At 44.2% G+C, this 144,179-nt stretch overlaps 1 protein-coding gene across 1 annotated transcript; it reads left to right on the forward strand.

Moving 5' to 3' along the window:
* Window positions 1–1,001: 1,001 nt before the first annotated feature.
* PAF1 (PAF1 component of Paf1/RNA polymerase II complex) lies at window positions 1,002–64,752 on the forward strand. The gene is made up of 14 exons (XM_078661326.1): window positions 1,002–1,262; window positions 28,885–28,914; window positions 29,006–29,098; window positions 30,122–30,243; window positions 34,024–34,090; window positions 34,465–34,566; window positions 38,572–38,677; window positions 46,399–46,467; window positions 47,051–47,154; window positions 47,347–47,463; window positions 47,587–47,715; window positions 49,005–49,110; window positions 50,255–50,339; window positions 63,719–64,752. Exons 1-14 carry the CDS (start codon window positions 1,216–1,218, stop codon window positions 64,153–64,155), a joined length of 1,614 nt encoding a protein of 537 aa, XP_078517452.1. The 5' UTR covers window positions 1,002–1,215; the 3' UTR covers window positions 64,156–64,752.
* The last annotated feature ends 79,427 nt before the right edge of the window (window positions 64,753–144,179 follow it).

The following is a 144,179-nucleotide window of genomic DNA, read 5'->3' on the forward strand; positions in this document are numbered from 1 at the left end:
CAAAATGTCCGGATATAAAACTGAGGATTTGCCTGAATGTTGCACTTCGTAAAAAACAGCAAATTTAGGCAGAAAATTGGTGGTAGACGAGACCCAGTTTGCTCTGGAGTTTTCATTGTAGCAGAATATGTCAAGGCAATTCTGGTGTTCGATATTTGACAGGCTCAATGTCGACCAGGTGTGGGGGGTGCGAGGGATGAGTGAGGATGGGGTAGCAGGGGAGGGAACACGGCCTGGGGGAAGCTGGCTGGGGAGGGGGAGGAGAAATCCAAGGAAGGCTGTGTGCGGGGAGAGAGGGGAGGAGAGAGGGGAGGTGCTGGAGCTGAAAGTATGGCCGATAGGAGGGAGGGAGGCTGATGCGCGTTCGTGTTTGATCACGTGATTCACGTGATTGTAAACAAAACGCCAGCGGAAAGCCCTTAGTTTGACGAGGATTTTGGCTACTTGAATTCTCGCTCCGCTCGATGTGCTTGCGCGCATCGATAGGTCGCGAGACCTAAAAATGTGAGACCTATTTGCTACGCCAATGCTTGTTTAAAAGTCTTGTCAAAAATGTGCCTCCATGTCAGGTTGTCACCCTAGCCGAGACCCACTACCTGGTCCAAAGTCGGCAGCTCTGGCTATTAAGCCCCCCCACCCCACCCCTCTTTCTATAAAAATACTGATCAGACCGGTAAAATACCCTGTACGCCGGTATCACCATAAATCCACGTGTATCACTTCTTCTCATGGCTGTGTTTAAGCAATGGTTGAGAAGGTTGTGAGCAATTTTCTTGTACTATTCTTTCTGAACGCATTTCCGTGAGACACGAAGAATTCACTGCAAAAGTAGAAAAGACACACATTTGCCTACAGAAAGCCTGGCGCCACCTCGTAACTGTTTTACCAATCGAGTCTTTCTTTTCTTACCCTCACAGCAATGTTGAAACTACAATACCCATAGTCCCTTGCTTAGAGGGGGGGGGGTCCTAACGTGTAATTAAACGCAAAGTTGAGCCTGAACCGACATATTTATTTATGTAGATGTGGGCCTAGAGTCTCTACTCGATCCACCATTCCGTTTGTATAGTTCCACTTAAACCCCTGTCGGGTTCTGTAAACCGCGGATTTTAAGACAGGCATTGTAGGGGCAGCTTCTGCGTAGGCCCCCGGTTGCCTCTTGTGATTCTGCGTCTGCGAAGACCGTGGCCGTGTAGGAAATCAACAGCGGCAGCCATGGCTCCCACCATTCAGACCCAGGCGCAGCGTGAAGATGGTCACAGGTGAGGCCAGCGATCGTTTAATTACCCTAGGATTAAGGCCATATGCGGCCCGCAGATTACGTTACAGCCCAATACGTTATAGGAAGCTGCATTTCAAAGCTCGCCATACACTGCCTCTCGTGACGTCACGGCGTTTGCGTCATAGCAGAAGTGCGACTTAAGAACATAGGCACTTTGTACACACTGCTCTGTCTCTAGGCATATAATATGGTCAGCTCTGTTGTGCTTACTTTTCGAAAGAACACTATTGGTGGGAATGTATCCGCTCGATTTGATAGCATCCTGGTTGAACTGGAATTGGTAGCCTTCAGTACGATTGCCTGGGAATGTTATATCCCTAGTTGTTTGATTCGCTATCTACTTTATATCGTTAGCCTTTGTAGGGTTAAGAGCCAGTGATAGAGGCTGTCACTTCTCCAAACTGAATCTAAGGCTGTGATGAATGCATTACTCAGGGTGGGATCCCTCCGGATCCCACCCGATCAAGAGATAGCATAGTGAACCCCACCTCTCCGCCGGTCAAGAGATAGCATAGGTTACAAGAATCCTAACAAAACCATCAAGGGTTATATGCTAAATGAAATATCCTTATTAAGTCTTATGTGAGAAGTTTATTATTATTATTATTATTATTATCCAATTTGTGTTCAGTCAACACCAGTTTAACAGGCAAGTTAGTCAGTGAGCTTTCTCTAAGCAGTGACTAATAGTTAGAATAAAAATCTTGTATAGTTGTTGATAGGCATAATGTTATAATGTTGCTATATCGGTTTTCATTAGTGGGCCTATTAACATAACATTGTCCATTTAGTAGTAATGCACACATTCTACAAAATGCTATTCACTAATCTACTTACTGAGATTTCTGCTTCACCTGTCTTCTATGCATAGATCTGTGCCAAAGTGTGGAGATTTCCGTACACTTAAGCTTGGGTGTATGTTTTAGTAGTAAATATGGGCGGGGAGGGGCTGGAAAATGGTGAATTCTTATACCTAAATGGGATGAGTTTAGGGAGACGTATGCAACAAAAAAAAACACCTACCAAACAAGATAAAGCCCATTGCTAATCACAGTAGGCACAGTATGGTATCTGGGAGCAACTTTACACTAGGAAATAGTGAATAGCAAAAAAATGTAAAGAAACTAAGATGCAGTAGTAGGCGTGCCCCCTCGATGCACGGATGTCACTATTGGTTGCAGCTATTACCTCAGGCTTGTTTTTAATACACCGGCCACTGCCCTTGACACCCCTGTTTCAGAGGTTGCTAAGACTTCACATTTTCCCTGCATACAGCAGGGGCAGTTGGTCAGCTCAATTCATCCATTTGCTAACTTCACTGTGAGTGACTGCATTCTGCCCTTGATAACGCTGGTTCAGAGGTTACATAGACTGAGCCATAAACAGTAAACTGAACTTTTTTTTAAGTGCTATGCTAATATTGCAGGTCAACATGTTTCAGACATTGCCTTTCACTTTTCGCTTTTTTGTGCCTGCCTTGTCTGTTCATGTTGTTAAGCTTCATCAGTTAGTTAATACCAGGGCCACTGTAATTATGCGATTGTCTGACCACAGCGATTTTTGCATAGTTATGGGTTTGCCACATAGACCACCATTTTCCGCATATTTTTCCCTAAATAATTTTTGTTTTTAGCTCAAACGTTTCAAAAGTTACTAAGAATGCAGTGACCTGTGTCACTGCACAGTGGAAGACCCTTTGCAAAAGTTGACTGGTCCCCTTTCTGTTGCTTATTGCTGTATTTGGTTATTAAACTGGTACTAATGAGGTTTAACCAATGCCCAGACCTTGTTAATTGTAACCAGCATTGGCAAAGCCAATAGGTATTGCCTATGTGAGCTATATTGCTTTTGTCTATGTGGTGTGGCATGTTATGGTATGGTATGGAGGCCTCGAAAAATCAAACATTATACTACACCTGCAGGTCAAGTAACTTGAATAATCTACTCGACCTAACTGTAATGTACTTGGCCTGTAAACTGGTCTCAGATTGTGTGATCAGTGGCAAATATTTTGTGTTACAAAGTCAACTTTTTCTTCATTCTCACATATGAGTGCACCTTCAAATATGTGAGTTTAGCATTTCTGCTTTACAAAACAAAACTCTTTTTTATGTTTAAATAGATTAGACGTTTGCTCCATGTGTAATAAGAAGATAGTCCACATTTAGGGAACCCATGATCCCTGCTTGCCTCTCTGTTGACTAATAGCATTGCCATCAGTGCAGGGGCAGGAGTGTTTCCCAGGCCATATTTAAACCCCCCCCCCTTTTAATAAATATATTACTTTTGAATTGATTTTGGAATTAATAATAAATATATTACTAAAGCATGATGTGGCAGCGTCTATCATTTACACAAAGTAAATTTCCAAGCAATGGGCAAAAACCTTCCCACTATCTTGCAGCGTTACTGATGAAACTATATAGTGTATTAACAATAATCTGTGAAAAATGGGTTTCAGAAAAAATATTATCGTTTGCACACCACCAAGTAATGTGTTCTGATATGGTTTTCGTCTTATTAAAATACTTTTTTCAATACACAGAAGTACACAAAATGGTCTTTCAAAACTACTGAAATATATTTTGAAATGTTTGTACAGTGGACTTATTAGCTATTTAAATGTGTTAGGAAAAACGCGATACCCTACAGTCTTTCATTTCACACTTCGTACAGCAGGTTAGACGGTTTACTTTACAAAATCCTGGAATTCTGCAGTCTCTGAAGGAAAAGTAATTGCAGACTGACTTCTGACCTCTGTCTCAGAACTCCGAGCAAATCTGCCAAGATAAAAAACAAGATTTAAAGTCATCTTTATTGCTCCCTCATTTTCTGACTTAACAGAACACCTGTTCTTTGTCAACTCGCTTGACCTGATAAAATCTGACACGCCATAGCAAGTAGATTTTTCGAGTCCTGGTATGGCTTGGCCTGTCATTGTAGAACAGGGTATGGTGTTATGGCATGTCACTGTATAATATGGTATGTCATTCTATAGTCTGTAAGGTATTGCCTGTCATTGTATGGTATGTATGCTATTGTGTGGCCTGCCATTGTATCGGATGGTATGGCCTATCATTGTATAATATGGTTTGGTATGGTTTTGCGTGTCAGTGTATGGTATGGTATAGTACATTACAGCACGGCCTATCAATGTATGGTATGGCCTGTCATTGTATGATATGGTATGGCATGTCATTGTATAATATAGTGTGGTACAGTTTGTCATTGTATCATATGGCATGGTACGCAGGGGTGTGGAATTTAATAAAATATCTACTTGTCCATGGGGAAGGTTGCTTCATAAATCTACTTGTCCTGTAACAAAATCCACTTGCCCATTTGGTGCCATGTACTGCAGCGACAAATTATGGCAGAAATCTCATTAAGTAAGAATTCTGATATAGCTTCCTTGATTATGCCAGGGCTCATACCATAGTAGTGTTTGAATACTTGCAATCCACTTATGTTGCCATGCTTCCGCAGATCTACATACTGGGGCTGAAGGTAGTGGTAAGCAATAGTTCCAGGGTCAGAGTGCCCTTTAGTCGGTGCAAACCTACTAACTTGCATGTTTTAAGGGTTTCAAAAACTCTTTTCTAATATTTTACCATACAGAGAAATGTTGGAAATTTACTCCTGACTATGGTAGACGTAAACCTTCTTCCAGGGTTTGGAAAAAAGTGGTTGGAGGAAAAGTGAACTTGCAAACACTCAGATTTTCGCGAGAGCAAATCTACCAATGCATATTTTCCCATACTAAAATACAGTTAACAAATATTTTCTAGGAGTACTGTTTATTGTCCTACTTCTGTAAATTCTTGGGAATTCACGAAAGCCGCATAGCTACACTTAATGCAAGGACATGTACCTTGGGTGCACTTTTGAGACTTTCTTTAATAATTGGACCCCTAATATGTTCTGGCGTGACCATGACCTTTTGTGTTTCTTAAAGTTCTGTTTCGGCTGGCTTCACTGTGAGTTGACAGCATTCTGTTCTTTCACAAGAAGCATATCGGCACACAAAGTATTTTTGTTCATTCCCAGTAACTGCTGTGGCAGTGTGTGCTTTTTGAGACCAAAACACTATTTTTGCTTTTGCCAATGTTTGTTATAATGGTGAGGGCCTAGCAGCTCATACCCCAATAAGGTTTTACAAAAACCATGCAAAAACAAGTCACACATTGACATAACTAAAAAGCTGACCACTAATTTCAGACCCACTGACTTTGCCAATGCTTGTTTGTTTTTGTTTCCCATAATCATTGAAACTGGTTACACTTATTTTCCGTTACAAATATTTTTGGGAAATACTTGCATACATCAACATATGTTACTAAATGATGATGCAAAGAAAGGGTACCTGAAACTTTACAGTAGTTGAGCTAAATTATTATTTTTCTGCTTTCATTTTTTTTATGAACATTTTATTTTGAAAGCAAAGAATCACCAATCTTGCTTTCAGGCTTTTGCAAATATTAGCATCAAATCAGAGAGCATTCTGGGAGCATTATACATAGCCTCATTTTGCTAAACTTTGAAATATGTGTGTACACATTTTTGTACTGGAACCACTGTCAGCAGTGTAGTCGGCGCTTACAACATTTAATTAGAGCGCTCACCCTAATAAAAGGCTTTCAATTAATGAACCATAAATTCAAGTTTGAACAGCATTAACATATGGGAAAAAATATTACCTTAACTGCAGATTACCTTCCCTGATCCATAATGTGCTACTGCAAACTGGCAGCCAAAGGGTTTGTGCTGCAGGTTGTTGGGCCTACTTGTCCCAAGGACAAAATAAACATAAAAACTTGTTGCCCTTGACCCCAAACAATATGTCCTGCACGTCTGGCTATAGGAATTCCAGTTCCCTGGTACGGTTTGACGTATATTATCATATGGTATATCCTGTCATTGTACAGTATAGTATGGCCTGTCTTTCGCTTGTAAGGCATTATATATTATTATATTATATATTATGGGTTGGAATAGCATGATCTGGTCTAATGTATTTGTATGGGATCGCTTGTCGTATAATATGGTATGGCGTATCATCATATTGTATGGTCTGTCATTATATAATATGGCCTATCATTGAATAGTATTATGTGTTGTGATATGATATAGTATGTCCTGTCGAATGGTATAGCCAATCATTGCTTTTTAGGTCTCACCTGAGCCAATGCGCTTGCGCATTGCTTCGGCGAGATTATAGTAAGCAGAAAAGAACAGTCTACCAAACGGCTGCGGATCGCATACAGTATTGTGATCTATGCGCGTGCACAGAGCCAGTCATATCACACACCACCATATGTCTGTGCCTCGGGATCAAACTTCAAAGGCTGCCGCTCCCCCGCCTCCCCGTGCACATCGCGCACCACCATTTGTCTGTGCCTCGGCATCCGACTTCAAAGGCTGCCGCTCCCCCGCCACAGCAATGCCGAGAGCTTGTTTCTGGACGAAAGTGAAAACCTACCATTGTTGTTGACAGTAGCCTTGCTCCTCAAATGCTGTTGCTGTGTTGCCATCTCTCTAGGGACACTCCGCTTGAAAACACTCGACTTGCTAGCTGCGATGCTACATCCGCTATGCTTTGCCTCTAGAAACGTTGATTCCTCGCAGACTGTGCTGACTCTGCCCCTCCTGATTCTGAAACTGACCAACGCAGTCTCTTCTCTCTGTCTTATGCCACCATTTTCTTCGGACCCTCACCCTCCCTCACCCTCACACCCCCACACACCCTCACACACCACATCACTCAGGGGCACCACCACATCACTCAGGGGCACCACCACATCACTCGGGGACACCACCACATCACTCGGGGACACCACCACATCACTCGGGGACACCACCACATCACTCGGGACACCACCACATCACTCGGGGACACCACCACATCACTCGGGGACACCACCACATCACTCGGGGGCACCACCACATCACTCGGGGGCACCACCACATCACTCGGGGGCACCACCACATCACTCGGGGGCACCACCACGTCACTCGGGGGCACCACTCGGGGACACCACCACATCACTCGGGGACACCACCACATCACTCGGGGACACCACCACATCACTCGGGGGCACCACCACATCACTCGGGGGCACCACCACATCACTCGGGGGCACCACCACGTCACTCGGGGGGACCACTCGGGGACACCACCACTTCACTCGGGGACACCACCACTTCACTCAGCCCAACCACATCAGCACTCGGCACCACAACAGCACTGTCCTTGCTTGCTACCAACAAGAATTGCCATAGCCAATAGGACTCGCATTAGGAAAGTGTAAGCTATGGCTTTGTGAATAACAATGCTATTAATTTATATATTTTCAAAGCCAACACATATTTAAAAAAAATGTGTCATTTACAAAACCAATAGCTCACACTTTCCTAATGCGAGACCTATTGCATTGCAAATGCTTGTTATGTTATGGGTATAGTATTGTCATGGTATGGTCGTCATTCTAGAGTATGGTATGATCTGCTTGGAGGGATAAAAGGAGGATGCTGATCCGGGTGCGCCAAAGGCAAGCCGTCTGCGGCCGTACGGGGACCGGGGCCAAAACCCCTGCTCAAAATTCTGTTAGAGTTCAGTGGAGTGCAAGTCAACTTTATGATCTCTGTCCCAGAACCCCTATGGCGTGCTACCACAGCATGAAAGTAGATGGGGATAGGGGATGTAAAGAGTGTCAATTTGTTTTCTGTGTGGGAGATGAGTTTAAGCAAGAGACAACTAGGCTCACATGTAGTCTGCTGAATACTAGATCTATGCGCAAGCACAGGTTGGATATCTTCGACCTACTTACGGATAAGAAGCTCGACCTCCTATTCCTCACGGAAACCTGGTTGGACGCAGATTCGGAGCCAGATATAATTGAGGCACTCCCCTTGGGGTACATGATGGTCAGGCTGGATAGGATGTCAGGCAGAGGGGGGGGGATAGCTATTGCCTTCAAACTGCAGCTCAGCTGTCAACTGGAACCTTGGACTATAGCTGATAGCGAAGCGGGCGCCTTCACTATCAGGGTTAACCCGCGCATCACGGTAAAGGGACTCCTGGTTTATAGACCTCCGGGCCCCTATACTCGCTTTGTTGCAAGCTTGCTAGAAGGTATGTTGGAATCTGCCCTACGGAGGGATAAGTTCCTCCTGTTGGGAGATTTGAATATGTATTTAGAGAACTCTCTGGACATGGGGGCTGTAGATCTGTGTCAGGAACTGCAGTCACTTCAGTTCAATTTGAGCCCGAAAACCCCTACCCATAAGGATGGCCACTTATTGGACCCTGTGTTTGCTAACTGGGGGGAAGTGGAAGTGAACTTGCCTACCCCTATCCCCTGGTCTGATCACTTCTTTGTTCCTTTTGTAGTGAGAATTCCAGGACTTAGAGCCCCGGAACTGCAGACAATGAGCCGTCCGTGTTGCAAATGGGCCGGCTTTTCTCGGGCAAAGTTTAATGCTGCCTTGATTAAAGGAGAGCAGCCTGGAGGTTCCGATGCTGAAACCGCATGTGGCAATCTTAAAAAACGAATGAGAGAGGCTCTTGATAGCACTACTCCACTACGTTTGAATAAATCATGGTGTAGATCTCTAAAATCAGCCGCATGGTTTAATGATGACCTGCGCCTAGCTAAAGCTGAATGCAAGCGTTTAGAGAGGCAGTGGAAGGTAGCCTTTCTTAACCAGGCCAAGCTAGAATATAAAGATAAACGGAGAATCTACCATGGATTAATTAGGCGGGCTAAAGCCACGCATTATGCGGAGAGAATTGGGGAGGCAGGAAATTCCACTAAGGAATTATTTAAGATCTGTAGGGAAATCTCCATACTTAAACCATCTACTATGCCCATGGAAAGTTAGGAGGAATCTTGTGATTGTAACGCTGGCTTCTTCTCAGAGAAAGTGGCCACGATATATTCCTCCTTTCCGGTAGCTAAAAGAAGGGGTGTAGAGTTTGTGGAGCCTAAGGGGACTGACGGGGGAGAGTGTAGGTTGGAGAATTTTACCACCCCTCCACCCGAGATGCTCCAGAAGATCTGCAGGTCCATAAAGTCAGGGTCACCAAGGGATCCCGCCTCGCCTAAATTACTCGTGGAACGTCTTGACATCCTTGAGCCCTTCAGGCATCTGTTAGATGTGTCATTCAGAACACACACAGTGCCAGAGGGTTGGAAGCAGGCGGTGGGACTCCCCCTTCAGAAGAAACCCAACGTCAGTATGGAGAAATTGGACAATCTCCGCCCCATTTCGCTGCTGCCCTATTTGGCCAAAGTGGCCGCGAAGGCCGCTAATCTGCAACTTATGGCCTACGTGGAGAAAGCTAATCTTCTCCATCCCACGCAGTTTGGGTTTAGATCGCTCCACTCAACTGAGTCCGCTCTACTTATGGCCATTGAGACCATTAGACAAGGAGTTGATGGGGGACAGACAATGGCTCTTATCCTTCTGGACCTGAGTGCCGCCTTTGACACTGTAGCACATTTCACCTTGCTACAGTGTCTGAATAAGGTTGGTGTCTCAGGTGCAGCGTTAAAGTGACTTAAATCGTTCCTGACGAACCGTAGGTTCCAGGTCAGGCAGGGAGCCCATTTTTCCAGAGCGAGGGATTTGGATCAGGGTGTGCCCCAGGGCTCTGCCCTGAGCCCCACCCTGTTTAATCTCTGTCTCCCCTGTGGCAAGTATAGTTGAGGAATATGGAATGCGAATTGTGTCATATGCCGATGACACACAGCTGGCCATCTCACTGTGACGGGCTCCTGATCTGGAGGCACCCAACTTCGGAGCTTGCATGCAGGAGCTTGCCTCCTGGATGGATAACAACTGCCTGAAGTTGAATGGTAGCAAGACAGAGGTGCTCGTGGTGGGGGGGAGGCCCGTTGGTGTGGTCATCGGCATGGTGGCCACCTTGCCTTGGACCAGCCCCTGAGCCATGTCAACAGGCTAAGAACCTGGGTGTATGGGTCGATTCGGACCTCACATTTGCTCCGTAGATCAATCGTGTGGTGGGGGCTTGCTTTGGTGTTCTGAAAGGTCTACGTAAAATCATTGACCTCCCCTCTGGAGCTAGAAGGACGCTGGTGCACGCCCTTGTTACCTCACGTTTAAATTATGGCAACCTACTGTACTTAGGGGCCACGGTTAAGAGCCTTGACCGTTTACAGGTGATGCAAAATGCAGCTGCCCGGCTGGTCCTGAGGCTGCCAAGAAGAGCTGCTTCGAAATCTGCTTGGAGGCTCTTCATTGGCTGCCGGTGAGGAAGAGGATTGTGTTTAAGGCCTTATGTACGTGTCATCAGATCATCCAGGATAAGGGACCTAGGCCTCTGCAGGCCTTAATCACTACATACAGGCCTGTCCGCTCCCTCAGGTCCACGGGCACTGGCCTGCTGGTGATCCCTAAAATAAAAAAAGCCCGCATGGGCGGTAGATTGTTCTGGCGGCTAGGAGCTGGAACAAACTTCCCTGTGAGCTGCGTCTGGAACCTTCGGAGGCTGGGTTCAGAAGTAAGCTTAAAACCTTCCTATTCCTTCAATAATATTTATTGGTGCTTGTAGCACAGGAAGGGGTGGGCTGCCTGCAGCATAGTGTGGGGTATGGGGCTTCTTACTCACTACAGCGCGGGGACACGCCGGTGTGCGTAACCAGGCGCTTTATAAGTTTCCTTTTATTATTATTATTATTATTATTATTATTATTATTACCTTGTAGGATATGGTATAACCTGTCATTGTATGGTGTAATATGGTTTAATATGGCCTGTCATGGTCTGGTATAATCTGTAAATGTATGGCATGGTATGGTATAACTAAGGCTCCAAATGTTCAGTTTTTACAAATTTTTACAGATACATGCAGACAGAAAACAATATGTTTTCAGTCCGTATTTATTTTTAAAAGTGACTCTCCAAGCTGTCATTCATGAATTCCAGGCAAACAGCGGAGCACATAGAAAGCATGTGGACTTAAAAACAAGCATTGGCATAGCAAATAGGTTTCCCCTTTGGGACCTTGTAAGTGTTTGTCCATGCAACAGTTGATGTTGTTGCACCAAGGATATTGTACTGCATAACTAAATACTTCTAAGGTTCCAAAGGTGAGATCTATTGGCTATGCCAGTGGTTCCCAAACTTTTTTGACCCGTGGCTCCCTTGATCTAATTGGCAGTTAGCCGTGGCTCCCCCCCATTTTTTTACCGGTGGACGGGTGGGTGGGGATGTAAGCCCGACCTCGGGAGTACTTCCTGTTGTTTTGCCTGCTTCCGTTGTGCCCTCATACTACCCTTCTGTCCGTGGCAGCCCCCATACCACTGACTGCCCCCTCTGTCCATGCCAGCCCCGTGCCCTCAGACTGCCCCTTCTGTGCATGCCTCCTTTCTTTGTGCACTCAGTCTGCACCTAGTGTCCATGCCTGCTTCCATCATGCCCTCAGACTACCCTTCTGTCCGTGCCTGCCCCCATACCCCCGACTACCCTTTCTGTCCATACCTGCCCCTATGCCAACTGACTGCCCCCTCTGTCCATGCCTGCCCCCGCGCCCTCAGACTGCCCCCTCTGTCCATGCCTGCCCCCGCGCCCTCAGACTGCCCCTTCTGTGCATGGCTCCTTTCTTTGTGCACTCAGTCTGCTCCTTGTGTCCATGACTGCTCCATTTGTACCCCTGATTGACCCATCTGGTAATGCCTGCTCCCACTGTGCTTTCAGACTTCCCCTTCTGTCCATCCCAGCCCCCTTCGTGCTCTCAGACTACCTTGTCTGTCCATGCCTTTCCTCCACGTCTTCTCCCTTCGTGCCCTGAGCCTGCCCCTTTCCTCCATGCCTTCTCCCTTCGTGCCCTGAGACTGCCCCTTTCCTCCATGCCTGCTCCCTTCATGCCCTGAGACTGCCCCTTTCTCCTCCATGCCTGCTCCCTTCGTGCCCTGAGACTGCCCCTTTCCTCCATGCCTTCTCCCTTCGTGCCCTGAGACTGCCCCTTTCTCCTCCATGCCTGCTCCCTTCGTGCCCTGAGACTGCCCCTTTCCTCCATGCCTTCTCCCTTCGTGCCCTGAGACTGCCCCTTTCTCCTCCATGCCTGCTCCCTTCGTGCCCTGAGACTGCCCCTTTCCTCCATGCCTGCTCCCTTCGTGCCCTAAGACTGCCCCTTTCCTCCATGCCTGCTCCCTTCGTGTCCTGAGACTGCCCCTTTCCTCCATACCTGCTCCCTTCATGTCCTGAGACTGCCCCTTTCCTCCATGCCTTCTCCCTTCGTGCCCTGAGACTGCCCCTTTCCTCCAGGCCTGCTCCCTTCGTGTCCTGAGACTGCCCCTTTCCTCCATACCTGCTCCCTTCGTGTTTGTGCCCTCTATCCATTATTCCATGCCTGTTGTCTTTGTGTCCTCAGACTCAGGCGCGCAACACCCATTGGACTCACAGGGCTTCAGCCCCCGACCCCCCCCTCCTCCTCCCCGGGTGTCAATCTGCGAACTGGCAGCTTAGAAACTGGACATGGACTGTGCCAAGTTTTTCATGGGACTGGGATCCATTTGGGTGGGAAGAGGAGGGAGCTATGACACAAGGCATTTAGTGTCGAGGCTGTGTTTTACCGATTCGGCGTGTCTGAATGGGGTTGACATTATGTCTGCTATTCAGCAGGAAGGGATGCGATGGGTTAAACCCCAGGAGACGATGTCCTTTTCAAATTTGATCCCTGAAATAGGTGCGATTCAGATCAGCGAGGGTGTACGTTGCCTCCTGCACCCCTGCAGTCCAGTCCGTCCACTCCAAGGATATTTCAATGTCACTGCTTTAACAGTGTTAGAGGGCACCCCGCTGTGATCTGTGCTTCTGATATAGGAGCAGACAGGTGAGAGGCACCAGTTAAGCTAATATAGAGGTTGTGGAGAACGGAGACCTACCAGCACAGGGAGGAAATGACCCTGGGATGAGAGGAGCAACTGCAGTGTCAGATGGGGTGGGAAGGGTAACTGCGATGCCAAGGAGAGATGCACCTGGCAGGTGTACCCAGAAGGGACTTCAACGTTGGCCACACAAAGGAGAGAGGGACGTGTTGGAGGTTAGAAAAGCTGAGTTACGTTAATACTGGGGTGGGATGAAAGCCTCAAACCTGGTGTGAAATACACATTTAAAGAAAATTAGATGAGGGGACTTTAAGATGACCCGGGAAAAGAAACGGGAAGGATAACTTGGACTAAAACCCGCATTTTGTCACTGAGCACGTTGGCGGTGGGGTTGCTTGCTCGCCTGCGCCTCCCCTTCATGTGTGGCAGCCCAGGATGAGACAGCATCCCGGGTGCACACACAGCCGCACCCGAACGCTTCGCAGGTCTTTAAAAGACCATCTGCGTGCTAATGAAGCCTTGTTGTTTTTTCACCCTGTCTAAGAGCCCCTGCAGCTCCACTCTGCATGTTGCCCACATCGTGCCGCGGCGCCCCTGGCAAGTCATAACGGCGCACCAGGGTGCCGCGGCGCACAGTTTGGGAACCACGGGGCTATGCCAATGCTTGTTAATACAGTGGGCGGGCCTTCCTTATGGTAGTGCACGAGGCAGGCCAGGATGGAGTTATAAATCGGGACAGTTGTAATGAAGAGCATCTATTGTTGCCTCAGCACTGATGTATGAGTTCATAATGCAAGTGAGCACTGCTCACAGGCATGCTGGAGAGGGTATGTAGGGAAGGAAACGCGTACTGAAGAGGAAGAAAGGCGTGCGTGCTGGAGAGGGGAGACAGGGAAGGAGGGCAGAAGAAGGGGTCAGGAAAACAGTGCTGAAAGGGGGGGCGGGGAGACAAGGAAAGGCATACTAAAGAGGTGGCAGGAAAGGATTGCTTAAGAAGGGGGGGCAAGGAAAAGTTGGCAGAGATCAACAAGTTGACAAGGGATAGCAAGGGTGAAACAGGCAGTGGAGGAGCAAGCACGCGCGGCTGAAGCTAATTGAAAACGCGCTCCCGCAAGGTGGATGCCAGCACACGCACGAGTGCTTGAAAAGAGCTGACCGATTCCTAAAGGTCACTCCTAGAGCAGCGCTGCACCCTATGCTCTAGGCGAGACCTAAAAAGGGTGTTCTGACACTAGCCAAGAAGAAATACCTTTCTTTATTAAAGAAAGGAATTGTTAATGTTAAAATATTTTTGAACATTGTATATGTATGTGATGCATAGGCCTAAAACATTTTATATAGATTATGTGTTTATGTACGGAAGGTAAAGATTAATAAACTTTAGCTTTATGTATTAGAGTAATAGTTACAATAATATCTACAAGTTCTAAAATATATGAAACATTAAAAGCGTATTAAAGAAAACTAAAAGTGAATACGACATAAGTAAATGTTTGTTCACTTATGCTTCATTCTTACTTCTGTTGACAGAATTCATACTAGTACAAGTATATAGTATTTAAAAAAAATTGTCTATTTTTTTATTCCTTTTTTTAACTAGTGTAATTCTTTTGTTCCATTTAAGAAGTTAAATTATACATAATTCTTCCTTAAATCCATTTTATGTACGTTTACGTGTTAAAGTACTTTATTAAAATAAATTATAATAAAATATGTCAAATTACTTAATTTAACACTTGGTAACATCAGGTGCAGATTTTCGAGTGCAAAAATCGATTATGATTTTAATATATGCGATTTCTAGGCAAAATAATTCTGAAACTCATTGTGTGCTAAAAGCTCATAATTTCAGAATCAACGTTCAATCTTAGTTTGCGGTAGTACTAAATCCAGGTGCGATTATACTGCACATGAATGCTTTTTATCTTAGAATGAGTGCAGAAGGATATATTGGTTATAGTGTTGTGTGTGACAGACAGTTGCACAGCCTGCCTTGTTGTTTCCGAAACTGGGATATTGTATGGTTGTTTTCTGATGAGACGAGCGAGACGGTACCTGTGCTGCTGTATTCTCCTAAAAGTGCTTGTTTGATTAGTCAATATGTAGGCCTTATTTGGGCCTGTGACATGGAGGTAGATAATATGTAGAACATTCTGTAAATGTTATATTGGGGCAGATAAAGTTGCCGCACACATTTCCTTAGGGTGGCTTCTGTCCCAAAGGCCAGAGATAGTACGTATTTGCTTTGAACTGCTCACATTTGCAGCTCTAATCAAGGGCTACTCAGTCTTTAAACAATAAGAGCCAAAATCAAATTCAATAATAATGGTTCACATTGATTCCGGAAAAAGTGAATTCCAGAAAGAAGGTGTCACCGTGTCAAAAGCGCTTCCGCACCCTACACATTACAGGAATGCACTTAACAAATATATATTTAACACACCATAATATAATGTTTCACATGTGCAAGTCTAGGTGTTTCACATGGAATTGCCAAAATGCCCATTTCGAGGATGGTAATGACTAGCCAGACTCCAAAAACAATTGCTTTTATTTCGAAACTCGCAGTTCAAATTTGAGGCTTTTGACAGTTTGTTTCAAACTGAGAGGAGCAAGCACACGCGGCCGGAGCTAATTGAAAACGCGCCCTGCACGACAGTTCTTTTCAAGCACTTGTGCTTGTGCTGGCATCCACCTTGCGGGAGTGAACAGAGGCATGCGGGCCATCTGTTTTCAATGAGCGTGCGCGCCGCTGCTCGCTCCCGCAAGGTGGATGCCAGCACAAGCACGAGTGCTTGAAAAGAGCTGACCGATTCCTGAAGGTCACTCTAGGGCAGCGCTACGCTCTAGGCGAGACCTAAACAGGCGGAGATTTCCTTAAATATACGCATTAGTTAACATATATTTGTATATAATGTTATATTTACGTGTGGGTGTTTTGTTTTATTTGGCAGCCTAATTTGCTAAAATTCAACATGCATCAAAGTATGAATGCATGTTTATTGGTTAAATAAATGTGGAAATATACCATTTTATGACTCTGTTTATTCTCAAAACACAAAACAAATATGGATAAATACCCAAAAAATTGCCAAAAAATAAATGTGGATAAATACAGACGAAAATGTTTAAAAAAATACCATAAAACCGGGAGCCCTAGGTATAACCCGTCATTGTATGGTATGGTATGGTTTTGCCTGTCACTGTATGGTATGGAATGGTCAGTGGGGAGGCACACACAACAAACGATGATACAGAAATCCAAGTATTAACACAGATTAACTGTCAACAAACTGCAAACAATATTAGCATAATGTAAGCAATTGTTGGTTATTTTTATTGGGGTCACCCTTCATGCATGGAACAGTGCACATGTTCCCAGTTAGTATGTTTGTTTTCACCATGTATTTCTTGTCCTATCACGTGAAAGTGAATAATAAAAGGCATATTAAGGAAATATATGTTGGTAAATATCACTTAGTCACTGTCGCTTCCATGCAATTGGTTTGCCTTTATTTTGAAGAATGTGAGAAACGAAAATCAAGCGCTCAGGCATGAAAAAATAATTTGCAGAGAGGAGGTGTAAATGTAAACTTGCACTTCTCTGCATTTCATGGCGAGGGTTTATGTGACTGCTTGTCTGGAACTTGAAACGTGAAACCAAAGTAATGCCCATGCACACTCAAAATTAAAAATAACCCTGCACCAGAAAATCATTGTATTTATTTCTATCCTGATTTGATGGTGAAACATTTTTTAATTATGAGAGCACTTTAAAAGCGCATTTTCATGCCCTTTTCACTGCAATGTACAGAGCATAGTTAGCTGCATATTTCCCGCAAAAATCAAATGATCTATTGTTTAAGATATGTTTTGCAATTAAATCACATGTACTCCGAATTAAAAGTGGTGTTGCACCAGCAAACCAGAGTAAAAATTAAAAACAGTACTTGAAAGTATTTAACTCTGATTTGCCAGTGCAATATTACTTTTATTTTGAGTGTGCATAAATTCCTTTCAAAACTTGAGCTTTAAAGACTTTCTATCCGTGATTTTCTTTTTAAACATTCACCCAAATAAAGCCTTCAAATTGCAGTGAAAGAAGCATAATTGAATCATGCGTTTTGAAAGTCAATCAAGCGTACTCTGAGATCTAAGTAAACAGTCACCAAAAATGCTCCATCTTTCAGTAATGCATTTTAATAACTTGTCACGGATATTAATCTCATTTGAGGCCCTGGGGTGTGCGCATTCCTTTTCCATGTTTAGTTTGCTCTCTCTGGGTTGCATCCGATCCCCAAGAGTAGCCCTACTCCTAATAAACGCACTAACAGATTCCCTGAGCAATAGTGAAACTTAGCTGGCAGTCCTATTTTTAGACATGAAGGGGAGCCAGTTTACTCTAGAGGCAAAACAAGCCACAATGTGGGAGAAAGAAAAAACCAAGCAGTCAAGCGGAGAGTGTTGAGAGACGGAACAGGCGCCCTTGGAAAACAGCGTCTGACATTTGATTTTGTTTTTTGAATGCACAACAAATGTGACGAGATAAGGACAAGACTTTCAGGCCTGTTTACAGAACTAGCGCAGAGAAGCACGAGCGCTAGTGTGAAGTGCTCCAAATCTGATAAAACAAATAGTTCCTAAAACAGTTGCTAAAATGGGAGCTGTGGATGTATTGTAGTAATTGGTTCATGCTCTCGGAGCGGGCTAAACACTGAAAGAGGTATGACCCATGCATGCTATGGACAAATGGCGAGAAAGAATAGGAGAGTGACGATGGAACCAGCAAATGGGAAGCCTATGGGCGGGGCGGAAGCCCACAAAACATATACATGTCTCTTCGAGACAGCGCATACCGACACCTAAAAATGTCAAACTAATCATGAAGTACAACTATTACAAAATGTACTGCATAATTTGCTTTGTTGTGCTGTATAATTTACTCCACCTGGCAGCATAATTTGGCCCTCCCCTGCTGTATAATTCTAGTGGCCCTGGTTAAGACCAATGTAGCTGGAACGAGACATTCAGAAGGTACAAGAATGCTCCAAATCTCACAATACTTTTGGCCTTTTTAAAAAATGATTCTCATTCCACTGGTAAACATACCGCTATGGACTTAAATGTCAGAAGTTTGAGACCATTCTAGCAGATTTGGTGGTTTAGCCTTTTGCAATTGATCACCATTAAATAGGTGAATATTACCAGTACACTTTAATTTCTTGCCTTCAACTGTGCCTTCAGAGCAGCAGAGTGTTTTGCGGATGCTGAAAAGCCAGATCTACTATCCTAACTTAAGTCCTAGAATATTTGAGAAAAGTGCAACGTTCACCAAAATCTATCTGAAGATTAATTTATGGCAAAGACTGAAGGCTTGAACTGATTGAGTCGCCTTCTGGATTTCCAGAAGAAAGGGTGACTTTTCTCAAGAGTCTGCATGGACTAGCACATACAGTGGGTGTCAAGGGCCTCCATAAGACGGCACTTAAAAGGGGGAAAATCCTCCCTAGATGAAGATAAGATTTGATGAGAATGTGAAGCATCAAACTCATCCAGAAAGAACAGGAAGGAGAGCAGAGCCAGTCCAAATTCCAGGACTAGAATACGGTAGAAGTTCAGTGTCAAGGATCAAACATCCGAGACAAAAATGGATGCAAGGGAGCTAATGCATTGCGATGCATCCTTCACACACAACTGCCTATATTTTTGGGCTAAAAGAAACTGACATTACAGGAAAAAAGTTACTTCGTCATAGATTGAGATCCTCAACAACTTCTTATGGACTGACCATCATATTGGAAAGGTCATGTTATATGGCTTGATCCGGCTTTGTTTTGGAAAGTGTGTGTTTGCTTGGGCATTGAATTAAAAGGCGAAGTTGGATATCTTTCAGCCAATGCTGCATTCTGCTATCCCATTTCTGCCATATGTGTCCTGTATACCCCAAACAGCTTGTAGAACACTCCTCCAGATGGCTGCTAACATAAGACACCAGGGCTGTGGCTGAGAGCGTCTCAGAACACATTGGCAGACAGTGAAATCAATTCTTCTTCCTCTTTAGGCCCGCACAGGACCTCTGGAAAGCTCGCAAATTCATTGTCAGCACAGGTGTAATAATTTACAATTCTTAAGAGAGCCTTGGAACATTTAGTGGGAAGTTTAAAATGTCCCAAGTATTTAAAACAAATGGTTAAAGTGTTGTTACAGCATTGTTTGGAAGTGCTGCACTGAGGGCACAGGTGAAGGCAAAAAACGGGGATTAACATGTTAAACCCCCTTTATTTACTATTGGCATTACAAAGCTGGATGATCCTGGCAGTAGGTTCTACAAAAAGTGCATACAGTATTTTAATTTGAATTACAAATACCTTTCCATAATTCAATTCTGCCACATCATTAAACACTTGAATAGTTAAGCTGGCATTCATAACTAGCTTAGTGCATGCAATATATAGTTTAGGTAAATTTATCTCTTAAAGTGTAACAGAAGCCTCAAAGTGTGTACATTTTGAATAAAAATTATGCATTTTATGTAACTCTATTGAGCCCGATTCTCAGAAATTCATAACTCTAAATCTGCAAGTCTACAGCTTCACATTGGTGCAGATTTACAATTTCGAGGCATTCCTTAAAGTTGCAGGTTTCCAAACAAATTCCTAAAGCATTTCTGATTTTCAAGAAATACCCAGAAATGTATAGATGTGAGTGTCCACCTACTCTCACTGTATTCTAGCACTCCCAGAACCTTCCTCTAGGAGTAGATTTACTCACATGAAAATCTTCATGAGAGTAAATCCTGTTAAGAGTGCAAAACTAACTATTTAGTCCAATGAAAGGTTATTTGCAGTTGAAAGCAAACCTGTGTGTGTGTGTGTGTATGTATATATGTATAATATATCCCACAGTAAAAAATAAATAAAAGTAGTTTTCTGTACTATGTAACAGTTTAAATTGAAAAAAACACAGAAATTCACCAGTTATAGTTATCTCAGGGAACTATAACTCGTGCTCTAAGGTAACGATAACTTGTGCCTCTGCTCAGCCGCAGCCCGTGGAGGGAGTTCCGTGGGGCAGATAGACTGGGTGGGGGGTGGTAAACACCGGAATATGGATAATTGGAGGTAAGTAAACAATTAAATTAATAAAATGAATTTCGTAGTGCCCTCATCACATTTTGCGATGCAGGGCGCGCAATGCAATTCGTTTTTTAAATGTCGTTGTTTACTTAACTCCAATCACCCATATTCCGGTGGTAATCAACCCCCACCCTGCCCCTCCCCCGCACCGCCTGTCTGCCCCATGGAACTCCCTCCACGGCCGAGGCTGCCTCTGCCATGCACTGTTTTCTCATCAAAAATTTAATTGCAAATGTTGCAGGGATATTATCAATTGTCATAGAAGATGTAATAATCAATGCAATATGTGGGGTAATTAGCAGTGCATGGTGAGGGCGTGAGTTACAGTTAACTTAGCACACAAATTATAGTTACTGGAGATAACTATAACTTGTGAATTTCTGTGGTTTTTAGAGTTTAAACCGTTGTTACTCAACATTTCACTCAACTATAACATTACTTTAACCTTTGTTTTTTTCAGTGATATATATATACCCACATAAATATATTACTCCAACCCTGCAGGAGCAGTTTTCTTTTGCTCCAGCAGGGTGGTAGCAATTCAAAGCATTTCCCTGACCAAGAGCACGGGCAGGGAAATGTTTTGTTTTTCCACTGATGGAAGTAGCTTTGTGCTCCTGCCCAGTGGGAGAACATTTGCACTTTCACTGTGTGCAGGAAAATAGGCAGTGTCATGGGGTTGGAGGCACTGGTACACCGTCACAGAGCTGGCCCTGGGGGTGGGGTACCCGTGACCCTTGTATGGCTCAGGGAGGGGGGGGGGTGCACAGCCCCCTTCCCTGTTACTTAAAATTCAGCTCGGGGGGTTGCGGTCCCCGGGAAGTCTCCTGGCTTGGGGAGGGGGAGGTAGTGCGGCCCCGCTCCCTTTTTTTCGTAATACATGGCCCTGGGGTTTGGGTCCCTGGGGCCCAATTTGGCTCCAGGCAGGGGGGAGGGGCTATGCCCACCAAATAAACATTATGTACCCCCCACGCATTTCGATACCCCCCTTATTCTTAGCCCCTCTTAACAGATCAACTAGAAACTTTCCATGTGCAGACTAGCAATTTCTGGAAAGCTTCTTAGAGATTCTTCAAACGGTGCCAACGTTATTAGCAACATGCCTCTCCTATAGAAACACAATCCTAATTATAACTACCCTGTGGCAAACACCACTGGGTTATACATACATATATATATATATATATATATATATATATATCAGTTAAACTCAGTGTCTTAGATTAGAAACTATATGTAACATTAATTGTTTTAATAATTGCAACTCTTAAGTATCAGTGCATTGGTTGTTCATTTATAAATAACAAGCCCTTACTGCTGGCAGCAGACCACAAATTAGAATTCCGATCAATCCAACTCTACCCTTTAGATGGTCAGTTAAGTAGTAGCAATAAATTCAAAAAGAGTTTAGATATAAGCAGGAGAGGAATAGATGTCTATTGGCAAAGACAATATAGAAGACTAAAAATAGACTATGCTTGGATATCAAACAAATGTAGGCGGACTGTTGGGAGGTGGCAGACCTAATCAGGCTTCCAATATTATATTATCTTAAGCTCTTACGGCTGTCATTCTGCCTATGATTTACATGGACATATAAAGCTGGATCTGTATTTTGAAACTACATCTGTGTGTTTGATGGCTTTGCATTTGAGGCTGTGTTTTGGGATATGATGGTTGTGCCTTGGCACGTCAGACTTAAAAGCCATATGAGGTTGTACTTTGGCATTTAATGACCATGCCTTGGAATGCAGTATTTGTACCTCTGTCATATCGTAACTGCACTACTACCATGTCTTGCTTGCACATTTGGCATATCATGGTAGCACTCTAGTTAATAAACAAATAAATAACAAAATTGCCTTTTATCTGCTGTTGTGTTTTGTTACTTTTTAATCTTTTCTTCTTGTAATTTGTTAATTTATGTGGTATCTGCCTGTGATGTCATTGGGGCCGTAGATCATTTAATACTTCCTAAGATGTCATCAATCTTGTCTCACATCTCCTGATCCAAGCGTCAAATAGTACATTATGTAATATGCATCACCTCTGGCATTTTGGTGAATCGAAAGTCATGCATAGGGTGTTTTGTTTTTTATTGTTAGTCCAGTGTCTGGTTAGAATTGCTGTTTAATGTCCAAATATGAAAACTAGATTCCTTGAGTAGGATCTGGCTACTAAATCCTCACAGCCTTTACAAGGTAAAGAAAGCTGCTCAAAACACTCAGGGAAGCGCCAAGCCCAACCCTTCTCTTAATAAAAGAGCACTCGGAAGCATGGCATTTGTAGCCATCTTGGAAGCCGAAGTCTTATATCAGTATTTTCTTGCTGATTACCATATTACACACTTTGCATTATCGAGGTTCCCAGGACAGAGCTGATCATGTGTTCTATACAAACTAAAAAGTGGTCTGAAATTGAAGGTTGATATTCACCACGTGTGCACCATCTGCGCACATGTACTCTTGATTGATGCACATATTCACAAGTACAGTTGAGCTTGTTTTAAAATATTTTATAATTATCAGGTACATACATAACATGCTTTCAACATGGCAGTATCTCATGAATGTCCCCTATATTAAGCTTTCACTCTTTTGGCCTCAATTGTATACGGGACAGCCAAAGACATGGAGGAGATTGTGGAACACCTGGCCAATCTCAGTTCAAGAAGAGCAATTGAAGAAATAATCCATGGAACTAGAGGACCTGAAATTCCTGTAATGTCTTTGTAGACTGCATTACTTCTTTCCAGCGAAAACGGTGACCACACTTGCAGAAATCCATCATTTATGTGGGGGTAAAGAACATAGTTCTCCGTGATATGTAGTAAGACATACTGTGAAACCTGGGCCTTTTGGGTCATCCTGGAAAAGACAAAAGTCTCTGCTTGCCAAAATCGGTAAAAAGGAATCCGGATTTTATTATCTGTGGTAAAGAAGTAGAGGCTCACAGTGACTAACCTTTGTATATCTCATAGTCTGCCGGTGAGGCTTAAACTATATTGCGTTCTCTCTGTGGAAAACTACAGCATGCATATTGTGTCACGACAGACCATACATTTAGCCCATGTAATATCACTTCAAAAGGTATTTGTCCACACAATTTTGTAAGTAATATTGTATTGAAGCCCATGTGTCAGGATATAAATCAGAACACTTGTAGAAATTGTTTGCCTACAGATTTGCTGATACTTTGGGTGCAGAATAAAAGCAGGAAGGTTAATCAGTTGTTGAGTATCCAGGAAAAAAGATATTTTGGCTCTCTTTGATTAAAAGTGACTAACCCAATACGGCAGAAGTCACTCGATTGGGGAAACAAAATACTCAAAACAAGCTACAGTATTATATAACTATCCACCAACTCTGGGGAAAAATCACCAGCCAGGTCTATCACTGCACTAATCCAATTCCAGAAAAATTCTTATTCGAAATGCGCAATCCATAGAAAATGCGTCACCCACTGGTTTGCATAGCAAGAGACAATAGCTAAGTTGAACGGGTATGGAATGGATCTATGGGGGTTTGCTCCGAGACTAGATCCAGCAACGAGTCCGGAGAGACATGTATTTGAGCACTTCACATAAATATACTATGTCTATAGTGTGGTCAGCAAGTGGCAGTTGCTGCAACCCACCCAGATGGCACTTGAAACCTGGACAATGCAACCAAACACTTGGGATGGTGGGAATAGGAGACTAAACACACACCACTATGGATAGGGACTGCACTAAGGGAAGTTGGGGAAACTATCTGGATATTGTCAGTGACAAAATATATGGCTCTCCACGTTAGGAGACCTAGTAGATCAAAGGTGAGTGAAATCGTTTAAGATTCTCCAAAAAGAATTCCAACTGAATCGCATGCAAAATACTGAATCATGCTCTGCAGGCCGAAGGCGTGGACTCAAAATCAATCCCTAATAGCAGCCCCCTAGAAGCTACAATATTAGGAGAATAAATAACTAGCAAGGTGGTCTCGCGTATATACCGTTTCATCGCAGCTTATTACATGGGAAACCGCAAATGCAGCACACCGGAATCAAACGGATTACATTCTTAAAATATTCCTACCACATTTCAGCAAAATGCAGAAAGCAGTATTAAATGCTGAATTTGATTGATTGGGAGCTAGAATAAATATGGACCGAAATTAAGGATGAATCTCAGAAGAGCTACTCAAGACAAAAAAGCAAAAGAAATCCAAATGGAAGACCGAATAAAGACTAGAAATTGCACGGAAAAGAGGGGAAGCAACAAAAGAGGATTCAGTTAATGTCCTCACCAAACTGTACCAACAGATGTAGAAAACTGCAAATTAGCCAGCAGTTTAAAAAGACCTCACTCACATCCTGCAAACTACATTAATTTCCTTAATTTCACATGTTAGCAAGATAATGTTCCATATAATAATAATCAAATTGCACAATGTCTGCTAAGAGGAATGGTGGGAGCCCAATCCTTCGAGTTTATAAGGAAAAGGGAACATACAAGGCCTGGTCGGAGAGTGCTTGAGCGGCTCCCGAAGCAGCATCCTTAATGGGGGTGGACTAGCCCTGATTGAAAGTCCTCATCATCCCACAGTAGAAGGGACAGTTGAGCAGGTAGCTACACAAATAGGAACTGAGAATTCTAATCCCCAGCCTTTGGAAACTGCCAATAAGATCATTCTTAATCATCAGATCACACGGACCATATCCTGGAACGTTGCGGGCATCAATAACAAAATAGATGACCCTGACTGGAGATCATTTATTGGTGAATATGATATATGTATGTTCCAAGAAACATGGGCAAGAGGAGAGGTTACCATGCTGGGATTTGCCTCCTTTAGCATCCCGGCAATTTCTGTTGGTGTAGGGAGACCATCTGGGGGATTAACCACATGGGTAGGTGTCCACTTAGGTTGCACGGTTGTGCAACTTGATACCGGCTCCAGTGATATATTATGTGTCCAATTGCATTTTCCTCTTAAAACTCCTATTGTTTTAATCAATGTTTACTCAAGTCCTACCTCTAGGGGAATGGAGTCCACCACTGTGGAGGAATTAGATATATTTCTATCTAGCATCACTTTAAAACATATGGGCATAGTAGGAGGGGACTTCAACTGCCAGTTCAAGCCTCTTGAGGGCTTGTATCTTGACAGTATTCTTGAAGAGGACCTCCTTTTTGAAATACCGGAATCCAGATGCCCAATAGTGAACAAATGGTCTCCCTTGGTAATCCAGATGAATTGCCTTGTCCTTAAACACTCATTAAGAGCGTGTAACGGAAGATCACTTTCCGAAACATCATATGGTTACACGTTCCATAGCAAGGACCGAGGGTTCCTATTAGACTACATTCTTATTAATATTAATTCTTGTGATAGGATGGACGACTTCAGAATTCTTCCCCGTGTAGATAGTGACCATGATGCGTTAGTAGTGGATCTGCAAATATTGAACCCCGGGAGAGCCCATTATGATGATACTCCTGATGATTCTAAGTTAATTGTTTCAAACTGCAGGAGGTGAGTACGCTGGATTAATTTTAGTCAATCACAGGAAAACTTGAGTAGTCTCTATGATGCTTTATTACCAATATTTTTAGAAGCCTCTACCCTATATAATCACAATAGGGACCTTATGGATAAAGAGGCGATCGGGTTAAACCTCGATAAACGAAAAGAAATTTTATTAAACTATTTTTTTCCCCTAGTAAACCGAGTAGACCTAGTAGGCCTGTGCCCCACCCGTGGTATAATGCATCCTGCCGCAAAGCTAAAAGTGCATTGGTGGCTTCTTTTAAAGCAAAGGATCGCCCCCAAATTAAAATCTTGAGAAGGGCCTATAAAGAAGTTGTCCATGAAGCAAAGCACAGGTGGAAAATGGATAACTGGGATCTATTCAAAACATCACTAGGGGATAGAGACATGAGAACATTCTGGGGAGTTGTAAACTCTGGCTCAACTATACCCAAAAGAGCGCTAGAACCTAATCTGGAAGAAGAGGTCTGGAGGGAGTACTTTGAATCCCTTTACAAGGAAGAGGAGAGACATAATGTGCCTCCAACAGTTTGATCCCCCTCACAAGCGGTTTATCCGCCAGTAATAAGGGATATTAATCATTACTCTGATGGTAGCCCGGGACTGAGTATTACTTTACAGGAAATAAAAGGAGCAGTGGGAAAAACAGCCCCAGGCAAAGCCCCTGGCTTGGACAAGATTCCTGGGGATCTCTTTAGGAGCGAGCCATCTATTTGGGCTCCCTACCTTTGGGCCCTCTTTAACGCAATACTGATGGGTATGAAGATCCCTGTTAGCTCGGCTGGTGCGGAGATAATCCCGATTTTTAAAAAGGGCTCCCCTTTATTACCAAGTAACTATAGACCAATCAGTCTAATTGACATCCCTCAAAAAATCTCTGCACGAGTCTTGCTCCTTTGGCTCCAATCCTGGATGGATGATGACAGTGTACTCTCACCCTTCCAGGCAGGGTTCAGGGAAAAATTGTCGACCCTGGACCAAGTACTAAGATTACAACTGTTACACTGGAAGACGGTTTGCCTGGAGGGGGGAAGCCTCTACTTAATATTTGTAGACCTAAGGTCAGCTTTTGACTTGGTGCCAAAGGAAAAATTGTGGTCAGTTTTACTTGAGTTGGGGGCTCCTGTGTATTTAATACAACTTATTAGGCGCCTATATGAAAATAATTTCGCGCAAATAAGATACGGTAGGGATGGAAAACTGACAGCACCCATACCTGTCAAACGTGGCGTACGCCAGGGCTGCGTTCTTGCGCCAACTTTGTTTAGCCTCTACAGTAACGGCCTGATAGATGCTCTGACACAAGAAAGAGATTTAGATGCCCCAAAATTCGGCTATGATGTTTGCCGATGACACCCTTTTGGTGTCCAAATCACCTATGGGGATTCAAAGGGTTTTGGATAGATTCCAGTTATTCTGTGAGGAAAGAGGTCTTGAGATTAACTTACAGAAAACGAAATTTATGGTGTTTAACAAACCAAAGAGCACCCGTCCAAATCCTTCACTCAACGGTAAACCCCTGGAAAGAGTGACATCTTTTATATACTTAGGCATCACCATCACTGAGTCCATGGACTGGGGGGCGCACATAACGATGTCAACATTAAAACTAGCCCAGTCGACAGGGGGCATCATGAAGGTTTTTAATAAATCAGACGAGCGCCGTCAGCCTGGCGCTAGAAATCTACAAGGCTCAGACATGAGGGGGCGCATTATATGGCGCAGAGCTATGGGGCCACTGTAACTTTAAGTCCTTATCACAGGTTGAGAATCATTATATCAGGAACCTATTTAGGCTGCCGCGCAGCACTCCTCTAATTCCACTCCGTTTAGATGTAGGACTAATGGCACTAGGAGAAGTGTTGAGCCTTAGACCTCTACTGTATTGGCGTCGCTTGTGGTTGACTCCTGAACTTCTCCCATACAAAGAAGAATTGTCTGAAGTTCTGAAGATAAGGGGTGCTGCTAGATTGCCCTGGTTTTCCCATATCAAACATTTGTTGATAGATATGGGCCTGGGGGAGTGTTGGGCTGATCCAGAGCTAGCCTGCCCGCTAATCTCCAGGAAACAAATGAAGGCTTATTACGAGAACCACAGAATGGCCTTATTGCATTCCAGCTCTAACACAGGTAAACTAACTAGAGCCTTCTTGGAAATAAAGGATAATTCCACCTATGAGAAGGTTCTAGACCTTATTAAACCTGTGAACGCTAGGAAACCTTATTTACAATTTTGATTTGGGGTTCTTCCTCTCCGCTGTTTTACATCGAAGTGGAGAGCCCAGAATGAGGTTAGGTGCCATGCCTGTGATTATCTAGAGGAATCAGGGCTGCATGTTTTTTTCAGCTGCCCTGGTTATAACAAAGTGAGAAAAATATGGTTGGTGCAGATTTGCAGGAACCTGGGCAGTAGGCACTGTATTGAAGTGTTTAGGATATTGAAGTACGATCTTAATATCCCAGTTGTCTACTCAGTCGCAGGATTCCTGTTTTCTATGTGGTGCGCAAGAAGGGTATTTTTGAAAGGGTCAAACGAGCCATTGGACTAGAAATAGTAGATGATCAGTTCGGTACTGTCATCTGGCAAAATCTCCCTTTGTACAACGGTACACATTTCTAAATTGAAGGGTTCTTCCTGTTTTTATCAAAGTTTTTAACTTAGGTTATTTATTTATAAAGTACTACGCACTTTCAATAAACTTGTATGTATATGTGTTGTGCTTCTACTGTACATCCTCCACCCTCCTTTTTAAAATCTAACCTATGTAGCTATCAATTGATACCCTTAGTGTTTTTTTAACTCTCTTGAAATATCAAGTTTTAAAAATTCTTCTGATGTATTTTCATAAATGAATGTTTTATATGCTGCACTTTTTAGGTCATGTTGACCGAAATAAAGTTATTTTGACTTGACTTGACATACAAACGGATGAGTTATTGGGAGGCAGGTGCGACCAGCACAGATGATCATGAAAAGATTGTCTGTTCTCTTTATTCTTAGAAACTGTTATTTTGGGCCATGTGTTGCTTGTTTTACAAAACATATTCTTCTCCACTTACAATTTTAATCTTTATTTCTTTTCCAGGCAGAACTCACATAGAACTGTCCCTGAAAGGTACTTGTTTCAGATACTTTTTTTAAACTAACCAATTTGCTATGTTTTCCAGACATTCCATGACCATTTAATGTTTCTTCTATTTCTTTAGATCAGGAGTAATCTGCCGGGTCAAATATTGCAATACCCTGCCTGACATTCCATTTGATCCAAAATTCATCACTTATCCATTTGACCAGAACAGGTAAAGATTCTGTCATCACACTAGAGCAAATCTTGGGAGCAAGGGATGTGGTGGCACCTCTTGACAGTTTTCCCGAAGTAAGAGTTGGGATTGACAAAGTAGGTAAGATTAATAGGTGATGCCTTTCAGGAGAGGGGAATACTTAAAACAATGAGAGAGGAGAATGAGGAGATTGGAGAGTAGGAAAGGTGAGGGATAGCACATGTTGCTAAAGAAACCCTTGTGGCAGGTTGGTAGAAGAGACTAGGGGTTGGGAGGGAGATATGGCGGATATACCAGTAGAGGAAATGGAAAAATGGTAGCAGCTAAACGTATAAGAGTGTGTCTCAAAGTATCAACAAACTGAAGTATACGTGTAAACTGCTATTTCCAAGAAAAAAACTTTCTAGATTATGGTTGGTGATTACATGTTTTCATTTTTGTGTAGACAGTCAACATGAGTTTTGCTTATGCTTTCTGGCAGAGTGAAAGGGGCGTTTTATTCTAAAGGAAATCGGTGATTGGTAAAATTGGACGATTGATCTAGTGGACGAGCTGGCGTTACCACTTCAGAGTGAAATTTAATGGTACTGCAGGGAGAGAGATACTTAGTGCTGTAGATAGGAACATGTGGGGATAATGGCGGCAATGTGAGGTGTGGCTATCAACGTATGTGTGGTGGAGGGAGGCAGGATTACTTGGCAACCTATGGATACTAGCAGAGTTTGGCAAATCTGGGGAGCGTATGTGAGTGCATGTACTGGTAGATAGGGAGAGGGCAGAGTCGCAACAGAGGTGGATTTGTGCGTGACAGGCAGAGCGGCTAAGAATGTATGCCAACAGACTGGAAAGAGAGAGTACAATTAAAGGACCAAGGAAATTGTAGAGGAGAGCGAGCTATAAGCAGAAAGGGGCATGTTTGGGGCCATGGATGGTTAAGGTGCTGGAAGAGAAAAGATTACTTTGGAGAGGGTGGGTTATGGAACCAACAGAGTGGGTGGGGCCATTGCCTCAGCAACGTTTTGACATGGCTGTCTCCCCTAGGTTTGTGCAGTACAAGGCCACTTCTTTGGAAAAGCAGCATAGACATGACCTTTTAACAGAACCTGATCTTGGTGTGACCATTGACCTGATCAACCCGGACACCTACCGCATCGACCCCATTGGTAAGTGGCTTGGTCTACAGGCAATACAAGGACAGCTGCTCATGGGCTGGCACTTGTACAGTGTGCCAGATCCAGAATTTTGTGATGTTAGTTTACTGCCTTCCCTATGGGCAACTGCATGATCTCAAAGTCCTATGCCTTCCTCCCAGAAACATTGCAAGAGTGAATGTATCCTGTTAGAAAAATGCATGAGAGAAAGGAGTGAACAGGAAAACACCCTCAGATCCCCAGGGTTCTCAAACTTACAGTAATGGCCTGAGAAGCAGCCCTATAGATTATGTCTTTTAAAATGTTGAGAATTGGTCCTCCTTAATGGATATGAAAGTACGTACCAGAAATTAAAGTGAACATGACCAACTGTTGCTAACAATGACAGTCCCAGGTTACATTATTGCCCACCCAGATAGTCCGGAAACTACGACTGCTGATGTTATCATGTGTAATAATATGAGGAGGGTTAAATGGACAAGGGTTGTCTGGAATGAAGATTCACTCGCCCAGATGAAGGTTGTAGTACAGAGGATGTTAGTCGATCTTCAAAGATTCTCTACGCAGGCTGAACTGAATGTCAATATTACCCAAACCCATGAGGATATGTTTGATACGATCAAGAGCTTTTTATTATCCTGTTAGAAAAATGCATGAGAGAAAGGAGTGAACAGGAAAACACCCTCAGATCCCCAGGGTTCCCAAACATACAGTAATGGCCTGAGAAGCAGCCCTATAGATTATGTCTTTTAAAATGTTGAGAATTGGTCCTCCTTAATGGATATGAAAGTACGTACCAGACGTTAGTCGATCTTCAAAGATTCTCTACGCAGGCTGAACTGAATGTCAATATTACCCAAACCCATGGGGATATGTTTGATACGATCAAGAGCTTTTTTATTATCCTGTTAGAAAAATGCATGAGAGAAAGGAGTGAACAGGAAAACACCCTCAGATCCCCAGGGTTCTCAAACATACAGTAATGGCCTGAGAAGCAGCTACCTATTAACCAGTAACAGGATCTCCCCAAAGCACGACCATTGGTACTATAAGTCATGCAGAGATGCATACAAGCAACTGTCCCGTACTATTGGATCCAAAGATTTAGGAACCATCAAAGTCCAACAGAAGTTGTATAAGCATACCCAATTGGTTGCGAAAAGTCCTGGGATGAGCTACGGTGGTTGGACCTTTTGGAAGCTAGTAAGGAGAAGAGTATGCAAAAATTCTGGCAGTTAGTCAAATGGGGCAGAGGGGAAATAGGCCAAGCACCCCAAAATAATGTTCCACCTCATAAGTGGGTTTCATTGTTCGAGGAGCAATTCGCCCTTGGGGATAGTGAGGTTGGCGACGAACTGTTCCAACCAACTCAGCCAGATACAGTATTGTATTTTACAAAGAGTTAGGTGGAAACTGCCCTGAATGCAGCACCAAAGGAAAGGGCTCCCGGACTAGATGGCATTCTGGTGGACCTGTTCACTCATGATAAAGATAACTGGATACAGTATCTCCAGCTGCTCATGAACGCGATTGCTAGTGGAGCAAATATACCGGAGTCCTGGCAAGGGGCTGAAATCCTACCAATTTATAAAAAGGAGATTGCTCTAGCCCTAGTAATTACAGGCCCATTAGTTTAATTGATTCAACACAAAATATTATGGCCAGGCTATTGCTGAATAGGATCCAGTTGTGGATTGATGAAACCAACATACTAACTCCCTTTCAGGCAGGATTTAGGGCCCATGTAAGCACCATCGACCAGGTCTTTTACTTTATTCTAATTTACTGGTGTGTCGTAATCCTAGCTGGCGGCACTTTATATGCCGCATTTGTTGATTTAGAATCAGCATTCTACACGGTCCCACAGAACAAGCTCTGGTTAGTTTTGAAATGCCCTCAGAACTTTTATCACTCACAATCACATTGCATGAAGCTAATTTTGCGCAGGTATGATGGGGAGCCCAAGGCAATACCACACCAAGGTTTTCAATCCTTAAAGGGGTCAGTCAAGAGTGCGTTTTGGCCCCCACTCTGTTTTCGTTGTCCATAAAGGGGGTTGTTAACTACTTCCAAACACACCCTTCTGATGTACCAACACTAGCAGGTTCAAAGGTCCCAATATTCATGTTCGCTGACAAAACCTTAATATTATCTAAAACTCAAATGGGGTTGCAGCAAGCACTCTGTCGTTTTGAGCATTTTTGCAGTGATCATGAGTTAAAAGTGGGTGTGAATAAAACCAAGTTCATGGTATTACATAAGCATAAGATGGCCAAGGGTAAGGCAACTATGAACGAGGCCCTACTGGAGCAAACGGATGTATTCACTTACTTGGGGGCACACTAAGTAGAAAATTAGATTGGAAGCCCCAGATAGATTTACTGGCACTCAAGCACTCTCAATTGGCAGGAGCACTACTAAGTGAGCATAGGCGCAGCCATACTAAGCCGATAGGCCCCGTTTTAAAGATCTATAATACCAATGTTTTTGCCTCTATCCTTTATGGTGCAGAACTCTGGGGCTTCGAGAATATTTCATCACTCACTCTAGGGCAGAATAAATTTGTGAGGAGCCTAACTGGCCTATCTCAGAATACACCGCTATACAATGATTTGGGATGTAACATGCTGGTAGAGGTGGTAAAATTTAGACCCTTTGCTTTCTGTGGCACACTATGGTCAACCCCGGAGCTGACACATTACGCCAACATGCTTAAAGATGTCAGAGATGCAGAAACAACACATATAGATTAGCTGGATGCAAAAGTTAAAACGTTCCCTTGTGAACCTGGGCATGTCCCATCTGTGGGGAAATCTGGGTGGTAATATCTTTTCCCCCCAAAAAAAGTCTTCAAAGAGGCTTATTGGTCTATGTTCAAATTAAACAACATGTGTTCCACTGGCAATTCCATACTGACTAGCACCTTTCTTGAATATAAGCCAGAACCCATGTTTGAAGACTTCTGGGATATTATTACGAAGCCTGTTGACGAGAAACATTTTTATCAATTCTGAGTAGGCATTTTACCAGTTAAATCTTTTACTGCCAAATGGAATAAGATCCCTGATAGTAAATGTGTATTTTTTCAGGATCATGATGAAACTATCCCACACATACTATTTGTATGTCCAGCCTATAAGTTGCCACACAGTAGATGGCTTAAACCAATCTGCTCCAACATGGGCACCAGGTCATGTGCAACTGCTTTAAGACTACTGAAGATCGTTACTCAAGAGCCCCTCGTGATCGCTCCAGCAATTTTTTTTTACCTGGATGTGGAGAATATGGTCTAATTGTTTAAAAACAACAGCTGCTATAGACCAGGTCTAACCCATTGTTGCTGCTATTTCTGGCGTTAGTATAGTATAGTTTGGAGACTGACTTTTATAATGATTTGTGTGTCTTTTTTCTACTTGACTGCTTTTTAACTTTGTTATAATATTCATGAGTTTTTAACTACTCTGATGCACTATGCTGTATTATTTGAATGAGCATGTCTAAATCGATGACTTTTTAATGTGGTATTGTATATTATTCATGTCTTTTATGATCTGATTGATCAAAATAAAGATTGAATTGAATGTATCCTGTTTGAAAAATGCATGAGACAAAAGAGTGATCACCATGTCTTTATAATATTGCTCTGTTGGTTTTACATACGCTCATACAAGCAAGAGAAACAGTTTGTAGTAAAGAAACAATAGCAGTTATGTCTATGTGCCAGTCTTGTAATCCAACACCCTAAGGGTTGAACACCACTTAATCTAAATAGTGTTTTTTTCCTATTTGTAGTTTTTCTGGACCTTGCAGATGAGAAGCTGTTAGAAGAGGAAATCCAGGCACCAAGCAGCTCCAAGAGGTGAGAGGCTGAGTACTGCAGGGAGGGATGGCTGGATGTCTGCCCTTCCAGTGGATGAAATGATAGACCTGTGGGATGTGTGGTAGATATTTCTCTACTCCAACTTTATACCAAATGCCTGCATGGTTTCCTGTCTCACCCATAATTTATAATCACAGATCTCCAGCATATTGTTTTGCATATGTTCTAAGGAGAGCATGCCCACTCAGCTGAAGTTCATTAATTTGCTTTCCCAATTTCCTTCTGTCTTGTTCGAAAAGTATAATTTTGCAGAATGGTGTGACTTTGGATCGCCTTCCTTCTCCCATGCTAACTTAATGATATTTTAAGCCCCAGTTTATGGACTATCTTACGTGGTCTGTGTTCTATTCTAGGTCTCAACAGCATGCCAAGGTGGTGCCCTGGATGAGAAAAACAGAGTATATCTCTACTGAGTTTAACCGATATGGAGTCTCCAACGAGAAGCCAGAAGTCAAGTACGTGGATGGGAGGGGTCTCTTTTCATTTTATTTTTTTTAATTTGTTTTTTTTGCAATCCTGGTATAAGTGAGGTAGGTTGGATTTGTGTATAGTAAAGCCCAAGTAAAAAAAGAGTATACTATTGATGTCTATTGGCTACTGTATTTAAGTTATTCTTCTATTTTACTGTAGGGTATTGAGGGTTACATGAGCCACATTTCTGATCAAAAGTAAATAGAAGAACAATGAATACAGTATATTAAGTCCTGGTGGAGACAAGGGGTGTCCTACTTCTCTTCGTGGATTGTGTGGGGTTGAACATTTTTTATGTGTACAACCCGGAAGAAGACATGATTCAGGGAAGTAACCCTAAGGGTACTATTTGTGAGAGGGGGTCATTAGGTGACCTGACCTTCCCCTTTGACCTCCCCACACCTACACAAGTGCGTGATTGTTTACTGATTCAGACAGCTGTGTCTCGGGGCTCTCCACTAAATTGGGTTTCACTGCCCCTGTTCTGTGTTTCTTTTGTATAAAAAGTTCTTCGCTGTTTGCCTCAAACGTATTGCTCTGAGGTACAAGCACACAAAAAAAATCTTTACTGTTGTTGGATCAAAGTAGACAGGCAGACTGGAGATTTAAACACAAGTGTGGTAGAGGTTCTTTTGATATTAGGCACTAGATCTGTTGTACACATTCAAATCGTACCACATCGTGTAAAGGAGACCTATGCTTTATTTGCAGGGGAGAACGCATCAGCAGTACATGCTGGTTCTTATTTAGCCAAAATGCAGCACCATAGATGCTCACCAAGAACAAGCTAGCCTATTTGCACCACCTGAAAATGTTGGTCTTTCCTAACTTGCATGTTTGATTAGATCTTCTTGTCCAACTTGGTCCTTACACAATTTCAACCTGGACAAAGTTGTATATAGTTCCACTCACTTGAGTTTAGATGAACTAGCCCTGGAGGACCTTTACTCTGGGGGAAAAAATGGGTTCATGTTGAAATGCTCTTCTTTCTACCAGAATGACTAATGGCCTCCTCAGAACTATCTCGCCTGGTTGATCCGGGGATGACTTCTCCCGAGGTCTCCGCTTTCTAGTAATTCCACTTACAAGACTGTGGGAGAGATGGCTGCAGTTTCCATCTTAATTAAATCATGACATTTTTCTTTAGTTTGCTGTTCTTGCATGTCCCAATCATCATCAGTTTACTAGACATTATTTGGTGATGGAATAGTACTATAAAGCTAGTCAAGTCAGCAAAACAAGCAGTCATCTCCAAATGAACATCGCAGACACAAAGCATTTTTGTAGACATGTTTTGCACACCTTCCTTCGAATCCATTGGCATTCTAGAGCCAGCATCACTGCTGTGCACTTCAAAAAATAATATCGAGGCTTTTAGTCTATCCATCAATGCTGGTTAGTCTTGCTCTTTGGGACTGGAAGTGGAGGCAACATATTTACTTAATCATTCATTTATCTAGAGTCCAGATTATGGAATTTGAGGAGCTTAGCAGACTTAATCACGCCTTATACAAATGAGAACATAGTTAGTTTCGGTTTTTGTGACCTAGAAAGTTCGCTGGGTCAACCTTTTGCCATTTTCTTACGCTTCTAGTACATACCTACAAGGGGGAGGAGAGGGGGTGTTCTGAGGTGACAGTTTCTTCTGTGCTGGTCAGGGAGATGTTTGTTTATTGCTCTTCCTTTTGCAGTGCATGTTAGAGTGTAGTACTGTTTGCAAAATATTTTGATTTCATCCATGTGAGCCTGGCAGATTTAGCTGTCATATTTACTGTCCTGGGCCAAGTACAAGTTCCTATATCTACAGCAGGACGTGACTATCCACTCTCAAAGTGAAAGGATTGTTCTCAAAATAATCTATGGAGTTTGATTTCTGAGAGTCTAGTGTGCACCTGCATGTATCTATTATTGTTAGATGAGCAGTCATGTGGCCTCCAGGAAGACCGCCAGAACATTGCAGAAAATGGCTTTGCTGAGGCTATTGGAGAACATTAACCTACTATTGAGCACCATCAATAGTGTTCTTTCTTCCTCACACTGAAAACGTTTGAGTCCAGTTTTTGAAGTGATTCTGTTAAACCTATTTTCAGCATTTCAAGCTGTGTTGAATTTCAGCATTATTAAAATCTACAGTGGCTAACCTCCTGTAAAGAAAATTCTGAAGTATTCTCTGCATAAAAGATCAGACATGTAGTTCCTCTCAAACTAAAAGATATAGGCTGTTCAAAAATGGAAATGTGGTCCACCAAATCTCATGACTTTGTTTGTCCATCCCTTAAGCTACCTCTGACCTTTAATTAAACTAAAAGACGGATTTGCCAACCTTCTTCATTGGTGTAACACCTGCATCCTAACTTGTATGCCAGAACTGCTGTGTAGTTTTATTTGGGTAATCACCGGATACCTTCACCCAGTCTCTTTGCCTCCTGTGGACAGAATAGCCATGAAAACAAGGCTTCTACCTCATTTGTTGTTGCTACCAATATTCCACTTTTGTGGTGCCACCCGATATCATATCTGTCACAACTAAAGACTGCATCCTTTTTTCGCACTAACCTTTTGCTCAACAATCAGAACTCATGAGAAAGGCACTCATGGACTAGTCTCACAAATCTGTGTAGACAGACTCCAGAGCAGAAACAGTTGTTTTGGCAGTTCTACAGGATGTTTGCTTGATCATGCAGATGACACCCAAATCATCATCTTCAAAGATTGAGAAGAGGTGGCAGACAGATTTAGGTCCTTTATGGCCAAAGTGAGTATTTGAATGAGGGAGAACTGGCTGAAAAAGAACGGGGAGTAAACGGAGATTGTGGTTTTTGGGGCAGAAAACTCAATCTGGAGTGGTAGTTGGTGGACGGTAACCTGCGGTACGCTTCCCACCCTAGGGGGCGCTGAATAAAAACCTGAGGGTGATCTTTGACAATGTGTTGACATTTGACTCCCGGGTTAATAGAACAAGGAGTTCCTGTTTCAGGATTAAGATCTTTAAGAAAATACTTCCCTTTCTGCGGAGCTAAGGGTGGCAGTGGTCACTGCGCTCATCACATCTCGCCTTGACTACTGTAACGCCCTGTATTTTAATGCCAGCAAGTATTTTCAACAAACTTCAGCTCATCCACAATGCAGTGGCTCTGTTTGTCCTGGGTCTACCTTAACTCATCTCTGTGAGTAGGGCTTGAGGACTCTCCAATAGCTGCCAGTGAGGACTTGGGTGACTTTTAAAGCCCTATGCTTGGCATTTAAGACTTCATCAGCAGGGCTCATGCTATCTATGGGACACCTTCAACTGGTATGCATCCAGTAGGCGTCTGTGATCGGCGGGTGATTGTTCCCAGGTTGGGGAAAGCTTGTTCCCAGGTTGGGGAAAGCGAGATGGGGTTGGGGCGGGGACCTTTCTCGGTGGCAGCTGCCAGGCTGTGGAACACACGTTCAGAAAATATGAGGATTCGAAACTTGTATACAGGGTTTCTCAGGCATGTCAAAACCAGGTTATTCTGATAATTTCTGTCCGGGGTGACTTCCTGGTTGGCAGCATCTATTTTACTTGGGCTTTTTCCCCTTGTTCCTCTGGTGCCTTACTTAGTGACAGCGCTTTACAAATTTAAATTCACAAGTCTGTTAATTTTCTGCTCGGTATTCTGTCCACACACACAGATTTGTGAGGGAAGGGAAAATATGTACTACATTTTGCATTAGTGTTGCTGCTTTCAGTATTTTCCTCTTTGTCCACCTCTCTGCCATGGTTCTTGATTCATTATCTTACTCAGCAGAAGTTATTGATTGACCTGAACAGAGGTGAAGGCCTTGGTGGAATACGTGGGATGCAGACTTTGATAGCAAATAACAATCCTGCATGAATTTGTGGCCTTTCAGTGTTGTAACTTTGGCACAAGTTCTTTATTTTCTCATGTGTGCATGGACTAGAACTAATAAAACTATAAAATGGGCACAACAGACTAATAACAAATGCTTCCCTTCCCACACAGGATTGGTGTGTCCGTCAAACAGCAGTTCACGGAGGAGGAGATCTATAAAGATAGAGACAGCCAGATCTCTGCCATTGAAAAAACATTTGATGATGCACAAAAAGCGGTGAGGGTGTCATTTCAGAGTATAGATGGGAAAAAGTTTTGATGTTGGTGGATGATATAATGCAAGATGTTGATTGTTGGGACACATGGAGGACGGGGTAAAGGGAACTCTAAACATGTTGCATGCGGTTTCTGGATTAGGATTGGTGAAGGAGGAATTTAAGGGTTCTTTTATCATGATGTGTGGATATGGGTGTCTGTGAACATTCTGCAGGGCAGAGATCCATAGGGGAAGAGCTAAAGGGTTTTTTCACCATAGTTCATTGAGTGTTTGGGTTTGATGCTTGGGGCTTGGGGCTTGGTGCGGTAGGACATGCTGTGGGGGTCGTTTGGCTTTGCATGGTGCTTGATAAGCAGGTCCAACAGTCCCAAGTTCCGCATAGAGATTGGACCACATAACTCCAGTAGCAGTTCTTATGTTCTAGGAAATGATGCTCAAGGTTGTGTGGCACTCCCACAACAGGGTAGGCGACCATAGCATAGGTATAGGTCACACTGGCTACATGGACCCGATGTGGAAAGGGAATTCTGGTTAAATATGCAAAATAAGTATTTTTACTTAGCAAGGATAACAATTTTAGAAGTTATCTTATGTATATGATTAGTAGCCGTGTCATACTTCTACCTGTATCCAGGCAGTGCACATACTGCACCTTCATATGGCCAGGTCTTAAAGGTATTGTAGCAAGAAAGTCCTGTGACTCCGTACTGCTAGCTAGACAGCGCTATAAAAATCTCTGTTAACATAACCTGTTGCCCTGAATCCTTTATACCTTCTCTCCCATGCAGTTGCATGGCTTTTTGACTGGTTTATTTCAGTGCTTTGTAAATTTGGCACCTTTGCCACCCTCTGTAGCTTTTGACTACAGAAATCCACTAGTCAATGTATCATGCATGTCCCGAGCTTCTAATGTTGATGGTCGCCGTCTTCCCTACCACTTCCCTCATCCATCCTATTGCAAATGTTTGTATACATATATGTTCGAGGCATGTGGGCTGCTAAATTCATATCTTAGCATTAGATCGCCGCCTAGTGTTGGGCTCGGATGATTGCACATTGTTGTCCTGGAAGAGTCTTCGAAGTATCCTGAGATAGGTGGCTCCTCCCCTGGACTACAGTGCGCATGGGCATCGGCTCCATCCCCAGATTGTTTTTTTCCGCCATTGGGTTCGGATGTGGTTTCGACGTCTTACTGTCGGAACCAAGTAAAACTATCTTTTACCGGCCAAAAGGCCTCGATTTTCTTGCGTCGGTATTGTCTGCGCTCGGTCTCGAGTCTTCCGTCTCTTGAAGCCGGAATAAGCGGAGTTTTCTTCGCTTTCTAAACTTTGAGGCCTTCTCATCGCGACACGACAGCAAGCCTTTACGGACATGGAGCGGAGCCCGTTCAAGTACTGCCCGCTCTGTGGGTCTAAGTACCCACACATCGATCTACACCCTGTGTGTAACAAGTGCCTTTCACCGGACCACGACGACGGCAAGTGCAAGGCCTGTGCACAGTTCCGCTCCAAGACAACTCTCAAGCTTCGGCGCGCGGTGCGCTTGGAAGCTAGGCAAGCGGCCCCGGATCCGGAGAACATCTTCGGCGACCCGGAAGAAGAGGTCCAGGGTCACCTTCTACAAATCTCCCCCTCACGGTCGGAGGTCGAGGCGGATCCGGGAGACGACGACGGAGTCGCGGGTCAGGTCCTCGAATACGTCGAAGAGGTAGGAGACGACGATGAAATTTATGGGGCCGCGGCGGACAGCTCTGCGGACGAGCTCTGCCCCGAAAGTTTCGAGGACGACCGGGACACGGGATCGCCTGTCGGCCTTACCCTGGACCCGTTGCCGCAAGCCACAGCCCCGCCTTCGGGCCCGGCTTCGGACTCACTTGCTGGGCACGATGTTTCGAAAGCGAAACTGAAACCGTCGGGGTCGTCAACACCTAAAATGGCCGACCCGAAATCGAAACTGAAACCAAAGGACTCGAGTGTTCCTAAAATGGCTGCCGTGCCTGTGAAGAAGTCGGTGCCCGTCACCCCGTCGGCTCCGTCGACCTCCGGTCCGCAGAAGCCGAGGAAGTCGGTCGATTCCGATGCTCCGAAATCGAAGCCGACGCCCGAGGAAAGGGCCCCCAAGAAAGATGGTCGGCTCGGATCAACGGCTCCGGCGCCGTCCAAGCCCGCCAAGGTCGGCTCCAAAGAGGCTACGCCCAAGAAGTCGGCGCCCCGGCCTCAAGATTCGGAGGACCCGAAGAAGGTTTCCGCGCCCAAACCGCACAAGGCCCGCGAGGACGTCGGATCCGAGGGACCGCTCAAAGCATCCTTGTCGGCGACGAAACCCGCTGGCAGTGTACCGTCCCCCATTGCGGAGTCACTGCAGAGAATCAGGGAGAAGGCCCTTGCTCCATCGGCTCCGATGCCATCACCGCAGCCGCAAAAGGACGCTCCGGCTAAGCCTTCGGGGAAACTCCTTTTTCTCTTGCCACCTAAGGAGGCGCCGAAAGCGTTTTCGACGAAATCGGCTCCGAAGCAGGTTTCCTCACTGCCAGACCCTCTTCCACGTCGTGTACTCGACTCGGTGGACGATTCAGAGCATTTCATCGATGCTGCCACCGGCAAGCTGACCCTCTATAAACGGAAGATCACTTCGGAGCCGGTGGACCCCTACGTCATCCCGTTGAAGAAGAAGAGGGTGCCCCTTGACGCCTTAGGCCTCACGGAGCCGATTCAGCCTCCTCCTAGACGGAGCCCTACTCCCTCCCCAGAACACTCTGTGGGTGAGGAAGATGATGAGGATGAACAGTACAATTTCCCCATCGATGACCCTGATGTACAACCAGATTCATACGACGACTCTGGTGACCAAAACACCCAGGGTGCGGGCCAAGACCCGCAAACCTTTAATGCACGTGCATCCCCGACTGAGGACTCAGCAGGATTTCATGCACTAATTGAACGGGCGGCGGCCAATCATGATGTGGACATGCATGCCGACCCGGTTGAGGAAGACTTCCTTTTTGACACCTTTGCCATATCTGAGAGGACAGTAAAGACACTTCCTATGCTGAAAGGTGTTCTCAAACATGCTGGAGACATTTTTAAGGAGCCTACGAGGGCTAGAGTGGTCAACCCTCGCATTGAAAAGAAGTACAGGCCTGCTCCTGCGGACCCCGTCTACATCCGGGGACAGTTGCCACTGGACTCTCTTGTGGTTGCCAATGCCAGGAAACGTGCCAACTCCCAGACAACGGGTGAAGCTCCTCCCCCGGACAAGGAGTCCAAAGTGCTTGAGGCAGGAGGCAAAAGAGTGGCTGCACAGGCGGCAAACTTTTGGCGCATCACAAATACACAGGCGCTCCTGGCGCGTTATGATAGGGCGCACTACGACACCCTAGAACAGGTTATACAACACCTGCCCCCACAGTTCCAAGAAGGCACCAAGATGCTTATTGAGGAAGGAAAGCTAATATCAAACGCAGCCATCAAGTGTGCACTTGACGCTGCGGACACAGCTGCTAGGGCTATTAACACTAGCGTTATGCTGAGAAGACAAGCCTGGCTCCGCATCTCAGGGTTCAAGCAGGATATTCAGACGACAATTCTGAATCAGCCAGTCAATCCTGATAGTCTGTTTGGTCCGGATGTTGACACCACCTTAGAGAAGATAAAGAAGGACACGGAAACTGCTAAATCTATGGGGGCCCTGCAGTCCCAACAGTTTCGTGGCGGCAATTTTCGTCGCTCAGGTGCACGTGGAGTCACCAGAGGACAGATGGGTCAACAATCCCAGTTCTCCAAAGGTGGGGCGCAAGCCTCGTTCACTAAGCAGAACAAGGGAGGTTATAGGAACAACAGCAACAGAGGTCGCGGCAGAGGAAACAACAGCTCCCGCACCTCTACTCCAAGCAAACAGTGACTCTCTGTCACTGCCCCCCGACCACCTAACACCTGTCGGGGGGAGACTGCAGCAGTTCCTGCCCGTCTGGAGAAACATCACCACAGACAGGTGGGTGCGACAATTAGTTCAGTATGGTTATTGCCTAGAGTTGAAATCCACTCCACCCAACATCCCACCAAGGCAAAGGCCTATGTCCGCAGAGCACTTGCACTTATTGCAGCAGGAAGTAGTGGCGATGCTGCAAAAAGGCGCAATCGAGCTCGTGCCGGTGGGGGAGGAAGGCACAGGGGTATATTCCCTGTACTTCCTTATTCCAAAGAAGGACGGTTCTCTCAGGCCCATTCTCGATCTACGTCCCCTCAACCTGTACATACTATCGGAACATTTCCACATGCTTACACTGCAGCAGATTCTTCCCTTGCTACACCAGGGAGACTTCTTAGCAACCTTAGATCTCAAGGATGCTTATTTCCATATTCCACTACACCCGTCACACCGGAAATATCTCAGGTTCACTATTCAAGGCAGGCACTACCAGTTCAAAGTCCTACCCTTCGGAGTCACAACAGCCCCGAGGGTGTTCACCAAGTGTCTAGCGACAGTGGCGGCGCACCTCAGGAGGCAGAATATCCATGTCTACCCCTACCTAGACGACTGGCTCGTACAAGCCAAGTCGGAGCAACAGTGCGCCGCAGACATGTCGACTACAATTCGCCTGCTTCACGATCTGGGTTTCTCCCTGAACTACCCGAAATCGCATCTTCAGCCGGCACATGTCCGGCAGTTCCTGGGTGCTACGATCAACACCCTGACAGCCATGGCTCAGCCAAACCAAGTCAGAATCGACAGCATTCAGTCGCTGATCCAACGATTCAGACCACGACACTCCCTGCCAGCGAGAGTGTTCATGCAGTTGATAGGCATGATGGCCTCCTGCTTCTTCATAGTCCCTCACGCACGGTTGCATATGCGCCCGCTCCAGGAGTGCTTAGCGAATCAGTGGACACAGGCTCGTGGGCAATTGACAGACCTAGTGTTGGTTACCAGTCGGGCATACGACTCTCTGCATTGGTGGACTCCACACAACCTTTGCAAGGGCCGACTGTTCCAAGAGCCTGTGCCGCAGATTATACTGACAACGGACGCGTCTCTCCAGGGATGGGGAGCTCATGTGCTCACTTACACAGTGCAGGGACTATGGACGACGCAGCAACAGAAGATGCACATCAACTATCTGGAACTGATGGCAATCTTCATGGCGCTCAAGTCCTTCATTGTACATCTGAGCAACAAGGTCGTGCTAGTCCGGACGGACAACATGACCGCGATGTACTACATTCAAAAGCAGGGAGGCACCCACTCGCCACAGCTGTCTCATCTGGCTCAGAGCATGTGGAAGTGGGCCATTCAGAGGAACATCTTCCTCATGGCAGAACACCTCCCGGGCAAGGACAATCAGATGGCGGATCTGCTCAGCAGATACAGCCATCAGATGCACGAGTGGGAGATACACCCTTCTGTTCTCCACCCGTTCTTCCAACAGTGGGGTCATCCGGAGATAGACCTGTTCGCAACAAAGGAGAACGCAAAATGCCGACTCTTTGCCGCCAGGTTCCCTCACCCACAGTCGCAGGGGAATGCGATATGGATGAACTGGTCAGGCAAATTTGCATACGCTTTTCCGCCAGCCCCTCTAATACCGCTGGTCGCAAGAAAGCTAAGGCAGCACTCCATGACACTCGTCCTGGTTGCTCCAACGTGGGCGCGCCAGGCTTGGTACACCACGTTCCTCGAACTCTCGGTGGTGCCGCATCAAAGACTGCGCCTCACACCCAGTCTTTTGACGCAGAACCATGGAGACATTCAGCATCCAGATCCACGACAGCTCAACCTGGCGATCTGGCTCCTGAAGTCCTAGAGTTTGGATACCTTAACCTACCTCCAGAATGCATGAGTATCATCAAGGAGGCGAGGAAACCTACTACTAGAGCATGCTATGCTGCTAAGTGGAAGCGTTTTGTCATCTACTGTACGTCCAATGACATCAACCCGCTAGATGCATCTATTCCCAACATCATCTGTTATCTGTTACATCTCTACAAGTGCAATCTGGCGTACACTTCCATTAGGATACATCTCTCAGCCATAGCGGCTTATCTTCAGAACAGGCAGCACCTCTCTGTCTTCAGGGTGCCCGCCATTAAAGCCTTCCTTGAAGGTCTGAAGAGAGTCATTCCCCCAAGAACTCCACCAGCTCCGGTGTGGAACCTCAACGTCGTTCTCACCAGACTGATGGGGCCACCATTTGAGCCACTGCACTCGTGTGAGCTCCAATTCCTTACGTGGAAAGTGGCCTTTCTGATAGCTATTACGTCTCTGAGGCGTGTCAGTGAGCTGCAAGCGCTCACCATACAAGAGCCGTTCATTCAAATTCACCCAAATAGGGTGGTGCTACGCACTAACCCTAAATTCCTTCCTAAGGTGGTGTCACAGTTTCATCTTAATCAAACTATTGACTTGCCAGCATTCTTTCAAAACCCGCAAACGGTGGCGGAAAGAATGCTCCATACCTTAGATGTACGGAGGGCGTTGATGTACTACATAGACAGAACACAACCCTTTAGAAAGACGAAACAACTCTTTGTTGCCTTCGCACCACAACACAAAGGCAACCCAATTTCCAAAGCTGGGATAGCCAGGTGGATTGTTAAGTGCATCCAGATATGTTATCAAAAAGCCAAGCGCACTTTAACAATACCCCCCAGAGCGCACTCCACACGCAAACTGGGGGCATCCATGGCTTTCCTAGGGAACATTCCTTTAGAGGATATTTGCAGAGCAGCCACGTGGGTCACACCACATACCTTCACAAAACACTACTGTGTTGATGTGCATTCCAAGCAGCAAGCAGCTGTAGGACAGGCTGTTCTAAAGACACTTTTTCAGGTTTCTGCAGCTGGCACGGGCAACCGCCGCTGATGGAGGGACTGCTATGTATTCTATGCTAAGATATGAATTTAGCAGCCCACATGCCTCGAACTGAATATGCTACTTACCAGTATGCATCTGTTCTTGGCATGTAGGGCTGCTAACATTCATATCGCCCGCCCTCCTCCCCGGTGCCTGTCGCAGCTGCAGATATACTATTGTATTTATTCATTAGCATGGACATCCTTTACACTTTCACTCCATCTCCTGCCACAATGGCGAAAAACAATCTGGGGATGGAGCCGATGCCCATGCGCACTGTAGTCCAGGGGAGGAGCCACCTATCTCAGGATACTTCGAAGACTCTTCCAGGACAACAATGTGCAATCATCCGAGCCCAACACTAGGCGGCGATCTAATGCTAAGATATGAATGTTAGCAGCCCTACATGCCAAGAACAGATGCATACTGGTAAGTAGCATATTCAATATGGTTTCTATGTAGCACAGCCCTAGATAGAAAGCAATAGAGCACTATACCACAGGTCTGTCCCTTGCTAACTGCACAGCCTATGCTTCAATTATTACTCACTTTCTTCCTTTTACAGTTTCCTACACAACCCTTGTCACACCTAGAAATAATAGGTATTCTTGAGTCCTGTTGGAAGTCTCTTCAATGAACCTAAGGAATGAACATGTATATGCTAGACAAGATAATTCACTCACTAACTTTCTGCTGTTCGACTTGGGACCCCAGCCCTTCTTCCAAGCTAGGGTTTTTTGTTTGAGTTAAGGTGTCTGGATGGAGGGCCTGAATATTAAATAGAGGGCATTCGGTAGGAATAAAGCATTTTCCTGTTGAGGAGTGGATCAGTCTTCATTTCCTAATGTGTATTTGTCATTGTGTTTTAGATTACTCAGCACTACAGCAAACCTCGTGTCACACCGGTGGAGGTTATGCCAGTATTCCCTGACTTCAAGGTGAGAACTGTTGACTATGAAAGGGTTTCCTCTTATGTGATAAAATTTCCAGTAAATGACTACCATCAATGTATGAATATTTCTGCTAGAACCTCTCTCCATGTTTGATATCTAATTAGGAAGACGTTTGTTTGAGACCAGTTATTGTGTACAATATGCCATCCTACCCTAGTGCACATTCCTGTGAAATATACGTTTTTGAGTGCAAGCGTAAGCACTTATAATGTTTAATGCTGAGAGTACAGAAGGTGGGGTTTAAATGAGTGAGTATACCCGCTTCAGAATTATTGTTTGAACTTTTTGTATTGATAGAATCTTTATTTGATAACAATTATGTGCATGTGTCTGCAAACCACTTTTCCTTCTGGTTAGTGAGACGACAGTGGACTGAGGTTTTAGAGCGGGCAGGTGTTAATGAGCTCTGAATGTATCTTCGAAATTTGATTTGTATGTGTGAGTGATTGTAATACATTGGTGGCAACTCTAGGTATTTGCTACTCTAAGTTCCAGGGTCACAGCAGGGTACTCCTGGATGTTACTCTTGAGAGAGACTTGGATTAAGACCTTTTTTATGCTCCCCCAGATGTGGATTAACCCCTGCGCTCAAGTCATTTTCGACTCTGACCCAGCTCCCAAAGAGGCTACAGGCTCAACTGCACTTGATATGATGTCACAGGCCATGATCAGGTACGACATACCTCTGTTATCTAGAAGTAGTGAGCATATTGTTTGAAGGAGGGAAGCAAGAGATGCGTATGGTATTGAAATTTGGTGTAGGCGATATGGAGGGGTGTAAGCGGTTTGCTTATCCTCTGAGGCCCAATCAATGGATAGCTACCAAAAAGCAACTTTGACAGTTTCTCATTGTCTTTCTTTCAGAGGAATGATGGACGAAGAAGGAAACCAGTTTGTCGCCTACTTCTTGCCTGGAGAAGACACAATTAGAAAACGGAAGAGAGATGTGGAAGAGGGCATGGACTACATGGCAGATGATATGTACGTAGATGGGTGTAAACTCTGAATTGGAATGAGGGCTGTCCTAGATGGCATATTTGTTGCTGTTGAAGTTGGTGGCATCTCTTACAAGGGCCATTTTCTGACCTTAATTTCCTCTTCCAGCTACGATTACAAGATTGCCAGGGAGTACAACTGGAACGTGAAGAACAAAGCCAGCAAAGGCTACGAAGAGAACTACTTCTTTATCTTCCGAGAGGGAGACGGAGTGTATTACAATGAGCTAGAAACCAGGTGAGCAATTGCTGCGGTGTAATAGAGTGTACAGAATAGTTGTAGATTATCATAAACAGGACACTAGGCAAGGATACTAGAGTTTAACGTACCAACAATTAGAAAACAGACTAGTTATCACAGGATACGCTTGCAGGCTCCAAACTAGGCAAAGTTTATGTGGCTGCCATAAAAAGTAAGATACTGATTGAATTATCGTTGCCAAGTATAGCCAATTTTAGATAAGTGGAGGTTTTCCATAGTGACATGCGAGACCAGATTAAGTTTTCATAGAAAGCTACTGATGACATCACGGGAAGAGGTTAAGGGGCGCCATAACAAGCTGGTAAATTGAGGGAGACCTCATGAGCTAGAATCCTTGGTGATGGGTCAAGGGTCACTGTAAACCTAAAATTAGCTGATGTTGTATGGGTGGTCATCCTCAAATACTGGATGACAGTTGAGTGTTCAGAACTATGAGGGTGATGGTATTTACCGGGTATGTGCCAGGGAAACGTGTCTAAATCCTGAACTCAGTAGAGGCAGAATGGGAGATAATTCCTAAGTACAGGATTATTCATGAAGGTTAATTGAGGGATGGTATTGCTTGGAAATATCATTATTAATGTGTCTTTGTTGCAGGCAGGTAGTTAGTGGGATATGCCCTAGCAATAGTGTTTCAGATGGATGTTTTGATGAGGTTATTTGGTGAAGACAGTGTGATGTGTTTAGGATAATTTTTGGCAGCACCATCTGAGATGGATTGACTGGTGTTGTGGCACAGTATTGCTTGTATTCTGTTTGTGTTGATGTGTCCTGGTATGGGATTCTAAGTGTTGTGGGCCGGTGGTGAATGAGTTGAGCTAGTAAGAGGGTTCAATTGATGTTTTTAGGACATGTGGTCAGAGTCTGGCTGTGTTAGTCCTATTTGAGTTCTTTGTGGAATAAGTCTCAACAAGAGTTCTCATGTGGATAGGAGAGGTTGTTGCATGGAGGGTGATTTTTGTGATTGTCCTCTGGATTAGAAGGGTGTCTGTGGTGGGTTGGCAAGTGTTCTTTTTATAAGGATTTGTGTGACGTTACACAGCGAATATTTGAGGTTGATCAGTGACTATGTTGTGTTGGGTGGTTTGTGTGTGGTGTCCGGAGTGTGTGAAAAGTGGGTTTGTTAAAATTTGTCATATTCTTGACTTGTTTTTCTTAGGTGTGCCTGATCAGGTACCCGGAGGCATTGGTACCTCTTTCTTCGCCTCTTCACTCATTTTCCATTCTTTTTAACTGTCTCTCTCTCTACTGTTTCCTTCCTTCAGAGTGCGGCTGAGCAAGCGAAGGGCCAAGGCCGGTGTACAGACAGGAACCAATGCCTTCTTGGTTGTTAAACACAGGGACATGAACGAGAAAGAGTTGGAAGCCCAGGTAAGGAATTCTGACCTCTGTTTTGGGTCCAAGGCGTAGGCTTTTTTCATACATGGTACCCCCTAATGTGGTGTCTGTTTCCTGTTTGTGGACACATTATCCCTGAGAAGAAGTTTGGAGATGTATCCATTGGGGTAGCGAATGCTGGTCAGGAGGGGTGATTGAAGGAATAAGCAGAGAAGTGGAGATGAAGAGGAAGTGTTTATTGGGGGTTTTGAGAGGAGAGCAGGCTAGCTCTACCTGTTGCAAATCAGAAATGACTGAGCATCAATTATGATCGAGTAATCTAGTTAAATGGGTTATTCCATCCTCCTGCTACAAGCTGTAAAAACCAAATTTCACACGTCAAAGTCTTGGTTGATTTGTTCTTTCATCGTTTCTCAGCTGATCAGCCAGCAAAACAGATAAGCTCTTTATAGACCAGTTTTACTCTATGCAAACAGGCAAAACTCTCCCTGAAAAATGTAGGGATTAATGGATACCCAGAACTCTACCCAAGCTTCTCACTTGCACTACCAGATGAGTATATCCAGATCATTTACATCAGAAGTGATCCCCCACAATAAGGGACACTGCTGTTATTTCTGCCTCACCTTAAAGGCGAAAAGGGATTAATTATATAAATGCATTGTTTAAATTGCAGGCATTCATAGGTACAAAGACAGTGTGGAATACATAAAATGAATACCCATGATATAAACATTGAAAATACATTGTTCCCCTGCAAATTAAATGTTATGAAACATATACATTGTTCCTTTTTAGTACACTTGATAATTCTCTCACCAATAATGAGAATTACATTGTTACCTTGTAAGAATTCATTTAATTCCCAATTTACAAAAGTAGGGATTAAAAAACTTGTATTTTAAAACCTTATCTGGAGCTCTGGGATTAGTCACTCTTCAGCTACGCCATTTGGATAGCTTACTGGTATCTGCTATATATAAAACAACACACTACTAATGCAGTTTTTAAGGTCTCTAACAGCACGGTTTTCTTTTATGATGGATAATCAGAAATGAAAAGTCAGTTTCTATGATCCCTTTATTAAAGGGTGTTTTTTATGGTGGTAGGGGTAAATCTGCCACACTAGCAATGTAAACTGTTCACTCCTGTAACATTGTCTTCTTGTACTCTGCAGGAGGCTCGCAAAGCTCAGCTGGAGAATCATGAACCGGAGGAGGAAGAGGACGACATGGATGCCTTCAAAGAAACCCAAGGATCAGGTATGACAGAACTGAAAAATATCTTTCCGGGAATATGTAATCTGTGTTTGACTCTTGGTGTTTCTGAGTCTGTGGAGACTCATCGGTGGTACACTCTTACCATTAAATTAAACAAATCCCCATGGAAACAGTTCTGGGTTCCCTAAAGATTTAAGTTTGTCACCTTAGAAGTCTTTTTCTCCAAAAATATGACCCGATACCCCTTACATATTGTCTATTTGGTAGCTTCCACACACTGCCTGTGATGTCATTGGTATCAAAAGCAACATTGTACGAGTGTCACTTTTAGGACTTTTCTTTGAAGTCTTTATGCAAAAATAATTACTTCAGTAGGCTTTTTACAATTTGAAGTCTGTCTGTAGATGCAAGTCTGAACAAAAAACTGATATGTGCTATAAAAGGCCCACGTCTGCATACCTCTCCGAAGCTCCCCATCTACATTCCTCCAATGAGTGACCCGAGCAGGGAAATTTAAAGAACAACTCACACATACATGCCACTGTGGCTTTCTTCCCAGTGAAGATGAGAGACAGACTACGTGTGCCTTTTTTTTCTTTCTTCTCCACTATCTTTTGTATTTGAAAGGGAAAATCCAGGGCTACATTTTCTTTTATTTTGGAAAATGGCATCTAGTACCAAAAAATCACATTGATTTCTGCTGTGACATTTAAAAAAATGATTTAATGACGCACAGAATCAGTGTTTATTCTTCTTGTCATCCCTCTTTGGATGAAGACTTTTACGACAAGTACATTTACTCTTACACTTTTGAGTAACTTTACAACCTTTTGACTGTTCACCGATTTGCAAATGTAAAATTACTCTAGGTCCAGACTTGCACGTTCCTGCCCCCCTGTATTCAGGGGTGAAGCCCAATTTACGACTGTAAAGTTACTACTTCTACTTTTTACACCTAGGCGGTGGTCTCCGCAAGGTGAAGTATAGGGAAATGTTTTAAAGCGTATTGAACCTAAAAAAGACAGTAGAGCTATTGTAATGTTCAATATTAATGTAAATGAATTGAACATATTTATTTAAACAAAGTTTAAAAAAAAGCTGCAGAATTAATACATATAGTTAATTATTTATAATATATTAAATATAAATTATTTTTCTTAACGTTTCTATCTCTAGAAACCCAGCACTATTTCCTGCTTACTTCCCTGCACTAGGTAAACCAGCTCAAGCAGGATGGCCCGGCCCTTTCTCTCAGTCTCTAAATACTGCAGCTGTCGTTTTGGAGATCAAGCAGTGTCTTTTTCTTTCCAGTCTGAGACTGAGGGCATCATCTTAGTTGTTAAGAAACCTGATACAAATCAATTTTATGCTGGTTACTAAAACCAGTTTGTTCAGTGGTGCAAGTCAAAAAGTTCTAAACTTCAGGCACACTTTTACAGTCTTTCTGTGCTTCGCAATGTCTCTTGCCTAGTAAGGGCTGGCTACGGTAAAAGGTTATTTGGCAGCCCTATCCACCTTCATGTGTCTCCCTGACCAAACTTCTTTTTTGAAATCCCTAGAAGTGGCACGCTTTTTGAAAGGTTTACTCCCACTGTTTATTGTTCCTCAGTGGGTCTCGAAACTTGTAATAACATTTCTTATGGCATGCCGATTTGAACCAATGCACGGTTGCCCTGTTAAACTCCACTGCAGGAGTGGCTGAAGCCCTGGTCGCAACACAAGGGGTGGTGAGACTATCTTGTAATTGTCATGAAGCAAATTCAAGGAGAGCTAATACAGTGTACAAAGAAGAACATGACACAGGACAGAGTTTTTCAGGGCACCTCTTCCCTCTGACAATAACTGATGCATCACACAAGGGGTGAGTTGGATGCACACACGAGAAGACTCCTAATAAAGGGTCATTCGAACATGAAAGAGACAGTCCAATACATATATGTTATACTTATAGATCATCTTACTAGCACTAAAAGCTTTCCAGCTGCAAGTAAAAGGAAATTTTCTATTGATACAGACAGCACTACACCTTGTCAAAACTAGCACACAAGATATGTAAATGGGCAGTAAAGACCAAGATCAGTTACAGCTGTACACATAGCTTGACATCTGTATGTAGAGGCAGACAGACTAAGCAGGGAAGTAGGTATATCCGACAAGTGGCAAGTGAATCATGAGATCTTACAAGACATCTTCATAGACTGGGGAACTCAAAACATAGACAGAAGACTTTGCATCCAGGTTCCATATTCACTTTCCCTGGGCAATGCACTCTCGAACTGATCAGGGATATTTGCGTATGCTTTTCCCCCACGATGCTGCTGTTGCTGAACGTAGTCGGCAAATACAGAGTACAGAGTACCGTGGATTAAAATGATACCTGTAACCCCAATGGCAATGTCCAAGGGACACCTCAAAAGGCTACCAAAGATGGAATGTAAATACAGTTATATCTAGAGACATGGCTCCTGAAGACTTAGAGCCTATGCTCCTTAATCTCTCAAAAAATATGTTTGACAATCAAGGAGGCAAAAACACCAGCCACGAGCTAATACTAGGCTGAAAAATAAGGAAGATTTTTCAGTTGGAATCACCAGCAGAAAAACGCATATGGTCTAACTAGTGATGCTAGCATCATACATGACTTGATGCACCTAGTTGATTCCTTTACGCATCGCTGAAGGTCCGTTTTTAAGCAATAACACATACAAGAGGTCAAGATAGCAAACACCTTTTCAAAATGCATGCCATTACAATATTTCTAGAAGGGGTTAATAAAGTATACCCACCAAGGAGTATCCCACCAACAATTCAGAATTTAAATGCATTTTTTAACACAAGCACTAAAACTACCCCTTGAACTCCTTCATAAAGCATACTTCAAGGACTTGACACTAAAAATGTCCTTCTGGTGGCACTCCCGTAACTGAAAGGGTAATCTATCTTTCACGTTAGTCAGACTATCCAAATTTCCAGCTGTTTCCAATCCCCAAAAATGTCTGCAGAAAGTATTTTGAGCACACTATGCTATCATGAGAGCCATTATGTACTATGTGGAAGCTACAAAGAATGTTCGCAAACCGCAACAGTTATTTGTGGCACACTTTCCACAATCAAAGTGGCAGCCAGTGTCGAAGTCTTTTATAGCCGGTGATTGTTCAAACTATCCAACTGTGCTACTTATTGGCAGGGAAGATTCTTGAGGTTAAATCAGTAACCTTCAACAAGGAAAAAAGGGGGGAAGCTTGTGTACATGGGAAACATCCCACTGAAAGACACTTACCCTGCAGCAGCATGGCCCTCACCGGACACTTTTACAAAACGTTATTGTGTAGACAGCCAAGTAATGAAGGAAGCCCAAGTGGGACAGTCAATATGGAAATATATTTTCAGTACTGCCCACCCTTTACACACACACATCTGTTAGAGGGGAAAGCCGTTGTATAATCTCTCATCATGCAAATGTAGAAGAGGTTCACGCTGCTCAAGAAACGGGTAACTTACCTGTCGCAATAGATTTGCAGAGTGCAGCCCTTCTAGATTCACATTCTACCACCCTGTCTCCCTGATGAAGAGGGCAAATAAAAAAAAAGAAAAGGGTTAGTATTTTAAAATGGTGAAAAAAGAATCTGAAAATGAAGACATTGTGAGCTTGGAATCAGCCTGTTTAAAAAACTTTGTGCTAAATCTGGATTTCCAGTCCCAGCCACTAGATGGCAGGATAACGGAAAGCATGTAAATCTAAAATAGTTTTACGCTTCAAAATATTGTTACCGGTACGTAACCAGTTTCTGTCAATTTGACATTTTGGGCACGTAACTTATTTGTTCATCCATGAGGCGAAAGCGACATCTGAGGGCTGAGAGAGGCCCCCCTCCCGACCGGTACACACCTTGTCTCAGCATTACAACTACAAAACTTTGCTGCCTAACTCAACAGGCGAAAGTTGGAAAAAGTATTTACTCTGCCCCACTCGTTTGCTGGAAAAGGTATTTACTTTGCCCCATTCGTTTTTGTTTTTGTTTTTGCAAAACATCTTTTGTTCAAAATGGCCGGGGCCATAAACTGCAATTAATCCCCTCTTGCACCGCCTGAGTCCACGAGGCCCGTCAGCAGCTCCACTTAAGATAACTAGATAACCAAAATAAAGATAACACTCCCCTTGGAATGCAAGATCCGAGCCAACCGGAATAGAATCTGAAACTGCTTTCCCTGCTTTGAAAACAGCAACAACTAAAAGAGGACTAATGATTCTATCCCCCTACTTGGCGGCTATTTTAGACTACTCTCTGGCGGCCATCATGGACTAGTCTTTCTGACTATTCTTGACTATCGGTACCACAGACTTTACATAGCTTTGTATTTAAATTCTTTGTGTGATTAAGTGCCTGCCATTTATTGCAGTATTATATTACTACTGGTATCTCTACATTTTATGTAACCTGCACCCACTTTCACTTTTTCCTCACCGACAGTGCACTGTTTGCTACCTCATATTCTACCTGTTGCACACTAGTGTCATATTTGTTTATTGCAGTCATCTGCTTGCACCTATATTGGTGCCAGTAACTCACTAGTATTTTATCCCTATTTGTATACTGTATATGCTGTAAGCTGCACCCATCTCACTTTTATCCCTATTATTCACTGATCACTACCTCATATATTTGGTTCAGTCTTGTAAGCTGCCCCCTTTTCACTTTATCACTATGATGCACTGACTACTACTACCTCACTTATTTTGTTTAGTCTTGTAAGCTGCATCCACTCACTTTCTATTCCTGGATTACACCGAGGCTACCTCCTACATTCTGATGTGTCATTTTGGCCCCATTTAACTTATTGCTACCTCTTATATATTGTGCATTTTGTAAGCTGCACCTATGCACTGTTTGTTTCCGGACTGCACCTATTGCTACCTCTTACATTTACATTTATGTTGTTTAGTCTTGTAAGCTGCACCCACTCTCCTTCTATTCCTAGATTACACCGATGCTACCTCCTACATTCTGATGTGTCATTGTGGCTCCTTTTAACTGATTGCTACCCCTTATATATTGATTGCTACCCCTATATATTGTACATTTTCCAAGCAGCACCTACGCACTGCTTGTTCCTGGATTGCACCGATTGCTACCCCTACATTTCTTTTGCTATGGTGACCACTCACTAGTGTCACTCTTGTGCTTTGTAACCAACGGTCGACAGCTGTTCTTTGCATATCTGTATTATTATCGTTCTTCCTCTCACACCCACCGCTATACCCATCCTAACATGGATCTCATCGGCAAGCACACATACAGAATCAACTACCCTTCCACTCTCACCAAAAAAGCTGCTAAACGCTTTAAACACAACTTCTTGAGACCGCACCCTGAAACCCCCTTTGCCGACACCTACTTCTCACCGGGCAATGGAGCCCTGAACATTGACATCATCTTCCACATCTCACGCAGAGCTCAATGGAGAAAAGCGTTCATAACCCTACTCACCGTCTCCACCACCAGGAAAACCGCTCATGGCCTAACTCTCTCTATCACACCTTCCCAACTCTTCCCTGGCAGAGCCACCATCTCTATCTACAATAACGGTATTGTCCTAATTCAATCCACAGACAAGAACCTGGAAATACTAGACAACCTGTTCCCCAAGTTCAAAGAGCACCTCTCCAAGCTGCGGACCTCCACCCATAACTCTTCCAGCACTATCACTCATGACGTCGCAGCCCCCACCCACAGCGCTTCTAACTTAGTTCAGCATCAGATCCACACGCACCTCACCCCTACACCCAGCATCCTAGTCAATAGCCCTCCTGTTGCTACCACCCCACACTCCCCAATCACAGTCACAAATATCTCCCCCTCATACACTAGCCCCCACTCTAACACTATCCCTTTGATCCCCAGTCATACCACTCCCATTCCTCTCTCCCCTGACATAACAACTCCCACCCACAACACCTCCTACCTAGATCAGCACCAGAACGACACGCATAACGACAAATCCCACCCTTTGCCCCCCCCACTCTCAATGCCCATGTGAGAACACTCCCCCCCCATACATCCTCGATACCCCCACCCCCACATCCTCGATACCCCCACGCTCCCCCCCCCCCCACCTTTCACCCCCCACGAACGCCTCTGAACACACCACCGTCCGGAGCTTATCTCCCCCCACCCTTCCCCCTCCCCCCGCGGTAGAGCCCTCTCCCTCCCCAGCTCCCTCCCCACTCTCACTCACCACCTCCCCACCGTCCCTATTAGACCCACAGAACATACCACCTCCCTTACCTTAGCATCCCCCCTCTTTCCCCGCCCATTCTCAGCCCCCACTACTCTCCTGCCACCCCCATTGTCTTCAGCCTTCACTCTCTCTTCAATTCACCAGCACCGTCTCCCACCGACGTCTCTACCTATGCCTCCCACCCTCCCCCTACGTCACCCACACCCCTCGCCCACAAATCCTCCCACACAACGAATGCCATCCCACTTAATATCACCGCAGAACACCACAATAACGCTAGCATATCCCCCCCCTCGGTACCCTGCTCGCTTTCCAACCCTCTACTCAACCACTCGCCAACGGCTCTCATCACCAACCCCATCCCCAATTCACATCTGGACTTGACTTTACCCACCCTCCAACAAGTTAGAGAGGATCTCCTACAAGTCAAAAAAGATCTCCACGCAATCAAAGAACTTCTCTTTTCACAGCCCAGTCAACCTCCTGTCCCACTACCCTACAAACCACGCACCCTCCCCACATACCTTCGCCTTCAACGATCCCCGCGTTGGCCGACTATCCCCGCTCGCAATAACTCCCACCGCCCCTGTCGTGTCCTCAACTCCCTGTCGGACCGCGACTTACGCTCCCTCCTTCGCTCTTATGGCCCAGGTCCGGTAAAACACTTATCGATCTCGCACATCCCCATACCCACAATTCTCACAAATCCCCTGAGGCTCCCAACCCTAAGCAACAGAGGTTCCGTCCCTGACAACCTCAGAAAAGTTCCCCTCTCTCTAGAAGGCTCGACCACCCCTCTCATTCCCAAACTCAAATGCATCCTACTCAATTGCAGATCGGCCCAGAGACACTCCTCTGACATCGCTGATCTCGTCTCAACAATGGATCTGGACCTAGCCATTCTGACTGAAACGTGGCTAACTGAAGCCTCTACACCGATAATGGACATACTAGTCCCCCCCAATTATCACATCATTAGACTGGACAGGCCTGGCAAGACGGGCGGGGGAACTGCATGCATTTTCAGGAGCAACCTCTCCGTTACTAAAGCCACCTCCCCCTCCCTTTCTTCCTGTGAACTCCTCTGCCTCGATATCACCAGCGAGGGCAAACAAGTTTGTGCCTTACATCTCATCTATCACCCGCCTGGTGACAACCTCACATTCACTCAGCAACTCATGGACACGATCACATCCAATGCCGGTCGGCAGACCAACCAAGTCTACCTGGGTGACTTTAATCTCCACTGGAACGATCAGAAAGACGCAGTGGTGAATAGCCTCAAAACTTTCCTTAATGCGCTTGACCTCACCCAATTATGCGATAGACCAACACACGACAAAGGCTCGATACTCGATCTCATCATCGCCAAAGAGGACTTTATCCAACTGGAGGCGGTCCAACCCTGTGACTGGTCAGACCACCACATTATCACATTCTTTATCAACGAAAAAGTTAAACTTAACGCGGCTCAACCTACCAAATCCAAGACCTGGAAAAGGGACATGAAGAATCTTAACCCCAATTCCCTGCCTCCCCACATCGGCAGTCTCCTCCTTCCCCCTTCAGGTACCTCGGATGTTCAATCACTGACCGATCACTACCTTGACTCTATGAATTCAATAGTCAACGAAGCCGCCCCATTGCAACTGAAGAGAGTCTCCACCAAGATCTCTAACCCTTGGTATGACGGCAGACTTAATGATGACAGGCGTGCTATGCGAATGGCAGAGCGCACCTGGAGATCTGACCCCTCATCACTGCATCTCAAAACGCTTAAGAACAAGAGAAATGCCTACTTTAGGAAAATAAAGCGCGCAAAGTCTGACTTCTTTAGCCGCCAGCTGGCCCAAGCAAAAAACAGGCCAAAAAAGCTGTTCGAACTAATCAAAACTCAAACAAAGACACAGCCCTTACAATCAAACAGCACAACAGTCGATACCCCACACTGTGAAGCCTTCTCTGCTTTCTTTAAGCTAAAGACGGACAACATAAGAAATGACCTCATCATGGATGTAAGCCGATTCCCCAGTCACACCAGAATGACTAACACTCAACCTAAAAATAATGCATCATGGTTGTCCTTCGACACATACTCGGAAGAAGCAATACGCAAACTGCTCGGCACCCTGAAGCCCTCTAATCACCTCATAGACCCCCTACCTGCTAATGCTGTAAAAGACTTCATCCCCCTGCTCCTCCCACTTTGGAACAAAATCATCAACCGCTCCCTTCAACAAGGTCTCATCCCAGACGCCCTCAAGGTGGGGCAAGTCACACCTATACTCAAGAAACCTACAGCTGACCCGTCTGACCTGAACAACTATCGCCCTATCACCAATATCCCCACCCTGGCCAAATTGCTGGAAAAATGTGTCCAACTAACAAAACACATTGATGAGGGTTGAGGAGGTTAAATTGGTCAATCAGGCCTCCGAGCGAAACATAGCACGGAAACGGCTATGACGCACATAATTGATGACGCCCTCCAAATTCTAGATCGGAATGAGTCTTGCCTCCTCATCCTTCTTGAACTCTCTTCAGCATTTGACACAGTCAAACACGAGAACTTACTGGAGCTGCTAAGCACTAGAATGGGTCTATCGGGAACTGTTCTCAAATGGTTTACTTCCTTCATAACCGGTCTCAGAAGTTCAAGATCGACAATGTGCTATCTACACCTGTGCCAGCAGATCTAGGTGTCCCACAAGGATCTTCCCTCTCCCCCACGCTGTTCAACCTCGTCATGGAACCGCTCGCCACCTTGCTCCAAGCATCCAATGTTCAATTCCATATGTATGCTGATGACACACAACTTTACCTAAAGCTACGATCCCCGGAAGATATCAAACTTCTGAATTCCACACTTAGTAGCACTCAATCTTGGTTGGCCGTTAATCACCTCAAACTAAATGCTCTGAAAACTGAGTTCCTACTCATCTCACCTCCGGCGAAAATTACCACCACCCAAACCTGGCTCAATAACCTAACAGCACTCAATGTCCAACCTACCATCGTGGATTCTGCGAAATCCCTAGGCATCACACTCTACGCCAAGCTCAACATGCAACAGCACGTTAGCAAAGCAACAAAAGGAGCTAATTTCCAAATCAACACACTGAGGAAACTTAAACCCTTCCTCCCAGCCAAGGACTTCCAAACTACTGTACAAGCGTTAGTCATCCCTCGCATAGACTATGGAATTGTGGCCCTCAGCGGACTCCCGCTATCCACAACAGCACCCCTAAGAGCCTCCCTGAACGCTGCCGCGAGACTCATTACTGGCTCAAGAAAACATTCGCATATATCCCCAGACTTAAAATCTCTAAACTGGTTGCCTTTTGAAGCCAGAATACAGCTAAAAATTGCCGTTATGACACACTCGGCCGTGCATCACAAGGCACCCAACTACCTCGCTCAAAAGTTGTCTATATCAGGAGGTTCGAGATCCAATAGAAGTACAAAAAATCTGCTCCTGAAACCTCGTAGATTCCGGAAGGAAAAAACATACAAACGCTCCTTTTCAGGAATGGCTCCCAGGATCTGGAATGCACTCCCTCCTGAAACCAGGCTTATCTCCTCCACTGCATTCTTCAAGAAAGAGGTGAAAACCATCCTTATGGCCAAGTTCACCTGAACTTTATAGTTGTTGGATAAGAGACTCTGCATCGTTTGGTATTTTGACCTCCTGACAGATTCTTGGCACTATATTTTTATTTGATTGTGACACTATTATGCTACTCTCCTACTACCGACCACTATATAATACACTTTAGTTTGCTGAATCACCCGCCTGATGCCCCCACCCCTTGCTCTCTCTATCCTTAGAATTTGGTATAAGCCATCCCTACATCCAAAGTTTACCTGAACTCTATTGTAATGGTGGGATCAATGACTTTGCGCCGTCTTATATTACTTGTTACCTGATTGTATATTGGTATGTTTTCTGTACACTATTGTTTTCCTATTATGTTATTGACTATTATACTGCTCCCATTATTTCTGTTCACTCTTGTTGCCCCTACCCCTGTCTCTGTGAAGCGCTCTGATATCTGTAAAGATCTTGTTCGCGCTATATAAAACTTTGAATAAATAAATAAATAAATCCATGCCATCTTTGTGTTGTGCCTTTGGTCTTACCTGATTTCTTTGTGATCTTCTTCTTTACTTTTTATTCTTTTGCTTACTTGAGTGGTTACTTAAGGTAGCTCTAAACCCAGCTTACTTCACTACATCATCTGAGCCTTCAGGCATGGTGCCGTTATTGAAGCAGTTTTCTGTCTGTATAGTTAGTATTCCCACATATAGGAATTCCTCTGATTTTTGCCAGCTAATAACTTTGCCACCATTTGATGACTCTCCACAAAACTTTGCAGATATATTGCTTTATAGGTCTCACCTGAGCCAGCGCATGCGCTGCTCTGGCGAGATTTTTAGTAAGTGGGCTTCAAAAATCCGACCACACGCTTTTTGTGTGGCCTAAAGCATGCGGTTACGCGCACAGGCACCATCTGGCTTTCCATCTTTACACTTGCGGGACGCTTCGCGTGCTTTTTTTAAAAGTCAACCATGCCGCCTGCCTCCCGCAGCCCCCTCACACCGGGCACCCTCTTTTACATTAACATGGGCATGCCCTTATGACCAGCCCCACCAAAACGTTTTTAAAAAAATATATAAATTAACTACACAGGTGCAAAGTCAACAATGGCGCCTCCTGCCCGCAGCCCCAATCACGCCACCGGGCGTCGCGCTTTTACATTAATGGACATGCAGTCATGACCGGGCGCCGGCTGCCATTGCTTACTCTGTTGTTCGGACAACTTTAAATACAATTCTAGTGCTCTGAGAGAAGATTAAACATATTGTTTAAAAAAAAAAAACACCGATGTATCAGATAAGGGCTGCTGGACAAAAAATGTTACAACACAACCAACCCAATTAGAAAGCTGATGTGAAAATACTCCACTTACGTAAATTGCAAAGTACATCTTAACATATTAATGGATGTGTTTGTTCAGCATAAATATCCCCCATGGCCCTTGAAGCGCTTTTTATTATAACATCCGGTGACGGACTAGAGTAGACAGCAGCAGGAATCAGATTTCCGTAGCTATGCTGGAGAGAGAAATGTGGTCCATGTCTCACCAACAAACTGTCCTGCCTTTTGTCCCCATGCAGTGTGTCCAAAGCCTGGGCGCAGGTAGCAGTGTCCGCACTTTTATGGTACTTCCCCGTAGGCAGGTGCATTTCAGAGGGCTCTTAATTTCCTTTTTGCCACAACCTGCTGCATAATACCTCACTTTACGGACAATCACGTGCAAGTAGTATTCTGACTGCAGTCAAAAAGGAGCCTAGCCCAAACATTTAACTTGTCATACACACCTTCCAACCAATCAGGAAAAACAAAAGCACCCTGCAGTGTAACTCCAAGCGTTGCTTTAGACATAATCAGAGATGTAAAGAGTTTTTAGCTTTCAAGACTTTGGGTCTCTGTAAAATAAGTAAATCTATACATACTGTGTAGAAATACAGCATAATCCTTCATTGGGTAAACACATCCGAAATCAAGTAACATCGAATAATACAAACTGTTTATTTTGCATTATATGAGTTCATTGTTACCAAGCGGACACCATTGAGTCAACCTCAGAATAGGTCTCAAATGTGTTAAAGTTAGAGCTGTTGGCCTTAAAAATGATTTTTTTTAAAAACTTTTGCTTTATTATACCAATGGCAATAGAGCTATACAAATATATTTACTCCGGTGCAAATAAACAAACAAAAGTAAAAAACATTGTCATTTTCAAAACCAACAACTCTAACAAATGCGAGACCTATTGCATTGCAAATGCTTGTTCTACATTGGTGGACAATGCAAAGTTTTGCGAAGATTCGTTATGGGAGTTGAAAGAATAAAGGAGGATCCCAAAACTCGTTTTTCCACTAGTGCATTTTCAATAGACTTTTTACTCGAGTGTAGCGCGAAAACGGGCAGTCGGATTTTAATTAAATTTGGCAGGCATGTAGTTTATGGTGTGTAGTTGATCCTTTTTAGTAGGAGAGGTATGCAGGGTAAGGATTGTTAAACTTATAAGGCAATAAAACATAGGAATATCTGAGGCCACGGTATACAGTTTATGATTTGGCGATTGTCTGCCTTTACAAAAGTAAGACAGCCATGTTGTTTTGACCATTCTTTGGCTGTATTCCGAGTTAGGGCCTTACTTCCAGGTAACTAGTAGGTTTTAACATGTTTCCCTACCTATTACCACTTTATTAAAGTGGTAATAAGTAGGGCTAATTATTTATATGTTTCTTTATATTTAAAAAATGTTATGGAGTAACAGTACCTCCCAGGAAGTATTGCAATACTTAAAATAAATATGTAAACAAGTTAAAATACACTGTACTACACTAGATTTCCCAAATATAGTGTAGCATGGTGTGTATTCAATATGTTTTTTTTAAATTAATGCAGTGCTACCTATGCTGTACTGAGCTATTTGGAAAAATAAACAAATATATCAAAGTGTACTGTGTATTTTTATGTTTACATATTTTTTTCATGAAACTACCGCAGTTCTAGTGCAGAACTCCTTAAACTTTTTAAAAAATATCTAGAAAAATATAAATAAATGTCCCTACCTGGATCCACTTTTTCTAATGTCAGCTTTGCTGTACTGTGGAAACAAACTCGAATTTGATCTTTGCAATGTAGTTATAAATGTGTGATTGTGTTATTTGGCTACATTTATTTTCACTGGCATGGCAGGCATAAATATCTAAATAGCACAAAGGCCCAGAATAAACTGTCTTGGTGAAATTATACATATCTTCAAATATTTTAATCAGCGTTGTAGGTTGGGATACCATATGACATGGAAATATTCTTGCATGAGTTAATAGTTACTGCTGTTTCTCAGACAGTGATGTCTTCTGGTTCGGCTAGAGGATCCCGGTTTTGTGTTTTACTGTCACTGAACCATCCCCAGAGTTGTCTTTCTGCTTAAGCTGGACGTCCAAAACTTTGTCCGGATCAGTGGCCCCGGTGCAGATCCTTTCCTTGCCTCCTTCTGTTAAGTAATGCTGGACTCTTCTGATCGAATTGGCGTTATGATGCTGTTTCCATCATTCCCTTCACTGGTTCTAATGATTTGCTTTCTTTTGTGTGTTTTTTGCAGATGACGAAGGGGAGAAAGGCAGCGAGAGCGAGAAGGAAGCCAGTGAGGCAGAACGCTCCGCAAGTGAGAGCGAACGAGAAGAAGAGGATACCGAGGACAAGGAAGAGAAGAAAAGTGAGAAGAGTGCCAGTGATGCTGAGAGCGGCAGTGAAGAGGACCGTGCTGCTCGAGACAAGGAGGAGATCTTTGGTAGTGATGACGACGAGAGTGATGCTGAGGAGGAGGCACAGAACAAAAGCAGTGGGGAGGATAGTGGTAGTGAGGATGACGAGCGGCCCAAGAAGAGAAGGAGGATCCGCAGTGAAAGTGCAAGCCCTGCTGGCAGTGGGAGTCCTGCCCACAGTGGCAGCGAGCACTCCAATCGTGAAGAACACAGTGCCAGTGATCAGGCCTCTGAATCCAGCGATAACGAGGGAAGTGCAAGCGACAGCGACTGAACCCGCACATTCTTGTCCTAGACTCTGCCAGCCGTGCACCCATTCAAAGAGTGCTGGTGGCCCCTGGCAAATACTGTATTCTTGCTGTGGCCTGGTATTCAGGTAGCGGGGGCTTTGTTGTACTGCAAATCATAATGCACCCATCCCCAAGCAATGACTGTGTGATATCTCTGGCCTAGGATTCCTGTGACCTATTGGTTGGGTTTGGAGTACAGTTCTGCAAATGCCTGACCATCATCTCATTCATCCTCAGATACTTCAGGGTGCTAAGTGTGATTTGGGATTCCCTCAGTGAGGGAAAAAGGGGTGTTTTGCAAGGCTCCAAATTTATTTTGACTACAGTTTGCTTCCTTTGGTGTGGGGAGTGTGAAGTTCTTGCAAATCTGCAGACCTGCCACTTGCTCCTTAGATCTCTTGAGACGCATGTCTCCTGAATGAAACTTGGAATTCCTGTAGTAGGAGTTCCGCTGCCCTTCGGGGTTTTCGTCCACCAAACTTTTTTTTTTTTTTTTTTTTTTTGTAGAGTCTATATTTGATGTAAATATTATACTATTTCACTTAAAATAAAACTGGTTACTCAATAAAGGCTTTTCCTAAGGAGATAGTCATTGCACTTCTTTTGGCAGGAAGCAATGGAAAACCATGGGAGATGTTCAGCTGCAGAGGAAAATACACCTGATCTCCTGCAGATGTTTTATTCCATATTCTAAAAATACTCTGCTATGGTGAATTGTACTACTGTTTCGTTTCATGCTGCGCGCACACATTTTGCCTTACAGCTACAGGAAAGTATATTATTCCTTTCATTCCTGTGCAGCAATATACTGCTAATTTTCTTAATTGCTGTATAGAAACCTTTAGCTTGCTTGTTGCACTGCTGTGAGAAAACATATTTAGATCAAATTGCTGGAGTAAATATGTTCTTTTTGTATTTACTTTTGGACATCCACGTCCTCCTTAAAGGGTGCAGATAGGCTTCTGGGCCCATATTGGGTTTCCACTGAGCTCCATGTCATAAGGGTATCATGTAGCAATATTTAGACATTTATTAAAGTTCATTGTTATCAGGGTTGTTCGTTCAGTTTGCTCAGTTTACGCAAACCAATGCTACACCTCACAGAACACATTAGTTTGCAAAGTAAAAGATCAGGACTGGAAACAAGGTGACCTTGAGTGAGGTTGAAACCATAGGTTCACCTATGCGCAAACACCGTACCCCCTTCTGACTGTTGGCCTTCTAATACATCGGTAACATTTTTGTCACCTTAAAGTATGAGTACATAGTGCCTCCTCTCCTACCAAGACACACTCTCCTGGACACACTTTTTTTTGGGGCACTACAAGGAATTTACTCCCACCTCGCTCTCAGCATTTTTTTAAAGAACTGATTCAGAACCTATGCACGTTAATCAGCTCATTGATTCATGTGCATAGGTTGCTGTCTGCAGACCCATACTGATGGACTCTGTGCTCCTATTTCAAGGATTCAGGCTTGTTTTTTTATCATAACAACATCACTGTAAGAATGCTTTTGATTCCAGACATGGCTTGCTTTTTCCAGGATGTTGTTAAAGCACCAAAGACACTAGAAAATCTTTGTTCCTGAAGGCTCCACTTTGAGCAATCTCTACATTCTGCATGGTCCCCCTCGCAGATCAGGTAGAATGTCGCAAAACTCCCTGCATGCAAAACCCTAATTCTCCCAGCCAGAAGATAACAAAAAAGGCAGCCAACATGCATTCCTTGAATGTTGATAAAGCAACCCTGAGACATCGATCACACGCATGGATGGTATTACGTTCTTATAAAAAGCTGGCCCCCCAGCCTATTTCGAGCTTGCCTTTCCATCGCACCACAAACACAAATATTTAAACCTACGTATGGGAAAACTACCCACAAACGCGGACCAACCAGGCTGGAGAACACTAGGTTTAAAGGGGTGCAACTTATGTGGTGCCGCTGAGCAAGATATAATCCACCTGATTTGCATTTGTCCAGCAATGGACAGTGAACGCCGATGCTTATTAAAGGCAAAATTTAAGGAAAAAAAAATTCGCACATGCCGGTCAGCGATCCTACAAATGCTGGACTCAGTGGCCACTCAATTTATTTGTAGAGTAATCAAGTATGTTAATAATTTTGAAAACAAAAGAATAGATCACACAAATTAGAACTCTAGGAATTTTTTCATCTGTATCTTTTTATTAGTTTTAAACGAGCACAAGTATCATTTGGACTTACAGAACCGCCAATGTTCTTTCTTTTTATCAATAGTGTCTTAACTTGAATACTTGAAGCTGTTTTTTTTGCTCTTAATAATAAGTACATATTTCTTTTCTTTTTAACTAATATAGTATGTAACATTGTAATGGTTTTTATTAACTATACAATAAAGAATTTCAATTTCAATTTGTGGATTCTCCCAGCCTTACACCAGGCTTGTTCTCCATTTACTGCTTCTACTCTAAGCCACTGGCATCTCTCAGTATCGTATCCTGTAGCTATGAGGTGCTGTGAAGTGGCTACGTTTCATACCAGAGGCACCATAGACTAATCCACTCTTTGGTCCTAGTTCTATCTTTACTCTATGCGCTATCTCTTACCCACATACTTTTACTCCACCTACACCAGTAGCACCAGAATGCAGCTAGACAATTCTAGCCCTGGGTATTTTAAGCAAAGGTATACTGATATATCGAAGGTGCTGGGAGTATTGAATTTGGAGTTGAAGTACCCTAATGACGCCCAAAAGAGTATTATGCCAAGATAATAGACCTTAAAGTGGTCCAAAATCTTGAGCAGTACCTCTGTGCACCAGTAGGTGGAGTCTATCAGCTCCGGGTCAATGTCGGAAGTGATGTATTCAGTCAGAGCCCCCAGGATATAGCAGAATGGATTGGCAAATTTAGCGGCACAAAAATGAAAATTTAGCGGCACAAAAATGGAAATTTAGCGGCATTTTATTTTGGGTTTTTTGCAACACCAAACACAGATATCTTACTGTTTGAGTTATTTGACAACATGGAGCTATGTACATTTTGTTTATTTACAATTCAGCCCATTTGTTTTAGTTAAAAGGCATGTTAATCTTGGCCACGTACGTTCAGTTCTTCCGAGCACTCCAAATCTCCCTCTGCTCTACCCCCCGACTTACTGCCCTCCATTCTTTATTCCTACATCCACCCCCGCTCCATGCTCTCCCTCTCACGTTGAAACCCCCCCTGAACCCATCGAACAGCCTAACTTTGTAGAGTAAAGAAACTAGGACTGTACTAATTGCTGAGCATATATTAATTAAAAAATTTTTTATAACAAAACGATGTCACTAATTTTTGTTTCTTTTGCAGGTGACTAGCTTGCAAGTAGGGAGAAAGCAACATTAATATCCACATTTACAAAAATCCTTTAGTCCTGGACACATACTTTTTCGTAAGCCTGGGTTTATGTTTTCCTTCATGCAAAACTATAAATAATTGTAAAAGGAGAGACAAGTGGTGGGACACGTCAGGACCGCACAGTTACCGGGTTTTAAAATATACAGAAACCAAGAAATGGATGTGTGGTATGAATCGTCCAACAGCCCTTGCAGAATTCTTGAGCACACAGAGTAGATCAGTGTATGCCTGTGATTGGAGGGTGTGCCTTTTGTAACATGCACACACCACTCTGCCCTTGCAACACACGGCTGCTACCTCTCACATGTTTTTACCTTTGATACTTGCACAAGTGCCACCTTGCCCACGTAACGCTTGTTCCTGTGCCTGAGTGTCTAGCACTTATTGCAGTACTATACCTCAAATTATACTCTGTTTTCTCTTATAACTGCACACTTGTCACTTTCATCTCCTCTTGTGCACTTTTGACTACCTCATGCATTTTTGGTTGCTCACAATTTTTACTCAAGTATTTTGTTTGCTCACGATTGTCACTATTACCTTTACTACCTCATGTATTTTTGGTTGCTCACAGTTTTTACTACCTCATGTATTTTGTTTGCTCACAAATGTCACTATTACCTTATGTAAGTAACGTATGTTTTTGCAATCTGTTCTTTTGTAATGTTTCTCATTATGTTTCATCTCTGTTCCTAATGTGAAGCGCTCTGACTTTACGTCCGCGCTATATAAAAATGCATAAATAAATAAATAATAAAAACTTTACCCAAGGCCGGGCGAGGCCTGCAATAACAGTTTTTCCCTCTCTCCTCTTCCACATCTCCACTGCCCCCCTCCCACCCGGGCAGCGCTTCTTAACGAAGCTGGTTTTAAACTTGCCTACGGACGGTACCTGTCAGTGTTCTGTTCGCCGCCGGCCGGCTTTCCTCCTGCTCCGACGAGTCCGAGTCTCTGAGGAATGAGGAAGAGTCTTCGTGTGTGTCGCTGCCGCTTCGTGCTCTCTCCCCCTCTTGCTGGTGTGGTGCTGGTCTTCTCCCTCTCTCGGCCGCCGTGGTCTTCTCCCTCTCGCGGCCGCCGTGGTCTTCTCCCTCTCTCGGCCGCGCATCCTCGACCTCCTGGCTCCTTCTCTTCTCGCCGCAAATCAAATGGAAAATGGGTGCCTCGCTCCTCTTCGGCGGAAACGGCAAATTTCGCGGGCTTTATGCCAAATATCGCGGCATTTCCAGAGATCGCGCGATTTCGCGATTTTTTTGCAAATCGCGATAAGCTGGAGGGTCTGTTCAGTGTTGATCGATGCACCTGAAGGTGATCCAGTAGTGAGCCATAAAGTTCCTTGTAGTGTTACAGAGGGTACCGTCTTGTTCTCGAGGAAGACTTAAGGCCCGGTCATGGAGTTGGTCTTGCAGTCACTCATCTTCAAAGTCCATGTCACTGTCCTCAAAGTCAGGTAAGTTAAAGAAGCTGTCTGACTCCGAGATCGCGCCACTCAGTGTCTCCCTCTGACCTGTCAAGTCAATATCAACTAACTGGTTTGGGCACGCTGCCCCTGGCTTTTGACAGGCCTAGTTGTGAATTGGACTTTGGGTAGGGGGGGTGGAATGTGATGACGCCACCCACTAGTTCTTTGACCTCTCTAATGAAATGGCCTACGCCATCAAGACAACTGGCACAAGGATGCGGGAGATGCCAGTAGACTAGACACATCCCCAGATGCTGGCCTGGTCTCATCTGTGGGACCTGCCAAGGAGGATGGTGCATCCTTCAGGTCCTCTACCTCCAGCTTCCCTCCATTCAGGTTAAGAGTAACATTTCAAGAGAGGTGCTTCAACCAGGGCTATCCCCTTTGTCTGTGAGGGCTTTATTGAAGGGAAGCTGGGGCACCACTCTCCTGGGGACGTGGGCCTAGCCCTGCACTAGTGTTCCAGTGCACAGGAAGATTACCAGTCACCATTGTCCTGCTTCTGTGGAGCCAGCTATCCTCACCCGATGCCCAAAAACCTGGTGGTGAAGGCTGCGACTGCCAAACTTCATACCTTTGTGTTCCCAACCGCTCCTCCGGACAGGGATTCTAAGAAGCTGGAAAAAAGAATCTTCTCTTCCACCAGCCCAGCATTGTAGTTGGTGAACACGGCATGTTTCTTGGGCATATACTCCCATACCTTGTAGGACTCGGTCATGCAAGTGCTGCCTATGACCTTGTAAGAGGCCCGAACCATAGTGAACTAGGCTATTATTTATGGCACGGATGCAGCAAAGTTCTCCCTTCAGTGTGGGTTGGACACCCCTGATTTACTCGGAAGGTGTACCACCTCCACCATGGTACTACTCCTGACTCTGCTCTACTGGTCTCTTAGGAGATGTCCTGTTGGTTCTGATGGATATGCCTTTTGACAGCTCTCCACTGTTTGGGAACAACGGTAATTCAGTATTACAGCGATTTAAAGAGTCGGGCTTCTGCCAAATCTTTGGGCTCTTCTCTGGCATTGCACCAGCCTCCTTCCTCCTTTTGCCCCTCCTGTGTCTTTGGTAGGGGTTCCCAGCTGTGCCCACATTACCAGCCATACTGCCAATGTCACAAGGCCTTAGTCATTTTGTGGTCATAAATGCAGCTCTCTCAGAGAATGTGGTATCCAAAGCCAGTGTGTTGTCCAATCCCCCGCTATTCCGGCTACCTCAGCCTCTAAGCCCCTTTGGCATGGCAACACAACACAACATGCGGTTGGTGACAAAATAAGCATCATCTGCCCCAATTGTGAACTATAATTTCAGACAAGTGGGCGCTCCAAACTGTCCAGCGTGGTTACACTCTTGTCTCTGTGGAAACCCCTCCACCTTTGCCACCGTCCCCATAACAGCTGACCGAGGACCATCTCTTCTTGCTGCAGGCTCTTGGCCAAATGAGCTAACGAGAGGGTGCCAGTGCAGGAAGTAGGACGTGGTTGCTATTCCCATTATTTTTTGGAGGCCTCCAACCCGAACTAGATCTACTCCCCCCTCCTCAATCCCACCAATTCCTTCCGAAAAAGAAAGAATTGCAAGAAGCACACCATGGCTCAGGTGTTGTCTTGACTGCACCTTGGAGACTACAGCTGTAACCTGCAGTACATGGTAGGTCACAAGCATTTCCAGTTGCTGTGCTCCCTTTCAGCCTCACCGGTGCGCCGAGTGTTCACAAAAGCAACTTGACGACTGGCTCCTGAAGGCAGGCACTCCCCAGCCAGTCATCACCCACCTCCAGACTGCCCCGAACCTCTAGCATTCGCTGGGTTTCCTTATTAACATGTTGAAGTTACACCTCACTTCTCCCTTTCATCTGAGCTGTTCTGGACACAGTGTAGTTCCATGTCCAGCCTCTGGAATGGTAAGTCTGGAACATTCAGTCTATGATCCAGATGTTCCAACCTCTGTCCCGGATGTTGATGAGGCTGATGGGTCTGATGGTGATGGCCTCCTGCATTTGCCGGTGAAGCAAGCCCAGTGATACAATGCAGGCTCTACAATAAGACCTGGTTACAGTGAGCACAGCAACAGGGGAATCATTCCTACCTGATCCATATTCAAAAGAAACTGCAAAAGTTATACAGTGGTGGCTAAACAACCCCGGTTAGACCAGTGACAGACCTCTCCCCTTTCCCACCTGGAACTGACAGTGTTGACTGACGCATCGGTTCTGGGTTGGGGTGAAGCCACCTGGGAAAGGTAGAGATCAGGGGACTCTATTCTCCGGCAGAGTTCCAGCTCCATATCAATCTTCTGGAGCTCAGGGTGATGCGCTTGACATTGAAAACCTTCCTCTCCTCCATCAAAGGAAGGCTAGTTCAGGTGTTCACAGACAACACTACCACCATGTAGTATTGAAAGAAACGGGGCACAATGGGGTCATAGACTCTGTAACATAAGGCCCTTATCCTCTGGGCCTGGCTGGAGTGACAGGACATCATTTTGGTTGCACAGCACCTGGTGGGATCTCTGAGCGCCAGGGCAGGCGAACTCAGCTGCAGATCATGAATGGTCTATATACCTGGAGGTGGCACAAGGTCTCTTTCGAGAATGGGAAGGACCTTGGCTCGATTGCTTCACCACTGCAGTGAACACGCAAGGTTAGCTTTTTGGTGCTTTGGAGCTTCCAAAGCAGCTCTTGCTCCGAAATGTGTATTGTTTAGCCTGGAAACTAGGGCTTCTCTATGCCATCCAGCCGATACCACTCCTGTCCCAAGTTCTCGACCAGGCCCAAGTCATTCTACTGGCTCCATACCAAGTCTGGTATCCTGAGCTACTGAAAATGATCATCTGGCCTCCAATCATGCTGCCTCTTCGGGAGGAGCTTCTGTTGTAGCACCAGGGCAGGGTTTTACAGCCGAACCTACACATACTCGATCTTCATGAGTGGGGATGGAGCGGCTACAGTTGACTTTGATCTGGGTCCAGAGATTACTGATGTCAACTTGGCAGCCAGGCATCCCTCAACGAAGACCTTGTATGTCTGCTGTTTGGCAAATGTGTGGCATGGTGCTCTTCTTGTCATCTTGGACTGCTTTAAGCTCCCTTGTCGGAGGTTTTACTGTTTGTGCTGTCATTTGCCCGGCAAGGCCTTACCCTGGCCACTGTTAATTGTTCCCTTTTGGCCATCTCCACTTTTTTGCGGTTTCTGGATCAGCCCTCTGTGCTTTTGGCAGGGCATTAGTCCTAAGCGAAACTGATCTCAGTGTGTTGGGATGCTACCTATATAGGCACTGCGTACATTCTTTCCTACAGACAGAGCTGATAGAAGCCACCTACTGGCATGCAGGGGTACTGCTGAAGATTTTCCGTGTCCACTCTTAAGAATATTCTATGGTGAGGATCTGCGGTTAGCTAGTCTGTAAAAGAATTACCAAAGATAAGTACATTTTGCATCAATACCAGAGACTCTGAGGTCACAGACGGTCCACACTTCAAGTCACCAAATGTCCCCACCCTTGGCTGCATGGCCCCTTTTTATAGCAGCACCTGTCTCAAACTTAAAAGGCCCAAAACCACAGGAATTTTCTTTGTTACATTCATCATACAAGAATAACGGAGTAATAGCTGCTATTCCTTGGTACTGTGCACATTACTTTGGAGGACAGTCTAATTGTCTGTCAGAATTGGCTCACTAGAATTTAATGGGGTGTTTGAACAGCTAATGTATTGTACCCATCTTTCCCCCACAGGCTATTTTGTGTAGGTTGGAAATTGACCCCATCTGCCATTCAAATTCTCACCCATCAATAGCCCCCCAATGCTCTCAAAGTACCTAGCAATACCACTGGTAGTAGAACCTGAGCCTCTGACTAATTTGATCTCTACAATCATGTAGATTCTCCTTATAGACTTATTCACCCTCATTGGTTCTTCATTGATATTCACAAATACTGAATATCTATGCCTATGTGTAAGATCATGGAACATACTTGCAAGCGAGAGACACCCGAGTTATAAAATTTATTGATGAAAATACTTTTTCATTTTTTGTAATCGTGTAATGAAAAATTTCTATTTAAAAGAGAAAATGATGTAAAATGTTGCTTTTAAATATGAGTTGCATATAAATAGAATGAAAATGTAAACTGAGTTTAGACACCATTGCACTCTCAGGTGTTAAACACTCCACCTCTCTCTTCTAAAGAGAACAATTAATGCAAACTGTTCTCTTAGGCATATGGAGGAAAAAGTGCATTCTAGCTAAAGGCATCCAAACAAGGAGCTTTCAAATCCTAGCTTGGAGCAGAATGGTAGTTGGTGTATCAGTTCATATTAAGGTCTTGCTTACAGAGAGCTTTTAGAGGTATGTCGAATGACCTATTGTGTGTACAATACCAGGAGGGGGCTTTGGCTCATTCCATTGCTTATCATTGGTTTATTTTTCTTGTCGATATTGTTTGCATGCTTCATATTTGATATCATCATCTTGTGATGTCCTTCCCCTGGAGCAGAACCCCTTTGCCATTCATTTGGCTTGATGACTTGTATCCTTCCAGGACTCTCGTTTAGCGAACTGCTTTTCTCTTTCTTTTTTTTGTTTCAGCACTCCATAAAAAAGTATGTGTTTTCCAGCTCTCTATCTCCCTTATGTGCTGCTACCCACAACAAACACCCCACACCCTCCGTGTTGCCCCTCATCCCACTTCCACTCACCCTAACATTTGTCCATTGCTTTCCCCACCCTTCCCTAGTTTTTTTAATATTATTTTTGGGGCCCTCCCACAACCACTGCCCCACGCTTCTCCATTCCCGCCTCTCCCAACACCCCACCTTGCCATCTCCCTAGGATCCTATTTAAAAAAAAAAATTAAAATATGAAAAGACAGCACTTTTTTGCTAGTCCTTTTTCTTTTCTGTTTTTGTAGCAGTATATTAAGAAATGGCATATGAGTCATTTCGTAGCCGGTGCATACGTGGTTGTGGCTGCATCATTGCATTTTGGTTTTTCTTCATTTCTGCTGATGCCGCACAGCATTTGGAAAGCCAGTAGGTCCAAAAGATGAGACCTGTGCTAATGCTTGTTTTCAATTGCCACTTGAGCAATAGCATGATCCAAGTGTCTTGAGATTAATTCCAAACTTATTGTGTGGCCATTATTATTATCTGTCCTGATGATGAACTTGTAAATACCTCAAGGGGTCACAACTGCACACTGAAGGGGTCTGAACCCTTAAATGGTAGTGCATATGCTGTGTAACTACCCAGTTGTATGTTCAGTCATATTCCGATGACCCTAGTGGTCCGTTATTGTACATACACACTTTTCTTCACCTTCAACCCCGTTTTTCACTGTGTGATCACTTGGGACTCCACATCAAGTGTATTATAATGCGAGTTATCATGAACTATTGCTTTATATAAGTATATACGTAGGCTGGGCTCTAGTTGTTGCAAAGTCAAATTGATTGTGTTTAATCATTTATTGGCTTTAAATGCTTTAAGAAATTAGACCATAGCGAACCACCACTGTTTTGTATGAAAATAGAGAACCAAATTACATCATGTTCTCAAATTGGTCGGGTTCGAAGAATGTTGAATATACTTCTGAGTCTTCACACCACACCACACCAATGAGGCAGTAGAGGCTAAACATATTCAGGAACCCAAGTGTCAGTACATTCCTAAAAAGTGGAAGGGCAATTTCGTAAAAAAGTTTACTTCAAAGCAATCAGTGAGGCACATTGTGAAGATCACCTGCTGAACAAGATTTTGCTTCTCTAGGTCTAGAGCGAGGGGACCATCCTGGAGCAAGATGTAAGACACCAAACCTAGATAACCTATAGGCCAAAACAAAAAAACACACAAATGTGTTGGTCACCTCGAATGGCCTTCCCCAATTTCATCGACCCAGTCAAAGATCTGAAATAGACAATTTTGAAGTGAACATTTATTTCAAATGTCAAAAAGTGTGGGTGGTCAAGGTAAGGTTTTTTTTCTTCCTGGATGAGCATCCTTGGCCCTCTAAATCTCAAAAACTAAAATGCCTTTTAAAGAATCTTTTGAATAGGCCTTGAACATTGAGGTCCCAAAATTTCGAGCTATCATAAACAACTATTTACGTCTAGTCCTAAACCTAGGTTACAGGAAAACTGTTATCCAAAGTAAACCATGAATGAGACGGAGGACATTAAACAAACAAGGCCCAGTCCTCCGACTTAAGGTAGAGTATGCTTACTAAGAGAAGATGGTGCATGGTACAATTTAAGTTGGCTCTAAATATTAAGAGAAGGCAGGCCTCTTGTGAATGCTTGTCAGTAATCGACATACGTAAAGCAGCCCTACTAAAAGGTGCAGAAACCATCTATATAAAAATGGAGAGCGAGGAGTGTAAAAGAAAATAGACACTCGGGAAAGCTAATAGAAGTCTAACTCATCTTTAATACAAAAATAGCCATCAATCATGAAGAAAATTCTACATCTGCAGTTCTTGCTTCAGTGTGCCAGCTTCAGAACGAGGCAATGCTTATTAGAAACCTGTGCTAAATGTGCCCGGGAAAACTAAACCACAGTGCATTTAAAATACATGTAAATGTGCTATAATGGTACGGTTTTAGTGTGCTTTAAGCAGGTACAAGTATGAGTTCACTATTGGTAATACAAGCAGAAAGGTATTTTTTATGCCCTCCAGACCCTGTGTTTGTTCACCTTGAGGAGAAAACTTATAACAGTTTAAGGGCACAAAGTCAGTTTAAAATTCTTAATTGTTACATTTTTGATCATGTTCCTCAATAGTATTAAGCAGATAAGCATGGACAAGACATTTATAAATGCAGCATGTTGGATGATATACGAATGTAAAGGGTTAATATATGATGAGAATCGTGCTTATCAATACTTCAAAAATCCTTATTCCTCATTTTTCAAATATCCCAGTTAGCCAAGTCTAAATGACACTCCTGCTTATCTCTACATCACTTTCAATTTCATGTAGTTCTTTTACACTGCTCTTAATATGATGTATTTGTCTATGGATACTAAGGGAGGTGTTGGGCATATCCGTGCAACATTCTGATGCTACATTGGCACAAACTCACCCACGTTCTCCTCAGCTCACAAGGACCTAGTCCAGGGTGATTGTATCCTGTAGGAACGTTGTTTTCTGAGCATCAAGCTGATCAGTTATTAGATCTAAAGAAATGGCTGTGGCATTGGCTACTTCGGTCATTATATGAGTGATTTGTTGCATCTTTCTGATGGTCTGCCCAACACCATAGCGGGGAAACAAAATGGAGAAGAATCTGTTCATTTCAGAGACTTTTCTGCAAGCCTACTGCTGTTGAAGGACATATGTCAGGTAGCAGAGACCAAATAGCTAGCATAACTGACCCCCGGGCCCAGGCAAGGGGAAGGCTCTTATGCCACAGATGAAATCTGCATATTCCTTTCGACATTTGTGAAACAACATTTCAGTGGAAAAACTGTATGCTTAGGAGGTTGTTCCTTGAAATATGTTTTCTAAAACAGTGCTGCATCCACTCTGGCCCACAACAATAATGCAGTTGGTTGTTCCTCTGTGTTCTCAAAACTGCCCTCATTCTGAGTAATCAAGGTGAGTGACAACATACAAATGGTTACTGGTGGGATTGTTATATTCTTCAAGGCCATGTCAAAACGCTGGCGGTGCGGGCACATTACAAGAGTCAGTATCCACGGTAGAATTGATCATAACAAGTTTAATTTTTGCTGAGGGACACTTTGATCAACGGCTCATCCCCCCGGACATTAGCGAACAAATTAATGCAAGATCAATCTTTTAACAATATTCCTCAAGCAACAATAAGTAGGTAGTGATGAGCCCTAGTGGGCAGGCATCTCCGGGAAGTTCTGAGTGCTTGCAATAGGAGGAATTAACCCACATCAGCAGTCCATGACACTGCTGAGCTGCAAACGATACAAGCCTTGCCAGCGAGGCTGCAGCACGGTCTTCCTCTAATCAACCGAGATAAACACACAGGCTCTGCATTGGAGAGTGTGGTAGACTTCAGACATACACTTCGGTAAAGAAGCTTGAGCCTGAGAAATTGAAACAATAGGTGCCAATAGGACCACATCATTATTTAATTGAAGGTCTAACTTAGCATCTGAGATTGGTGTGTTTGAAAGTAGCATCATAAGGCCTCCCATAAATATCTCATTGGGGGTTCACTTTGGTTCTTCAGGTTGCAATGGTACTGAAGGACTACAGAGTCCACTTTACTTGGGTCTCAGAGCAGACCTTTGCTAACTTATTCTTAAGTGTGCCATCATTCCTCTACTTTTCCTGCTGACTTAGGGTGATGGAATGGAAGTGGATTGATCCCTAACGCTTTGTGAATCTCCTCTACTACTGTTAAAATGAAGGTGTTCCTCGGGCACTCGAAAGGCGACTTAGTATTTCAAAATGGAGGGATAAAGTTTCTAAGTAAGTGCTTAGCTACAGTAATGCTATTTGTCTTGCACAGGTATAAGTTGCCACCCACCAAGAAAATATGCAAACAATTACAAGCACATAGGATAGGAGGCCCATTTTGGCCTCTGAAAAGAGGCCATCTGCAGATGAACAAAGGAGCCTGATTTGCATATGGCTGGGTCCAGACTGGGGTGATGAGCAAAAAACAATGGCTTCAACCCAGATCTTTGTGACTGGGGGTGAATGTCTGTGTTGTTAAGAGTTCCGGCCATCATGTATTCTTTTTGAGCAGGCCCACTAGTAGCATGTATGTATAAGCCCTTGGTATGTGTGGTACCATATACTAGGGACTTACAGGTAAAGTAAATGAGGGTGGTGGTGTGCTGGTCATTTCACAACAGCTATTCCTTAGGGGCTTTAGTAAAGTGCCCAATAGATTTTACACATACAAGCTATTTTCATGGGGCTACCAGCAGAGTCAAGAAAACCCTCTGTATCCAGAGAAGACCAAAGTCTTGCATGATTTCAAATGCATACTTTGAGATTTTGAATACACTTACAATCTTTTTCTCAGCGAGCAGGCTTGGGTAAGGGCAATGTGTTTGCCAACTTGGCAGGTCTCACATTAGGCCGGAGGCATTCACAAATTTCATATAGAGTACATAGAACATGCAACCAGCTCGCCTTTGTCTTTTCTAAGGCATGATCCATCCGGAAAATACACTAGTTTACAGTTTGGCATTGGTGCAGCTATATTATCAATGCGGGAATTTTTTATATGTTCAATTACTCTTAGACAATCATGAGATTTTTCTTCTTCATTTCGAGTGGGGCATCAGACTAAGGTCAGCTTTACAGTGATCTAGAGTAAGGGAGGCCGACAACAAATCTTTAATCTACTTCATCAAAATAGAGCCCCTTGAGAGATCAAAATGTCCAAATCTTCCTTTAGGAAAAGATTGATCGGGAATTTGTAAAGTCTTGAGAGCATCTCCACCATAAAGGTGAGGTTTGCCTTATGAGGGATATATACCCTTTGTGGTCGGGTGTGGAAAAGAAAGAGGAACACAGATCTATCACTGTAAACCATTGGTCTTTTGCAGCGATACAGGAAAGGATGGTGGTGGGGTTGGACACAAGATGGAAACTAGGGCTAACATGCATATCCTGCACGGGTCAATCAATCAATCAAACCATTTATAGAGCGCGCTACTCACCCGTGAGGGTCTCAAGGCGCTGAAGAAGGAGGGGGGTGCTACTGCTGCTCGAAGAGCCAGGTCTTGAGGTGTTTCCTGAAGGAGAGATGGTCCTGGATAGTTCGTAGGTGTGCGGGTAGGGATTTCCATGATTTGGCCGCCAGGTAGGAGAAAGATCTTCCTCCGGTGGTGGTTCTGCGAATCCGTGGAACGGTGGCGAGGGCGAGGCTGGCGGAGCGGAGCTGGCGGGTGGGCGTGTAGAACGTGAGGCGGTTGTTGAGGTATTCGGGGCCCGTGTGGTGGAGTGCTTTGTGTGCGTGGGTGAGGAGCCTGAATGTGATCCTCTTGTTGACGGGGAGCCAGTGCAGGTTTCTCAGGTGGGCGGATATGTGGCTGTGGCAAGGGAGGTCGAGGATGAGTCATGCGGAGGCGTTCTGTATTCATTATAGTCGTTTCTGGAGTTTGGCGGTGGTTCCTGCGTATAGGGTGTTTCCGTAGTCCAGTCGGCTTGGGTATGTACACATTAGTCTTTCCAGCCTTCTTTAGAGAAAGAATGGGAGCTAGCAGAATCTGCTAACAATTGCCACCAAATTCTGCTACTTCTTTAGACATTTTAGGGTTATCTGCAACAGGCTGACAATTTGTTTCACATAGAAACGGAGGGACTCCATTCTTCCTATTCCGAGGTAGTTTGAGGTAGACTTTCCATACATAGGGGCTTATTTATGAGAACTCTATGTCATTTTTGCACCACTTAAAGTGGTACATGCGTGACACATGGTTCTCATTTCGATTTATGAAGCCACTCAAAGCCACCCTGCGTGGCTTTGAGTGTCCTCATAAATCATGATTAAGGCGACCCAGCACAAATTGATGCATCGCCTTACTATGCACCCGGGAGAAGTGTTGCACTGGGGTTTCCCCACGCAACACCCATGGAATTTGACGCTGCTCAGGATTTACAAAGTGATGTAAAGCAGGGTAAATGCCGAATCTGTATGCCTAACAAGGTGAAGTGTAACCGCAGAGAAACCGGTTAATTTCTTGTTTTTTCTCTGCACAAAAATAATCCTTCATGCAATGGAGGCACCCTTGCACCATGTTGCAAGTGTGCCTACGTTGGCGCTAGGCTTCTGAAACGGCGCCAGAGCAGGGAGAAAAGACAGGGATGCACCGTATTACTTAAACAGGCTGCATTCCTCCCAGTTCACTTTGGCGCAGGGCAGCGCTGCAAGGTGGCTTGCAGCACTGCCTATGTCAAAATCCCGTAAATAAGCCCCATAGTTTGCACAGGATGTCTGGACCCAATAGATTTGCACCAGATATAGAAATTATTAGGGAAGCACGATCATTTTTGATGGGACCAAATGTGATGGAGAAAGGGCCAGAAATGTTGTGTGAAGCACACTGGTGTGAAATACTGACTGCATCTATGTACATGTCCGAGAGAGCCAATAAAGAGAATTCAGACATTTTCAAGGCCGAGCAGATTGTGCTGATATAAATGAGTCAAGTGGAGGGTTTACCAATTATCATACAGCCAACATATGGATCTTTCTGGTCTATGGGTCATTTGGAGCATAGACGGCACCTGTCGGGCTGGCCCTGGCTAAGGGTTTTATGTGACCTTGTTAAATTCAGCTGAGTTGGTAAGACGAGGCACATTTCACGCAACATTAATATCCATTTTCAATGCATTCAATGCCCACAGGCAAAAACACCTTCCCTCAACTGGGGCTTTTCCTCTGTCTCCCTGTTTCACCTCCCCGCTCTTCCTCCACCCTGCCCTCTTTTTGCCCCAATTGTTGAGGCTTCCTGTTGTCATCATTTCACATTTTGTTGGATATTTTTCCAATTTCGCGGACCTCAGTTTAGATTCAGCTGGGGGCATATTATCAAGAAAAGGAGTTAAAATTATCAACGCTTTAGCGGCAGGAAACTGCCTCTAAAGCGGCGATAATGGGCTTTATAATATGCCCTTGTGAAGTCCCACAGAAGCCCATGTTCTGGTGTGAACATGGGCTTCTATTGGAATTCTCAAGGGCATATTATCAAGCCCATTATCGCCACTTTAGCAGCAGTTTCCTGCCGCTAAAGCGGCGATAATTTTAACGCCGTTCTTGATAATATGCCTCCATATTCTTTCTTCCGTTCTTGTGAAGTGACACAGTGGCTCGCGACAATGGCTAACTCAACCAGACTTTTTTGCTATTGAATATAATCATTACCTGTAATAATCCCTGCACAAAGGAATGACCTACAGCTTACTGAGGAATCTGCAGGGGACAGGCAACACCTGCAAATCTCTCAAACACCGTAAGCCTATGTTGGTTTTCTGCTGAGGGTTCGTCTTTAGTGTACCTACAATTCAATATGTTTTCACCTGGCCCACATCCTCAACATTTAATAACACATCCTTGGCCACATTCAGAGCTTCATCATTTCTGGGGTCCTGCCTTGGCCAACCCAACATTTTAACAAACAGATCTCTCACTTTACTCTATACTGTCAGATGCAGCAATTGATTCACAGCAGCCCAGTTCTATCTGGTGACATGGCACAAAGTTCACCGATCTCTATGGAGTAATGAGGTGGAAATGTAACTTGTTACTTCGTGGTAAATTACCTCATGGCACTTACATTACATTGCAATTTTTACCTCTAATAGCTCAACATTGCAATGTACTGTACCTCTATTTAATCTATCACTACCACGCATGTCATCCCTTCTCGTTAAAGAGTAGTCATTGAGGTTCAATTTACATTGGAAAAAAACTTTACATATAAATAATGTTCACATAAAATAATCTTGGTCAGTGTTTAACTAAAACGTCTCAAGCCAAATTGGCCCATTTACAAGAACAGTTATTTATATTAAAGCGTTTTTTTTAAACTACTTTAAAAATAAGTGAGAAGAAATTGATTATCTGTGTGAGACAAATCAAGACCCGTCGCACTTAAAGTAAAAGCTGCAACTACAAGGTAATGGATAGAATGCTTCAATTCATCTCAGCCACTGGTAAGTGCTAATGAGACATTTTAATCATCATGTTTCGTTGTCTGTGCCACTCTAGACAAAGACCCACTTTATGTAAATCAGTAACACAAGCAACATCAGACTGGACATGCCTTCCATATTAAGGGGCAGATTTACACGCCCCGTACGCCACTCTTGCGCCGCCGTTGCGTCACTCCTGTGACGCAACGGCGGCGTAAAGCCAGCGCCATGCTGCGGGGTATTTGTAATGTGATGCATCTAGGGAGATGCGTCATGTGTTAAAGCCCCGCGCCACATGAAACCTGTGTCAGGTTTCATGTGGGCGTTCCGGCGCAGGAACGCCTCGCAAAAGTGGCTGAGTGAAATCTACAAGATTTCATTCAGTTACATTTCCGACCCCGCTGCGTCAAATCCTTGCGCCTGCTTGAAGCGCAGGATAAGGCTTGACGCACCATGTTGGACAGAGGCAGGGTTGGAACAGTGCTGGAGTTGCGTCGCGCCGCAACGCACCTCCAGCACCGCACCACCCTTACGCCGGGAAATGCGACATGCATCTGTTTATCCTTGTGCCATGATGTGCTGCTTTGTAAATGCAGGGCATCTGTGGTGGCGCACGGGTAAACTTGCGTGACGCATCTTTCCCGGCGCATCCCTGCTGATTTGTAGGGATGCGCCAGGAAACGTAAATCTGCCCCGAAGAGCGTAAACTAACTTGACGTCCTAAGTGCAACTGGTATTGCCAGACGTAGGTCCTGTGCTCACTGTGCGATAGAACTCAGTTATACTGCACTACTGAGACTTAAGTAGGTTGAAACCAGACTGAGTTTGCTTGTGGTCCTTAATGGTGTGGGCCGTACCTGGCAGTTCGGACATTCTGTTCCCATGAGGAGCAGGTTCAGTACTGATTGGATAAGGTGTGCCTTTGTCTAGAGTTGCATTGCAGAAGAAAGATGATGTACTGAAATGGAGCCCCAGTGGCTGAAAGTAATTCGACAACTCCATCCATCGCCTTGTTGCAAATTATTTTGAGGAAGCATGTTGTCACATCTTGTGCAATACAATGGCATTCCTTCACGTTCCTGCTCTTTTCCCCAGTCCACTCCTTGGCCTTCCTTCATGCCTCTGGTCTTTTCCTCCCCTCTTGTGCGCATGGAGTCATGCCCTTCGATCTGTTAGTCCCAACAAATTCAAAGCACCTCATTCAGCATCTAGACATTTTTACATGGGCATCAGGGCTAGCCAAAGCACCTTGGGACCACATGTGTAAACTGTTCATAGAGCCTGTTCATAGTGTGGATCAGGCCTCTACCGTTATTTACCTTGCCACTAAAGCATTCCTGAGTTATTGCAGGATTTCCATGAACTCCTGAGATTTGGTGCCCTCTTGGGTGCGGTCCTATTTAAACCGCATCCAAGGTCAGACTCCTTACTCCGTCTAAAGCCCCTTGACTGGAGAGAGACGTCTCAACCACTTCTCTGGTGATCCAGCTAAATGATTCATCCACAGCACCCTTGATTCTTCTTCTTCAGCGGATTCCTTGTTGTAGTACAACTTGACTCAGAGCCTGCAAATCTCATTGCTTTGTAAATTCAGGTGAGGAAAAAAAAGACAATTGGAGATTAGTGAAAAACAGCATGAGCATGTCAAATGCACTTTATCCGTTTATGAGGGCGGCTTAGGTGTATTGGATATGCAACTTTATTACCAGGTGGCACACATGATACAGATTTGTGACTGATAATTTGGTGATCAACATTGTAGCATCTTCCCGGCCCTGGAGCATGCAGATGAAGTACACCACTTGGAGCTGTAGTTAAACACTTTGGGGCATATTATCAAGAATGGGCGTTACATTATCGCCGCTTTTATCGGCAGGAAACTGCCGATAAAAGCGGCGATAATGTGCTTGATAATATGCTCTATGAATTCTAATCGAAGCCCATGTTAGATGTGAAGAAATCTAACATGGGCTTCGATTGGAATTCATAGAGCATATTATCAAGCCAGTGGCGTCACTAGGGGGGTGCGGGGGGGGGTGCGGACCGCACCGGGTGACACCGTGACATGGGGTGACACCGTGGTCTGTGTCGACAATAATCTTGGCCGGCAGCCGGGTAAGGTTCGACAGGCAGTAATATTATTTTGCATTTTGAAGTCACAGAGTCCATGACACCAAAATGCAAAATAATATTAGTCTCTTGAACCTTACCCGCCCACCGGCCAAGATTATTGTCCAATTAGGCTACGACGTCGGCGAAGTTCGAAACGTCACTCACGTGACGTTGCTCCCGGGCCCGCCATTTTCAGCACTGCTCATGGGGTTTTGCAGAGGAAGACAAGCGTGCACCTGGCACTGCACAGCCTCCCCCTAGAGTGCCTGTAGCTGCATGCATGAGACAGCCTCCCCCTCGAGTGCCTGCACGAGACTGCCCCCCTTGCAAGCCAGCATGAGACAGCCTCCCCCTTGCATGCCTGCACGAGACCGCTGGGGTGCTGGTGGTGTTACCATGCGCCAAGGCCTGACCCTCCTGCTGTCTCTGCCCCGGCCTCCCTCCCTGGGGAAGGAGATCGTGTTGTGAAGGCACTGGCCTGGCCCTACACCCTAGAGTTCCCGTAGAAAGGGCTGAGCGGCTAGAAGCCCCATGCTGGAGGGGCGGCCCGACCGGACCGCTGCCCTCAAACACAAAGTGAAAGCGAGTGGCAGAGTGGAGGAAGAGGCGATGGACTCCCGGGAATAATTCCTTCCAGAGCTGACTGCTGCTGCGCGACTTTCCGTCACATCTGAGTCCAGGAGAGAATGCCCCAGCCTGTAAGTTACTTTTTCTTCTGTGTTTTCGCCTCATATTTGCCCTTCCTACCCTTCTTGCTGGGTAGGAGTGGGTTAATGCTGGGCGTTTGTTATGCCCACATAGAGCCTGAGGCTTCCCTTGTTTTCTTTATTATGGGAGAGGGTTGTCGCCCTCTCTCTCGCCTCTTGCTCCCACAGACAGGCTCATTAACTGTACTGAAATTATCCACAATAGTTCCACTATTGCATACCCAATATCATTGTGTTCATAAGCACCTCAGCCCAATGCTGCAACCGTCGTGGTAAGGTGGCGCAGTGGGTTAATGCAATTGTGGCACCAATGTACAGAGTGTCTAAGTGGCATGTTTAAAATCCAGCGGGACTGACATGGCGTTTCACCCTTGGGATGTTGAACCATGCACCCTGTTATTGACATTCAGAGTTAGAAACAAACGTTACGTGTACAAAAATGCATGTGTGACTTGTATGGGTTGGGACATCTGAGGCGCATGGCAGCGGTGCGAGTGTTGAAGGATAGAACGTGGGACGGGAGGGGGCGAAGGGAACAGCCAAGTGGGGGGAGAGAGACAGACTCACAGGGAGAGATGGCAAGACAAGAGACCTAGAAATATCAGCTCACAGGAGGAGACGGCAAAGAGTTAAATTGAATTATGCATTTGCAATGAGAAGTCACTTCTTGGCGCAGAGCCTTCATCCGCGCTCACAGGCAAGGCGGGTGGGGGTCAACAATGCATTAAAAAAGAGTTGATGCCAACAGTAGTCTAGAGAGCTGAGGGGAAGGGGAAAAGATTGATGAGGGAGAGAAGGAAGGGAAAGGAGAAAGGTAAAAGGAAAGAAAAGGAAAGTAAGACCCAGCGATGAGGAAGACCGGAAGAGAAGGGTTCGAAAGGAACTAAATTGAACATAGGAGAGGGTAGATGGCAAAGCAAGTAAACGAGACCTGGAGTGAAAAGGCAAAATAAATGAAATGGAGAAGTACGGAGAGCGAAGGGAAAAAGATTTAGTGGAGTAGAAAGAAGGAGAGTAGGGGGAAACAATTGGTAATCAAAGTAGGAGACGGGAGAGGAAGGGAAGAGTGTTTGGTGCTAGAGCTTTGGCAAGATAGCCCCTGCGAGTGGGCGCTAGAGGGGCTCCCTGGACCCGTCGAAGGACCCTGGAGTGACCAGCGCCTCCTTCTAATGCACCCCCTCAGACGCAGGGAGATGCGCCAGGGCCTTGGAAAGATGGAACCAGGGGCTGGCCTGGTGACCTCAGGGGAACGGCGAGGCTTTCTAGCAGACGTGTTCCCCCGGCAGCCCGCCAGAGACGGGGCTGAAGAGGTCGCATGTCACGCCTGACATGGCTGGCACTGCCCCGGCTGCCTGTCGTGAAATCTCCTCTGTCCCCATAGGAACGCCGACTGAATTATGCGGCAAGAAAAGGGACATTTGGCCTAATAGTGGCCTAGCGCGACACACACTGCATGGCTACGTAGGCGTCTCACCTCAAAATTACCAGTTTAGCACATGAACAGAGCAAATTGCAACTAAAAGGAGACCAGTGCACCTTTGTATGCAGCCCCCACTGTGTAGCAGCATGTGTGTTACTCTCCTGTAGTGAAGTTTGATCCATGTGAACTAGAAGCACATTTCTTGGTGAAATATGCATTTAATGCATCCGGCAGTGAATTATGTGGCAAGTGCGGTAAACCCACATTTACACAGAAATCAGATAATTCCAGTGGCCCTGCCATTAGTCTCTGTAACTGCAAGTTCACTTCTCACCAGGTTACTTAGGTTGTGTACGATCTGATGCAAACCTGAGAATTCCCCAAAATCTGAGCTTTTGTTTTGCATTCTTGTTCTTGCAGTCTTGTTCATTCTGTTATAAATGCGTAATTACAAGTACCGGAATGCACCTAGACTGAATGACCTTCACACATTGAACTGGTAAACTTGAGCGTTCGGCTCTGACGAGGGAGATGTGGGGGGCCGTGTAAGGGTATCTGGGGGGCATCATGGATTCATGGGGTAAGTCATGAGGGGGTGACACCATGAGTTACCCGCACTGGGTGACACCAACCCTAGTGACGCCACTGTATCAAGCACATTATCGTCGCTTTATCGGCAGTTTCCTGCCGATATAAGCGGCGATAATGTAACGCCCGTTCTTGATAATATGCCCCTTTATTCCTTAGCATACACTCACACACTGCGCATTGCATCATACTTTTCAGATAGCCACACCCTGACACCTCCCAACATATTCGACAGTTCCTGTCTAAACCCAAGAAGGATGATGGTCTTAGTGTATATAACGCCAATATGCTACAAACATTACTCCACCTGAAGGCTGGAATTGGAAACCCTTGACAAACTAGGGACAGAGCTTATTATATGGTTGGCGACAACCCCCAGATTGCTACCCAAAGTCACAAAGTTTTCACTATTAAGAACCTGATAAGCTTACTGCGCCCAAAACCTTATATAGGCTAGAACTAGATTAAAACAAGTGCCTCAGCTGCTCTTGTCCCGTCCTTGTGATCTAATTAGTATTTCCAAATTGAGGGATATTTGGGACAATTATAATATTTTATCAGTTGCAAAGTGTGTTGAGGAATTTGATCTACATAAGGCTCAGTTCTTCCGATATCACCAAATGTGACATGTGCTGACTACATACTGTAGGGAAATGACAGCGGTACCAGATTTGAACCCTCTCAAGGCTAAACCCATACTGGGCACTGTGGGGGCATTTTCGTACTTTACAGATCCTTCCTCCTCAACACTCCTGACCAATTACAAAGCGTACAAGGCGCCTGGGAGTGCGATGTAAGAGAGAGAGTGATAATCAGTGGCCCGAGGCCAAGATGGCAGACTGGATTTTTACCATCCTCTCCAATTTAAGATTCATCCAGATTTGTTAATTCCACAGGATATATATATGAAAGTCCTAAGAGACTCTGGAGAATGGGCAGAGCCCCTTCCGCAACATGCATATGCGATAACAATCCAGAAAAGACTTTCTATCATATGATCTGGACATGCTCTATTACCATAACAAAAACTACCATACTATGCATTGCACTAAAGTGCATTACACTTTAGGAAGTGTGCTTCACACACCCACTGATCTAGACTCTAATGTCACTCTACTGGTGATTATGGAGAGTTGGACTAATTCATGCAGTCAGAGGATACTCGCGGGTATTAGCTTTTTGCTGGCCAAGAGAGACATTGCCTGATATTGGTGAAACACTGAACCCCTGCAGCTGAAAATCTGGGTCTGGGACATGAACTACTGTGGTGTGCCTGAAAAGGAGATCTATAAATGTAGCGGATGTGAAGACAAACATCAGAAGATATGTGGCCCATGGACCCCTGATATATATATATATATATTTATATATATATTCAATTGAAAGAAGCAAAGGTTATGGGAACGTTACAGTGAGGCTCAGATTTCACATATCAAAAAAACATAGAATTTCTGCAGTTATAGTTACCTGAGCAAACTATAGCTTACGCCCCCGCAATGCACTGCTTATGACCGCGCATATTACATCACTCATGACATGGTCAGTGACATCTCTGATGACATCTCAAATGAAATCACTGATGACACCATCCGCAGAACCACTCAGACTTCATACAACTTCTCACATGTGCACTCACACACCCACATACGCACTCATACCCATTCACAAACCCATACAAGCACTCACACACCAACTCTCTCCTCAATAGATCCACTCAAACACCCACTCACTCATACAGACACTCACACAACTGTTCACTCACCCATACAGCCACTCATGCAACTAGTCACTCACTCACATAGCCACTCATAAAGCTGTATATTTACCCATGCAGCTGCTCACATACAGACTAATTCACCTTTACATCCACTCACACCCACTCACCCACCTATACAGCCTCTAAACACAGCCACTCACTCACCCATACAAGCACTCACACAGTCACTCACACACCCAAACAACCACTTATATAACCATTCACACATTCATACAGTCATTTAGGCACCTACTCACTCACCCATACAGTCACTCACTCACCCATAGAGCCACTGACATACCACTCACAACATAGTTATTCACACACCCACTCACATACCCTCACAGCTACTCACATACCTAGTTATATACCCAAACAGTCACTCCCACTGCCACTCACACACTGATACAGTCACACACCCACTTAGATCACACATGTTAGAGATAGTATCACTTATTAGCAGTACAACTAGCATAGTAATCTAACTTTTGTAGTAGGTTATTATATGTTTAACACCCATAAACTTTTAAAACACACTCACTTGAAGTCATCATTGATGTAATTGACCATGTCATGAGTGATAATATTTGAGATCATAAGCAGTTCGATGCGGGACGTAAGTTAAAGTTAGCTCAGGTAACTGTAACTGCTGAGTTTCTATGGTTTTGTACAAGTGACATATGAACCTAACTATCAAGTCCCTGTAACCTCCGTTTTTTTCAGTGACTTTCTATGGTTTTTTACATTTTATTTCCGAACTATAATGTCCCTGTAACCTTTGTTTTTTTCAGTGAAAAAAAATATATATATATTTTGTAAAAGTGTCTATATAGGTGTAAGTGTGGGTGTGAGAGTCTCTGTATAGGGTTCGTGAATGGCTGTAACAGTGTCTGCATAGGTGTAATATTGGGTGTGAGAGGGTCTGTGTGGGGTGAAAGTGTCTGTATGGTTGTAAGTGTGGGTGTGAGTCTCTGTATAGGTTTCTGAATGGGTGTAACAGTGTCTATACAATGTCTGAATGGGTGTCACAGTGCCTGTATTGGTATGTGAGTGGGTGTAAAAGTGTCTATATAGCTGTATCTGTGGGCGTAAGAGTCTCTGTATGGGTTTGTGAATGGGTGTGAGAGCCTGTATGGGTTTGTGAATGAGTGTGACAGTACCTCTATGGGTATAAGAGTGGATGTGAGAGTGCCTATATTGACATGTGAGTGGGTCGGTCAGTATCTGTATGGGTATGTGAGTAGATGTGAGAGGAAGAGAGAGTATAAAAATATATATATATATATATATATATTTTTTTTTTTACCAGCTGCGCTAAATCCACGGATCCCACATGGAGTTACACAGGGGTAATGCTGAGCCCGGGGTACTTGGATTTCGTAAGTGGCCCCCCCAATTTTTTTTCTTCACATTTCCGGAACCCAGGACACATGCTCAGACCTCTTTTATAACATGTACAAGAGGTCAAGAAACCTGTCAACTGACCCCTTCATTCAATTTGCAAACACATTTTCAGCCCTGAAGACCGACAAACAAAGTGGCAGCTGCAACTTTTCTGTGAAGGTGTGTCCAGCCAGTCAGGCCTTTGCTGTGGTGTGTGAATCCGCAGATCTCCCGCGGGTGGAGCTGCAGAGGATCCGCATCCCTATATGTACAAATTTGTTTTCTGGTTAATAGCTCTAAAACTACTGAACGGATTTACACCAAATAAGTGAAAGCGTGATCTGTGTAACCAAATCTACCTTTCTGCCAAATTCTGTGTAATTCCGTCCAACAGTTCAGGCTGTAGGCTTGTTCAAAGGTGCTATGATAATTAACATGGGGCAAATGCGTTTTGGAACCCCCCCCGCTTTTCTTGTACCCTGCCTGACGGGCACCCAGAAACTTTCCAGACACAAGCTAATGTGAGTGTTGAATTTTTGGGAAAATTTCCTGAAGATTGGTCAGCCAGCGCCAAAGATATAGGCAACTAAAAAGCAGCTTTTTAATAAGAATTAAGTCCTAACTATAACTACCACCTGGGCACTGTGTGTATATACGGTCTCCAGCGTGTTTCCAGCGTGGCTGCGTGCAGGGAGGGCACCCCCCGCAAGTGTTAAAGGGGTCGCATCTTGGAAGACCCTCTGACTGCCCCGCACGAAATCTGGACCGGGTGTAGCTGCGGATGCGCAGTCCATACTTTAATGGCACCACACCCTTACTTCAATGGTGTTCTCTGCCCCGCGATGGATGGAAGTGCAAGGCAGGGGGAGAGGATCGTGAACGACCGCAGAAAATGCCCAGAACAATGCCGCATTCCCTGCCTGACTACACAGCCCATCGGTCACTCACCTGTTAAGATGTACCGATGAATGGGGTTTCCGCCAGCTTGAGAAGGACGCTGCATGCTGGGAAATGTTGTTCAATTGCGAAAACAGAGGGGATTCCATGCCGTGTCTTCAAGGCAGCCCACACTACTTCAGATGGTGGGAAGGACATACTCATTTAAAAGTGGGACTGCAAGCAACAGTGGCGAATACAAACCAGGGGGGCATTTTGATAAAGGAAAAGTAAACCCCCGAAACGCGTTAATGCCCATGGTTTTATAATAAAAACTGAAGTTACCACGACCTCGAGTGCCGCCTCAAGTCTTCTTCTTTTGTGGCAGACTTTCTTGGGAAAACATAGCGTGGATAGCCACGCGGTCTCCAGCGTGTTTCCAGCGTGGCTGCGCGCAGGGAGGGCACCCCCTGCAAGTGTTAAGGGGGTCGCATCTTGGAAGACCCTCTGACTGCCCCGCACGAAATCTGGACCGGGTGTAGCTGCGGATGCGCAGTCCATACTTTAATGGGACCACACCCTTACTTCAATGGTGTTCTCTGCCCCGCGATGGATGGAAGTGCAAGGCAGGGGGAGAGGATCGTGAACGACCGCAGAAAATGCCCAGAACAATGCCGCATTCCCTGCCTGACTACACAGCCCATCGGTCACTCACCTGTTAAGATGTACCGATGAATGGGGTTTCCGCCAGCTTGAGAAGGACGCTGCATGCTGGGAAATGTTGTTCAATTGCGAAAACAGAGGGGATTCCATGCCGTGTCTTCAAGGCAGCCCACACTACTTCAGATGGTGGGAAGGACATACTCATTTAAAAGTGGGACTGCAAGCAACAGTGGCGAATACAAACCAGGGGGGCATTTTGATAAAGGAAAAGTAAACCCCCGAAACGCGTTAATGCCCATGGTTTTATAATAAAAACTGAAGTTACCACGACCTCGAGTGCCGCCTCAAGTCTTCTTCTTTTGTGGCAGACTTTCTTGGGAAAACATAGCGTGGATAGCCACGCGGTCTCCAGCGTGTTGATGTCATGAGTGATGTCACTGACCATGTCATGAGTGATGTAATATGTGACGTCATCAGCAGTTCATTGCACGCGCAAGTTATAGTGAGTCCAACTAACTATAACGTGGGAATTTCAATGGTTTTATGCGAGTAAAATTTCCACCTAACTATAACTGGTGTGAAAGCTATGGTTTTTTCAGTGAATTTAATAGGTTTTTTAAATGCTAATTCCTAACTATAACTGGTGTGAAACCTATGGTTTTTTCAGTGAATATATATATATATATATCTATTACCTACTGGCGGTCGCCAGTAGGTATATATAGTTAGGATTTTTTCCCTATGGGATTTTTGAAAATTCTATGTCTAATAACTTTGGCGTTTGTGGACGGAATTGGCTGAAATTTTCTGGAAAATGGAACATTTTGTTTCTGAGCAACCCCTGGAAATTTGGGGGGGTTCGTCAAGGGGGGGCCGAGAAAAAAGGGGGGTCCCAAAACGTGTTTTTAACATTGAGATTTCCATAGGGCGGTTGGCCTCACTTTTAGCCCGAACGGCTGAATGGATTTCCACGAAACTTGGCAAAATTGTAGGGACTGGTAGCCCGATGTGCCTTTGCTAGGTCTCAATATATGTGCTTCAGTGGATTTTGAGAAATTAACGTTCAAAAAAAGATATATATCTGTAACAGCGGACCGGGCAGCGCTCCGGTTCGCGGACTTTACGCGTAACGGAACTTCGCGTAGCGAAGCTGATTGGCTCTCCGGTGTCTGTCAACATTCTAAACAGTCCGGAGCGGCCGCCATCTTGTCTCTCGGTAGGATTGAGAGACAAGAGGAGGCCAAAACAAAGGGGGAAATGACCATAAGGGGGCATAGTAGATCCTCCCTGACCCCCTAGGTTTAATGTGGAGGCTTTTTTTTGTTTTTTTGCGTGGGTAGTGTCCGGTTCGCGAACCGGGAAGCGTTCTGGGCAGCGTACTATAAGGAAAAAAGAATGATAGACTTTTCAAATACTGTATGTTAATTGATTGTTGGTTTTGTTGATTATTTTTTAATTTTTTTATTTTTTAAGCAATTATTTATTATTGTGATTGTGTTTGAAAATTTAATAACATTTCTAACATTTAACTAGTTTATGAATTACATATAAAAATGATTAAAGACTCAAACAATTTTTTAATATTACATACAATTTTATTTTTCGGATTGTTTTTCAAAATTTAATAGAACGTCTAGCATTTGACTGTCCGATATGTCCTCTTGTTGAGTGAACATAAGTTCCCACATTTGACCGTCATCATAATGAAGTAAATGATCCACAGATTCTACACATTGAACTAATTCATGGTCCCGTGATTCATCCATGAAATCTGAGTCATCATTGTCCTCAATATCTTTTTCTGTGTTGTTCTCCAGAACAATTTCGAAGGAAACATTCTGCTCACCTTCCATTTTATTGCTGTAATTTGCATAAAAAATAAATATATCAGTAGAGATAGGGCACTGGTGGGTTTAAGTTCAGACAGGTACTTGTGAGTTTATAACAGAGAAGTAATCTATGGGCACTGTATGGTTTCAGGCGTGAAGTAGTACTATTAAAAAGTGCCTGTGAAGAAGCCTAAGTAAATTCATAATTATACCACAGAAACCTAAATCAATCCATAATTATAATAAAGAAGCCTTTCTCAATGTCTAACTCTTACAGAGGGATAGTATATAACTATCTGAAAATGTTTTCAAATTTATAAAATAATATCTCACCTTCTAAAAACAAGTTTAAGTTGTGAGTGAAAATGATCTTGCAATGTAGTTCAGGAAGTAGTAGTCAAAATGGCTGTGTTTCTCTCTCTTCCTATATATATATTCAGGTACATAGCCAATCAAATGTCAGGTAAAAAAAGTAGAAAATGAAAGTAACATTTTAATTGGTTGTCAATTCCAACACTTCAGATGTGTTTTGTGAAGTAATTTACCTCAGGGTATTTAGAGAGGTCTACAGGCTAAATGGTTAAATGGAATTTCAATCAAATTTGTGAAAATGGTAGGCATTGGTATGTAGTATGGGCTAATCTATATTTGGTGAAATTGTCTCCAGTCGCTTTTCTGTAAACTACTTTCCCACCTTTTTTGATGGTGCGCTTCCCAGGGAGCGACCCGGTACGCGAACTGGCGAGCGCCCCGGTTCGCGAACCTTAAGCGTTACGGGAGTCCACCATTTTGTGTTTCGGTCGAATTAAGATACAAGATGGAGGGCAAATAATGTTCAGAATGGGTAGAAGGGGGCACGGTAGACTTATCTTGACCTCCTAGGTTTTCTGAGGGTGGCTGAGGAGGCCCATATGTGCGAAAAAAAAACATTTTTTTAAAAATTTAGCGAGGTTAGCTCCCGGTTCGCGTACCGGGTAGCGCCCCAGGGAGCGTACTTTGTTGAAAATTAGTGAAAAATGTTAGAGTAAAATAATAATTGTGAGTGATCAGATGTAGGGTAGCTCTTAGAAGAGCTTTTGGGTTTATGGTACATTTAAGTACTTATAAGTAGGTACCAATGCACAGTCTTAAATTCAGAATGAAAATTCTGTTGCCCTCATCTGAGAAGTGAACTCCATCTCCTCTGTAGATATCTTGCATGTAGTAACGCAAGTTATTGTTGTACAGGGAGCCCATTCCATGGTCTCTCATGTAAGCTGAAACAGATTTGTTTACATGCTTCCTCGACTTCTCAATTTGTGGACAAAATTGGTTTGACCACCTCCATTTCTGTCTTTGGCATATATTTGAATATACCAAGGCAGTCTGAGGAAAAAGTGCCATTAATTGCTCAAAGGTGTCCTTTAAAAGCATTTCCAGACCTACCCCAGTCAAAGTGCCCAAATCATTACCTCCACAGTGAACAATTAACAGGTCAGGTTTTGGCAAATGCATAAAGGTTTTCACCAATGGTATCAATTGGTGACATTTTAATCCTCTGTGGCCAAACCACTTAATTTCCACATCTTGTAAATTGAGGTTAGGTAAATTCCTGTTCTCAGCATACCTCTGAGCCCAATAGATGTAACTATGTCCAACAATCCAGACAGAAAACATGGTGAGAGAAGGTTCTCCTGCAGTCAGATGAAGTGTGGCAATGAAATGGCAGTTGAAAAAATAAGAGTTTAAAATGAAAAAAACTGTGGAGTTTCTGTGTTAATGAAGCAGTAACAGTGATTGGTGGATTTTGATTGCTGAAAACAGAAAGTTAGGGTGCATGGATGAGTTCTTTGAAAGATGTATTTTGAGTGGTCAAGAAAAAATCATTAAATGAAAGAAAGCACTGGATATGAGGTGCACTGAGAGTTCAGAGTTCAATTGCAACATTGTTGTGTGAACTTGCAAACACCAGAGGCCTTCAAGGAGGTGGTTGCTATGCAAAAAAGGCAGAAAGGGCAGAGGGGGGAAGGGTTTTGATTTGAAAAAAAGTGAGGGAAGAGTTTTGATTGGGTGACATGAGAGATATGTGTGAAGAATTACAGCATTTCTGTGCTTTTGATAGCTGCAGACTCTGGAGTGCATACCTTTTGCTCTGCTAAAGACAAATTGGTGTGTTTCTGAGACTGTTTTGAAACTCAAAGTATTTGCTAAGGTGAGAAAAGATTTCTTTAATTTAGATAGAGAATAGTGTGCTTTAAGGAGAAAATTATGAAGAAAGTTGTGTTTTTCAAATGTTGCTTTGTCTCAAGTGTTTTACAAATAGATTTTGTTTCTTTGAGAAAATGTAATTGGAGAAAATGTGAAGTATTAGTACTGACAGGGTGTTATTGTGCATAGGAGCTGTGGAGTCTTTTCAAATTATGACTTGAAAATCGTTTTTGAGGAAAATGAATGGTTATAATATTTATGACAAGGACATAATGGTGTATGCTTCTTTATAAGGCAATTGAGTGTCTCTGATGTTATTTTTCCCATTTTAATGTAAGACCTTTCTCTGTGGAGCAAATTGCTTGTAAATATGCTCCCACCTGTGCATGGCAAATTTAGATTTTGAATGTTTGCGTTACATAGCCATGTTAAAAGTGACACAACCATGCTGGAAAGGCAATCAAAAAACGCTTTCATGTGTCTTAAGGACATTTTAAGTCATTTCTCCATGTGCAGTGTTTTGAAATTATGATTTGAAAATCGTTTTTGGGGAAAAGGAATGGTTTTTAAATTTATGACAAGGACATAATGGTGTATGCTTCTTTATAAGGCATTTCAGTGTCTCTGATGTCATTTTTCCCATATTACATTAAAAGACCTTTCCCCGTGGGGCACATTCCTTGTAAATATGCTCCCACCTGTGCATGGCAAATTTAGATTTTGAAGGTTTGTGTTACATAGCCATGTTAAAAGTGACCCAACCATGCTGGAAAGGCAATCAAAAAACGCTTTCATGTGTCTTAAGGACATTTTAAGTCATTTCCCCATGTGCAGTGTTTTCAAATTATGACTTGAAAATCGTTTTTGAGGTAAAGGAATGTTGTTAAAATTTATGTGCGCCATATGCCCCCAAATTTCTTTTTCAGGGGTGCAGCAGGGTGTTCTTGAGACACCCCTGCACCTTTGGAAAAATTCCTAATTTGCGATGAGCTAATTGCTAATCGCAAATTGCACCTTCATTCCTATGGGCCTCCTGGCCCATGGAAATGAATGGGTAATTTGCAATTAGCAATTTGCTCATCGCAAATTAGGAATGGTAAAGAATCGCTATTTATTCCTTAAAATTCGCTATTTTGGAAATGCAAAATAGTTTGATGATACATATGGCGGTTCATCTCTAACAAGATAAGAAGCTTAGGGATACATTTATGATGACTGGCGCAATGAAGTGGACATCACTTACTTCATTGGTAGAGCTTTACATGTATTATCTCCTCTGTATTCTTCATCAAGCGTAACTTTCATCTGCAATCCTGAGTAGGCCTCACCTTAAACAAACCTCTGGATAGGGCACACCTTATCGTCATCCTGAATTAATCATTTAAAATGCTAGGGACAGATTTATGATAGGTGTATGCCTCTTTTGCGCCACTGTGCGTCACTTTTGTGATGCAGCGGCGGTGCAAAAGATTTGCTATGAGGCGACAAAATTACAAATTGATGCATTTAGGCAGATGTGTCATGGTGTAAAAAACACCGTGCCACATGAAACTGATGCAGCAGTGATGCAAAAGATGCACCATGTTGCAAGACAGGCCTCACTTGGGGCCATATGTATGAAGCTAATTAGCATTTGCAAAGGCCGAAGTTCTGTGAATTTCGGCCTTTGCGAATGCTAATTAGACAAATGGTATGTATCAAACAAGTTTGATGCAAAATAAGGAATAGCAAAATTTGCTATTCTTTATTTTGCGATTGCACTGAAGGATTTGCAAATTTTGTGATTTCTTAAATGCAATGTATCAAACAAAAAATATGCAAAAAATGCCATTAAGGATTTGCAAATTACCACCAACTTCTAGTTGGTGGTAATTTGCGAATTCTTTTCAAAAAGCTTTTTTTCCAAAAAACAAAAGGTGACATATGACGCCCATACATGCCCTTAGGGCATGTATGTGCGCCATATGCCCCCAAATTTCTTTTTCAGGGGGTGCAGCAGGGTGTTCTTGAGACACCTATGCACCCTTGGAAAAATTCCTAATTTGCGATGAGCTAATTGCTAATCGCAAATTGCACCTTCATTCCTATGGGCCTCCTGGCCCATGGAAATGAATGAGTAATTTGCAATTAGCAATTTGCTCATTGCAAATTAGGAATGGTAAAGAATCGCTATTTATCCCTTAAAATTCGCTATTTAGGAAATGCAAAATAGTTTGATGATACATATGGCGGTTCATCTCTAACAAGATAAGAAGCTTAGGGATAGATTTATGATGACTGGCGCATCACCAGGGATGTGCCAGTCATCCTGCGCTGCTGTTCCGCCACCCATGGTGTGCTGCATTTACAATGCGGCGCAGCATGGGGCAAAAATGGCACAGATGCGTGACGCATCTGTGCCGTAAAGGTGGCGCATTGCTGGAGTTGTATCGCAAGTGTGATGCAGCTCCAGCAAGGCTCAGGGGTGCCCCATCTCCACAATGTTGCGTCAAGACCTATGCCTGCTTCAAGCAGGCGCAGGGTTTTGACGTAGCTTTCTCCTATCTGATTGTAAATGCGGCACACCATGGGTGGCAGAGCAGCGGTGCACGTTAACTGGTGCATGCCTGGGGATGTGCCATTTAACATAAATCTGCCCCTTTACATTTAAGTATGTGCAGGGGACACAGAGTCGGTGAGGCTTATCCAAGGTTAAGAAGAGATGAGTCCTGTTCACTGAAAAATTAGACATAGGCTTCACCTGCTCAGCATAGCTGGACATGGCTATATAATAGCTGCAAAATGTTACTCTTGTTAAACAATTTTACTATTATAATCTCTGAGATTTGTCTCTTACTCTGCAACATCTCATTGTTGTTATCTTTCTTTAAAGATAAAGACAACATCAACATGAGCGACAATCAGCAATCAGTTGATTTTGACCTCATCATTGAACTCGTAATTGAAACATCAGTGGATGTTGATCCCTTGGATGATTTAAATCCTGAGGATGAAGAAGAACGTGATGAGGATGCAGATTTGTCCGAATTATATGACATAGGATGGGAAGCTGACGTGCTTGAGCCTATGGAACTATAAACATTTATTTTAAAACTTTATAATAAATAAAAAGTAAAAATGTAAACCGTTTAATTTAAAAATAAAGACACCTTCAAAAACAGGTTGTGTAGTGTCTTCAATAAAATATTAAAATATGCTCATAAAATTAAATCAGATTCACATATAAAATAGCACAGGTAACATGAATATAAATTCCATTTCTTTTCTGCTATTTCTGTATTCTAAATTTGCCAAGCACTAAAAAATCTTCTATGTAAAAATGTCAAGTAGTGTTTTAAGTTTTTCATTACTGTTATTGATTTACTGTTGGGTAATAGTGGTTAATAACATTTTTTAATATATTTTACCACAGATTCAACTGCAGATCATTTCAAGATTTCACCATGCCAACGAAAGAAAGACTGAGAAAGGCTGCAAAACGTCAAAGACAGCAGGTGAATGAAAAAAAGCAGCAGTCCTCTAATAAAAAGATTTGTCAAGTCACCAAGAAAGCACCGGGTAAGAGTACAAAAACATTCATAAGAAATATTTGTAGTAAAAAAAATATTACTACAGAAAATGTTTCAGTCCAGAAAAAGAGAAGCAATTCAAACGGAAAGGAAAGGCCAATGAAAAATGTTACTGCTAGAGCAAGAGATAACTCTGTGCATGATATTAGAAGGAAACAACAGTTTAGGGACATTCGTAAACGAATGTTCCGCAACAGGATAATTGGCAATTTGTTAAAAAATATTAAGAAAGGTCAACAGAAAGTGTTTTTTTATAAGAGAAAAAAAAAGTTGAGAAAGTTATTGATCAGGCATTTGAAATTAAACGTAAGTTATTTATTTTGATAATCAATAGAATTAGGAAGCTAAACAAGGCAATTTATGATTTCAAAAGAAATAGTAGATGGAAGAGAATAGTTAATCGTAGTAATTTTTGTGAAGTTTTTTCTGGAGAATGGATGCATAGTTCAAGCTGTGAGGCATTTTTTAATGAGGAGAGTTATTTCCAGGATAATGATTTGGTGCATGCAGTTGACACCAGTGGTCGTGCTTATGAAGTGAAAGATGGTTGTCCAGTTGAAAAAGAAAAACTTGTGACAACAGAGGCAGAAGAGGTGTTAGGTAATGAGGTTTTAGGAAGACGTGCTAAGGGTCCTGTGTACACCTGGAAGTGTAGTAGTATTTGCAGTGTGCGACAGGATTCCATCAATTTGCTTTGTGATTTTGTACGGTCATTTAATAAGAAAAGTTTGAAGGAGAAAATGAGGTTGTTGCAAGAATTAGATCCTTGCAGAGTGAGAGAAGTGACAGGTTTGCATGGTCATTCACTGGCTTGTCTTTCCAGGAGAGTATGCCAGAGTGTTTTTCATCATTTCAGGATGCTAGCAGTGCATCATAATAAAGTGAGGAAATTAGTTAGAATGTTGTATTATGCTAAGAGTCCAGCAATTATGCTTAAACAATTATGCGCTGCTCTTTTGCATGGTTCTGAAATAGATGTGAAGAATATATGTGAAGAAATTGAGTTTTGTTACTTTGGAAGTAAAGAGGAGAATGTTGAAATTGACCAAGAAGAAGCGGGTAATGTGGAAGATAGTGTACAGGTTTCCAGTACAGATAATTTCCAGAGGGAAATTGCGACGTTTCAGGTCAAATCAAGTGAGAGGCCAAATTTCACTTGTGTGTGTTGTCGACGCACTTATTATAAGAATCAGACTAAGTTAGTGGATTTATATGCAAAAAGTGAAAGGGAAAATAATAGTGAATGGAAGGATTTCACAACATACTTGATGGCAGAAAATTGTTTTGATTTGGGATTGGATCAACGTGTGTGTACTTATTGTTGTTGCAAATTAAATCAAAACCAGATGCCTGCTAGAGCAGTTCATAATAATCTGGAATTGGTTGAGATTCCTTCTGAATTGAAGGATTTAAATACTTATGAATCTATTTTGATTCAAAGTATCCATCCCTTTCAGGCTATTGTAAGAATGGAGCCAAAGACAGGGAAATTGCCTCCATCAGATTTACAGAGAGGATTAAAGGGAAGAGTTGTTTATTTGCCTCTAGATTTGAAGAAAAACATTAACACAATTGGAGTAGAAAAAGTGGAAGAGGAACCTCTGGTTATCTTAGTTAATGGGGTTCCGACAAAGAATAAGAAAATATGGCAAGATTTAGTGGATGTTAGGAAAGTTAAAAAGGCAACATTGTATTTGAAAAAAAATAATAAATACTATAAGAATGTATATGTTGCAGAAGAGGAAGTAAGTGAGGAAGAGGATAGCGATTTGTGTGCTGGTCAAATTGAGAAAGTAGAACCCTCTACTAGTGAAGAAATATATGAACATTATAGTGTTCATCCTTTGCATTCCAAGGAAGTCATGGGGAATGCTATTGAGTTGTTTCAAATGAAACAAGCCAAAGGGAGTCCCATTAGTGTTTGGGAGGAAAGTTTGGAAGCTCGGTGTTTCCCACAGCTTTTTCCAACAGGTCAGGGAGGAAGATATGATGAGCGACCTCATCAAATTCCTGCTTCTGAATACCGGACTTTGCGATTGTATGCAGGAGATGCTAGGTTTCGACAATGCATTCCTTATTTGTTTCATCTCCTGTTTGAAAGCGATCTGTCTGGACTGTCATATGCAGTGAACCACATCTTGAAAAGTGGTATACACATGCAAAACATCTCGGCAAGTGACTTTATGGATAAAGTCAATGTCCAAGACAGTATTTTGGATTCTCACCTGATTAATCTCATGGCGTGTCAGCGTGGTACTAATGAGTACTGGTACCGTCGTCATGGTGATTTAAAATGTATGCTGAGGAACTTAGGAACTCCCACATGGTTCCTCACTCTGAGCTGTGCCGAGTATGGCTGGGAAGACTTACTTGAATTTCTACGAGAGGCAAATGCTAACGTAGAAAACATCGAATTCAAGACACCCGGAGAACTGTGCTCTTTGGATCCAGTCAATGTATGTAGGTACTTCAATCATAGATTTGAAGCTATGATGTCTTTCATCATGAATAAGAAGAATCCACCTCTTGGAGAGGTGTTGGATTTCTTCTGGAGAAAGGAGTACCAAGCAAGAGGTGCTCCTCATATACATATGTTGCTGTGGATCAAGGATGCACCTAAATTTGGAACTGATCCAGAAGACTCAGTGATGAGTTTTATACAACAGTATTCTACGTGTGCTGTTCCAAACGCAAAGGAGAAGAAAAGCCTAAGAGAAAAAGTTCTGCGTTTCCAAAGCCATTGATGTGGAAAGTACTGTCGGCGTAAATTCCGAAACAAGGACAAGTTCTACACCAAATGTCGTTTCGGCTTTCCACGACCGGTGATTTCTAAAGGAAGAGTAAACAGTTTGATGTCTTCGCTGCGACATAATGTGATGAAGAAATCACCTAAAAACACATACAATTTGAAGAGGAACGAAGAGTCCAAGTACATCAACGACTACAACCCGGTGATTTTGTCCATGTGGAATGCTAACATGGATATACAGTTTGTGGCTGATAACTGTATGGCTGTGGCTCGGTATGTGACATCTTACATCACCAAAAAAGAGAAGACAGAATTGAAGGATATGTGGGAGGACATTTCCCATGAAAAGAGCCTCAGCAAGAAGTTGTACAGTTTCAGTCTGAAGATGTTGTCGCATCGAGAAATCGGAGCGTACGAATGTTCTGACCGGTTGTCTTCAGCAAGTCTCTATGCCAAGTCCAGGAGTATTGTTTGGGCGAGTCTTGGTCTTGCTGCAACGCGTAATCGAGTTCTCAAACCTGTGCGGGAAATTGAGTATTTGGCGGAAAAGGAGCCAAACAGTACCGACATTTTGAAGACCAACATGTTGGATACATATTATCCAAATCGAAGCATTCACCTCGAGAATGTTTGTCTGTATGAGGTTCTTCAAAATTACATATTCAAGAGGAACATCAAAGAAGATACTGAGAAAGGAGTGTATGCTGTAATAGGAAGTGAGGGATGTCTGGTCAAGCAAAGAAAATGCCACTTGGTAAACCATCGAAAATTGAGTGGCGAATCTCCTGAAAAAAAGGAGTTTTTCTATTTAGCACTTTTGCAACTTTTCAAGCCTTGGCGTGCAGAAGAGGAACTGCTTGGAGATTTTCTCTGTTACGAAGACTCTTTCAATGCCGCCAAGGAGACCATAGAATGTCCTGCTTTTCCCAAATATGTAGAAATGTTGAATGCGGAAATTGAGCAGGAAGCAATGATTGCAGCCGAGATTGCCAGAGACAGTTCTCAGGACAGTCAGAGTTCTGCTTCATTGAGTCAGGATCCACTAGGAGGACCTGTTATCGAAAATGAAGCTGCCACTGCTATGAATGAAGTGGAAAGAGCCATGGCACATGCTCAGGAGGATGCGGTTAACTTAGAAGAGTTGGAAAGACAACTCAACGTTGAGCAGAGGAAAATATATGACGAAGTTACCATGCAAATTGATCATGGATTAAGTCATGACAAGAAAGAGTGCTCATGTACGTCGTTGAAGCCTGTCCGACTGTACGTGAGTGGAGAAGCGGGAACTGGAAAAAGTTTCCTTATTAAAGCAATTTCATGTTATTTGCAGGAAAGGACAGAGTCATCGCTGTCTTGTGTTGTCACCGCTCCAACTGGACTGGCAGCACATAACATTAAAGGGATTACTTTACATCGTTTACTGATGCTGCCAGTGGAGCATGACAACAAATTACAATATCACAAGCTATCTGGAGATGCTTGTTTTGAAGTTTCAAGAATCTTGAGGAAAATGAAACTTCTTATCATTGACGAAGTAAGCATGGTTTCCAATGTCATGCTTGCCTTTGTGCATTTGAGAATGCAAGAAGTTCTCAAAACAGAGTATGATGTGTTATTTGGTGGCAAACACATCATTGTTTTCGTAGATCTTCTGCAGCTGACACCAGTGAAAGGGCAACCTGTGTTCAAAATGCTCACGCATGAAGATACCAGGAAGTGCCTAGGCAGCATTGGCAACGTCAATATATGGTTAAACTTCAATTATGCTGAACTGCATGAAAATATGCGTCAGGCGAAGGATGAAGTTTACAAGACTATTCTACAAGATGTTAGAATTGGAAAAGTGACCGAGCATGGGAAAGAAGCTTTACATGCACGATTACTGTCAAATTTATATGCAGAACAAGATGTTGTGCCTGAGAATATTTTTCAGAAAATTACTGAGAAGAAATCTGGAATATGTTTGATGCCAACTCTTGCAGAATGTGCCAAATTCAACAACAAAATGTTGCATTTAGAAAAGCAAGAGATTGTGAAACTGGAAGCTATTGACAGAGTAGAGCATATGGGATCAACAATTATTTTGTCTGAGAGGGGAGGAGCCAAGATGGCTGCCGGGACGGACGTGTAAGCTCCCGGCTCCGCAAACCGTCTGCTTTCGCATCGATATCCTGACATTCATCCTCGCCTACACCGTGCTGAACCGGAGACATGAACGCGCTGTTGCCGATTGCGTTCTTTTGAAGTCTCCGCCGGCTGTTTTGGTGCTGACCTCGCAGCGTTTGCCGACCTCCGATGCTGCTCATGAGACCTGTGCTGATCGCCTCCGCTGGACACTACGGGACGGAGCCGGTAGGGCGAGCTGGGGAGGTGCCGTTGGCTGGGGGAGCGTGTCCGATTACGGCAGTGGACGGAGTAGACCCTTTCCAGTGTAGTGGGACTCTCTCTGACTACGGAGTGTGTATTTGCGAGTCGGGAGCCCTTCACGCGGCGCTTCCCTCCGCTGCGCTACTCGCTCACTGGACGGACTCCATCTTGGGGCGCCTTCTCAGCCGTGGACCGCCCGCATTCATAAAAGGCGAGGAGACTCTCGTTCTGCGGGGCCCCCCTGCTGTGGGCCGCGTTTCCATCGGTGGTTTGCATGCTTGTTTTTCTTGGTAACGAAATCGCCCCCCTCCCTCTATTGTGGACTCACTGAAAGGGTGATAATGGCGCCTGCCTTTCACGACGGAAAGATGGCTGCTCCCCTATCCCTAATATGTGCTGTCCTGCCTGTCCCCGAGATGGAGGCTTCTCCGAGGGCATCGCTGCGCAGTGCGGACCGGCTAATATCGCAGAGCGACCTGACTTGTGGAGATATCCTGGTTGCCCTTACGGACCTAGGGGCAACATGGCGGCGAACCATCCGAGATCTGATCTGGAAGATTGAGGGGGCTTCATCTGGCATAAAGCGACCGGGGCTGGCCGGCCCCCTGCTGCCACTAACTACTTCTGAAACGGATACAATGTTGCAGCATGAGAAGGCGGAGGAGCGATGTGTCCCTGAAGGCCATGTTGAGAGTTTACTTATCGGTGAGGCTATGGTTACAAGGTTTCCCTCCACTTCGAGAACTGTGACTCTGCCTGCGCAATTGCTACCGAGGCTCCGCTTATCGACCTTCCAGTTGATGACCACCCTCGTTGTTTTTGCCTCTGGAGCCCCTTTCCTACAATGGTGGAGTGTGTGTCATCCTGCGATGGAAGTGGAGTTCATCAGTTCTGACGCTGAACTATTTTGTCTGAGAATCTGAAAACAAAATTGGATTCATTAGAGAAGAGTATATCTAAAACTGCAGGTTTTGAAAAGACTCTGAATGTGTGCTTGAACTGCCGTATAATTTTAAGAAGGAATTTACATGTTGAAAGAGGTCTGGTAAATGGATCAATGGGTAATGTTGTTGATTTTGTAAAATACAGAAATAGAGATGGAATTGAATTTTTAAAAATTAAATTTGATGGCATTGAGGAAGTACAGCTAATTGGTCGTTGTTCTGCTAGATTTTTGCTTGTAAAAGACTTATATGTTCGCCGTAAGCAGTTTCCTGTTTGCTTGGCATATGCGGTGACAATCCATAAATCGCAAGGTTTAAGTGTAGACAGTGCATTGGTGAATATTGGCAGTTCTGTGTTCAAGGAGGGTATGGCATATGTGGCATTGTCACGAGTTAGAACTTTATCGGGATTGTACTTGATTGAGTGTGATGTCACAAGCATTTGTGCGGATCTAGATTGTGTTAAGGAATACAATAGGTTAAGAAGAGAGTATGCGCCACATTTGCCTCAATATCCTTTGTTTGAGAAACGTGTGGTAGGCCGGAAACGAAGAAATGTGACCAATACTGGGGAGGTTGTAGCAAAAAGACGAAAAGTCGATGAACCTGAAATTATAAGCAGAAACAAAAAGGATTCTGTTGAAGATGTTGTTGGTTTTCAATTTGAAAACAGTTCTGGTGTCAACTGCTATGCTAATGTAGTGGTTAATGTTTTGTTTTCTCTAGAAAATGTAAAAGAAGAGATTGTGGTCAATTCTGATCAAAGATTTTGCAGTTTGTTAAATTCTGTCTTAGAAAAATGTAGCACTGATAGAACAAACATAGAAAGTGTGTCTGAAATTCGAAATCTGTTAGACAGATGTTCAGGCCAAACACAATTCTCTCAAAATATTCAGCAAGATTGTCAGGAGTTTTTAATGTATATGCTTGATGTATTGCATGCTGAAGGTGTAGATGTAGATCAGCTGTTTGGGCTTTCTTATCAATGGCAGCATGACTGCGAGAACTGTAGGGTATCAAGTACTACTAGTGTAGACTCAGAAAGATTTATATATTTAACTTTGCCAGACAGTAAATCAGTCTCCTTTAATAAGCTAGTAAAAGCAGCTGATCACAACATGGAGTGTAGCCAATGTAAATCTGAAATGATGTCCACATTATTTATACGAACATATGGCCAGTATGTCATTTTAATGTTCCAACGATGTAGGCCTGATGGAACAAAATTGACAACTTTAATTAAAAATTTTGTGGCTTCGCAGTTGTCAATATCAGGAAGGACTTTTGTAACTGCAGCAATTATATATCATGACGGTCCTTCAATAACATCAGGACATTACACAGCTTATTTAAAGTCTAGAAATGGCTGGTCATTCTGCAATGATTCTGTTTTAATTTTCAAAAAAAAATTGCCGTATGACCTTAAAAACTCTTACCTGGTGTTTTTAAAACCAAAAGTTTAGGGAAAGAATCTCGGGATGTGCTCTGAGGAATTTCAAGAAGTTCTAATGGCTCCTACACGATTTGGCCTTGAGGATAAGTGTAGTTCAGAGACATAACTTCTAACCATAAGACTGGACGTCATGGAGAAATAAGTGCACTTTGAATGAGTTCAGAAAAACTATTTCTTTTTATAAGCTAATTGAAGCAGCCAATCAAAACATAGAGTAGAGGGAATGTAAGTCTGCAATGCTGTCTACTGTTTTACATTGCTTTGTGATTAAAAGTGATGTAGAGAATTAAATAATTGTAGTAGTCATAGAGGTAGTGTAAGTCTGCTTCATAGTAAGCAGTATCAGTGTCATAGGAAATGTAGAACATGACTGAGGAAGAAGGGGAAGATATTACTAGTCCAGGATTGTGAAAATGATCTTCAACATTTTAATTCTGAAAGTTGCGGAAATGCCAAATGACGGGATTGGCTTACAAGAAATCCAAGAGTTATAAATGGCTCTGACAAGATTTGGCCTTGTGGAAACTTGTGGTAGAGAGCAAGAAGTCATTTATTGTATGTAACATGTTTTTCAAAACGATGGAGGTTTTCTTTCAGAAAGTGGCGGGCTGAAAGTAATAACAGCACAACAGAGTGTAAGCTGTTCATAGGACATCCTTCGCCGTCATGGAAAGTAAGTTAACTTTAAGGAGTTCTGAATTCTGATTTGTTATGTTGTATGGGTTTTTTAAACACAATCATTTTGATTGTGTTTTTTTTTCCCCGCTGTTATATGATGAATACCTTCAAGTCACTGTTTTTAGTGAAATTTGATACATTCTGAGAACAGCAAAAATAAACCATTTAACATGTATAATTAATTCTGTACTGTTTCCATTTATGATGTACATTTAGAACTGTGTAGGAGGCATGGAGAAGGAGAGGCTTCTGTAAGTGTCAAAGTTCTTGCATACAGTGCTCATATTCTACGTAGTCTTTCATATGATAGACTACATTTCCACAATGAGATACCTAAGCAAAGGAAACACAGGTCATATGATTGTGGAATGAGCAAAAAAATTTGCATGTTTTTCAATTATATTACCTGTGTTTCCTAACATTACACACCACATTGTGTAGATGAGGTTTAGGCCTGTTCCTGGAGACAGAGGAGGTCTGACATTTGTTCAAGAGTGCAGTGGACATTACTCACTTCGTTGGTAGGCCTCCACATGTATTATCTTCTCTGTATTCTTCAACAAACCTAAATTCCATCTGCAACCCTGAGTAGGACTTACCTGAAACAAATCTGTGGATAGGTTACACCTTATTGGCATCTTGAAACAATCATTTAAAATATTAGGGTCAGATTTATGGTGGCCGTGCGCCTCTTTTGCTCCATTGTGGGTCACTTTTGTGTAAAAGATGCACCATGTTGCAAGATAGGTTTCAGTTCATCTCCAGCAAGATACCATCAGTTTAAAATGTATATAATTAGCATTGTGTAGGGGGCATGCAGAAGCAAAAGCTTTTATAAGTGTCAAAGTTGTTGCATGCAGTGCTGCACTTCTAGGTACTGTTTAATATGCTGGACTACATCTGCACTATGAGATACCTAAGCAAAGGCAACACAGGTGATGTGATTGTGAAATGAGGAAAAGAAACTCCACATTTTTCAATTACATCACCTGTGTTTCCTAAGTTTATGAATGACATTGTGCAGATGAAGTTTAGGTCTGTCCACGGACACAGAAGAGATCTGGCCTTTGTTCAAGAGTGAAGTGGACATGACTTACTTCATTGGTAGGCCTTCACATGTATTATGTCCTCTGTTCTCTTCAAACAACTCGAAATTTCATTTGGAACCCTGAGTAGGTCTCACCTCAAACAAACCTCTGGATAGGACACATCTTATTGGCATCCTGAAGCAATCATTTAAAATGTTAGTGTCTTGCGACACTTTTCTGAGACAACAGCAGTGCAAAAGATGCACCATGTTTTAAGATAGGCCTCACTTCATCTGCATCAAGATACTGTTAGTTTAAAATGTATATCTTTAGGACTGTGTAGGGGTCCTGGAGAAGCAGAAGCTTCTGTCAGTGTCAAAGTTGTTGAAAAACTGTTTGTCCTTCAATCTTTTCCCTTGTCTTTTGTAATTTTTAAATACATGTTTTAATATTTTTCAAATGTTTGTTCTCTCTTTCACAGATTGAAAGTATAAAAACAAAAAGTGAGTAATTTAACGACAATTATAAGGTAAATGTTTTGTATTCTTTTCGTTACATTTCTATCACATTCACCTACTATTAGTTCCACAGCTTCATTTCTTTAACCCTCAGTTTCCTGCCTTTGCTACTTTCCTCATTCCTTTCTCTATTACCTACTTACTCAACTCCTTCCACTCTTTTTCTCAGTCCCTCTCTTCTCATAGTTCCTCACTCTTGTTCACTCACTCCGTCTCTATTACTCTTAGTGTCTTTGACTGATCACTCTTTCACTACTTGTTCATAATGCTTTCTCTGTGTAGTTGAAGCACACTAAGGGGCATATTATGAACACAGCCAATAAAATTATTGCTGTTTTTATTGGCAGAAAACTGGTGCAAAAGTGGTTTTAGCTGCAGTTTTCTGCTGCAAAAGCGGCTTTGGTGACATATTTCTGCCGATAAAAGCTGCAAAACTTTTATTGCCTATGTTGATGATATGGCTCTATGTTATTTACATTTCTTTGCTGTTTCAATTAATCTTTTTCTGTTACTTCTTCTTTTCTGTTTTCTATTTTTTCTCTTTGTTATTCCCCATGTTTTAATCTTATTTTGAACATTCACTCACATTCTCCAAGAAAGTCTTCTTTGTTATTGTTCTACTCTCTTTTTTTTCTTTCACTTCCTTATCTATTTTTTTTCACAATTATACCCTCTTCCGTCTTTTCTTCGGTAAATAGATCTATTAAACAGTATCTCTGGTTTACTCCCTATAGCTGTCTTTCTTTTAACATCACTCTCTGTTTACTTTCCTTATATTTACTCTTCTTTTTTTTAAATTTTTTTGGTTAGCTCCCGGTTCGCGAACCGGGAAGCGAACTGGGAAGCGAACTAAAAGAAATAGAGCTTGCCAGAGTGCTAAACATTCTAGCAATTTTTTTTGAAAGGGGAGGTAGTTCTGAAAAGAACTTTTTTTAATGTTTTTGTTGTTTTATATATTTTTTGTATTTTTTGAATTTTTTTTGTTTTTTTTGTATTTTTTTAACAATTTTATATTTTTTTTGGTTTTTTTGGGGGGGAAACAACAAAAAACAGGCATTGAAAAGGGCTCAACAGGAGCAAAAAAAAAATTACTGTCTGGGGCGGTTAGGACAATTGTGATTGTTATAAGCTAGGTTGATTGAATTAATGCTCATGTTACCACATGATATCAATGCACCGCAGTGCAGACAAGTATATTTCATATGCCCAAAATTCTCCTGGATGTTTAGCACGGTTTCCCGTGCCTCTGCTGCTGTCAACGATATTAACGATGTTGACCTGGCCACAGGAGTTGCTGTTGGGTTTTCTTCCATGTCACGTATCTCCGCCCGGCTGTAATTCAATGGATGCCACCTGTTCATGTGCCGATGCATGGTATAGTTCCCGTAGCTATACTTTTTATCAGTCCCTCTTGATAATTTCTCTTTGCAAATGAGGCAGGTGACATACCTCGCATTTACTTTCTTCTGCCCTGGAGGGATTGAAAAAAACTGCCAAATGAAACTGGCTTTCCTATGGGAAACCCGGGGCACCTCTTCCAAGAACTGTGGTCCTTCTCTCTCCTCTTCCTCTAGTTCTTCCTCTTCCTCCTCTGTGTTGGTGATGACCTGGGGAGGTGGTCCTCTCTTCCCATGAGGAGGTGGAGGTGGTGGTGGGGGTGCACCAGCTGAAGCAACTACTGAAGCCATTGCTCTACTATGAATAAAGGTCTTCCTCTCACAATGATGAAAGTCAGAGTGAGGAAAGAAGGAGGGGTTTTCATCATTTGGGAAAAATAATAGTTCTAAACCAATGAAAAGTGTTATTTTTAGGTCACCTGACCTAGCCTTACATGATTATGAAACCAAAAGTTAAATGAACCAATGAAAAGTTTTATTAACAAGTCACAAGACCTCTCACGCTTATGTTACGCGCTGCGGAACGCGCCCCGGATCGCTTCCGGGTCGCTGCGCTTCGCGCCTCGGTTCGCGCTCCGGAGCACTTCCGGGTGCGCTAACGCGGCGCGTTATAAGATGCATTACGCGGCAACGCGATACGTCGCGCTTTCGCGACGCGCCGCGGATCGCTCCCGGGGAGCTGCGCTTCGCGTCTCAGTTCGCGTACCGGAGCACTTCCGGGTGCGCTAACGCGCCGCGTCATAAGACGCATTACGCGACAACGTGATACGTCGCGCTTCCGCGACGCGTCACGATGTTGATTTCTAACGCGGCAGTTGCGCTAACGGAACGTTTACCGGTTCGCGGACCGGGTCGCGGCATCAAATTGAGCTAACGGAAAGCTTCCCGGTTCGCGAACCGGGAGCGAAACAAAAAAAATATAAAAAAAAAAAATTATTAATAAACATATAAAATATATTTTTGGATTTAAAGAAGAATACATTTTACAGCTATAGATATTAGCTTTTAAAAAACCAATGAAATTCACTGAAAAAACCATAGGTTATAGACCATATATAGTTAGGAATTAGCATTTACAAAACCTTGAAAATTCACTGAAAAAACCATAGGTTATAGACCATATATAGTTAGGAATTAGCATTTAAAAAACCTTATTTTACTCACACAAAACCATTGAAATTCCATATATAGTTAGTTGTACTAACTATATATCGCGCACCCGCAATCCACTGCTGATCATGTCACATATTACATCATTCATGACATGGTCAGTGACATCACTGATGACATCACTGATGACATCTCAAATGACATCACTGATGACATCTCAAATGACATCACTGATGACATCACTGATGACATCTCAAATGACATCACTGATGACATCACTGATGACATCTCATTTGACATTACTGATCACATCACTGATGACATCATTCATGTGATAATACAATGAACCTCTTCAGACTCTAATATAACCTTAGATACACTCAGTGTAAACAGACACTCACAGACTGTCACTCATCCATGGAGTTACTCAGACACCTAGTCAGTCATGCAAAGAATCAATCACACCTCCATTTTCTCAACTATACAGTTATACACACCTTACTTATTCAAACATATACTAAAACATATTTACTCTCTTATACAATCCTGGATACAAGTTCACAATGATGCATACAGCCACTCATACATTCACTGGCTCCTATGCACAGTTATTTATATATGTCAACTCTCACATGTACTGTATTTTACATATGTACTTACTTTGACATGTAGCACTGAGATATCCATTCACTCACCAATACACTCATGCACACAGTCAACCGCCCATACAGCTGTTTCCACATGCACTTTTGAACCCATACATCTAGTGAATCAACTGCTCACACATATATGCACAGAGTCATACACCTCCCAGCCACCCACACACACACACTCAGTCTCCCATACAAATGCTTGGGCAACCAATCAATAACCCATATAGTTACTCATATAGCTACTGATCAACACATGCAGCAGTTTACAGAACAACAGACATAATGATGCACAAATTAAGACAGTTTAGTCACTAACCCATGCATTCAGTGAGACACATTTAATCACTCACTCATACAGTCAGTCACGCACCTACTAAATCCTTCATCCAGACACTTCTACATCTACTCATTCTTCAATATGTAAAACATATTTAAACTTTACAGAAACACACAGTCACTGGATGATGTCATCAGTGATGTCATTTGAGATGTCATCAGTGATGTCATTTGAGATGTCATCAGTGATGTCATCAGTGATGTCACTGACCATGTCATGAATGATGTAATATGTGACATGATCAGCAGTGGATTGCGGGTGCGCGATATATAGTTAGTACAACTAACTATATATGGAATTTCAATGGTTTTGTGTGAGTAAAATAAGGTTTTTTAAATGCTAATTCCTAACTATATATGGTCTATAACCTATGATTTTTTCAGTGAATATATATATATATATATATACAATTTCTATGGCAAAATGAAACCCCTCATTTTGTTCCTTTTCAAATTAAATGTATTAAGTGTTACCACTTTATTCCAATCAAGATGACTTCAGGTGTGCCATACTTTTGTCATAAGTAAGACTGTTAGAGTTCTAGTTGTTCTTTAGAACACTCTGGGACATTCTGTCATTGGGCTATAGTTGGGCTACATCTGGCTGATATTTGGGCTACATTTGTTTTTTTTTGTCTCTGGTGGCCATCTTTGGGCTACATTGGGCTACATTTGGGCTCTAACATATATATAGCCCAATGTAGCCCAATATATATTTTTTCAAAGTTAATTTTCGTAAAAACCACTGGAGCATATATCTTGAGACATAGCAAAGGCACATAGGGGTACCAGTCCCTACAATTTTGCCAAGTTTGGTGGAAATCCATTCAGCCGTTCGGGCTAAAAGTGAGCCCAACCGCCCTATGTAAATTAACATGGGGAAAACACGTTTTGGGACCCCCCTTTTATCTCGGCCCCCGCTTGACGGATCCCTCCGAAACTTTCAGAGAAGGAGCGGAGCGCAGCGAGGCAAAGTTAAGGAAAATTACAGGCGGATCCCTCATTCGGCGCCAAAGTTATTCCCAATAGAATGTTGCGGATTTCCTATGGAAAACGATCCTAACTATAACTACCTACTGGCGACCGCCAGTAGGATCTATATATATATATATATATATATATATATATATATATATATATATATATATATATATATATATATATATATATATATATATATATATACACACACACACACACACACACTCTCTCTCTCTCTCTCTCTCTCTCTCTCTCTCTCTCTCTCTCTCTCTCTCTCTCTCTTTCTTCCCCCTCCCCCCCCCCCCAGCAGTCCCCATCCTGATGGCAATGCCCAGTTCCGACAGCTAACCCATGGCTGTCTGCCCTCCGGTCCTGCCTACGCGGCGAAGAGGGCACCGAGCCTGCAGCCCTGCTGAATAAGTGAGACACGGAAGAGTAGGCCCTGCTTCTCCAGCATCCAAAACCTATCTGCGCTGGACCCATGTGTCCTATATAAACTATGAAAAGCGTGTACTCGGCCTAGAAGACCACACCCGAAGTAGCTACGACACAATAAAAAAACTCTTCAGGACTTGAGACGCCAACTAAGCATATTTGAATTAAAGGCCCAGTGAGAGCTAGGTAGCTGCTTCCACTTTCCACACCAGACCAGGCATGTAAGACAGAGCATAGCATCTTTGCAGCTGGACATCACACAACATAAACTAAAAGGATATCAAAATAAGCATCAATAGGCTGGGCGAACAACCATGATGTCTCTGTTTCAATAAACAATGTTTCAAATCCGCCACACACTCCTGAGGTAAATGCTGCAAGCATGTCTGGATGGCCAGCGGGGCAAGCGGGCAATCCCCCGGGAGACTGGAGCCCCAGGAGGCCAGTTTTGACAATTGGAGGCCGGTTTTAGCCTCCAGGAGTGGTGGTGCACGTAATGTTATGAGATCTCGGAAGAAACTTGAAAGAGTTGCTCTGGTTCTAGCATGCATTAGCACGTCTGTATATGGGGGCTGAATTGATCATTTTTGCCAGGGCTGTTTTAAGTTCCCAGTCTGGCCCTGGTTGCAAGCCAGTGAGCAATGCAGGTTCCCATCACCTAGAGACAAGCCCAAAGCCACTGTGCCTTACCTGCTACACCAGCATGTTGTTCACAACTCCACTCAGTGAACATGTGACCTGGCAGGTCCCTCATGAAGGGAAACACATGGTGTAGCGCCACACAAAAGAGTGTCTAAGATCTGAAGGTGTGAGGAGGATAGATGATTGACCCATTGGTGGTCCCCCTTCACCACCAAGATAGGCGCTAACTCAACACAGGCACCATTGGACTACTCAAGAGGACTATGAACACCGAAGCACCCAGAAGAAAGAAGGGAAGACCAGCTGGTCAACAAAGCAAAACCGAAGGGGATGATGGACGGAGTGTTAAACAAAGCAATCACTCCCCCCCCAGTCATCTGATCTGGGTTTAATCCATCATCATTCTTTAGCTCACTCCGCCACCATGGGTCAGACATGGCCATATGCTAATCAGTCTGACCCTGTGCCTCATGGGAACAGTCCAGCCCAAACTGCCAAGCCATGTCTTCCCTGGACCGGAGACAAGCATCCTAGGACCAGTTTCTGGCTAATCAGCCAGGCTAGCTTGAATCCAGTGGCAATGTGAGCAAGGGACTCACGTCTGGGCATACCCAGCCAACTTAGGGCTATCAAAGCAAAACCAAAGCGGATGATGGACGGAGTGTTGAACAATGCAAGCACTCACCCCCAGTCAACTGATCTGGGTTTAATCCATCATCATTCTTTAGCTCACTCCGCCATCCCAGTGCAGACATGGCCATATGCAAATCAGTCTGACCCTATGCCTCCTGGGAACAATCCAGCCTGAACTGCCAAGCCATGTCTTCCCTGGACCGGAGACAAGCATCCTTGGACCAGTTTCTGGCTAATCAGCCAGGCTAGCTTGAATCCAGTGGCAATGTGAGCAAGGGACTCACGTCTGGGCATACCCAGCCAACTTAGGGCTATCAAAGCAAAACCAAACCGGATGATGGACGGAGTGTTGAACAATGCAAGCACTCACCCCCAGTCAACTGATCTGGGTTTAATCCATCATCATTCTTTAGCTCACTCCGCCATCCCAGTGCAGACATGGCCATATGCAAATCAGTCTGACCCTATGCCTCCTGGGAACAATCCAGCCTGAACTGCCAAGCCATGTCTTCCCTGGACCAGAAACAAGCATCCTGGGACCAGATTCTGGCTAATCAGCCGTCATCGGCCAGGCTAGCTAGCCAGCGAGGCTGCAGCACGGTCTTCCTCTAATCAATCGAGATAAACACACCAGCTCTGCATTGAAGAGTATGGTAGACTTCAGACATACACTTCGGTAAAGAAGCTTGAGCCTGAGAACGTCATTATTTAATTGAAGGTCTAACTTAGCAGCTGAGACTGGTGTTTGAAAGTAGCATCATAAGGCCTCCAATAAATATCTCATTGGGGTACACTTTGGTTCTTCAGGTTGCAATGGTACTGAAGGACTACAGAATTAGAGGCAACTGTCTGTCTACTTTACTTGGGTCTCAGAGCAGACCGTTGCTAACTTATTCTTAAGTGTGCCATCATTCCTCTACTTTTCCTGCTGACTTGGGGTGATGGAATGGAAGTGGATTGATCCCTAACGCTTTGTGAATCTCCTCTACTACTGTGAAAATGAAGGTGTTCCTCGGGCACTGGAAAGGCGACTTAGTATTTCGAAATGGAGGGATAAAGGGGCATATTACCAAGCAATAGCGATAATTATCGCTATTGCTTGGTTAGAGACAAAAATTTACCGCTGAACTGCGACGATTTTTATCGCAAATAAACCTTGGTATTACCAAGGTTTATCGCAAATGCGATAAAAATCGGCCGCAATGCATGAATATCGCTGAAAAGTCAGCGATATTCATGCATTACCGAGCTAATGCTCTTAGCCATGTTATCCAGCTCCCATTGGATAACATGGCTAAGAACTGCTCAGGGCAGGTGTTAGCTTTTGGAGATATTCGCGCTTAGCGCGAATATCTCCATAAGTTGGTAATAGGAGATAGCGATGTTAGCGACTGTTTCCAGTCGCTAACATCTTGGCACGCCCACTTTGCATGTCATTAGTGATAAATATCACTGACATGCAAAGTGGGGCCCAAGATGGTCGCTATCTCCTACTAGCTGTCGCTAACTGGTGTTAGCGACAGCTAGGTAATAGGGAGATTATTTTATCTCCGCTTTCTTGGCTTTTAAAGCCAAAAAAGCGGAGATAAACCCCCTTGATAATATGCCCCAAAGTTTCTAAGTAAGTGCTTAGCTACAGTAATGCTATTTGCTCTTGCACAGGTATAAGTTGCCACCCACCAAGAAAATATGCAAACAATTACAAGCACATAGGTTAGGAGGCACATTTTGGCCTCTGAAAAGAGGCCATCTGCAGATGAACAAAAGAGCCTGATTTGCATATGGCTGGGTCCAGACTGGGGTGGTGAGCAAAAAACAATGGCTTCAACCCAGATCTTTGTGACTGGGGGTGAATGCCTGTGTTGTTAAGAGTACCGGCCATCATGTATTCTTTTTCAGCAGGCCCACTAGTAGCATGTATTTATAAGCCCTTGGTACATGTGGTACCATATACTAGGGACTTACAGGTAAATTAAATGAAGGTGGTGGTGTGCTGTTCATTTCACAACCGCTATTCCTTAGGGAAAGCACCTTGGGACCACATGTGTAAACTGTTCCTAGAGCCTGTTCATAGTGTGGATCAGGCCTCTACCGTTATTTACCTTGCCACTAAAGCATTCCTGAGTTATTGCAGGATTTCCATGAACTCCTGAGATTTGGTGCCCTCTTGGGTGCGGTCCTATTTAAACCGCATCCAAGGTCAGACTCCTTACTCCGTCTAAAGCCCCTTGACTGGAGAGAGACGTCTCAACCACTTCTCTGGTGATCCAGCTAAATGATTCATCCACAGCACCCTTGATTCTTCAGCGGATTCCTTGTTGTAGTACAACTTGACTCAGAGCCTGCAAATCTCATTGCTTGGTAAGTTCAGGTGAGACAAGAAAGACAATTGGAGATTAGTGAAAAACAGCATTGGCATGTCAAATGCTCCTTATCGGTTTATGAGGGCGGCTTAGGTGTATTGGATATGCAACTTTATTACCAGTGGCACACATGATACAGATTTGTGACTGATAATTTGGTGATCAACATTGTAGCATCTTCCCGGCCCTGGAGCATGCAGATGAAGTACACCACTTGGAGCTGCAGTTAAACACTTCTTTATTCCTTAGCATACACTCACACACTGCGCATTGCATCATACTTTTCAGATAGCCACACCCTGACACCTCCCAACATATTAAACAGTTCCTGTCTAAACCCAAGAAGGATGAGGGTCTTAGTGTATATATCGCCTATATGCTACAAACATTACTCCACCTGAAGGCTGGAAATGGAAACCTGGGCACTGTGGGGGCATTTTCGTACTTTACAGATCCTTCCTCCTCAACACTCCTGACCTATTACAAAGCGTACAAGGCGCCTGGGAGTGCGATGTGAGAGAGAGATAATGAGTGGCCCGAGGCCAAGATAGCAGCCTGGATTTTTACCATCCTCTCCAATTTAGGATTCATCCAGATTTGTTAATTCGACAAGATATATATATCAAAGTCCTGAGAGACTCTGGAGAATGGGCAGAGCCCCTTCCGCAACATGCATATGCGATAACAATCCAGAAGAGTCTTTCTATCGCATGATCTGGACATGCTCTATTACCATAACAAAAACTACCATACTATGCATTGCACTAAAGTGCATTACACTTTAGGAAGTGTGCTTCACACACCCACTGATCTAGACTCTAAGGTCACTCTACTGGTGATTATGGAGAGTTGAACTAATTCATGCAGTCAGAGGATACTCGCGGGTATTAGCTTTTTGCTGGCCAAGAGAGACATTGCCTGATATTGGTGAAACACTGAACCCCTGCAGCTGAAAATCTGGGTCTGGGACATGAACTACTGTGGTGTGCCTGAAAAGGAGATCTATAAATGTAGCGGATGTGAAGACAAACATCAGAAGATATGTGGCCCATGGACCCCTGATATATATATATATATTTATATATATTCAATTGAAAGAAGCAAAGGTTATGGGAACGTTACAGTGAGGCTCAGATTTCACATATCAAAAAAACATAGAATTTCTGCAGTTATAGTGCCTGAGCAAACTATAGCTTACGCCCCCGCAATGCACTGCTTATGACCGCGCATATTACATCACTCATGACATGGTCAGTGACATCTCTGATGACATCTCAAATGAAATAACTGATGACATCATCCGCAGAACCACTCAGACTTCATACAACTTCTCACATGTGCACTCACACACCCACATACGCACTCATACCCATTCACAAACCCATACAAGCACTCACACACCAACTCTCTCCTCAATAGATCCACTCAAACACCCACTCACTCATACAGCCACTCACACAACTGTTCACTCACCCATACAGCCACTCATGCAACTAGTCACTCACTCACATAGCCACTCATAAAGCTGTATATTTACCCATGCAGCTGCTCACATACAGACTAATTCACCTTTACATCCACTCACACCCACTCACCCACCTATACAGCCTCTAAACACAGCCACTCACTCACCCATACAAGCACTCACACAGTCACTCACACACCCAAACAACCACTTATATAACCATTCACACATTCATACAGTCATTTAGGCACCTACTCACTCACCCATACAGTCACTCACTCACCCATAGAGCCACTGACATACCACTCACAACATAGTTATTCACACACCCACTCACATACCCTCACAGCTACTCACATACCTAGTTATATACCCAAACAGTCACTCCCACTGCCACTCACACACTGATACAGTCACACACCCACTTAGATCACACATGTTAGAGATAGTATCACTTATTAGCAGTACAACTAGTATAGTAATCTAACTTTTTTAGTAGGTTATTATATGTTTAAAACCCATAAACTTTTAAAACACACTCACTTGATGTCATCATTGATGTAATTGACCATGTCATGAGTGATAATATTTGAGATCATAAGCAGTTCAATGCGGGACGTAAGTTAAAGTTAGCTCAGGTAACTGTAACTGCTGAGTTTCTATGGTTTTGTACAAGTGACATATGAACCTAACTATCAAGTCCCTGTAACCTCCGTTTTTTTCAGTGACTTTCTATGGTTTTTTACATTTTATTTCTGAACTATAATGTCCCTGTAACCTTTGTTTTTTTCAGTGAAAAAAATATATATATATATTTTGTAAAAGTGTCTATATAGGTGTAAGTGTGGGTGTGAGAGTCTCTGTATAGGGTTCGTGAATGGCTGTAACAGAGTCTGCATAGGTGTAATATTGGGTGTGAGAGGGTCTGTGTGGGGTGAAAGTGTCTGTATGGTTGTAAGTGTGGGTGTGAGTCTCTGTATAGGTTTCTGAATGGGTGTAACAGTGTCTATACAATGTCTGAATGGGTGTCACAGTGCCTGTATTGGTATGTGAGTGGGTGTAAAAGTGTCTATATAGCTGTATCTGTGGGTGTAAGAGTCTCTGTATGGGTTTGTGAATGGGTGTGAGAGCCTGTATGGGTTTGTGAATGAGTGTGACAGTACCTCTATGGGTATAAGAGTGGATGTGAGAGCGTCTATATTGACATGTGAGTGGGTCGGTCAGTATCTGTATGGGTATGTGAGTAGATGTGAGAGGAAGAGAGAGTATAAATATATATATATATATATGTATATTTTTTACCAGCTGCGCTAAATCCACGGATCCCACATGGATTTACACAGGGGTAATGCTGAGCCCGGGGTACTTGGATTTCGTAAGTGGCCCCCCAATTTATTTTTTTCACATTTCCGTAACCCAGGACACATGCTCAGACCTCTTTTATAACATGTACAAGAGGTCAAGAAACCTGTCAACTGACCCCTTCATTCAATTTGCAAACACATTTTCAGCCCTGAAGACCGACAAACAAAGTGGCAGCTGCAACTTTTCTGTGAAGGTGTGTCCAGCCAGTCAGGCCTTTGCTGTGGTGTGTGAATCTGCAGATCTCCCGCGGGTGGAGCTGCAGAGGATCCGCATCCCTATATGTACAAATTTGTTTTCTGGTTAATAGCTCTAAAACTACTGAACAGATTTACACCAAATAAGTGAAAGCGTGATCTGTGTAACCAAATCTACCTTTCTGCCAAATTCTGTGTAATTCCGTCCAACAGTTCAGGCTGTAGGCTTGTTCAAAGGTGCTATGATAATTAACATGGGGCAAATGCGTTTTGGAACCCCCCCGCTTTTCTTGTACCCTGCCTGACGGGCACCCAGAAACTTTCCAGACACAAGCTAATGTGAGTGTTGAATTTTTGGGAAAATTTCCTGAAGATTGGTCAGCCAGCGCCAAAGATATAGGCAACTAAAAAGCAGCTTTTTAATAGAATTAAGTCCTAACTATAACTACCACCTGGGGACTGTGTGTATATATGTATGTATGTATATATATATATATATATTGACAAAGGCTTCCTTGAAGCCGAAACGCGTCTCTCTAGTCGCAGGGTCGCGGGAGACCCAAGAAAATAAATAATGCCGTATCTTTACAGCCTGTGTGCGTGCCTTCTTCAATTGGAGTAGGACTGGGTGTTAATATATATATATATATATCTATATGTTCACTGAAAAAACCATAGGTTTCACACCAGTTATAGTTGGGTGGAAATTTTACTCGCATAAAACCATTGAAATTCCCACGTTATAGTTAGTTGGACTCACTATAACTTGCACGTGCAATGCACTGCTGATGACGTCACATATTACATCACTCATGACATGGTCAGTGACATCACTCATGACATCACTGATGACATCTCAAATGACATCACTGATGACAACATCCTTGTGACAAAGTGGCAGAGCTCCTATCAGCATAAAATAACCTTTGACACAGACATTCAAAAATAGAAACTAACATTTTCTTAAAAAAGGAGAAACCAATACCAATTACAACAACTTATTAGGTAATTCCAACATCTACATACACATCCACTCATTCACCAACAGTTCTATATAGTCACTCATGCATGTACTTACTCATCATATGTACTCATACACCTATACATCCTGTTACACACTAATACTCATCCATATAGTTACTCACACACAAATTCACACATGCAAATAAACTATCAAAAAAACATTTACTTGATTATACTGCTATATACACACCACTACACATACTTCTACAGAAACGGAAACATATTTACTCTCTTAAACAATCAATTATAAAAACACATACTCACTAACCCACCCATACACACAATCATCCACCCATACAGTCTTGCACACATGCTGTCTTCAAAATACATACAAATAGTGAGTCACTCATTCATGCATCTGTGCTCTAAGTAATATCCCCCACCGAACCATACAGACACTGATACTGATACTCAAAAAAACAACTAATAACCCATATACACACTCATGTAGCTACTCACCAACCCATGCAGCCACTTATACACAAAGTGAGACACAGATACAGATATTTAAATATTTAAACATTATTTGCTAATATATGTATTCACTAAGATACATTTAATAAGTCAGTTAACCAATCAATTTTACACAAAAAAAACATCCATTTAGACATTTATTTACCCATTTATTCTTCCATCAACCTTTAGATATACATATATAAAAAATATTTATTTTTCAGAAAGATGCACATTCACTGGATGATGTCTTCAGTGATGTCATCAGTGATGTCATGAGTGATGTCACTGACCATGTCATGAGTGATGTAATATGTGACGTCATCATCAGTGCATTGCACGCGCAGGTTATAGTGAGTCCAACCAACTATAACGTGGGAATTTCAATGGTTTTATGCGAGTAAAATTTCCACCTAACTATAACTGGTGTGAAACCTATGTTTTTTTCAGTGAATTTAATAGGTTTTTTAAATGCTAATTCCTAACTATAACTGGTGTGAAACCTATGGTTTTTTCAGTGAATATATATATATATATATATATATATATATTTATATTTATATATATATATATATATATATATATTACCTACTGGCGGTCGCCAGTAGGTATATATAGTTAGGATTTTTTCTCTATGGGATTTTTGAAAATTCTATGTCTAATAACTTCGGCGTTTGTGGACGGAATTGGCTGAAATTTTCAGGAAAATGGCACATTTTGTTTCTGAGCAGCCCTTGAAAATTTGGGGGGGGTTCGTCAAGGGGGGGCCGAGAAAAAAGGGGGGTCCCAAAACGTGTTTTTAACATTGAGTTTTCCATAGGGCGGTTGGCCTCACTTTTAGCCCGAACGGCTGAATGGATTTGCACGAAACTTGGCAAAATTGTAGGGACTGGTAGCCCGATGTGCCTTTTGTAGGTCTCAATATATGTGCTCCAGTGGATTTTGAGAAATTAACGTTTAAAAAAAGATATATATCTGTAACAGCGGACCTGGCAGCGTCCCAGGACGCGTACTTTTCGCCCAACGGAGCTTTGTGAAGCGAAGCTGATTGGTTCTCCGGCGTCTGTCAACATTCCAAAAAGTCCGTAGCGGCCGCCATCTTGTCTCTCGGTAGGATCGAGAGACAAGAGGAGGTCAAAACAAAGGGGGAAATAACTATAAGGGGGCATAGTAGATCCTCGCTGACCCCCTAGGTTTGATGTGGAGGTTTTAAAAGGGCCCCGCGGGGCAAAAAAAAATAATAATAATAATAATCGAACGGCTGAATGGATTTGCACGAAACTTGGCAAAATATTAGGGACTGGTAGCCCGATGTGCCTTTGCTAGGTCTCAATATATGTGCTCCAGTGGATTTTGAGAAATTAACGTTCAAAAAAAGATATATATCTGTAACAGCGCTCCGCTTCGCGTAACGGAGGTTTGCGAAGCTGATTGGTCATTCTGTCACTGGGCTATAGTTGGGCTACATCTGGCTGATATTTGGGCTACATTTGTTTTTTTGTGTGTCTGGCGGCCATCTTTGGGCTACATTGGGCTACATTGGGCTTCATTGGGCTACATTTGGGCTCCAACATATATATAGGCCAATGTAGCCCAATATATATTTTTCAAAGTTAATTTTCGTAAAAACCACTGGAGCATATATCTTGAGACATAGCAAAGGCACATCGGGCTACCAGTCCCTACAATTTTGCCAAGTTTCGTGGAAATCCATTCAGCCGTTCGAGCTAAAAGTGAGTCCAACCGCCCTATGGAAATGAAGGAAATGAATGGGTAATTTGTAATTAGCAAATAGCTAATCGCAAACTAGGAATGGTAAAGAATCGCTATTTATTCCTTAAAGTTCGCTATTTAGGAAATGCAAAAAACTTTGATGATACATATGGCGGTTCATCTCTAACAAGATAAGAAGCATAGGGATACATTTATGATGACTGGCGCATCACCAGGGATGTGTTAGTCATTCTGTGCCGCTGTTCCGTCACCTATGGTGTGCTGCATTTACAATGCGGCGCATCATGGGGCAAAAACAGCACAGATGCGTGATGTATCTGTGCCGTAAAGGTGGCGCATTGCTGGAGTTGTATCGCAAGTGTGATGAAGCTCCAGCAAGGGTCGGGGGTGCCCCTGTCGCAGGGTTTCTGTTCTCACACAGAACTGTGGACAGAGGATTGGAACCTCGGCGAATTAGGGTGTCCCAAAACTCACGTTAGTAATCAAAAACTCCTTAGCAAGCAAGGTACAGTGTCACATTGGATATAACAAACTCTCAATGTTTAGACAATCCAGAATATGAACTTATAGTACCTCAGGATACGTGGAACTCATGAACAGTCGGTCGTTATATATTTCTTAGAAACCAGAACATGGAGTTAAGAAGAACACATGTGTATTTGAAATGTTTATTTACTAATGCCGTCTTCTCAGGCGTAGTATCTTAGATAATACAAGTACACATATTATCAGTAGCAAAATTACCAGCATAGTTACTAGTACATAAAAAGCGAATGGTGATAGTATGTTAACATGCTGTAAATGAATAAGAGTTAGCAACACTTATAAGCAGCCGCGGGCCGTGGAGGGAGTTACGGTGAGGCAGGGAGGCGGGGAGGGGGAGAAGCAGGGTGGAGAATACAAGTACACATATTATCAGTAGCAAAATTACCAGCATAGTTACTAGTACATAAAAAGCGAATGGTGACAGTATGTTAACATGCTGTAAATGAATAAGAGTTAGCAACACTTATAAGCAGCCGCGGGCCGTGGAGGGAGTTACGGTGGGGCAGGGAGGCGGGGAGGGGGAGGGGCAAGGTAGAGAGGGCTCCACCCTGCTTCTCCCCCTCCCCGCCTCCCTGCCTCACCGTAACTCCCTCCACGGCCCGCGGCTGCTTATATCTCACCCTCCCTAATACACATATTATATTATTTGCTAAGAAGGTCTCTTTGTGTTGGTTTAGGGCGTGCCCATACTTTAGTGTCTTAGATTTGAAGGAATCACATCAGCATACACCAGCTCTCTCTTCATGTGAACCGCATCAACTGTTGTGTATGTGTGTTCGGCAAAGCAATATAAAACCCGCCTCATGCCCAGAATTGGCAGAAGTTGCACTTATGTTATGAGTATGAAGTCGTGGAGATCAGACCTCATAACAATTCTGTATCGTGTTGTTCTTGAAACTTTAGCACTCGCTGTACAGATATAGTTTAACAAGCAAAGCAGATAGTAGAGCAATAACATATTATTCTCATGTAAACCACGATGAACTACTAGGTGGAAAGCTAAAGCAACAACTAAGTGTCGTGTGCAGAAGTTGCAAAAAAGGAAAAATGGCGTTTAAACCGGTAATGAGCCCATGCTAACTTAACACGGTGTAAAGATATCCAGGACCTAGATGACACCTCCCCATGATCCGGAAACGAACTGAATAAGATAATAGAAGTGCCATCTCATGAGAGCAGATTGCAAGTTTATATGTGGACGGTCCGCAAGGTAAAGCATTAAAAACTAGGAAAATTTAATGCTAAAGAGAAATAAAACAGCCAAGTACTTTATCGAGTCTTAAGCCAATAGGCAAGGTAAATAATAAAAACTTGACAAATAAGTCAATGAATTGTCAATGAAATGCTAGTACTCAGCATATCAAACATGAAAAAGGTCTATGACATAACTGTGTATGCAAAATAAGCTGCAACAGCCTCCAATAGGAAGTCACCGTCTTCATCCGAAAACAGTTCAGCCATCCAATTTAAAAGCGGAAAAGAACATACGTGCTCTCCCAGCACCGGATCCTCTATCACCATCAGAGGACAGCTCGGTGGGTTTTCAAGAAAGCTCTGTTCCAAGAAAGACTGTGCTGCCGCCAGTAAATTCCAGGGACCAAGTAGTCCATGCATCAATGCCACAGCCATAATCCTTTCGCCAGGACAAACCAACTCGTGAGTAATGATAGGAGTCATCAGCTGATTAAAGTCGACGTCAGGAGAAACCGGTCCGCAGAGACACAAATCAATGGCCCAATTGAAATCACAGGTCAGGCAGTGAAATACAGGCTGGACACAGGTGAAGTAGGAGAATCGAAAAGATAATCCATATGCCGTGCTTAATATCGCCAACGGCATTGTGCCATAATATTCTAGCATGCGATTGCGGAACAGTGTCAGCAGCTGCAGGGTGGGAGGTTGCATAGGAGGGACATCCATATTTAAAAATGTAAAAAAGCACAAGAGCGTCCGCTGGTAATGCAAGTAAAAATGCCAATCCACGAAGCAGAGTGGAGAAAATAGAATGAAAGGAAGCAGGGATGACTCCAAAGAATTTCTCAAATGAAGTCACGAGACCACTGGTAACAACTTTAAAAAAGTGCGCCAGGGCCTTTGTGGAGGATGCGTTAAAGATAGTCGGAACCATCTTGCTGAAATTGAAAGGCAAATCTGAATTGAAAAGGGTCTGCACCTCTGTACGGGTGTTCGCTATGTGAAGCACGAAAGTTTCACGGGCCGAACTCAAGGCCACCTCTCTCTGAGACAAAAGAGCTCTTATTCTTGCCATGCCGTTGAAATCTGTCCCAAGGTTGGTATTTGTGGCCAGATTGAAAACTCCCTATGTTCATGTGTGGGAGGAAATAGAACATTTCTGCAGCAAATAACCCGTTCACTTACTGTTACGATAAAAGGAATACTTTTAATTAACTCAGAACAATCTTCATTATTGAGCATCAAATAACTACCATTTTCCAACAACTTGAACGTGGGGATGATAGCAGGAACTGGCGTGCCTTGCAACACGCAAGCCATATTTGGTCGGTGTTTGTTGCATGAACCGTGTAACTGTATGTGCCTACACATTAGTGAATGATCTGGCGTCTCAGTGCATTCCTCTCCATTCAGATAAACTTCTTGATCATCTTTGAAACATCTGTATGTGTATGGAAGCGACCAGACCTCACGAAGAAAAGCACTACCTAAAGGTTCATAACGACCTATTGGTATATATTTCATACAATTTGAAAACTTATATAAAGCAAAAGGCAGCGTTATTAAACCGTGGATAAGGCACGTTGCCAAAAAACCCGCAATCCTCTGCTGATGATGTCACTGAGCATGTCATGAATGATGTAATATGTGACATCATCAGCAGTGGATTACGGGTAATAGTATCTCTAGTTTACTCCCCTATAGCTGTCTTTCTTTTAACATAAGTGTCTGTTTCCTTCCCTTATACTTACTGTTTTTGGTTCGCTTCCGGTTCGCGTACCGGCGAGCGAACTGGGAAGCGAACTAAGAGAAATAGAGGTTGGCACAGTTCCAAATATTGTACCAATTTTTTAATAACGGGGAGGTAGTTCTGAAAAGAACTTTTTTTTTTATTGTTTTTGTTGTTTTATATTTTTTTTTTTTGTAAAAGTTTTATTTTATTTTAAGTTGCACAGGAAAATAAACAGAGGGCTGCGGGGGAACCGCACATAACTCAAAGTCATGGTAAAATCTTTGTACGCACAGCAACAGTGACTCAAGCCATTCCATATGCATATCCAGCCCAGGCGCGAGACCACATAGCAATTAGGACCATTGTACACAGTGTTCTAACAGTTTGTCATTAGGTCAGTCCAGCTGAGACACCCAGCGCCGCACTGCGCCGGGCCCTAGCCCTCCAGGAACCATACAAGCGGTGCAGATAAGCAGTTCGTGGATCCTCCACAGCCCAAAGACAGAAACAACCAACATCCCCACCCCACCCCCTCCCTCCCCCCAGTGGTGACGCCATTCACTCAACACTCAATCATACCTACATTACACTTGAAAGAGGTGCATCGACCTCAAAGAGGCCGGACAGACGGCCGAGGGCAACCCCTTAGACAGAAACGTAACCAGAGGACCCCACTGATACCGGAAATTCTTATACTGGCCCAGGAAGATGTCCGCCACTCTCTCCAGACTGAGCAACCTCCACAGCCGCGCGTGCCACAAGGAGACCGCCGGGGCCTCCTTCTTCTTCCAGGCCGCAGCCAGTGTGAGCTTCGCTGCACCGAGGCACAGCCACATAATCTTTTTATCCGCCCTGGTCTGATAGATGAGGCCAGGGTCCCGCAGCCCAAGCAGGACACAGGCCATAGAGTCATCAATGGGATAAGGCAATATGTCCTTCATGTGGGAGAGGATTTCCTCCCAGTACGGACGGATCACCGGGCAGTCCCACCAGATATGGCGGAAGTCCCCCAAAAGCCCGCAACCCCTCCAGCACTTATCCGAGGTCCTCGGGAAAATGCGGTGAAGCCTAGTCGGGCACATATACCACTGCATGACCGTTTTGAGATGGGCTTCCCTCAGGTGCAAGGAATGGTTAAAGGACGACAAGTCGCGCCACAGCGCCGACCATTCCGCGTCTGAGACATCTCGCCCCAGCATTTCCTCCCATTGCCCCATATAACGAGGTCGAGGAGCTATAGCCGATTGAAGCAGCAGTTGGTAAAGGAAGGAAATGGCCCCCTTCATGGCAGACGTCCGCAAAATAAAGGCTTCGAACGGCGTCGGTGGTCTCGTAGCCGCCTCCACCACTCCAGGCGACGTAGCCCAGTGAAGCAGCTGCACATGCCGGAATTGCTCAGTCTGGGCAACCCCATAATCCCTCATGCAGTTAGCGAAAGTGAGGGTGTCCGGGCCGTGGAACAAATGGGTCAACGCCCGACACCCCCCCTCCCTCCACACCGCAAACGGCCCCTCATGTAGCGCCGGCGGGAAAGCCGGGTTGAAATGCAAGGGCGTGAACGGCGAAGGGAACGTGGTCCAACGGTCATCTCCCGCCAGTGAGTCCCACACCTTCAACACCGTGCCGGTGGGAGTGCTGATATATGCATTGAGGGGGCGGTCCTTCTTCGGTTTCCAGGCCAGGTCCCAGATTGACCTGCCGGCAACGCATCGGTCCATATGGAGCCAGTGTTTCTCGGAGGTCTGTTGCGACCATTCTACCAAAACTCTTAGTTGCGCTGCTTTGTAATACAACTGCAGGTCCGGGAGCCCAACCCCACCCTCCGATCTCGGCCGACGGAGAACCGCATAGGAGACCCGTGCCTGACCCCCCTGCCACACAAAACGCAATAAAGAAGTCTTGAGGCGCCGAAAGAAATCGCTGCCCACGGGGATAGGCAAGGCTTGGAACAAATATAAGAATTTGGGGAGGAGGACCATCTTCACGGCATGGATTCTGCCCAGCCACGACAGAAACTTCGGCTTCCACCTATCCAATTCCGCCTGGGATTTCGCCAGCAAGGATGGGAAATTAGCCTGGAACAGCCCGCCCACCGTCGGAGTCAGGTGGACCCCCAGGTAGACAATCGAACCCGTGGCCCAGGACAACGGAGTCAGCGGCAGCACCCTGTCCCTCTCGACCTGCGACAGGGTAAGATTCAGGATGTGCGACTTGCTATAGTTGACCTTAAAGCCCGCCACTCCCTCAAACTCCAACAGGGCCTCCCGGACGCAAGGAAGCGAGCTCTCCGGATCAGTAACAGAGAGTAAGACATCGTCCGCGAAGAGCGAAATCTTATGCTGTTCCCCCGCGAATGGTAAACCTCGGATCCCCTCATGCTCCCGCACCGCCACCGCCAGCGGCTCAATGCTCAGCGCGAATAGCAGGGGGGACAGAGGGCAACCCTGCCTGGTGCCGCGAGTGTGAGCAAAAAATGCCGACACATGACCATTCACCGCAACCCGGGACCGGGGGCAGCAGTAGTTGGCCCTCACCATAGTGATGAAGGTCTCCGAAAAACCAAAGGCAGTCATGGTATTGAAAAGGAACCCCCAATCCACCCGATCGAAGGCCTTCTCGGCGTCCAGGCCCACTAGAACCGCCGGTATACGAAACCGTTCCGCTTTTTCTATAAGATGTACCACCCGACGCGTGTTATCATGCGTCTGGCGCCCCTTGATGAAGCCAGACTGATCCGGATGGATCAGCGCCGGCATAAGGTCTTGGAGCCTACGCGCCAGGATCGCCGAGTATAGTTTGGCGTCCAGATTAAGAAGCGCTATCGGGCGAAAGGAGGCGCAGTGTGCCGGATCCTTCCCCGGCTTTGGCAACACCGTAATCATCGCCTCTGCCAGGGAGCCAGTGGAGGAACCAGAGGAGGCCACATCATTAAAAAGGGCGACCAAGAAATCACAAAGCTCGGAGGCGTAAGATTTATAAAACACAGCCGTGTAACCGTCCGGGCCAGGCGCCTTGTGAAGCTTCAAGTTCGTAATAGCCGCTAGCACCTCCTCCCTGGTAATCGGTGCCCCTAAGAGCTCATTCCATTCCTTAGACACCTGCGGAAGGGTTAGACGCCCCAGGTATGCCTTCTGGGCAGCCGTTCCTAGTTGTTCCCCCCTGTATAGGTCCGAGTAAAAGCGACCGAAGAGGGCCGCCTTCGTCTCGTCCCGATGCTGCAGTTGTCCAGCAGAGTCGCGAATCCCTCCAATGTACTCACGTTCCCGCCTGTCACGAAGCTGTCGGGCCAAGTGCCTCCCCACCTTATTACCACAAGAGTAGGACTGTCGGCCCAACCGCAGTAGGGTAAACTCCGCCCTGTTATTGTAATGGGCCCTCAGTTTCCCCCGTACCGCCGTGAGAGGCCGGAGGGTCACCCTCGAGGGGTTGAGTTTATGTACCTGCTCGAGAGAGGCCAGTTCAGCCTCCAGGGCCTCCCTCTCCCTGCGTCGCATCCTATTGAGTTGTGCGTTAAGGCCCAAACAAGTGCCCCTGATGGACGCCTTAAAGGCATCCCACGTGTTGGTTACCGAGGTATCCGACGGTGGGTTGAGGGCAAAGAACTCCCTAATGGCCACCCGCAGCGCCTTGTTAGAAGCCTCGTCTCGAAGCACCGAGGCCGGGAAATACCATTTCCGTTGCCCGGAGCCTGTCGACGACCAGCGCAGAATAAGTACCAGCATGCTGTGGTCCGAGACCGAGAGGGGCAGTATGGTGGAGTCAAGGACATCTCCTCTAAGAGCCTGGCTAAGAAATATATGGTCCAGTCGGGAATATGAGCGGTGCACATTAGAAAAAAACGTGTAATCCCTGGACGTTGGATGTAGAGATCGCCACCCATCAATCAACCCCATGTCCACCACTTTTTGCCGCGACACCTCTGAGAACACACCAGTATCCGCCCTGCGAGCGCCAGAGCAATCCAGCGCCCCGTCCCACACCAAATTACAGTCCCCCATGATAAACAACTGCCCTTCAACAAAATCACCCACTTTCTGCAGTAAACTTTGTAAAAACTTATTCTGGCCAGTATTAGGAGCATACAGCACAACAAAGGTACAGAGCCTCCCCTGAACTAATCCCCGCACCATCAACCAGCGACCCTCCCTGTCCGTGCGCACCGCCACAGGCTGGAAACGCAGCGAGGCATGGAAGAGGAGGGCCACCCCCCTGTGCTTTGTGGAAGCGGAGGATCTGTATATCATGGGATATGCCTTATGCTTAAGCCGCAGCTCATCCGTGCGGGTAAGGTGAGTTTCCTGCAGACCCACTATATCCAAGTGGTGGTCCGTTATGTATTTCCACACCTTATGCCTTTTCTGCGGAGAGTTCAGTCCCTTAACATTCCAGGTCCCTATGCTAACAGGCATCGGGAGACAAAAAACAAGAATCCTCTATACCTCGGGGGCAGGCCCTCCACCCCAGCCGGTAGATGCCCTGTTTACAACACATGGCAAGATCAAGCCCCCGCCAACCCTCCGCCCCACAGTCCCAACCTCGAGTCCCACGCCCATCCGCCTCGCATCCCCCACACCAACAGCACCTCTCAGTCTCCCAATCATCACCACACAGCACCATCCACAGCACAGCCGCGTCACCACCAACACCCCTCCTCGCCCCCAACCCCAACACCCCAAACAACCCCACCAAGACCCTCCCCCCCCCAGAAACCCCCCCACAAACCATCAGAAGTCCAAAAGAGTCCTCCATGGGACGGCAAGGAGACATCGGCCGATGTCCCCCACGAGTCTCGTATCTGGGCGTCTTCTCCCAAAGTACATAGGAACCCACGATACCTGTAGGGGTGCGCCCCTCCGGCGCCAGCCAGATCCCTCTTCAGAAATCACGCCGCCCCGGAACCAAGCTGAGAGGCAGATAGCGTGGCGGTGGCAACCGAGGCCACCGCGTCGACCCGTTCTTGCAAGCTGGTGGGCCTGTCAGGCACCCTCCTCCCCCCCTCCCCGCCCACCCTGTGCCAGGAGGGGGACCGCCGCCGGCCCCTTGCGGAGGGACTCTTGTCGCCAGGTGAAGCATCCGGTCTGTCGATCCCCAGTAGATCCATGGCCGCTTGAAGAGACCTGATCTGTTCAAGCCTGTTGTTCCAACGAAATATGATGCGGAACGGGTGGCCCCAGGAGTAAGCAACGCCGCGGTCCCGCAGGAAGGCAGTCACAGGCCTGAATTCACGCCGCTTCTGAAGAGTAGAAGCTGCCAAATCCTGATACAGCTGTGGGTGGTGTCCACGAAACTGGATAGACGTAGCCTCCCGGGCCTTCTTCAGAATGCGCTCTTTCAACTGAAAATCGTGGATGCAGACTAGAATGTCCGGCGGAGGGCCCCCCCCGCGCCTAGGAAGACCAACCCTATGGGCTCTGTCCATCTTGACATCCGTAAGTTCTTCGTCGCCCAAGATCTGCCGGAACAGCTCCAGGATATAGCCTCTCAAATCGCCGGACTCCCCGTCCCATGGTACCGACTTAATACGGATGTTGTTCCGCCTGGAGCGGTTCTCTAGATCCTCCGCGTGGGACTGCAGATCCAGATTCTGTTCCCTAAGACGCAGCACATCCTGTTGCAGCTGATGGACATCATTAGCCAGGGTAAGATCATGGTCCTCCAGGGTGGCTACCCTCTCGCCAACCCCATCCAGGTCTCTCCTCACCTCCCGAAGGTCCGACGCGAGCTGGGACCGCAGCTCTGAGATGTCATCTTTAATGGAAGCAAATAGCTCAGTCATAAATGCTTTTGTGACCGGCGCCTCACCGTCCCCGGACATGGAGGAGGAGCCCGCCCCAGGCGATGGCGGAAGATTGGAGCCCCTGGCCAGGCCATCCTTGTTAGGCTTCCCCCTCCTCTGGTTGTTCGCCATCACAAGGTCCGCCGTGTGCGTCCCCTCAAGTTGATCCCAAGTCGCCGTCGACCACAAAGCACAGTGGCAATCGCCGGCCACGAGGGCCTCCCGGCGTCCTTCTTCGAGGTGTTAGGGCCGCTATATCCGGACCTCTCCACTGATCGGCCCGCCCTGTAGATCTTGCGACAGCCCCCCCCAGGTCACAGTTCAATGGTGTGCGTGCCCCCACAGACCAGAGAGCGCTTCACATGTCCGGGCCACCGCTCCCAGATTCAATGGTGCCCAGGTCACTGCAGGGCACAGGCCCTCCGAGCCGAGCCTCACGCAGGTCGTAGATCACAGCCAAGACTCCAGGCGTTACGCCTCCTCCTCCACTATAGGCCGCCGCCGTCCAGTGTGCCCCGCAAGCAAGCGTAGGCCGCACTCGGCCGCAATCTGCAGGCGACTCGCCCCGGGGGGGCCGCCCAACCCGCACCAGGCCGTCTGCACTCCCGGCCAGAGCCCAATGCCGCTTCTTCACAGCTCCCGCCCAGCAGTCCGGCACAGCCGTCGCCCTTCGCGGGCCAGATCGCGGTCCCGAGCCCCCCGGCTGCCTCCAGGCGCTCACCTCAGTCCGCGCTGCAGGGCCCCCGCTCCGCCGATCTGCATACAGCCCCCAGCTCAGCCGCCGTGCCCCCAGTGCGGTACACGGGAAGGGGGCAGCGGAGCAATGCCGACCTCCGGAGGTCCCGTCGGCCACTGAGGCTAAGGAGGCGCCGCTCCAGGTATCGGGCCGACCTCCACCACCTCACGGCAACCGCTCAGCCTGCACTTCCTGTCGGCTTCCTTTCTACGCCAGTCCGGCGTCGGACAGGCCCTTCACCGCATCCGCACCAAGAGCGCGCTTCTCCTCGCGGGACGCTCCGAGGGGCCAACGCTGCCGCCAGTACTCAGCCGCTATGCTCCGGTGCCCTTAGGCTACAAAACCACCGGTCCAAGCACGGTCCCGGGGGTGCTATTCGGTGCGTTGTAGAATTCGGCGCCGGAGGGAACGCAGAGAGCGTCTTACTCCGTCGCCATCTTGGCCACGCCCCCCTTTATATTTTTTTTAATTATTTTTCGGAACATTTTTTTACTTTTTTTGAATTTTTCTGAACAGTTTTATATTTTTTTGAGTTTTTCTTGGAGGGGGCAATGAAAACGATTCATTGTAAAGGGCTCAACAGGAGCAACAAAACAAAAAAAGAAGTATTTATTATTTTGGGCGTTTCGTACAAACTTGCATATGATAGTCAATAGCTCTGTTGATCAGAGTGATGCTTCTTTCTCCGTAGGAAATGAATCCATCGCAAAATACGCAGATGTGTTTTACTTCACCAAATTTCATTTGTATATTTGGCACCATCTCCCTGCCCTCTGGTCCCGTTACTTCCGGTACAACAGATCTTCTGGCCATAATAGGGAGATTATGTAGGTCGTTCCGAAACTGTGCAGCACTGTAGTTGTTAGGATGCCACCTAGTCATATGGCGATGCATTGTGTAGTTTCCGAAACTGTATTTTTTCTCGGTTCCTCTGGACAGTCTATCTTGACATATAAGGCAAGTTACGTATCTTGCATTTACTTTTTTCTGACCTTTGGGAATTTTAAAAAATTGCCAAATGAAGTTTTCTTTCCGGTGAGACGTCCTGGGCTGCTCAGGCAAAAACTGCCTCTCTTCGTGCTCGTCGTCCTGTTCCTCTTCTTCCTCTTCTTGTTGAATTATAACTTGAGCAGGTGGTCCACTCTTCCTTGGATGTGGTGGAGGTGGTGGGGAAGCACCAGCTGAAGCTACTAAAGAAGCCATTGCTCAGTGATCACAAAGGGTCTTTCTCTCACAATGATGAAAGTCAGAGTGAGGAAAGAAGGAGGGATTTTCATCATTTGGGAAAAACAAGAGTTCTCAACCAATCAAAAGTGTTCATTTTAGATTATATGACCTAGTCTTACATCATTAGGAAACCAAAAGTGAAATGAACCAATGAAAAGTGTTATTACCAAGTCACATGACTTGCTGTGTTTACGTTAAGCGCTTTGCAGGGCCTCCCGGTTTGCTTCCAGAAACCTGCGCTTTGCGACTCGCTTCGCGTACCAGTTCGCTAACGTAGCACGTCATATGACGTATCACGCGACAACGTGAAACGTCATGCGGACGGGAGGCGTCACGATGTTGTTTTCTAACGCGGCACTTGCGGTAAAGAAACGTTTACCGGCTCGCGGTCTATTTCGTGGCATCAAGGTCAGCTAACGGGAAGCTTCCCGATTCGCGAAGCGGGAACGAAGAAAAAAAAATATTTTAAAAAAAATTATTCATAAACATATAAAATATATTTTTGGATTTAAAGAAGAATACATTTTACAGCTACAGATATTAGCTGTTAAAAAACCAATGAAATTCACAGAAAAAACCATAGGTTATAGACCATATATAGTTAGGAATTAGCATTTACAAAACCTTGAAAATTCACTGAAAAAACCATAGGTTATAGACCATATATAGTTAGGAATTAGCATTTAGAAAACCTTATTTTACTCACACAAAACCATTGAAATTCCATATATAGTTAGTTGCACTAACTATATATCGCGCACCCGCAATCCACTGCTGATGATGTCACATATTACATCATTCATGACATGGTCAGTGACATCACTGATGACATCACTGATGACATCATCTAGTGTCTGTGTGTTTTTGTAAAGTTTAAATACGTTTTACATATTGAAGAATGACTGGATGTATGGAAGACTGAGTGTGTGTGTGGCTGGCTGGGAGGTGTGTGACTCTGTGCATATCAATGTGTACTTGTATCAGTGATTGTATAAGAGAGTAAGTATGTGTTAGTATATGTGTGAAAAGTATGGTGTTCTGTGTTTAACTATAGATGAGGAAATCGAAGTGTGATTGATTCTTCACAGGACTGACTAGGTGTATGAGTGCATATGATAGTGTTCTAATAATAACTGACTGTATGTATGAGTAATTGTATGGGTGAATGAGTGAATGTGTGTGTAGACGTACGAATCAGTGAGTGCGTATGTAGTAACTGGTATTGGTGTGTCATGATGTCATCAGTGATGTCATTTGAGATGTCATCAGTGATGTCATTTCAGATGTCATTAGTGATGTCATCAGTGATGTCACTGAAGTATGGTGTTCTGTGTTTAACTGTATAGATGAAGAAATGGAAGTGTGATTGATTCTTTACAGGACTGACTTGGTGTGTGAGTAACTCCATGGATGAGTGGCAGTGTGTGACTGTCTGCATAGGTGTATGAGTGCATATGATAGTGTTGTAATAATGAGTGACTGTATGTATGAGTGATTGTATGGGTGAATGAGTGAATGTGTGTGTAGACGTAGGAATCAGTGAGTGCCTATGTAGTAACTGGTATTGGTGTGTCATGATGTCATCAGTGATGTCATTTGAGATGTCATCAGTGATGTCATCAGTGATGTCACTGACCATGTCATGAATGATGTAATATGTGACATCATCAGCAGTGGATTGCGGGTGCGCGATATATAGTTAGTGCAACTAACTATATATGGAATTTCAATGGTTTTGTGTGAGTAAAATAAGGTTTTCTAAATGCTAATTCCTAACTATATATGGTCTATAACCTATGGTTTTTTCAGTGAATATATATATATATATATATAAAATTTATATGGCAAAATGAAACCCCTCATTTTGTTCCTTTTCAAATTAAATGTATTAAGTGTTACCACTTTATTCCAATCAAGATGACTTCAGGTGTGCCATACTTTTGTCATAAGTAAGACTGTTAGCGTTCTAGTTGTTCTTTAGAACACTCTGGGACATTCTGTCATTGGGCTATAGTTGGGCTACATCTGGCTGATATTTGGGATACATTTGGGCTCTTTTGTCTCTGGTGGCCATCTTGGGAGACTGCATATCAGAATTTTTTTAATGAAATATAAGAGGATTTGAGAAGTCACTCAAAATGTGCCCTAATTTTTCTTTCTTCAGCACTAATCATAATTTCTATGGCAAAATGATCCCCCTCATTTTGTTCCTTTGCAAATTAAATGGTTTAAGTGTTAACACTTTATTCCAATCAAGATGACTTCAGGTGTGCCATACTTTTGTCATAAGTAAGACTGTTAGTACTCTAGTTGTTATTTAGAACACTCTGGGACATTCTGTCATTGGGCTATAGTTGGGCTACATCTGGCTGATATTTGGGCTACATTTGTTTTTTTTGTCTCTGGTGGCCATCTTTGGGCTACATTGGGCTACATTGGGCTACATTTGGGCTCTAACATATATATAGCCCAATGTAGCCCAATATATATTTTTTCAAAGTTAATTTTCGTAAAAACCACGGGAGCATATATCTTGAGACATAGCAAAGGCACATCGGGGTACCAGTCCCTACAATTTTGCCAAGTTTGGTGGAAATCCATTCAGCCGTTCGGGCTAAAAGTGAGTCCAACCGCCCTATGGAAATTAACATGGGGAAAACACGTTTTGGGACCCCCCTTTTATCTCGGCCCCCGCTTGACGGATCCCCACGAAACTTTCAGGGAAGGAGCGGCAGGCAGATCCCTCATTCGGCGCCAAAGTTATTCCCAATAGAATGTTGCGGATTTCCTATGGAAAACGATCCTAACTATAACTACCTACTGGCGACCCCCAGTAGGTAATATATATATATATATATATATATATATATATATATATATATATATATATATATATATATACACACACACACACACACACATAATGTTTTAGTCATCAGCAGTCCCCATCCTGATGGCAATGCCCAGTTCCGACAGCTAACCCATTGCTGTCTGCCCTCCGGTCCTGCCTAAGCGGCGAAGAGGGAACCGAGCCTGCAGCCCTGCTGAATAAGTGAGACACGGAAGAGTAGGCCCTGCTTCTCCAGCATCCAAAACCTATCTGCGCTGGACCCATGTGTCCTATATAAACTATGAAAAGCGTGTACTCGGCCTAGAAGACCACACCCGAAGTAGCTACGACACAATAAAGAAACTCTTCAGGACTTGAGACGCCAACTAAGCATATTTGAATTAAAAGCCCAGTAAGAGCTAGGTAGCTGCTTCCACTTTCCACACCAGACCAGGCATGTAAGACAGAGCATAGCATCTTTGCAGCTGGACATCACACAACATAAACTAAAAGGATATCAAAATAAGCATCAATAGGCTGGGCGAACTACCATGAGGCTAACACAGACCATTGTCTCTGTTTCAATAAACAATGTTTCAAATCCGCCACACACTCCTGAGGTAAATGCTGAAAGCATGTCTGGATGGCCAGCGGGGCAAGCGGGCAATCCCCCGGGAGACTGGAGCCCCAGGAGGCCAGTTTTGACAATTGGAGGCCGGTTTTAGCCTCCAGGAGTGGTGGTGCACGTAATGTTATGAGATCCCGGAAGAAACTTGAAAGAGTTGCTCTGGTTCTAGCATGCATTAGCACGTCTGTATATGGGGGCTGAATTGATCATTTTTGCCAGGGCTGTTTTAAGTTCCCAGTCTGGCCCTGGCTGCAAGCCAGTGAGCAATGCAGGTTCCCATCACCTAGAGACAAGCCCAAAGCCACTGTGCCTTACCTGCTACACCAGCATGTTGTTCACAACTCCACTCAGTGAACATGTGACCTGGCAGGTCCCTTATGAAGGGAAACACATGGTGTAGCGCCACACAAAAGAGCGTCTAGGATCTGAAGGTGTGAGGAGGATAGATGACTGACCCATTGGTGGTCCTCCTTCACCACCAAGATAGGCGCTAACTCAACACAGGCACCATTGGACTACTCAAGAGGACTATGAACACCGAAGCACCCAGAAGAAAGAAGGGAAGACCAGCTGGTCAACAAAGCAAAACCGAAGGGGATGATGGACGGAGTGTTAAACAAAGCAATCACTCCCCCCCCCAGTCATCTGATCTGGGTTTAATCCATCATCATTCTTTAGCTCACTCCGCCACCATGGGTCAGACATGGCCATATGCTAATCAGTCTGACCCTGTGCCTCATGGGAACAGTCCAGCCCGAACTGCCAAGCCATGTCTTCCCTGGACCGGAGACAAGCATCCTGGGACCAGTTTCTGGCTAATCAGCCACGCTAGCTTGAATCCAGTGGCAATGTGAGCAAGGGACTCACGTCTGGGCATACCCAGCCAATTTAGGGCAAACAAAGCAAAACCAAAGCGGATGATGGACGGAGTGTTGAACAATGCAAGCACTCACCCCCAGTCAACTGATCTGGGTTTAATCCATCATCATTCTTTAGCTCACTCCGCCACCCCAGTGCAGACATGGCCATATGCAAATCAGTCTGACTCTATGCCTCCTGGGAACCGTCCAGCCTGAACTGCCAAGCCATGTCTTCCCTGGACCAGAAACAAGCATCCTGGGACCAGATTCTGGCTAATCAGCCGTCATCGGCCAGGCTAGCTTGAATCCAGTGGCAAAGTGAGCTAGGGACCCACGTCTGGGCATACCCTGCCAACTTAGGACAAACAAAGCAAAACCAAAGGGGATGATGGACAGCCTGAAGCCCGCTTCTGCTCAGAAGAAGAGAAGACCTTGGTACAGCCTCAGAGCAGGTTTGACCATGCCAAAAGACCACCACTGTAAGTGACTCGTACCTCTGACTGCCAACGCATACATCTACCCACAACAAGCAGGCCTCAAAATAGTGACAATGGCTTGGTGAAGGCCTACTGTGAGAACCAAGAGTATGCTCCACGCACATGCAAAAAAAAGTCTCTACCAGTAGTGTCCACACATGCATCCAGTGTCTATATATATACGTGTTGTTTTTTAAGTGCTAATGGTGGCATTAAACTTACTGCAAAGCATCTCCAGCATGTGTCTGACCCGTTTTGAAGGTGAAAGCGGGATTGGTGTGGTACATATGGCAGAGGTCGGCTCCGCTTTCAGGCACGCCTCTTGATCTGAAGTTCCGCGCATTGCCGACAAACTCTGTGGTTTGAGTGCATGAACTGCACAGCGCGGCGCCCCCCCCCAGCCTGGATTGTGGTGTAGGCACTGGAGAAGGAGCAGCAGCTGGTCTGCTGATAGAGGTGCTCGGCAGTGATGAACTAAGCCATCGACCATGCCAGCATTGAAGGAACGAACACAACAAAAGGCTGACTCAGTCGGGGCACAAGTGTATGCACGGGCGGGTTATTATAATGCGCTCGTAATTTTGGACCTGCTTGTTCCTTTTGGCAAGATTGTCGCACTGGGCTTATTGGAGGTACCTTGAGTGACACATTGGGAGAGGAAAAGTACTAACTTTGGTGAACTTTCGCAGTCCTCTTTCGATGGCTACATCTGTCAGCCAATGAGATGCCCCCCCATGGACATTTAAACACCACCCGATAAAATCCTCATGATTGAACTATCCAGCTTGAAACCGGCACTGATGAAGGTATCCGCCGAAACGCGTTTGCCAGGAGCTGTAATAAGAGGACAACGCGTTGTTTTTTAAGTGCTAATGGTGGCATTAAACTTACTGCAAAGCATCTCCAGCATGTGTCTGACCCGTTTTTGAAGGTGAAAGCGGGATTGGTGTGATATATATATATATACACACACATATATATATATATATATATATATATATATATAGACACAAGCAAGCGTATAAAAATCTATACATTTAATTCTGTATTAATGTGCAATTATGTTCTCAAGAAGCGGTACAATCACTCACTGTCATGTATATGTTTACTTATTCACCAAATTCTTACATTTTGAGTCACCATAATATCCCATGCACAATGATGACAGGGGAGCTGGCCTTGCATGGCTTGGTAAAGCACAACTACATCTTTCATCGCCCTTACGTTACCGCACGTGGCGCAAGGGTGATGCAAAACTTTGATAAATATGGCCCTAGATTTGTATGCCTAGGCTATGCTGTACTTTGCATCTGATGTAGCTTCTGATGTGCTTAATGTGCCTGGCCTTGCAAAAAGAATGTTGGTTGAGGGTGTCTGTAGCAATGGAAACTAAAAAGTACTATCATTTCCTCTGTCTTGCTTAATCTGTTTGCATAGAAATCATACCTCTTCCTATTTTTCACTGCAAGAGTTTTCAGAGCATTAGAATTGAATGTACACATACCTTTGTGGTCACTGAAGATTCCTCTGTGATGTAAGTCAGTTTAATAACAGCATTATGGTTTGTTTTTTTCACTGTGCTACTATGTCATTGAAACTGGTATAGCATGGTCACTCTATCTTTGTAGGCAGCTGTTTTGGCGTTCAAAAATACATTCCAGACATTTAGTAGCATTGGCTTTCTGTAGAGTGTGCAGGTTTCTGCTGCTATTTTTTAATACTGTTGACCATCACTGCTGATGATGGTTTGCTTGCCGTCACTCTCTTCTCAATGATGACCTTAGTAGCTACTTCAATCCTGGGATCTCCCACAGACAACACTACTGGGCAGATTTACTAACACTTAACATAGGGCTTGGCTACATCACAAAAGTGACGCAAACCTGTGTAAAGTGAAGAATTGGAAAAAATAGCCTTAAAGTAACGCAAAGTTGCGATGTGCACTGCTATGCCCTACTTTGCGTCAAAGAGTCATTCTACGGGTGGTATATAGGCGTTCCTAAAAAAACACTTATGGTTTTCGACACAAAGCTCTGCATACTAATATTTCAAGACAGGGCTTTGCACCAAAAAATAAAGCCTCTTTGAGGTGGAGAAATGTTTTAATTCCCCAAGCTATTCAAACTTTGAATGTGTGCTACATTGTAAGCGCAACATGCCATAAATGAGGCCCTATGTATGGATTTGAATACACTGAGGGACTTATTTATGAGAACCCTGCGTCAGTTCTGCACCATGTAAAGTGGCACATGCGTGACGCAGGGCTCTCATAAAGATTTATGAAGCCACGCAAAGTCACCCTGCGCGGCTTTGAGTGGCCTCATAACTCATGAGTCAAGCGACATGGCGCAAATCGCTGCGTCGCCTTACTCTGCGTCCGGAAGGTGTTCCATGGGCATTGCAGTGGGTTGTCCCATGCAACACCCATGGAAGTTGACGCTACCCCAGATTTACAAAGTGATGTAAACTTGGAGAAGTGTCAATCCTGAGGCGTAACGGGGAAAAATATGTTGATTTCTCTTATTTTTCCCTCTGTCCAAGTGAGCTGCATTTTGCAGCATCCATAGAAAGAGGAAAATGCATCATATGATGTTTTTGTGCAGTAAGGTGCTCCTTCCTGCACAAAGACAATCCTGCATGTGACAGAGGCACCGCTGCACCATTGTGCAAGGATGCCTACGTTGGCGCTTGGCAGCCAAAAAGGACAGGATTGCACCGTATTGTTTAAATACAATGGGGCAGATTTATGTCGGACTTGCGCCACGTTTACGCCGCCATTGCGTCACGCAATGGCGCGGAAATGTGGCGCATCCTGCGACCTATTTACAACGTGGCGCATCTAGGCAGATGCGTCACGTTGTAAAGCCCTGCGGCACATGAAACCTGCGTCAGATTTCATGTGGGCGTTCTGTCGCAGGGTGGGCGTTCCCTCGTAGGAAAGCCCCGTAAAACTGACGCAGTGAAATCTACAAGTTTTCACTGAGTCAGTTATATGATGCTGCTGGGTCAAATCCTTACGCCTGCTTGAAGCAGGCGTAAGGAGTGACGCACCACGTTATGTATGGGTGGCCTCTGTACATTGCAGGAGTTGCGTCGCACTTGCGACGCTACTCCAGCAATGCGCCACCCGTACACCACAAGATGCGTCACGCATCTGCCCTTCCTTGCACCATGGTGTGCCGCATTGTAAATGCGGCGCATCTGTGGTGCCGCAAGGAGGGAATTGCGTGACGCATCAGTTCTGGCGCATCCCTGCTGATTTGCAGAGATGCGCCAGAACTCATAAATCTGCCCCATGGTATTCCTGCCGTCTCACTTTAGCGTAGGTCAGCAAGGCATGGTGCATGCTGCGCTGCCCTATACCAAAATGCCATAAATGAGGTCCCCGGTGCGCAGCTGCACCAACAACATGCCAGCAAAGAGCAGGATGCTTGTGCACGTGCTGGCAGCTGCCATCAATAGAAAGTATAGCGTGCAATCCAGCTTGCGTAATGTGTGCACTGTTCTAGATCTTGTTAGTCTCCCTGGAGCTGTGATAACAAGATGTTATGTTACATAAGTGTCTGCACATATCCAGGTGCATCTGTGATGTAACCATTGTGTAACTGCTTTGTGTGCAACCAGACTCAAACCTGTGCACTGACTCACAGGCAGCTCCTGCTTGTCCCTCATTGCTCCTTCTGCATGTAAGCCCTCTTTATTGGTCATCAACCCCCTTGCCCTGCCACCTCCAGTTACTGTGCCCTTTTTTGCCCTATACCAACCTAAGCCACAGTCTCCTTCCTATCAAAGCCTGCTTACCCATCAAATACTGTCAGTCATTGGGACCTTTCCCAGCTTTGCTCATCATAGCCCTGCTACCAGCATTTCAGTCCCTGCCTCCTCCTCAGCATACTCTGTTCGCCTATCAGGCCCTGCCTCCCCCCGCCCCCGCACCCCCCCACCTCCCATCCAGTCCTCACATAATTAAGAGGTGCATTAGGGGACAAATACCACTGGATATTCAAAAGCAGATATGTTTAAAAATACACATCTGCTATAAGATTTCCCACTAGGAATATTTTCCTCCCTATCATATCTAGGAAGCCATGATACATTTGGGTGCAGGTGTTACTGTAGTATTCAATGGCAATGTACAGCTACCCAGAATCGATATGCATTCGATTACCTACAGCAAGTTCCAGTTGACTGAATCAAAGAGGGTCGTGAAGGATTACATTTGGTGTTTGTAAATGTAAGTTGAGGCTGCACAACACAGGTGTGCCTGGCACATGTCTTTTTCTATAAACCGGTTTGACTGAAAGGAACAGGATGTCGGTGAATTGCTCATTGATACAACCCACTAAGCCAGTGTTTGCAAAATAACATGCCATTCATTCTATAATTACAATCAACTCCCACTATTATGTGACATAACAAGAGTACTTCCGTTCCAAGAAGTATGACTCCTTGTTAGGTAATAAATGTTATTGTACAAAATAGTCACCGATGCCGCCCTTCGAATAGCAACTGTTTTAGAACCATGTTAAGAATTGAGAACTCTTTTGGAACCAGGAACCGGCTGATTGGCACTGACTGGAGAATCATTTTATATAATTTGTCAATAAATCAGTAGTGGTAAATCGTCACCGATACACGATTTCCTATGCACTGGAGAGGATTGCCGACTTTAGATTTAGGCTATTCACAAAACATACCAGTAGAACTTCTGGAAAACCACCAGTTCCAGATTTTCAGACATTACCATGGAAAACTCATGTGATATTGTTTTTGTGTGATAACACATCCTCAGTGCGGAATTGTACACACAGTACACGCCAACATTGCAGAAAGGCAGTGCTCCTGTACAATTGCCTCCCAAAAAACTTGATATTACCATTCTTATCCTGGCTATGGGGCTAATCTCTGACACTTTCCCAGTGCGAAC

Source organism: Lissotriton helveticus, chromosome 9 (assembly GCF_964261635.1).
Source record: "Lissotriton helveticus chromosome 9, aLisHel1.1, whole genome shotgun sequence".
Classification (NCBI taxonomy): Eukaryota; Metazoa; Chordata; class Amphibia; order Caudata; family Salamandridae; genus Lissotriton; species Lissotriton helveticus.

Bases quoted from the DNA above. Each gene is read 5' to 3' on its own strand.
- PAF1 (XM_078661326.1), top strand. From the start codon at position 1,216: ATGGCTCCCACCATTCAGACCCAGGCGCAGCGTGAAGATGGTCACAG. The intron at 28,915-29,005 runs GTACTTGTTTCA...CTATTTCTTTAG, and splicing joins CATAGAACTGTCCCTGAAAG to ATCAGGAGTAATCTGCCGGG. The intron at 46,468-47,050 runs GTGAGAACTGTT...ATGCTCCCCCAG, and splicing joins CAGTATTCCCTGACTTCAAG to ATGTGGATTAACCCCTGCGC.